The sequence below is a fragment of the Myxine glutinosa genome, chromosome 11 (assembly GCF_964187855.1).
Source record: "Myxine glutinosa chromosome 11, kmMyxGlut1.1, whole genome shotgun sequence".
Taxonomy (NCBI): Eukaryota; Metazoa; Chordata; class Myxini; order Myxiniformes; family Myxinidae; genus Myxine; species Myxine glutinosa.
The window spans coordinates 25,971,604-26,104,103 of record NC_136271.1 but is presented as its reverse complement, the minus strand read 5'-3'; the positions used below and the strand labels follow the sequence as shown (position 1 = coordinate 26,104,103).

General features: G+C 47.1%; 1 protein-coding gene and 2 long non-coding RNA genes across 4 annotated transcripts in view; all 3 read left to right on the top strand.

Moving 5' to 3' along the window:
• The first annotated feature begins 13,872 nt into the window (after positions 1-13,872).
• Positions 13,873-47,521, top strand: LOC137436514 (uncharacterized). Of its 2 annotated transcripts, XR_013624927.1 has the most exons (3): positions 13,873-13,975; positions 43,517-45,552; positions 45,618-47,521. It is a non-coding gene; the product is annotated as an uncharacterized LOC137436514 (long non-coding RNA). The 2 variants fall into 2 exon arrangements; XR_013624926.1 differs by having other exon boundaries at positions 43,517-47,521.
• A 10,479-nt stretch (positions 47,522-58,000) lies between these two features.
• LOC137436516 (uncharacterized) lies at positions 58,001-87,007 on the top strand. The gene is made up of 3 exons (XR_010986298.2): positions 58,001-58,049; positions 59,062-59,128; positions 86,833-87,007. It is a non-coding gene; the product is annotated as an uncharacterized LOC137436516 (long non-coding RNA).
• A 39,666-nt stretch (positions 87,008-126,673) lies between these two features.
• LOC137436513 (glutamate receptor-interacting protein 2) overlaps positions 126,674-132,500 on the top strand; it is a 535,867-nt gene continuing 530,040 nt past the window's right edge. Inside the window, exon 1 of the mRNA XM_068130374.2 lies at positions 126,674-126,957. Within this exon, the coding sequence (XP_067986475.2) occupies positions 126,903-126,957 (55 nt within the window). The 5' untranslated portion in view covers positions 126,674-126,902. The remainder of the gene's footprint in view (positions 126,958-132,500) is intronic.

The following is a 132,500-nucleotide window of genomic DNA, read 5'->3' as shown; positions in this document are numbered from 1 at the left end:
GTCATCCTGCTCGCCTTCCTGGCACCAACTCGCTCCTCCCTGCTGGGAATTTGCTTCATCCTCTTTGCATCCCGATGAAAGACAATAGTACGGGCTTGGGAATGTGTGTTAGCCCGGGGTCGTGCTAAAGCTACACAACAGGACTCCCAGCTTCGACAGGGCGAGATGCATTCCTGACATTCTTACGACCACCTGCTCGTACCTTGGTTCGTTACCAGTTCCAACCAATGAGTTACACTGAGTTACACTTCCACAATGGCACCACCTCCCCTCCCAGCTCACAACTGTGAGAATGATCCACCACCCCTTGTCTCACCACAATACTTCTCGGCTTTCTTGCCATAGAGTCCATCCTTGCCGACGCATCACCCTTTCCAATCGCTCCAGTACATTTCCTGCTGCATCATCTGACTGTCGGACAACTGTCGAAGGCCATTCATGGATGCAAACATTGATGACAAACTCGACCCAAGGGCCAGCTCCACTTCTTCCCAAACACTGATTGAATGAAACTCCTGTCCACTCTCACATATTTTTGACAGGCATTATTTCCCTTGCCACCCCTCCATATGGAGTAATTGTGTACTGCATTTTATATTGTTACGGTTCGCGGTTAAAGGATGTTGTTTGCCGAGCGAAGGCACCGCGACCTAACAGTTTCCCCGATTCACCCGATTCACCCAGACGTTGGCCGTATCGCGCCACAGCTATTCAATATGGAAACCTCTAAAGCGACCGAATGTAAAGAGGAAGAAGAAGAAGACGTACGGAGGAATAACAGGTTTTATTAATTATTTACACAAGCCAAAGCAAAGAGAGCAGTTGGTTATATACAGAAAATGGAAGGAGCAGGCACACAGTGAAATCTTTAGCTTACCTATACAAGCTTAATTAATAAACCCCAGGACAACGTTCAAGACAGACGGACGATCACACTTACACGGGGAAATGCAGGCAGGAAGGAATGGCTTGGAGATGGGTGGCTTTTAGAGGCAAGGAAGGTTCAGCGGGTACTGGGCACGGTCGGGCCAGAAGGCACCGCCGTCAAGAAGCCGAGCTTTGGTCCCAAACTGCGCAGGCGAAGTTCCTTTCTCTGTACTGCTGCCTCGTGCGCTCCTTGCATTGCTCCGGTCCGCTTTTCCTGCAGCGCGGCACGTTTCACGGCGGCTCGGTCACACCTGCTCGTCTCCAGTGCATCTCCTGGACCCATCTCCGTCAAAGCTCATCTCTTTTGGGAGCGTCCCGCGGCGGGTTATATAGGCCCCGCCCTTCACCCTTTGCGAACCTCCCCCAAACGTTCTCTGTCCACCCTCTCAAGACAAACCCCTCGCTCTGGGTTGGATGAGCGGGGCCGACTTACTCCTCCCCTCTATGACGAGGTGGAGACCCGCCTTTCTTCTTCGGCGTTACCTCGTGCGTAATGGAGTCAAATGCAGCAAAGTGGACGGCAGATGGAAATGCAGCAAAGTGCCTAAAGAGGCAATTGCAGCAAAGTGGCGAACCTGGCACTTGGAAGCTGCCATGGGGCGTCAGAGGGCCTACTCTTATTTAATTCGGTGCAATGAAGAGTCAAACTAGTGGGAAACACATCCTTAGCCTACACAGAGAATAAGGGACTAACTATTTAAAAGGATATATCGTGTCCTGTGTGTAGGTTTATGGAATTAACTAAGAGGACGAGCTTCGACCTTTCTTTACATTACAGAGGGTGCCATTTACACACAACAGAACCATAATTCTCACATTCTTTACATTTTCTCAAAATTGTTACACTTCTCAAATCCGTTACACTTCTCAAATTCGTTACACTGCACCCTCCTTTCTTCAGGCCCGATCTCAGGCCTACAAAACTTTAACTTAGTGTGACACGTAGGTGTAATTCCCTCTACAATTAACCTGACCCTGAGTGTGACAATTTTAAAACACAAATAAATATGTCCCCCTGCTGCATTGCACCCTGCCTAACAGATTTGCGCCCACAGGATAACCGAATTATGGAATTGTTTTCAAGCTATACATTTACGGTGGGGAGCATTATTTACAGTGATGTTCTTTCTTATTTACAACGCAACCCAGGACCTGTGTTTTTTTTTTCTTTTCTTTTTAGGGAAACAAAGAGAAGGAAATTCCTGTTGGGAGGGAGGAGACAGCACGCATTGCATCGATGCACCAGTACCAATAACACCAAAGCACCCAAAAGCACCCAAACGCACCAACCAGTGCACAGTCATTACTGTTTGCAATAAACACACAAAAAAAAACAACTGGTGGTGGTCTTCTTCTTCTCTGCTGGGCCGATGTTCTTCCCGATGTCTTCTTGCTTCATGCGGCCTACTTGGACATATAAAAAGCACAAACAGTGTCCATTTTTATTTAGGGCCACAGGGGCCAACTAAGGGTGGTCCACCTGTTTGGCATAGGTGCCACCTTACCGAGGTCCGCAAGCAAGATTCCCTGGCCACTATGGCCGGTCTCCAACAGAGGTGCCCTGCCCCAGAACCTGGGGTCCATCAAGTGGTACTTGGCCGCAGAACAATGGTCCATAAAGTGGTACATCAATGCAATGCATGCTGGTTGAGAGGGTCCTGGCACACAAGACGACCTCTGCACGCTCCCCTCAACACCCAGTGGCGCACAGTCCTCAGGTGGGAGACAAAAGGGGGAGAAAGACAGATGAGCGAGGGGTAAGGTCACAAGGGTACACATCAAACAAGGCAATGCAAGGCGAAGTGCGTATGGAGAGCGAAGTGAGAAAGCTCGTCCCTACCGTACATCACCCCCCCTGTCACCTACTCTACCCTTGCCCTTACCCCATATTTACAAAATCTACACCTTTACAAATCCGTCGCTACCGTCACATCTTCCCCATATTTCCCCTACACCAAATTCGTCTCCACAATCCCTCTATCCAAAATTTGCCATCACCCAATTCATCATCAACCCTCATAAGGAGGAAGAGATGGAACATCAAGGCACAATGTCACACCCACGTCATGATGCGTCTCACATTCCAACATTTGCATCAATAAAAATAATAAAAACCACCTGGCATAGTGTGGAGTACCTGTCACCTCAGGTGAGTGGATGCAGATGGTGCAAGGAGATTTTCATCCTAACTACTTTCTAAATGACATTAACACGCTTTACACTACCCGGGGTCTTTCCCTGCCTATCCATTGGCCAACTTACACTATGGGTTCTAAAAACCAATTCCCATTGACCAAACTGTGGGGCTTCTCCATTTTGGGGTCTCACTCCCCCGATTCATCTCCCGGTGCCCTTGCACAATTTCTGGGCTGAGACGTGTAGCTCTCCCAGCAGGTCTACCCACCTGCACACCTCCACCACTGTAGTTGCCACCCGAGCTTACCTAGCTCCTCACCCTAACCTAACTAACTGGGGAAGGCCCCTCCTGGCTCTGTCACCCCACTCGGTGCCCTCTGGCACTGGGCTACCCGGGTCCGTCCTCCGGATCCTCGGGCCCCATCCACAACTACCGGCTCCCAGAGCCCACCTGCGGCCTCACCTGGCCGACATCCTCACAGTGGTGGAGTGCCCAAACCAACTACACACACTAACAGGCTACACGCCCAGCCATTTCCACAACACTAATGCACCCATCCAAATACCATTCTTCCACCCGCACCACAGATGCCAATATCCAACCACAATTTACCTATACCCTCTACCTAACACTTACACTACCCGCCCTGGGTATTCGTGATGGGGGTCCATCCTTCCCTCATTCACACCTTCGCACCATCCACTCCACTCCATAGTTTCCACCATACTCACTCCACGACCATCCATTCCAATACTCCATATACTCCAGACCATTTATTCCATACACCTGTTCTCCATTCACCTGTAGTTGCACACCTGTGCAATCTCACCTGGTTGCACCTGCACCCTCCTTCCTTCCTGGACCATTTGGTCAACACAACACCCATCACCTTCACTCACTCATACACTGCTCCACACACCTGTTCAGTTGCACACCTGTGCAATCACACCTGTTCCTTACACACTTTTCACAATACACTTCCAATCCTCAAACACACGGCATCATCTCATCTAACTACTCCCCTCTGAAACTTGCGCTTCCCAGTCGCCCCTTTAAACTATTGCGCTCCCTCGTCATTATCATCCAAACTAATCTACCTGCGTCCCCACTACCGGTATCATTGTCACTAACTAATCTTAACGTTTCCTATTGCCATCTTCGCTAGATCCCCACACATTATCCAAACCCTCCCGGGCTAGTTGTCACTGCCATAAACCCCATAAATCTAGTGCTCCTTTGCCCCCGCTGTGAGGGATGGTGGATTGGCCATCCCATCACATGGGGCAGCTCTTATTATAAATTTTGCTCGTCCAATTTCCACAAATCAAAAATTTTCCAATTACTGCCAATTCTACCCACGATTCTAAATTTCATATCAAATCACTATCACTATCACCATCATCACAGTCCACTCACTAGTGCCTCTCGGTGCGCCAATTCACTTCCACAGCCCGGCTTCGTAAAGCCGAGCAATGAATGCGGGTTGTTTGGTGCCGGCGGCTGGATGTGTCCCGCATTCGGTGCAGGGAAGGACGCTTACCCGGGCCGAGATCCCACGCACCATCTCGGCACAGAGCCGTCCAATGGCCCGATCTCGACCTGCCGGAACGTCTCAACAAAAAGGGGTCGCCATGACGACCCTTCCTATCGGGCTGCCCGCTCCGCCTAGTGGAGCACGGACGCGGCCTTTCAAAGCGATGCCCAGCGTGGATTGCGTACGGCGGTTCTTTCGAAACTGCCGTGGTTCGGCTCCCCGCTGGTCCTCGCGGCACGCGAAGCTGCCCGACGCGCACCGAGGGCCCGATTCGGCTAAATGTCGTTCTAACCGCTAACCCGGTTACCGTCGATGCCTCACCTGCATGCTTACACCCCGCAGCCCGTTCCTTGCTCATACATCCAGCTGTTCCCATGCTCCTCGTCATTGCACCTTCTCTTACACACCCAGGTACACTCATTCCGCTCACAGACTTGGTCACACACCTGACCACCGAACACCTTGGCACACATTCGTCGTTCGCACACCTCACCAACACACCTCTTCGCGCCCCCTCCTCGGTCACCTCCTCTGTGACAACCACAGGTGTGCTCTCACTCGCACACCCAACCACGTGTCTCACTACCAATTCCAGCGTGCATTCCCACACATGCTCTACCATTCCAGGTGTGCTTCCTTCCATTCCAGGTGTACTTCCTCTCTCACCTGTCACAACCAACTCACGCTCCGTGTCACTCTCACTACTTTCACCACCACTCTTGACAGCGCACTCACCCTTACTCTCGACAGCACACTCTTTCCCCATGCACCCGTCCGTTACACACCTTTCTCGCGCACACTCTCCCTTTACACCCTCCGTAACACTCACCACAGGCGTGCATGCTTCCGTTACATCCTCTGTAACACTCCTCACTACGCGCTTCCATGTGCTCCCTCGCACACGCGCTATGACCGACTCACTCTCGACAGCACCCTCACTCCTCGGCGCGCACTTTTTCCTCACACACCCCAGAGTCGGACATTCTCGCACACCTCCTCTTTCGCACACCGTACCTGTCGCACACTTCACCAAAGGCCTCTCACGAACACCCGGGTCCAAAGCAACCCCCAAGCCGACTGAAGCTCCCCTCACATCATATACATTTCCTCATATATCGCCACTCACCTTGGCCCCTCGTCTCCGCACCTCCTTCGCCACCTGCAAACTCTTTATTTGGTTAGCGAGCACATCTTCATGATTTGAGCACCGACCTTGTACATATTCCATCACTTCCTCCTTTATCTCCCTCTTAGTTTCTGTCCGTCCCTTCTTAATTTCACTCACCTCCTCTTCCACTTCCTCTAATTTTTGCTTCACCTCTTTTATTTCCTGGTGCGTTTCCTCAATTTCGTCCTCTAAGGCTACCTTGAACGTTTCTATGTGCGTCCTCACCTCTCGGTCCTTCGTCTCCATTACTTCTGTCACCTCTTCCAACTTCTTCATCAACCCCTCATGTACCATCTGACATTCCTTCTGTGTCGCTATTAATTCATTTTTTATGTCCTTTTGTGTCGCTTTTAACCCCCCGATTATTGCAGTGTTCTTTTCCACTTGGTCCACGAGTTCCTTTTGTCCCACTGTCAGCTGTTCTACTCCCCTCGTCAGACCCTCTATGCCCCCCTGTAACCTAGCCGTATTATTCCTCACTTCTTTCTCCATACGCTTTTCACCTCGCTTTACCTCCTCGTGTACCCCCGAGACCTCCTCACTTACACCTCGTCGTATCTCCTCCTTCATCTCCTCCCTCTCTTTTGTAGATGCCGCCCTCATCTGTCCCAATTCATCCCTCTGAGCATCCAATTTGGTTTCTACCCCGATTTTCACCTCCTCTATCTGCTCTCCCATTTGTTTAGTTTCTCGGGCGGATTGCTCCCCTATTTCCCGCAATTTGTCTTCCATCCTATTTTCTAACCCCCTCAACCCATTTTTCACCCCCTCTAACTGATTCTCCTGGGCAGCCATTCTATTTTCCACCCCCGTTAACCAATTCTTTACCTCTTTTATTCCGTTGTCTAACCCCTCAAATTTAGCTTCTAGCCGTTCCCCCATTTCTCCCATTTTGCCCCCCATTTTGCCCCCCAATCGCTCACTATCAGCCCTCGCTTCGTCCCTCATTGCCCCCATTTGCTCACTCTGAGCATCCATCCGGTTCCCCATTTGCTCACTATTCTTGTCCATAAGGGCCTTCATTTGTATCATAAAAAGGTTCAAATCCACCGGTGGCGCTGCTACGGACGCGGGCGCGGCAAAATTTGGTGCCGCTACACCCACGTGCGTGAGGACGCCATTTTGCGCACCTGAAACCTCCTCAACCACCTCCTCCATATACATTTCCCCGAGGTCCTGGGTCGATTCTACCCCGTCTATCCCTCCCACCGGCATCCCGTCGCCTTGACCAGCCATGGCGCGATTTCAAAATTCGGGTTTTGTAAAACAAAAGCAATTTCGGTACTTTGTAATTTAGAGCGCGTTAAACGCTTAAGGTCCGAATCCGACACTCCTGACACCAATTGTTACGGTCCGCGGATAAGATGTTGTTTACCGAGCGGAGGCACCGCGGCCGAACAGTTTCCCCGATTCACCCGATTCACCCAGACGTTGGCCGTATCGCGCCACAGCTATTCAATATGGAAACCTCTAAAGCGACCGAATGTAAAGAGGAAGAAGAAGAAGACGTACGGAGGAATAACAGGTTTTATTAATTGTTTACACAAGCCAAAGCAAAGAGAGCAGTTGGTTATATACAGAAAATGGAAGGAGCAGGCACACAGTGAAATCTTTAGCTTACCTATACAAGCTTAATTAATAAACCCCAGGACAATGTTAAAGACAGACGGACGATCACACTTACACGGGGAAATGCAGGCAGGAAGGAATGGCTTGGAGATGGGTGGCTTTTAGAGGCAAGGAAGGTTCAGCGGGTACTGGGCACGGTCTGGCCAGAAGGCACCGCCGTCAAGAAGCCGAGCTTTGGTCCCAAACTGCGCGGGCGAAGTTCCTTTCTCTGTACTGCTGCCTCGTGCGCTCCTTGCGTTGCCCCGGTCCGCTTTTCCTGCAGCGCGGCACGTTTCACGGCGGCTCGGTCACACCTGCTCGTCTCCAGCGCATCTCCTGGACCCATCTCCGTCAAAGCTCATCTCTTTTGGGAGCGTCCCGTGGTGGGTTATATAGGCCCCGCCCTTCACCCTTTGCGAACCTCCCCCAAATGTTCTCTCTCCGCCCTCTCAAGCCAAACCCCTCGCTCTGGGTTGGATGAGCGGGGCCGACTTACTCCTCCCCTCTATGACGAGGTGGAGACCCGCCTTTCTTCTTCGGCGTTACCTCGTGCGTAATGGAGTCAAATGCAGCAAAGTGGATGGCAGATGGAAATGCAGCAAAGTGCCTAAAGAGGCAATTGCAGCAAAGTGGCGAACCTGGCACTTGGAAGCTGCCATGGGGCGTCAGAGGGCCCACTCTTATTTAATTCGGTGCAATGAAGAGTCAAACTAGTGGGAAACACATCCTTAGCCTACACAGAGAATAAGGGACTAACTATTTAAAAGGATATATCGTGTCCTGTGTGTAGGTTTATGGAATTAACTAAGAGGATGAGCTGCGACCATTCTTTACATTACGAGGGTCAGTTACACACAACAAAACCATACTTTTCACATTCGTTACACTTTCTCAAAATTGTTACACTTCTCAAATCCGTTACACTTCTCAAATTCGTTACAATATGTATATGTATATGTACAGTCACGTGAAAAAGTAAGTACACCCCGTGTAAAGTTTTGACTTTTTCAACATATTTCAACATACAGCTATTTGATCTTCATTTCAACAATATTGACAGAAAAAGGTGATATAATATAACAAATATCATGAAACATTTACATTTTGTAGTCCATTGTATAATTTAAATAAACATAAATGCAAATTTTGCATGTGGAAAAAGTAAGTACACCCTTGGCTCCAATTGGTGGTATTGCCCCCTTTGGGAGAAACAACCTCAAGTAGGTGTTTCTTATAACTGTCTACCTGTCTCTGACATCGACTGGGAGAAATTTTTGCCCACTCCTCCATGCAGAATTATTTCAGCTGTGCAATGTTTGAGGGGTTTCTTGCATGCACAGCTCGTTTCAAATCCCCCCACAACATCTCGATGGGATTTAGATCCGGGCTTTGACTTGGCCATTCCAGAACCCTCCATTTCTTTCTTTTCAGCCATTCCTTGGTGGATTTACTGGTATGTTTAGGGTCATTGTCATGTTGCAAGGTCTACCTTCGATTGAGCTTCAACTTTCTGACAGATGGCCTCACATTATTCTCAAGCACCCTCTGGCACAATGAAGAATTCATAGTGGATTCTATGATGGTGAGCTGCCCAGGCCCTGATGCAGCAAAGCTGCCCCAAACCATAATATTTACACCACCATGCTTTACAGTTGGTATCAGGTTCTTGTGGTCAAATGCTGCCTTTCATTTTCACCAAACTTGTTTTCTGGTACTGTGGCCAAATAGCTCTACCTTTGACTCATCTGTCCAGACCACATTGTTCCAGGAGTGCTGGTCTTTGCCTAGGTGTTCATTGGCAAACTTTAGTCTTGCCCTGATGTTCTTTCTGGACAGCAAAGGTTTCCTCCTGCCACACCTCCCATGTACATCAAATTTGTGCAGCCTCTTTCTAATGGTAGACTCGTGCACTTTGACATCAACAGTGGCAAGAGCTACCTGTAGGTCCCGTGATGACATTCTGGGGTTCTTAGAGACTTCTTTCTGCATCTTGCGGTCTGCTCTCGGGCTGAACTTGCTGGGGCGGCCTGACCTGAACAAGTTGGCAGTTGTTTGGAATCTTCTCCACTTGTAGATGATCTTCTGGACAGTCGAATGATTGATTTCAAATTGTTTGGAGATATTTTTAAATCCCTTCCCAGACTCGTAGGCATATATAACCTTCTTTCTGAAGGCCTCAGAGAGCTCTTTTGATCGAAGCATGGTGACGCCGCACACTTCAACAACAAAGAGCAAACCAAACTAAATGTGAGGTTTAATAAAATAAGACAGGTTCCTCCAAGATCCTCTCTAACGATGTTCTAATCATTTGCACCTGAGCTGGTGCACCTGATTCGAATTTTAGGTATTTGAAGTAGTGATAAATGTAGGGGTGTACTTACTTTTTCCACATGCGAAATTTGCATTTATGTTTGTTTAAATTATACAATCGCCTACAAAATGTAAATGTTTCATGATATTTATTATATTATATCATCTTTATCTATCAATATTGTTTAAATGAAGATCAAATAGCTGTATGTTGAAATATGTTGAAAAAGTCAAAACTTTACATGGGGTGTACTTACTTTTTCACGTGACTGTATATGGTCGGTCTATGGGGTCTCAAGGGATCTGAAGGTCTGGTGGGGTCAAAGGGGTCTAAAGGATGTAAATTCTTGAAGGTGTCAAAAGGTCTCAGGGTTTAAAGTCCAAAGTCTAAAGCAGTTAAGTTAACTTTAAGCAGTCTAAAGGTTTAAAAGGTACGTTCCATTTGGTACCTAATTAATAGACGGAGCCACGGGCAAAAATAATATAGCATAAACATCGAGGACAATTGGCAAGCGGATTCGCTGTTTTGTTCGCCGTGATCAGAGTCGGACCATGAGCGAGGCGGAGGCGGAACCCCTTGGCCGGGATCCAGGCGCAGTCGGGACGCCAGGCGAGGTTATTCGGGGCCGAGGGCTTGTTTTCTCGCCCTGGAGTTATATATTCGACCCTTCCTGGCAGCCGCTGTCGAATCAGAAACGAAATCCCCTCCTAAACTCACATCGCAAAGCACGCGCAAACAAGAGTGGTGCGTCATCTCCCGCTTGTCCGCGCGTGTCCGGTGTCCGCCGCCAGGAGGGCAAGGACAAACTGGGCCGAAGATGGATTAACGTGAAAGTAAACTTGAGCTCGTCAAAGGCGCGACTACATACGGCTACCCTTTTCCTACGCCTTTAACGGCCCCAATGATCTCGCACCTTATTGCAGGATGGTCCACCTGGGTTGAGATTCTTAAGACTGATCAGGTTGGACGTTCGACTGAAGGTGCAAGCAGTTTGTAATTTGTTCAAGGTGCCGGCGATAACTCGCCTCCAACACGTCGAAACGAGATTCAAACCCACCCCAGGCTAGAAGGCACCAAGGCGAGTGTGCATACCTCCAAAACATCCTGCGAGCTCACCTACACACCTTTTTACCCTCGCAACCGAAGGTGGATGGAGGTTATGTTTTCACCCCTGTCTTTGTTTGTTTGTGAACAGCATATCTCGAAAGTTTTGGATGGATTCGGACGAAACTTGATGGAGAGGTCGGGTATGTGACAAGGACGAAATGATTCGATTTTGGTGAAGATCCGGATCTGAGAATTTCTTGAGTGATTCTTCACCATTGAGAGATGGGGGTATAATGTATATATCATGATATCTCAAACCGTTTTTGATTGATTTGGACGAAACTTGATGGAGAGGTCGGGTATGTGACAAGGACGAAATGATTCGATTTTGGTGAAGATCCGGATCTGAGAATTTCTTGAGTGATTCTTCACCATTGAGAGATGGAGGTATAATGTATATATCATGATATCTCAAAACGTTTTTGATGGATTCGGACGAAACTTGATGGAGAGGTCGGGTATGTGACAAGGACGAAATGATTCGATTTTGGTGAAGATCAGGATCTGAGAAATTCTTGAGTGATTCTTCACCATTGAGAGATGGGGGTATAAAGTATATATCATGATATCTCAAAACCTTTTTGATGGATTTGGACGAAACTTGATGGAGAGGTCGGGTATGTGACAAGGACGAAATGATTCGATTTTGGTGAAGATCCGGATCTGAGAATTACTTGAGTGATTCTTCACCATTGAGAGATGGGGGTATAATGTATATATCATGATATCTCAAAACGTTTTTGATGGATTTGGACGAAACTTGATGGAGAGGTCGGGTATGTGACAAGGACGAAATGATTCGATTTTGGTGAAGATCCGGATCTGAGAATTACTTGAGTGATTCTTCACCATTGAGAGATGGGGGTATAATGTATATATCATGATATGTCGAAACGTTTTTGATGGATTCGGACGAAACTTGATGGAGAGGTCGGGTATGTGACAAGGACGAAATGATTCGATTTTGGTGAAGATCAGGATCTGAGAAATTCTTGAGTGATTCTTCACCATTGAGAGATGGGGGTATAATGTATATATCATAATATCTCAAAACGTTTTTGATGGATTCGGATGAAACTTGATGGAGAGGTCGGGTATGTGACAAGGACGAAATGATTCGATTTTGGTGAAGATCAGGATCTGAGAATTACTTGAGTGATTCTTCACCATTGAGAGATGGGGGTATAATGTATATATCATGATATCTCAAACCGTTTTTGATGGATTCGGACGAAACTTGATGGAGAGGTCGGGTATGTGACAAGGACGAAATGATTCGATTTTGGTGAAGATCAGGATCTGAGAATTTCTTGAGTGATTCTTCACCATTGAGAGATGGGGGTATAATGTATATATCATGATATCTCAAACCGTTTTTGATGGATTCGGACGAAACTTGATGGAGAGGTCGGGTATGTGACAAGGACGAAATGATTCGATTTTGGTGAAGATCAGGATCTGAGAATTACTTGAGTGATTCTTCACCATTGAGAGATGGGGGTATAATGTATATACCATGATATCTCAAAAAGTTTTGGATGGATTCGGACGAAATCTGACGGAGAGGTCGGGTATGTGACAAGGACGAAATGATTCGATTTTGGTGAAGATCCGGATCTGAGAATTACTTGAGTGATTCTTCACCATTGAGAGATGGGGGTATAATGTATATATCATGATATCTCGAAACGTTTACGATGGATTCGGACGAAACTTGATGGAGAGGTCGGGTATGTGACAGGGACGAAATGATTCGATTTTGGTGAAGATCCGGATCTGAGAATTTCTTGAGTGATTCTTCACCATTGAGAGATGGGGGTATAATGTATATATCATGATATCTCAAACCGTTTTTGATGGATTCGGACGAAACTTGATGGAGAGGTCGGTATGTGACAAGGACGAAATGATTCGATTTTGGTGAAGATCAGGATCTGAGAAATTCTTGAGTGATTCTTCACCATTGAGAGATGGGGGTATAATGTATATATCATGATATCTCGAAACGTTTTTGATGGATTCGGACGAAACTTGATGGAGAGGTCGGGTATGTGACAAGGATGAAATGATTCGATTTTGGTGAAGATCCGGATCTGAGAATTTCTTGAGTGATTCTTCACCATTGAGAGATGGAGGTGTAATGTATATATCATGATATCTCAAAACGTTTTTGATGGATTCGGACGAAACTTGATGGAGAGGTCGGGTATGTGACAAGGACGAAATGATTCGATTTTGGTGAAGATCAGGATCTGAGAAATTCTTGAGTGATTCTTCACCATTGAGAGATGGGGGTATAATGTATATATCATGATATCTCAAAACGTTTTTGATGGATTCGGACGAAACTTGATGGAGAGGTCGGGTATGTGACAAGGACGAAATGATTCGATTTTGGTGAAGATCCGGATCTGAGAAATTCTTGAGTGATTCTTCACCATTGAGAGATGGGGGTATAATGTGTACCCTATCTCAAAACGTTTTTGATGGATTTGGACGAAACTTGATGGAGAGGTCGGGTATGTGACAAGGACCAATCGATTCGATTTTGGATACGGATACGAGAATTTATTTTTTAATTTCTCAAAGTGATTCTTCGCTATTGAGTGATATGGCCAAAAACGATATATAGCATGATATTTCAAGAAGTTGTGGATGACTTATGACAAAACTTGGTGGATGAGTTGGTTTGGTGAGAAGGACAAGAAAATTAGATTTTGGTTCAGGCTCGAACCCAGATCCATCCGTATCAGTGTGATACGAAGTGTAACCTGTTCAGCCTGGTGGAGGTATGCTGTCTACCTAGTGCTGTTCTAGTTTGAAATGTTCCATCAACTTTCATTTTACGCCGCTGTATAATTATGGCGACATCACTTCGTAAGAAAACCGCACGACTCTCTGAACGAACTGTGAAGGGTTCAACAAGTTGATGTAAACTCATAAAAGTATTTGTCGAAACCTAGCAACTTGATACATGCGCATTGCAGGTCGAACCACACAGAAGACCCAGGACAAACCAATGCTCCAAGCCTCATGAAGCCAAACCCCACAGCAACCTCCCCTCCTCCACCTCCACCACCTATCCTCTTCCCTTACCCCAAAATAACCATACTTGTTTTTCGTTCGTCCCTTGTTGATTGTTTTCGCGGTAGTTTTTTTACCAACTTGTTTTCTCCACCAAAGGTATTTGGACTCCTGATAACATTTGTCACAACATCTTATGGAAATATTTGAATGTCGGGCTGTTTGTGTGTCCTGTTGAACGATGAGACAAAGTTCTGAATCGTCAGAAGAATGTTTTGTGAATAACCCGGTCCGTTCTCTTTGCACTTGTAATGATTATTAAATGGGTATAGCGAGTGACTGTAAGTGCAGTGAATGGGGCTGCTGGCCTTCGTGGATATGGATGCTGTTTTGAAAAAGTTTGAGGTTGGAAAGGCATTCAACTTCACAAATATTTTATCAATACCTAAGGTCACATGGTTAGGCAGCAATCAATGTAGCATTTTTGGACTTTGTCCTGTGCTTTAGAGGAAGAAACAAAGTCCTGTATATTCCGCATTCTTTTCTACATTGTCTTACACTTGATGTAGCAATTGTGCATTTAGAATAAAACCAAGAGGATCTGTCTATCTATCTTTCCTCTCTCTTCTTCTCCTTCTCCTTCTCTTCACTCTCCTCTCTCCTCTCTCTCTCATCTCTCTCCTCTCTCCCCTCTCTCTACTCTCTCTCCTCTCTCCCCTCTCTCTCCTCTCTCTCTCCTCTCTCCCCTCTCTCTACTCTCTCTCTCCTCTCTCCCTACTCTCTCTCTCCTCTCTCCCCTCTCTCTCCTCTCTCTCTCCTCTCCCCCTCTCTCTCCTCTCTCCCCTCTCTCCCCTCTCTCCCCTCTCTCTCCTCTCTCCCCCCTCTCTCTCCTCTTTCCCCTCTCTCCCCTCTCTCCCCTCTCTCCCCTCTCTCTCCTCTCTCCCCTCTCTCCCCTCTCTCCCCTCTCTCTCCTCTCTCCCCCCTCTCCCCTTCTCCCCCTCTCTCTCCTCTCTCTCCTCTCTCCCCCCTCTCTATCCTCTCTCTCCTCTCTCCCCTCTCTCTCCTCTCTCTCCTCTCTCCCCTCTCTCTCCCCTCTCTCTCCCCTCTCTCTCCTCTCTCCCCTCTCTCTCCTCTCTCCCCCCTCTCTCTCCTCTTCCCCCTCTCTCCCCTCTCTCCCCTCTCTCCCCTCTCTCTCCTCTCTCCCCCCTCTCCCCTTCTCCCCCTCTCTCTCCTCTCTCCCCCCTCTCTATCCTCTCTCTCCTCTCTCCCCTCTCTCTCCTCTCTCTCCTCTCTCCCCTCTCTCTCCCCTCTCTCTCCTCTCTCTCTCATCTCTCTCATCTCTCACCTCTCTCCCCTCTCTCCCCGCTCTCTCCTCTCTCTCCTCTCTCTCCTCTCTCTCCCCTCTCTCTCCTCTCTCTCCCCTCTCTCTCCTCTCTCCCCTCTCTCTCCTCTCTCCGCTCTCTCTCCCCTCTCTCTCCTCTCTCCCCCCTCTCTCTCCTCTCTCCCCTCTCTCTCCTCTCTCCCCTCTCTCTCCCCTCTCTCTCCCCTCTCTCTCCTCTCTCCCCTCTCTCTCCTCTCTCCCCTCTCTCCTATCTCCCCTCTCTCCTCTCTCCTCTCTCTCCTCTCTCCCCTCTCTCTCCTCTCTCTCCTCTCTCTTCCCCTCTCTCCTTCTCTTCTCTATCCTCTCTCCCCTCTCTCTCCTATGTTATACTTTTAATGCATTGGTCTCAGCAAGATTGAACCTTGAGTTTACCTTTTCCAACGAGGCCGGAAATCTTCAAAACTTTATTGATACTTGGTGTGTCGGTGGTTTTTGTGAGGTTGAAGAAAACGAATTGAAAATGCTGTTATGAGATGCTGATTATGTTTCTTTTATTTGATGATCATTGGGTGTTTCTTCTTTTTGGCATTATTGATTTGATTGTAAAACATGTATATTATTACTTTTTGTATTTTTGTAATAAAGGGTTTTGAAGTTCTCCCCTATGGGCTGGTGCTCCTGCCTCACACCTGGCTCGGCTTCACGCTGTTGAATCCAAAGCTTTCAAAATCATTGGAATCTCCCGCGATGAAGCTATCTCTGAGGGCCTTTCACTCACTCACCGCAGGCAGGTAGGTGGTCTTTCTGTCTTCTACCGACTCCTCTCCGGCCTTGCTCCCCCAGCTCTCTCTGTGCTCTGTCCCCCAAATATTCCTACAGGTCGCACAAGATCTGCCTGCAACCCTCTGATGGTTAAACTGCCGAAATCTCGGCTCTCTGCTCACCTTCACTCTTTCATTCCTCTTTTCTCCCGCCTGTGGAACAAACTCCCACACTCCCTTCAATCCCTCTCCTCCCTCCAGGTCTTTAAAACAGCTGTTCACCACCATCTCTTATCTTCCCCCATCCATAACCTTGATCTTTTCTACCCCCACTAATTCACCCCAGATCCACCTTGTTTGAAATTCCAACTTATTTCCTGGAAATCCTGGCAGTGTCCATATGTTTATACCTCTCCCACCCCCCCCCCCTTCACATGCCTCCCCCCCTTCACATGCCTCCCCCCCAAAGCCCTCTCCCTCCCACAGATCTCTCGATGTCTCCATGTCTCTCGGTCCCTGCTCTCAAATGTTGTGTTTGTGTCCTTCCCCCTCTCTCCCCATCTTGTCTACCGCTCCCGATGTTATTTGTTTTATGTGTCTGTTTGTCTTTCTGTGTGATTAATGTTCGCTCTTTCACGAGCCTCGATCTTGTATACCAAAAAAAAAGAAAAAAAAAAAAAAAAAAAGGGACTCAAAAGTCAAAGTCCTCTCTCTCTCTCTCTCTCTCTCTCTCTCTCTCTCTCTCTCTCTCTCTCTCTCTCTCTCTCTCTCTCTCTTCTGGCCTGTGTATGTCAAACCGGCAGGACAGACTTGAATTTGACTGGTGTTTTGGGTAAGAATTCGGAATATGTTCAGGGACTTCACGATAGACGAAAGCCAACGAGTGATCTTTAACGTCCAGTGATGGCAGCGTCCTCTGGCTTAACGTTCTTCCAACAGGATGGCGCACAAATTGATGGATTACACCGCATGTAAAACACCAGGCTGACAGTTTCGATTTGGGTCGAGATTCAAACCCAGGCAAAACAGTTCAAAGGCGAGTGGGCTTTCCTCTACGATGTCCAAACATATGGTTATGCTTTTACATTAAATAACAAGGACAGGTGTACAAATGAATGAATCGACATGGGATGTGGCATTTGAACCTGGAAAATGAGGAAAAGCATGAGGAAAATGCTCAGATGTGAACACCAAACTGGCCAACTTATAATTCAAATAAGAACTTCATTAAAATTAATGCTTGAAATCCGATCATTTACATTCTCAGCAATCACAGCTACAACAATTAAATATAAATTTACTTTACAATTAATTTTTTTATAACCAGAAAATACATGGCGACGGTTTAGTTCAGGGAAGCGTCCCGCGTGTGACAATGTTCGGGTGATGACATCCTGGGAGAGAACGAGGGTTGATTACGAGATTACAGCGCATTTTCCCATCGGGATCTCATTCCGTTGTGAGGGTTCACAGTTGCAGCAAGCGCTTGCGCACAGAGTTCTGACCAGGGGGGCTGCTCCAAAGCCAATCCCTCTGTGGGGCTTTTACACATCTGCTTCTGATCTGTTGTGATGTGGATATAGGTGTATCCTGAACCGATGGTGGTGCCATGGTCGTGCGACAGCAGAGGGCAGCAGAATTGAGTGTGCTGCAGAAAGCGATCCAACATGGACTCATCGTGTCTGTTTTATCACCAAATTCGTGAATACACAAGATTTGCAAAACATTAGAACCCTTACTGTCGGTAATTGCTTCAATATGACACTCAATCTTGATGTGTTGTTTGTTTGTTTTTTCCATTTCGGAAAGTTATGCTTTAAATGCGCACCCTTCTCCAGCTGAGATCAACAATTCATTGTTGACTCGAATGGGACTCCGCAGAGAGCATACCTCTGCCAGGTTGAACACTTTACATTCTGTATTCCACAGAAAGGCCTAATCTGGATCCAGACCTGAACCAAAATCGAATTTGCTTGTTCTTGTCACCGACCCAACACCAACACATCCACCAAGTTTTGTCATAACTCACACTCCTCCTGCTCCCAGTTCTCCCCTCCTCCTGTTCCCACCTCCCCATCCTTCCTCTCCCCCTCCCCTTCCTCCCATATCCCCACCCCTCTCCCCTCCCCATCACTTTCCCCCTTCACCTCCTCCTCCTCTCTGCCCCATACCTCCATCTTTTCCCGCTCCTCTCCATACCCGCTCCTTTCTTCCCCTCCCCTCCTCTTCCCCCCTCTCTTAATATTCCTGTCAGGGAAGCTACTCTGCAACACCGGGTACCTTTTCTTGTATATATATATATATATATACCCCGACAGATATCCCAAAGACTCAATAGCTCAGTGGGCTGGCACCGCGTAAGTGATGAGGTCCGTGAGTTCTAGTCCTGGGTTGAGTCAGAATTTTTTCATACGAACCCCACCCAGGAATTTACTTCCTGTTAAAAATTTATATATATATATATATACAGTGCATTCAGAAAGTATTCAGACCCCTTCACTTTTTTCACATTTTGTTATGTTGCAGCCTTCTGCTGAAATCGTTTAAATTCATTTTTTCCCTCATCAATCTACACTCAATACCCCATAATGACAAAGAGAAAACAGGATTTTAGAAAGTTTTGCGGGGGTGGCAATAATCTTGCATCCTCGCCTTCAACCATCCGAGATTCACTATAGAGAGATTTGTAAGGGTTTCTTGATGGTGGTGGATTTTATTAGCAGCAATCAAAAGGTTAGCATTATTAATGTGTATTGCCCCAGTGACAGTGCTGAAAGGGCTCTATTTCTTCCAAAATTAGCGGATTGTTTAAGCACTGTTGATTTGACTTGTTTAATTTGTATGGAAGGAGACTATAACTGCACTCTCAACCCTCGACTGGACAGGAACACTCCTGAGCCACATCCACCCAGTGCAAAGTCCTTGGCACAACTTGTGAAAAAATACAAACTTAGAGATGTACGGCGATTACAAAATCCAAACACCCGTCAATATACATGGGTGTGCTGTGCAAAAAACCAGTTAACCATGGGTCGACTGGACAGATTGTACGTGAACCAAGGAATGGTGAATCTGCTTAAGAGAACATGTATAACTCCATCTGGCTTTTCTGATCACCATATGATTGCAATGGATTGTATGTTACCCTATCATTGCTGTAAGAGTGTACACTGGAATTTCAATGTGAAATTGTTACAAGATGAATATTTTTTAAATGCCTTCAGACTGGTATGGGAAGGATTAGAAAAGAAAACGTTTTCCTAAGTCAATATGCGACAGTGGTGGGACTGTACCAAGTCACAAATTCGGATTTTCTGCCAACAATATTGCTCGTATGCCACCAATAATACGTCTGGGTTGATAAGTGCTCTAAAAGCAGATGTACTTAAATATGAACAAGAAGCTGGAACATCTTGGGGGAAGTGACCAATATCAGCAGCTGATAGAAAAAAGACCCTGCTGGCCGAACTGGTCAAAGAGCGTGCGGCGGGAGCAATGATTCACCTGCGGATGAGCATAATACACCTCGAGACTCCAAACAAAGATTTCTTCAAAATGCAGAAGGCCGCCAACACTTCTCGGCAGATTCAGTCTATGCTCTTCCGACGGTGTTCTGACTTGCCAGAGTGACATTAAACATTCACCGCAAGAGTTTTACTCAAACTTGTTTACTCCAAGAACGGTGGATAAAACGATGGCAAATGAGATGATTGAACTTCTCCCATCTCTTTCTGAAGAGCAGCAACTCCAACTGGAATGTGACATTTCTCTGGAGGAGCTCACAACAGCAGTGAAACAACTCGAAGACGGCAAGGCCCCCGGGATTGTCGGACTTCCTGCTGAATTTTACAAAGTTTTTTGGAATGTTCTGGGCCCTGCTTTAATTGAGATTTTTCACGAGAGCCTAAATCAGGGGGAATTGCCCCTGAGCTGCAGAAGAGCTGTCTTGTGTCTTCTTCCCAAGAAAGGGGATTTGCAGCAGATTACAAACTGGCGGCCTGTGTCATTGTTACATACTGACTATAAGATTGTGTCAAAAATGCTTGCAATGCGTCTTAAAAAGGTCATCTCTTTCTTAGTTGGGAATGACCAAACGTATTGCATACCTGAATGATCCATGTATGACAGTATTTTCTTGGTTAGAGACTTGATTACTATCGGTCAAACTGCATCGCACACTTTTGGGTTATTACTCCTTGATCAGGAGAAAGCTTTTGACAGTGTGGATCACTCATTTTTGTTTGCAGTTATTACGAAAGCAGGATTTGGAGAAAAATTCATTTCTTGCATAAAACTTTTATACAACAATGTATCATGCCTGCTAAAAGTAAATAATAGTCTGTGTCGTCCTTTCCCCTTTCAGTGTGGCATCCGTCAGGGCTGTCCTCTGTCAGGCATGTTGTACACACTGTCCATCGAACCTTGACTGGCTCTCCTTCGTACCACCTTATCTGGTTTGTCCTTGTCAAACAATTCCAAAATTATTACGTCAGCATATGCAGACGACCTGTGTGTTGTGGTAAAAAACCAGGAAGATGTTTTTGAGCTATCCCGGTGTTTCGCCAAATTTGAACTTGCTTCATCAGCAAGAGTAAATTGGAACAAGAGCATAGCTCTTTCTCTGTACCCAGATACCCTATCTGCGTCACATGCTTCACATATGGTTCCCCCAACTCTTACAGGAGGAATGTTATGGAAAACGGATGGGTTTAAATACTTAGGCATCCATTTGGGAACTACAAGCTATATGAAGAAAAACTGGGATGGTTTCCTCGATAACATAAAGCAGAAACGATCAAAGTGGAAAGGGATGCTCCATATCTTGTCACTTAAGGCACGGGTAACGATAATAAACAACCTGGTGCTTCCAATCGCTTGGCATAAGATCATAGCACTCCAGCCTCCTCAAGCTCTGATCACCAACATTCAGAGGGGTCTAGTTGACTTCTTCTGGGGAGGCCACCACTGGCTTAAGCCAGATGTGCTGTGCAGACCACGTAATTCAGGTGGTCAAAACCTGGTGCACATCCATAGTCGAATAATGGCTTTTCGGCTAATGACAATAAAACGTCTGCTATACAGCGATGTTGTGCCCTGGCGTCCTCTCACAAATACCATGCTCAGGCAAGTAGGTGGAATGGTCTATGACCGGGAACTCTTCCTTATGGACTTGAAGCAGGTCGACAGGGCTCGGCTCCCTGCAATTCATCGGTCTCTCCTGAACGCCTGGCAAGCTCTAGGAGTGCAGCGGTTGGAGATCTCTTACGATCCCAGGAAGTTTGTGCATGAGCCATTGTTCCAAAACTCATTATTCGCTGAAATATCTACCAGCCAAGCTTTTATGGAACATTTTACGAACAATGGGATTAATAAAGTGCGAGATCTTATGGAGCTATCCTTGAAGCGATGGTTGTCTGCCAGCACTGTTTCTGGAAAAATTGGCTTGCGTTCAATTAGAATAGTGAGCAAGGTCATAAAGACTGTATCCCAGACTTTTTTAGATTTCAATATTGGGTGGAATGGGGTAAATGAGGAAGTAGATTTTCGTTTAACCTTCCCCCTCACTCTCAGTCACTGCCCAGGAACAACATGGTGTGTTTTCCTCTGACAGCGAAGAATCTGGTGTGTTCCACATAATGGGGAAAAGGGCAATGTATAAACTTTGTCTAGAGGTGTGCTTACCGGGCTGTGCAGCACCCTTAAAAAACAAGTGGAAAGAGCTTTTACCTGCAGGAGCTTTTCTTACTCCAAATTGGGATGAAATGTACGTGTCCTACTGTCGGACATACAGGAGACCTAAATTGGAGACTGGTCCATCACGCCCTGACCACACAGGTGTTAGTTCAGAAGTTTAACCCTGCTGTGTCTAATTTATGTCCTTTTTGTGGTAATGTTGAACATTTGTATCATGCGTTTATTGAGTGCAAGAGATTGTCATCTCTGTTTCTGTATCTGAGCCGAATCTTTTGTAAATTCAAAATTGTTTTTTCTGTTACAATCTTTGTTTACGGACTTGCATGTACTACTAGGAAAAACTCTGTGATTTTGCTTTTGAATTTTTTGCTTGGAATTGCTAAGCTTGCAATTTATAAAACCAGAAAAGCCAGATTCGGTAGTGGAAAAAATGAAAATGCACTTTTTTGTTTTATAGGGATGGTGTCAGCACGTATAAAGCTAGAACATGCTTATCATGTAAGCATGGGGAACCTTCTTGTGTTTGAAGAGTTATGGGGCATGGGGGGTGTTTTGTGCAAATGCATTGGAAATGAGGTTGTGATTTGTATGTAAAGTGGAGTTGGAATACTTTTGGTTTATACTTTTATAATAAAAGGACAAAAGTCTCTCTCTCTCTCTCTCACTCTCTTTCTCTCTCTCTCTCTCTCTCTCTCTCTCTCTCTCTCTCTCTCTCTCTCTCTCTCTCATGGTTGTGAGTCGTGCGTGGGTGTGGTAATCATGGCGGCTGTGGGTGTTGAGCTGTGAGTACGGTGCTGTGTTGGTGGTCTTTCCTATCCTCCTTTCACTCCATTTGTGTCCTTGTACGAGTTTGTGAAGTTTTCTCCGTGTTTCCCTTCTGCTCTTGAGACAAGAGAGGGAGAGAGAGACAGCACGGTAACGGTTAGCCACCTGTATTAATTTATAACGTGGGTTGGTTATATCGTGCCGATTATTTATTTATTTATTTACTTATTTAACTAATTTTGATTTGTTTGGTTAGTTTATTGCATTGTTACTGTTCAGTTTGTTTAGTTTATTGCCGATAAATGGCTAATAGGAATAGTCAAAGGACTGCTGATCGTGTTAGTGATGAGGTGTTATCGCGTAAGCACGGGCTGTGCCTTGTTCCGCCGGAAGACGTGCAAATGGACGATGTTCTACTTGCAATCGGGGATTTGATCGGGGTAAATAACATTCGTGCTGCGTCTCGAATGAACCACAAAGTGGTGGTTTTCGTGTCACAAGTTAGCCTTGCAGACATCGTGGTGCAAAACGGGTTAACGTTGGGGAACGACCAATTTGTCCCGGTATCGTCCATGGACACGCCGGCGGTTAAAGTTATTTTAAGTAACGTTCCGCCCTTTCTGAGGAATGAAGAAATCCTACGTAAATTAGGGGAGCATGGGACTGTCGTCTCACGAATTATCACGGTCCCCCTGCGAACCAGGAACGGAAGGCTGAAGCATGTAGAGTCGTTTAGACGTTTTTGTTTCGTCGTACTAAAGGATGAGGCAAAACAGCTGAACATATCTATAAATTTTAAAATAGGAGATCATGATTACCGGATCTTTGCAGCTACTGAGACCTTGATTTGCTATACATGTGGGGCATACGGACACACTCGGCAGTATTGTCCTGATGTGAGGAAGAGTTATGCCACAGCAGCTGGGGCAGCCCCCCCTCCCCCTGTAAATGACTTGAACGACCCTGTAGATGAGCCAGGTGTCGAAAAAAGGTCAACACCGGAATACGAGGGTGCGGGTGACAGTGGTGCTGGTGGAGAAGCCCATACGGTAGTGGAGCAACCATATGTGGAGGAGAGGCTGCAACCTCAAGAACAAAGGGACTTCGAGGAGGTGAAGCTGATGGAGACCGAGTCGAGGAGAAACTTGAAACGCTCTCTTGCGAGCGATGAGAATGGAGGAAAAGGAAACAAAATGGTTCTCGTGCAGGAAGATGGTAATACAGACCAACCTGATGACCATGAGCAAAATGGTAATGCAATAGGTAGAGATGGGAATCTGCCCATTTCACAGGATGAAGAGAATCGAAGCATTACCGAGCGTGTCACCGTGTGTGATGGTGGACACCCCTGCACCATGCGACGAGCAGTTAAGGACCCTCATCTCAACGGAAGATGATGAGAAAGAGATTGATAAGTCGGTGGCAGACAACAACGATGGGGTAGTTGGTGCCATGCAGACGCAACAAAAATACCATGGTGACAATGACACAGATGAGGTGCCAGTGCCTGACACACCACTGGGTGAGAGTGGGGTCGAGGCTGATGAAGGATGCAGTCTTGCTGCCCTGAGTGTGTCTCAGAAGGAGCAGGTGAGGCAAGCAGAGGTGACAAAAGGGAAGGTCATTGATTTCTTAAACGAAACGTTTAGACAACGTCATGTTGTAATTAGAGATCATTTCCCTGATGTTCAAGCTTTCATTAAGGTTTCGAAACCTCTTTTACAGAAAAATGACCCCATGCTCTCGGAGCCTCAATTTCAACGTCTTCGTAAAGCAGTAACAAAGGCGAATAAGGAATTGCAGGCGGACGGTGAGCTACCACCTTAGAATGACAATGCGAGAAATACATATTGCCTCCCTGAACATCAATGGGGGATGTGCCCCCTTACGAAAAATTCAAGCAATCCAGGCAATTGGAGAGGGTAAAAGCAGATGTCATTCTATTGCAAGAGACCCATGCCACAAACAATTTGGCAGCTGAATGGTGTAAACTCTTTAAAGGGCAATGGTGGCTGAGTGGGGTTTCCACACCCAAGGCGGGTGTTGCCATCGCCTTAAGTCCCAGGCTTCCCACTCAGAGTGTTATTTATAGGGAGGTCCATAAGGCACATTTGATAGCGGTGGAGTTCTACTGCAATACACAAAAGCTTATTATAGTAAATGTGTATGCACCAAGTGAACCTATAGAAAGAAGAACATTCTTTTCCACATTGCGGGACTTTGTAGAGGGGCTGGATCCAGCTGCTCTCACCTGTATCGCAGGGGACTTTAACTGTACAATTGATCCTTCAGTTGACAGGAATGGACATGAACCCCACGGCGCTTCTGCAAAGGTGTTAGCGAGCCTCATCAAGAACTATTGTTTTGAGGATGTGTGGAGGTTGCAGCATCCAACTTCACGGGCCTACACATGGTGCAGATGTCATGATGGCGTCATATCAAGGGCAAGGCTGGACAGGATCTATATCAATAAGCCAATGCTGAATGTGGTGTCCACTACCCAAATACTCCCAACAGGGTTTTCAGATCATAATTTAGTGGCAATGTCCTTTAAATTACCCCAGACATCAGGAGGTAGCGCGTACTGGTCACTCAATACTCGGTTGTTAAGTGATAAGAAATTTGAAGATGCCTTCCAAACAGTGTGGGGGAAAATCCGGTCCTCTAAGCTTGAGCATGCCAACCTTCGCATATGGTGGGACCTTGCAAAGTGTCAAGTTAAAACGTTTTGTCAACAGTATAGTCTGTTTACTACTAAAATGCAAAGTCTCTCAGTTGACTCATTAAAGGCCGAAATTGCAGAATTAGAACAGAATCGTAATGGGGCTGGGAAAGATTTGGGATATGATCAGTTACTATGGACAAAAAGGTCGTTACTGACCGAAATGGTGAGGCAGCAGGCAATGGGTACCTTGGTGCGTATGAGGATGAGTTACTTGACTTTGGATATGCCAAATAAGGACTTCTTTAGTTTGGAGAACTCTGTCAAAAAAGCACAACAGATTCACGGGCTACGTGCTGCTAATGGGTCAATAGTGACCTCCCAACAGGAGATTAAGTCTGTTTTGAAGGGTTTTTATACAAACTTGTACTCCCCCCAGAGCATAAGTAATGAGATCTTGCAGGAGCTGACGACTGGGCTTCCAAGACTTGAGGAGGACCAGCAACGCACATTGAACATGTCAGTTTCGGCTGCTGAACTTGAAACTGCTATGCGGAGCTTGAAGGATGGTAAAGCCTCTGGGATTGATGGTTTGCCTGGAGAGTTCTATAAGACTTTTTGGAAACTTGTGGGACCTGACCTGCTTGAGGTATTTGATGAATGCCTTCATGTTGGAGAGCTTCCCCTGTCCTGCAGAAGAGCAGTCATGTGCCTGTTGCCAAAGGCTGGGGACACTCAACTAGTCGAGAACTGGCGGCCTGTCTCATTGCTGTGTGCGGATTACAAGCTTTTGTCAAAGGCTTTAGCAAACCGTTTGGGAACTGTGATCAGCTCTATTGTGCACCCTGACCAAACCTACTGTGTACCAGGAAGGTCAATTTATGACAATATTTTTTTGATAAGGGATATTATTTCTTGTAATAAGTACTTGCGTGCCAGTTTTGGGTTGTTGTTTCTTGACCAAACAAAGGCTTTTGATCGTGTTGATCATACATATTTGTTTTCTGTTCTGGAGCGGATGGGTTTTGGCAAAACTTTCATTTCCTATGTTAAGCTGTTATACACTAACACCTTCTGCATGATGAAAGTAAACAATAGTTTATGTCCCCCTTTTCCTTTCCGACGGGGTATCCGTCAAGGTTGTCCCCTTTCTGGACTTCTGTATATAATTGCCCTTGAACCACTCTTAGCATCCATCAGGCAGCGAATAACTCAGGATGTGGGAGCCGTTTTTAGTTCAAGATTTGTGGTCACAGCTTATGCTGATGATGTATGTGTTCTGATTAAAGGCCCAAGTAGTGTTGCTGCGGTGCAGCGTTGCCTTAAAGACTACTCTGCAGCCTCTTCTGCCAAAGTAAATTGGGGCAAGAGTGTAGCCTTATGGTGCGGTTCAGATAACCTTTCTTTAACACTGCCACCGTCACTCCCACATAATTTAGAGTGGAAAACAGATGGGGTCAAATATCTTGGTGTCTATCTCGGCAACCAGGAAGTAGAAATGAAGAACTGGGAAGGAATGATTGAACAAATTACACACCGGTTGAAACGATGGGAAGGACTGCTGCGATCTCTTTCTTACAAAGGCCGCACTCTTGTTATAAATAACTTGATAGCAGCAAGATTATGGCATAAACTAATTGCCTTGCAGCCACCCAAGGAGATGATACCAGCCATCCAGCGGGTCTTGGTCAATTTCTTTTGGAATGGATACCACTGGCTTCGGCCGCAAATACTGTACCATCCTCGGAAGGAGGGTGGACATGGAATTGTGGATGTGTCCACCCGGCTTATGGCTTTTCGCCTACAGTCTGTGCAACGTCTGTTGTATGCTGAAGAGCTGCCCTGGCGCTCATTTGCGTTTTGCTTGTTGCAACAAGCGGGAGGCCTGTGTTATGATAGGCACTTGTTCCTGGTGAACCTTGACCGTGTCAGCTTAGTTTCAATCCCAATTTTTTATCAGGGTTTGCTGAGAGTTTGGAAAGGTTTTGGGGTTCATCGTTGCCTTGAGGCTTATAATTGCCGGATGTTTATCCAAGAGCCTATTTTCTATAACGGTTTTTTTCCATGCATTCCTCATAGTCCGACTTTGATTAGGAAATTTACTCAAGGAGGAATTGGCAAAGTTTGTGACCTGAGGGATACATCTGGGACAAAATGGATGTCTGCTGGCAGGGTGGCGGCCATTCTTGGTTTAAGATCCGTGCGTATTGTCAGCCAAATTATACGCATCGTCAAGAGGAAGTTTAAGGAGTTAAATATTGGCTGGGAAGGTATAAACAATGTCGAGGATTTTCGGCTGTCTTTCCCTGAAATTAAGGTGCTCCCAGCTCTCCAGTCAAATGGTGAACTTGTATCTCCTTTTCATTTGGTAAAAAAGGCGGGTATTCACAAGCTCCTTCGAGAAAACCAAGCATCACCCTTCTCCGGAGTGGTGCGAGTGGCCTTGTGGTCAGAAAGGTTAGGGCCAGGGTCTCCTGCCACGCCACTGTGGCCTAATATGTACAAACTACCTATTTACGGGTTCCTCGCAGATATCCAGTGGAGACTAGCACATTGGGCTCTCCCTACGAACACCTTTGTTCATCACCTTGACAGCTCAGTGCCAGTAGCATGCCCCTTCTGTGTCCAGAAGGAGGATCTCTTTCATGCCTATGTGAAATGCGAAAGACTAATACCTCTTTTCTTGATTCTCACACACCTTTTTGAGCAGTTGTCTTTTCCTTTTACTTCACACTCTTTTATTTTTGGTGTATCTTTCAGACCCTCCTGCAAGGACTCTGGTGTTCTCCTAAACTTCTTAGTTGCTGTAGCAAAATATTCAATATATAAATCAAGGAAAATTAAAATTGATAATGGGCATGGGTTTGATGTTGTTCCTATGTTTAAAGGGCTGGTGTCTGCAAGAATAAGGTTAGAGTTTGATTATTATGTGGCGAATGAAAATGTCAAACTCTTTGAGTGCAAATGGTGTATTAATGAAGCATTATGTGTTGTAAATGAATCGAATTTGTACTTTTCTTTTTAACATTAAGAACTGTTGTTTTTATTTTTTCTCTCCTGTAAAAATGTAACTTGACCTGGTGTATTTTTTGTGAAATAAATGGTGTTGCAAATTCAATTCTTTCTCTCTCTCTCTCTCTCTCGCGCCCCCTGCTGGTCGTTGGTGAGTCGTGCGTGGGTGTGGCAATCATGGCTGCTGTGTGTGAGGAGCTGTGAGTACTGTGTTGTGTTGTTGCCTTTCCCGTCCCCCTTTTCACTCCCTCTGTGTCCTTGTACGTGTTTGTGAAGTTTTCCCCGTGTTTTTCCTTCTTTGTTGAGACAGGAGAGAGAAAGAGAGCGCGCATGGTGAGTTTGGTGCGAGTCCTAAAGAACCTTGTGTTCTTCGGGCCTGTGCTCTGCTTGCCGTGTTCTTCGCTATCGTCGTTTATCGGCTCCCTTATTCTATTTCTTTTCATTTTACCTTCGCCTGCAGGCTTTGCTTGCGATAGGTTCTATTTTGTTTTGTTTTTTCAAATATTTCCTTAGTTTTGGCTCATTTATCGCTATGGCAAACAGTCGTTTGCAGAACAGCATTTACGAGTCACTTACTCGTAAAAATGGGGTAATAGTTAGCCCACCCGACGGGGTTCGGGTCGATGACGTCGTGATGGGCTTGGGTGAACTCGTTGGTTTTGAAAATGTGTTAGCAGCTTCAAAGATGAACCAACGAGTTGTTGTTTTTCTTTCCGAGGAGCGCTATGTCGCTCAGGCGGTTGAAACTGGTTTGTCCTTACCGCCAGATATTTTCGTTAACGTTAGTATGTTGGACTCACCGGCGGTGAAAATCACTTTATCTAATTTACCGCCTTTTGTTAAAAACGAACAGATTTTGTCCGTTTTAACACAGTTTGGCACCGTGGTGTCAAAAATCTCCATGATTCCCTTCCGTTTGCGTTCGGATTCTACAGTCCGCCATATCATGTCCTTCCGGCGGCACTGTTACATGGTGTTAAAAAACAATGCTCAATCGCTCAATGCTTCAGCTACGTTGGTCGTTGAAAATCGAAATTATCGAATGTACATCGCAACAGAGACAATGACGTGTTTCACGTGTGGTGCCTTCGGACATTTAAAAGGTGCTTGTCCGAAGTGTGTATCCGGTGGCACATCTAGACAGTCAGGAGCAAATGCCGATCCTAGTGGCACATCTAGACGGACAGAACCAAATGTCGATCTTCGCAATGACAATGGCGCGTCTGGGACGGCAGATCAGCCTTCACATTCGAGCGCGGAAATCGATAATTCACCGGCTGATGACGCGGGTTTTACTACCGTGTCCTCCAGGAGGAGTTATAAAAGAGGAAGCGGTAATGAGGACATACAGGCGAGCGTTTCGAAAAAGATAGCGCCGTCGAACGAACGTAATGTTTCTTTTTTAGAAACAGAAGCCCCTGCAGCTGGTCTTCTGCTGCAGAATAGGTTCAGTGTGTTTGCTGAAATGGAAGAAGACGTTTCCGTTCATTCCTCTCATGAACAAGGACCAAGCGCAATGCCCCAAGATGTTGTGGTAACCCCCCCGGTTACTGAAACTAAAGTCAAGAACCACAAACCTGCTCTTGTCCCGCGCCCTGCTGACGATGAAGTGTCTGAAGTAATGGAGGCAGAAGAAGTAGCAGCTCCAGAAGGAGAGTGCAAAGCCTCTGATATAAAAACGTTAATCCCTGTTACGGTTTTTAAAACTCCCGCTGTGGAAACAGCTGCACCTTTAGTAGAAGACGATATTCCCGTTATGAGAGCATCGGTTTCGGTGTGTGGGGAAAAAAATGAAGACCTTTCGGATTACGACTCAGATGGGGCCTCGTCGCTCGCCTCTAGCGCTAGTAGCGAGGTCTGGAATGACCCAGCAATAGCCAAGGAACTGGAGGGTGATGATGATTTATCACCCATGGAAATTCTAAAGTTTCTTCAGGACACCTTTCGAAAGAAAAAGGTTAAAATTACAACGTTCTTGCCGAACCTGTCTGGCTTTATAAACTCCTCAAGACGTCTCCTCCTTAAGGCTGAACAACTTGGTGTGACTGAGTCACAAGTTTTTCGCCTGAGAAAGTGTGTATTGAAAGCTCGGAAAGAGCTACAAGCACACCCTAACTTCCCTGTACATGATAAATCTTCCCTACCTACACCATGACCTTCTCTGTTGTAACTTTAAATATAAATGGGGGACGTTCACCCCTGCGTAAAGCTCAGGTAAAGCTGCTTGTCGAGCAAAAACATTTCGATGTTGTTCTTTTGCAAGAGACAAGATGTAGCTCTTCGTGCATGAGCGAATGGACTCGCATCATGAAAGGACAGTGGTTCTTTAGTAGCTTGACCTGTCCTAGTGCTGGAGTGGCTATTTATTTAAATCCTTCTTTCTGTCCTGAAAATGTCACTTTTAAGGAGATTACTAAAGGGCATTTAGTCTCAGTTAATTTCTTTTATAATGGTTACAAACACACTTTAATAAATGTATATTCACCCAGCACGAGCACAGAAAGATTAGTTTTTTTCACACAGTTAGAAATGTCCCTCACACACCTTGATTTTGATGGTCTTGTTTGTGTGTGTGGGGACTTTAATTGCACACTGTATCCCACCCTTGATCGTAATGGAGAAGAGCCCCACCCATCAAGTACAACACCCTTAAAGAGAGCATTGTCCAAATTCTCCCTTATGGATGTATGGAGACTCCAGAACCCATCTGCACGGCAATACACGTGGTGCCGATGTGCAAATGGCCGGCTATCTCTTGCAAGACTAGACAGATTTTACATCAATAATGACTCTCTAAACGTCATAGACCATGTTGACGCCACCCCAAGTGGTTTTTCGGACCATCACATGGTTGTTCTTCATATACTCTCCCCGGCTCGAAATCGTGGCACTGCCCATTGGACCTTCAATGTGAGTCTTCTGCAAGATGACGCTTTTCCTGTCGCCTTCCGAGCCTTTTGGGAAGCTTTACTACTACAGAAGCCTTCCTACTCCTGCCTCATACAATGGTGGGACAATGCGAAAACCCATATTAGGACCTTTTGCCAGCAATATAGCTCCTTTTGTACAAAGAACGAATCTGCGCTGCAATCTCTAATTGCCAAAGAAATATTGTCTCTCCAGTCAAGCCTCCCAGCTCCCAGTGCCGAAAGGACTAGTTCTTTAATAGCAACGAAGAAAGCACTCCTTGCTCAACTCTGTGCAAAACAAGCCAGAGGGGCTCTAATAAGGCTACGAATGGAGAACTACAGCTCTATGGATACTCCTTCCAAGTTTTTCTTTGCTTTGGAAGCACGAAAAAAGAGAAACCAGCAAATAACTTCGCTGCAGGCACCAGGAGGCCGAACAACACACGATCCAAAAGACATTAGAAGCTTGACAAAACAATACTTCTCTGACTTGTATTGCGCCAGAAACACTAAAGAAGACATGATTCGTTCCTTAACCACTTCTTTGCCCACCTTGTCCGAACCTGCATGTCAACAACTTGACAAGGAAGTGACTCTTGACGAACTCCTTACTGCGTTGCAAACTTTGCCCACAGGTAAAGCTTCTGGACTTGATGGAATCCCTGCAGAGTTCTACAAAACCTTCTGGGATTTGTTGGGACCTGAGTTGCTTGACCTCTTAGTTGATAGCCTACGAACAGGCTTGTTACCAATCAGCTGCCGCAGGGCTATACTTGCTCTCATACCTAAGAAAGGAGACCTCCAGCAGCTTAAAAATTGGCGTCCCATTTCGCTCCTCTGCACGGACTACAAGATTTTTTCAAAAGTTCTCGCCAACCGCCTCAAACCTCTGATTAGGGAGATTGTACACCCCGATCAATCCTATTGCATCCCTAAAAGGACAATACACGATAGCATTTTTATTGTACGTGACATGATTGACATTTGTATTGCTGAACATAGAAATGTTGGTCTGGTGTTTTTAGACCAAGAAAAAGCTTTCGACATGATTGATCACTCTTATCTCTTTGCTGTTTTACGGGGGTTTGGTTTTAAGGAAAATTTTATTTGTTATATCAAAATATTGTATAATAATATTTTTAGCTTGCTCAAAGTTAATAACATCTTAAGTCAGCCTTTCCCTGTTACCAGGGGTATTCGTCAAGGGTGCCCCCTGTCTGGCCTTCTATACTCCCTATCAATTGAACCTTTACTACATCGTTTACGCACACGGCTACAAGGGTTTTATCCTCTGCCGTTAGAAAATCCCGTAAAGACCATTGCTTATGCGGATGACCTCTGTGCAATTGTGTACTCCGATGACGATGTTCGCGCTCTGGTTGAGTCTGTCGAGGAATTTAGCCTGGCAAGCTCGACTAAAGTTAATTGGGAAAAGAGCAAAGCTTTTTACTTAGGTCCACGGAATGAAACTCCCCCTCCAACCCTACCAGGGCACCTTGTATGGACCAATGAAGGAATACACTACCTCGGTGTCTTTCTTGGAACTCAAGATTTTATTTCAAAAAACTGGGAGTCGCTGATTACCAAAACCGAGCAGCGGTTGATAAAATGGAGGGGACTATTGAGGCAGCTTTCCTTCCGGGGTCGTACTCTGGTCATTAATAATCTCGCGGCATCAATGCTCTGGCATGTTTTTAAAGCACTGCAGGCCCCAGGTTTTATCCTTAAAAAACTTCAAAGCTCTTTTGTAGATTTTTTCTGGGGGGGGAAAGCACTGGCTCCGGCCAGGAATACTAAGCCTGCCGACTGCAGAAGGTGGACAGGGGCTAATAGATGTGACGAGCAAAGTGATGGCTTTTCGCCTCCTTTCAGTACGAAGGCTTCTATACTCCGACGTCCCATGGAAAGCCTTTGCCCATTGTTTGCTTAGGCAAGCTGGGAAACTTGGCTATGGTGACGAGCTTTTTCTTCTCGACGCGAAGCACGTGGATATGACATCGGTCCCGTTGTTCTACCGAAGCATGCTGGAAGCGTGGCAGGCTGTTTCTTTTCGCCGCGACACCAGTGCTTACTCCCTTCAGATGTTTTTAAATGAACCAATATTTTTAAATTCTTTTTTTGATGGGGTCTGTAGTGACAGATCTTTCATGCAAAAGTTTATTGATGTCGGCGTTACCAGAGTAAAACACCTCAGGAACCCCCTTGTACATAGATGGAAGCCAGCTGCCGACATTGCCGTGGCCACCAGCGTGAGGTCCATCAGAGTCATTGGCAGAATTTTCTCTGTGATTTTACGGACCTTTAAGCAAACCGGGTTAAAATGGGACCCAGACATAGAAGATGCCCTCCATCGATCCCAATGTCCTTTCCCAAATCTTCTAATTTTATTTCAAAGTTTTAGGCTCTTTAACCAGATGGAGAAATCCTCAGTGTACAATCTATGTGTTCTCACTCTTTTTCCTGGCAAACCTGCAGAGCCACAAGCTCATTGGCGAGCGCTGCTTCAAGCTAACCGTTTCACAACAATAAACTGGCAGGTGATGTACAAAGAACCTACTGTCAAGCGCTCGGGTGATCTACAATGGCGGTTAGCGCACCATATCCTGCCTTGCAACATCCTGTCCCACCGTATATGCCCTGAAAACTCGGAATTGTGCCCCTTTTGCGACACCCCAGAGACCATTTTTCACATTTTCATTGAATGTTCAAGGTTGGCCTCGTTTTTTAAAATCCTGTCACGTGTGATCCGGGGGCTCGGTTTGACTTTTACACATTGTGTTTTCATATTTGGTTTTAATGTTTTGTATCAATGTAAAAATGAATGTCTTTTAGCAAACTTTCTGTGTTCTGAGGCAAAACTTGCCATTTATTTATCGAGGAAACGAAAACTGCAGAACACTGACGTTTTAGCTGATGACGTTTTAACTGTTTTTAAAGCATTGGTTACATCGCGTGTTCTTTTTGAGTTTGAAACTCAAGATCCTGCTTTATTTAAAAACCGGTGGTGTGTGAAACAATCCTTATGTGGTATGGTTGGTGGTGTTTTAACAATCAATTTATAAATCTAAAATATTGCTTCTCTGTTACCCCTTTCCTTCCTGGTTATTTCTTTTGATGCCTGTACAAACATCCTTCACCATGTAAAACTTGTTTTCCTTGTAATAAAGGGGAAGAAAAGTCTCTCTCTCTCTCTCTCTCTGGCGTGGCAAGATGGCAGCCGTGCATGTGTGGTGAGGTGTGAGCTGCTCCAACCTTTGATCTTTCTACCCCCCCCCCCCCCCCCTTGCTCGTTGTCTTTCTTAATTTTCTGTTCTTCCACTTTTCTTCTTATCCTCACGTTTGCCTACTCTCTGTCTGCCCCCACCACCCCAGTTCAACAACCCGCTGCTGCAACTTTTCATCCTACCCGTTCTATCCTACCCGTTCTGCCCTCCCTCTGCCCGCTCCCCCCCCCCACACCCCTCCCTTCCCCCCCCCCACACCCCTCCCCCCCACACCCCTCCCTTCCCCCCCCCCCCACACCCCTCCCTTCCCCCCCCCCCACACCCCTCCCTTCCCCCCTCCCTTCCCCCCTCGTACATCCCTCGCATGTGTTGCTGTCTCGATTCTTTTTCTTTCTCTTCTAGCTTTTTCTACTTTTTTCCTCTGAGATACAGAGAGAGAGAGAGCCCACACCTTTCGGTGAGATCGACGGGTGGGTCGTATTCCTATCGACACTCTAAGGAGTTTGCGATGGGTTTTCGCCCCTTTCCTCATTAAGAGGTGTGTTTTACCGCGTTCGTTTTCTCGTGCTGGTACATACCGAGTGGCGTTTTCTTTGCGGTTTTTTTCCCCCTTGCTTTACAGAAAACTGTACCCGCCCGCTCCCCTTTTTCCCCCGACCCCTTCCTTTTCCCCCGACCCCGACCCCAACTCGGCTTAGCCCGGGTAATTTGAATTAGTAAAATGTCGACACGTTCCCCGTATGCGGCTTTCGAAGCTTTCACACGGAAGCATGGCGTGGTGTGCGTTCCTCCCGATGAGGTTAGTGTGGAACACATTGTTATTGCTATTGGGAATATCATTGGAATGGAAAGGATCCGTGCAGCGTCACGGATGAATAAACGTATCGTTGTTTTTTTAGCCGAGGAAAGCCTCGTGCATGAGGTTGTCGCGGCTGGTCTGTCCACAGACAATGGACATTTCGTCTTAGTTTCCCCACTCGATACCCCAGCTGTCAAAATACTCCTATCCAACGCCCCCCCGTTTGTAAAAAATGAGTCGCTGGTAGCGGAACTATCGCGCTATGGTACAGTCGTGTCCCAGATCAAAATGCTGCCGCTGGGCTGTCGGAGTGAACAGGCGAAGCACGTCATGTCTTTCCGACGCCAGGCGTACATTGTACTTCCCACATCCAACGTGGACAAAGTATTAAACGTGGTAATTAAATTCCGTATAAAAGATCACGACTACCAAGTATATGCGTCAACCGAGACATTAAAATGCTTCACTTGTGGAAAGTTCGGACATTTAAAACGTTTCTGTCCCCGAACTGCACCCTCTGTGATCGAGCAGACAGGCTCTCTAGACAATACTGTGCCCCCTCTACCTCTCAACACTGACGGACAAACTACCCCAACTACTGTCCCAGACCCCCCACTACCTCCCAACACTGACGGACAAACTACCCCAACTACTGTCTCAGACCCCCCACTACCTCCCAACACTGACGGTCAAACTCCCTCAACTACTGTCTCGGATGACATCGCACCAAATTTAACGACCGCTGATAAAACGAACATGAACATCTGGGATGGGTTTACACTTGTTTCCTCATTAAGGAAGAGAAAAACACCCCAGGATTCAGTTACACCTCGTAACGAAAAGGTGGTAGTTTTTCAGTCAAACATTGCGGGAATGCCTCTGTCCGACCAAACTACTACCAGCAACCGGTACGAACTGCTCATGCATGAGAATGTAGATCCCCAGCCCTTACCTGAGACTTTCCCCCACAATGCAACGGAGGGGAATTACATCCCTCCTCAAGGGAAAATTAAAGCTGTTCCGTGTCCTTCTGTGAATGATGCCGAAGTGCATCAAGACCCGATCGTAAAAATAGGAGGAAACGTGATAGCAGAAAACCTGATCGTACTTCCAGCGGCTCCAATTTCTGAGCACAATGAAAATATTCTAACCCCAGCAGTACCTGTGCTGGCGGTCTTACATAACATGCCTGAGCACATTGGTAAAACTGATGGAGAACCTCAAACTGTCAAACCGGCGACGGTTTCCCCCGCACCCCTCCCACTACCCGAAGCTCCTTCAATTCCACTACCCCCTCCTGCTCCTATTAATATGGAGCAGGATGACACCTGCACAGCACAAGTTATCTCAGAGCCCCAAGAACCAGGAATTGAAAGTTTCCCAGACAGTGGTTCCGACATGTCAGATGAGGAATCTTACGAAATTGAGGAGTTCCCTACAACAAGCGAATCCAACGTCTTACCAGCCCAAATATTGAAATTCCTCAACCACACTTTTAGAAAGAGACACGTAGACATTAAAGATCACTTCTCTGACCTGCACGGGTTTATCGACACGGCAAGGAACATCATCCGCCGGCCTAGCGACCACCATTTCACAGAAGCCCAATGTAGCAGGCTGAAAAAGTACATTGTGAGAGCAAAAGATGAACAAAAAAAATGAGATTTGGAAGCTTAAATATAAATGGTGGCGGGAGTCAGCTGCGCAAACTCCAAGTGGTGAACCTTGCACTACAGAAAACTTTAGACGTACCTTTCTTACAGGAAACCCACACTACGCCAGCATCCCATGCAGAATGGAACCGGATGATGAAAACGACCAATTTTTTTAGTGATTCCAATTCCCGAACTGCGGGAGTGGCTTTTCTTTTGAATCCCCATTTCCATCCATCAAAACTTTCCTTTAAAAACATAATCCCGGGGCATCTAGCCTCCCTAGAATTTGTTATTAATAACACAAATTTTACTTTGTTGAACGTTTATGCCCCTTCAAATAGCACTGAGCGGCAACGCTTCTACGCTAGATTAGGGCCTTATATGAGGCAAATAGACCTGCACAGGTGTATTGTAATGGCAGGTGACTTTAACTGCACTCTACAACCAAACCTAGATAGGAACGGTGCGTAGCCCCATCCCGGACCAGCTAAATTATTAGCAGAGATAATAAGGGATTTTAAGCTTCAGGATCTTTGGCGGCAACAAAATCCCACGACGCATCAATTTACCTGGAGCAAGATCACAAACAACCAAGTATCCCTAGCTAGGCTCGACCGGATCTATATAAATTCACCATTTTTTAATCTCTCCCCTACCACTGGAATTTTGCCTTCTGGTTTTTCAGATCACCATTTAATTACTGTGAATTACCATTCACATCTGTCCTTGAATCGCCATTCTTTCTGGAAGCTTAATGTCACCATCTTAGAAAACCCCTCCTTTAGGGCTGCTTTCAAAGACGTATGGTCTGTTCTATTAAATCAAAAACACCAGTTTACAGATCAGCGTTTGTGGTGGGACAACATAAAGGCCCAATGTAGAGGATTTTGTCAACAATTTTGTTTCCTAAGAACACAAGAGGAACGTAGAACAAAGGCTACTTTAGAAAAGGAAATTCTACAAATTCAAACAAATTTAAAAACTCACTCTTCTCCCCAACAAGAACTGAGACTGAAAGAAAAGAAAGCTTTCCTTAATACAATAATTGAGAACCAAACCCAAGGGGCATTAAAAAGATTACGGTTTCAGCAGCTCAACCTTTTGGACACGCCAACCCGATACTTCTTTGATTTTGAATCGAAGGCTCCTCACCCCCAAATTACTGCTCTAAAACGCCCTGACAATTCTGTCATCACTCACCCTGAAGGAATAAAGAGGGAAGCTAGACTCTTTTTCTCCAACCTTTACAAAACAAAAGAAGTTGACCTAAATGGTGTCTCTCACTTATTTGACGGTGTTTCCACCTTAACCCCAGAGCAAAGGCAGAGCCTGGAGAAACCACTCACACTTGAGGAACTCTCCATCGCATTAAAGAGCCTTGGCAAAGGGAAATCACCTGGCATCGACGGTCTACCGTCAGAATTTTTCGAATCTTTCTGGGACCTAATTGGCCCTGAACTGCTATCAGTCTTCCAGGAAAGCCTCGAAAAGAAGGAACTCCCGCTGAGCTGCAGAAGAGCAGTACTTACCTTGCTTCCAAAGAAAGGCGACCCTTTACTCATCTCCCAGTGGAGGCCAATATCACTACTATGTACTGATTACAAGATCTTTTCCAAAGCTATTGCCTTACGTTTTTCACCCTTCCTAAAGAACATTGTAGACATGGACCAAACTTATTGTGTTCCTGGTCGTAATATCCATGACAGTATTTCTGTTATTCGCGATTTGATTGATGTTTGTGATATTCATCATGAAAGTGTTGGCCTTGTTTTCCTAGATCAGGAGAAGGCTTTTGATTACGTTTCGCATGAATACTTGTCCGAAGTCTTAAATCGATTTGGTTTTGGACCCTTTATTTTATCATGTATACATATGTGTTATTCAAACGTATCTGCCCTGCTAAACATAAATAATGAGCTTGTGCCCCCCTTTTGTATTAAAAGAGGTGTTAGGCAGGGCTGCCCACTGTCAGGTGCTTTGTATACCCTTTCCCTTGAACCCCTCTTAAACACGCTTCGAAAGTCTTTGACTGGTTTCACTGTGAGAGGTTTAAACCACACTATAAAGACTATTGCCTACGCTGATGATATATGTGTGTGTATCAAAAACTCTGATGATATTGCTAAGATGATGCATGCTTTAGCACTTTTTAACAGAGCCTCGTCAGCAAAAATCAATTGGAAAAAGACTGAGGCACTGTGGCTCGAATCCCTTTCCCACCCCCCATTCTCCCCACCCCCCCCCCTTCACCCCCGCTTCTCCCCGCAAATATTGCTTGGAGAAGAGATGGGATCAAGTTTTTGGGAGTTTTTCTAGGTCCTGGAGATTTCATCAGGCATAACTGGGAAGGTTTGCCTGAACGCATTGAACTGCTTTTAATAAAATGGAAAGGCCTACTCCGCCAATTGTCTTACCGTGGCAGAGTATTGGTCATAAACAACCTGGTTACCTCCATTCTGTGGCACAAGGTCTTGGCTCTGCAACCACCTGCTGGGTTAATCGACGGAATACAGAAGAGCGTCACTCATTTCTTCTGGTCTGGAATGCATTGGCTACGACCGGAAAGATTAAATTTGCCGATACCTGAGGGTGGTCAAGGACTTGTCAATGTAAAATGCCGAATCATGGCTTTTCGTCTACGTACGATATGGTCCATTTTGCACGAGCCTGTTGTGCTTTGGAGGCAACTTGCATGCTGCATTTTGGGTCGTTTTGAGAATTTCGGTCATGCTAAGGAGCTTTTCCAATGGACTTGACAATGTTTGATCTCTCTTCACTCCCCTCTTTCTACCGAAGTTTGTTAAATGCATGGCAAGCTCTCAAAAGCCATCGGGATCGTACTACGTACGAGAGATCCATGTTCTTCAACGAGCCACTGTTTTGCAACTCACTTTTTGAAGGTTTTGGAAGCAGCAGGGCCTTCATTCAAAAGTTTGTGGCTGCATCAATAACCAAAGTGTGCCACCTTAGAGACAATGCAAATGACAAGTGGCTAAGTGTTGCTGCTATTGCCTTGGCGACTGGCGTCGGATCATCTCACCAACTAGACAGATGTCTAAGGGTGGTGCTTCATGCCTACGGTACCTCCCAACCTTGGTTGGTTCGTCCTGTACCTCCCTCTGAGCCGAGCCTCTCTCCTTTCCCCAACCTTCTTTTGTCGGCCTCTGAAAACTTGGAGCCAATAAATTTTGGCCGTTCCTTTTCCTCTTCCAGTGGTAACCGCAAAACCTTATATTTCCAATATTTAAAAGCTCTTTTCTCCTCTTTGTCTTCCCCAGCACCTTGTAAGTGGTCTGCAGTCCTGCCACACACTCCTCCTTTCTCCCCAAACTGGGGATGGTATTATAAAAATCCTGTGCCAAAACGTGCTGGTGATCTCCAATGGAGAATCGCACATTGGATAATACCCACAAACTCTCATTCACCGCTTTTCACAAGCGACAAGTGATCAGTGTCCCTTTTGTGGACAGAGAGAAACCTTGGCCCATGCGTATATTCAATGCAGTCGTTTAACTCCTCTCTTTGTTTTCTTGAAAGTGCTATTTGCACGTCTTTCCATTGATTTCAATTTTCCAATGTTTATTTTAGGGCCAAGTGGCCCCTTAAACATCCAAGCAACAATTCTTGCAAACTTCTTTATCTCCCAAGCAAAATTGGCAATTTACAAAACCAGAAAATCAAAGATAAAGAATGACTTGTACAGTACAGATACTGTAGCAATGCTCAGAGCTTTTTGCGAGAGCCGGATAAAACTTGATTTTTACTGTTATTCGCTTTCCAGCCAACTTGAACTTTTTGAAAGAATGTGGTGTGTAAAGGATTTTTGTGAAATATCTGAGGGTCATTTGGTGCTTTCTCTCTAGTCTTTATTAAATATCCTTCTGTGTTTTTTTGGTAGCTTAACGGTTTGTTGGTTTTGACTTCCCCGATGGTAAAATTGCTTGTAACTGTTTTGTTTATTTTGTTTTGACTGTAAAAAATCTTCATTTTATACTTTTGTAATAAAAGGACATAAAAGTCTCTCTCTCTCTCTCCCCTCTCTCTCACTCTCTCTTTGGAATTCTAGTTTCTGCTTTATGTTATCGAGGAAACCATCCTAGTTTTTCTTCATATAGCTTGTAGTTCCCAAATAGATGCCTAAGTATTTTAACCCATCCTTTTTCCATAACATTCCTCCTGGAAGAGTTGGGGGAACCATATGTGAAGCCTGTGACGCAGATACGGTATCTGGGTACAGAGAAAGAGCTACGCTCTTATTCCAATTTACCCTTGCTGATGAAGCAAGCTCTCTCTCCTTCTAACTCTCTCTCTCTCCTTCTAACTCTCTCTCTCTCTCTCTCTCTCTCTCTCTCTCTCTCTCTCTCTCTCTCTCCTTCTAACTCTCTCTCTCTCTCCTTCTAACTCTCTCCTTCTAACTCTCTCTCTCTCTCCTTCTAACTCTCTCTCTCCTTCTAACTCTCTCTCTCTCTCCTTCTAACTCTCTCTCTCCTTCTAACTCTCTCTCTCTCCTTCTAACTCTCTCTCTCTCTCCTTATAACTCTCTCCCTCTCTCCTTCTAACTCTCTCTCTCTCCTTCTAACTCTCTCTCTCTCTCCTTCTAACTCTCTCTCTCTCCTTCTAACTCTGTCATGGTCCTCACTTAGTGAAGGCAGGGTACAGCCTCCTGGATAAGGCGCATATCTATGGGTCGTTTCTGCTAGATTGATTGGCTGTCTCCCTGCAAGCTTGTCCGAGAGAACTGTCCAGGGCTATACAACAACACCAACAATACAGACAGACAGAGGTGGCTAGCTCTGCACAATAGATGTATATATCTGTGCATTTAAATGTGTATCAGCTGGTGGATGACAAAAAGCAGGGATAAAAGGAAAACAAGTTTGGAGGAGATAGGGGTAATGGGGTTGGGTGGATGATTGGAAAGAAGTGAATTATATCTGGAAATGGATCCGGGTTTGGATTAAGGTTTTTAATTGTAAGTTTTGAGGTGCAATTTCATACGAGTGGATACTTCTTGCGCATCATGCATCTGCCAGTTTCAATATTGTCTTAAAAATTTGTGGCAGCCACTTTGCATATTTAAATTTCATTAAAATCATCTTCTCATTGGAAATCTTTTATTAAATTATTGTTTCTACTCATAATTGCTGGGTTGTTTTCCTTGCACCATAGATTACTCAGCTTGCTTTTGGCACAGCCCTATTTGTTGATTATTTTCTTTTCAAAAGCAGTGTCATGAAATAGCGACAAAAAGTTTTGCAGGTTTGAGAATACACAAGTACTTCTTTAAAGGATGATCTTTCACGGTACAGATCAATTCCCTGGGCCTAGGGCTTTGAATTATCAACAAACTCGTAGACTCTCAAATTACAATTTGGTCTCTAAAAGGTCACCACTGTTCATTCAGCTTATTTCTGAAACACGATTCAACAACATACGAATACCTCAATCGCATTACATGGACAAACTAGAACGGCTCTCGGTAAAGAGCATACCTCTACCTGTCTGAACAGTTTACGTTTTGTATCCACTGATAGGCTGGATCTGGATTCGGACCTGAACCAAAATCTGATTGTCTTGTTCTTATTATCACCTACCCAAATCATCCACCAAGTTTTGTCACAAGTCATCCACAACTTATTGAAATATGATATATATTGTTTTTAGCCCAATCGCTCAATGGTGAAGAATCACTCTAAATTAAAAAAATTCTTGTATCTGGATCCGGATTCATAATCTTCGCCAAAATTGAATCAATTCTTCCTTGTCACACGCCCAACTTGTCCAACAAGTTTCGTCCGAATCCGTCCACAACTTTTTGAGATATCGTGCTATATGTCATTTTTGGCCCGATCGCTCAATGACGATGAATCACTTAAAAAAATATCTGAGCTGTATTCAAATCTTCACCAAAATTGAATCAATTCTTCCTTGTCACACACCCGTCCTCACCACCAAATTTCGTCCGAATCCGTCTACAACTTTTTGAGATATCTTGTTCACAAACAAACAGTCAGACACAGGGGACTGAAAACCAGACCTCCGTTCACCTTCTGTCGCAGAGGTAACCAGGTTTTTAAGTTTATAAACTTTCCAAGTCCTTCCTTGCTCAGATGGAAAATTGCACAGAAGTGAATGAATGAATTGGCCTAGCTATTTGGGGGATTTTGGAGGGGACGATGCCAGAAATAGTCCAGCTTTAATTTTAGCATCCTGGCACTGACATGGCAATTTGTACAGGCAATTTTGTGCGATGTGAATGAAGTGTGGGCAGCACACTATGCACAACAGTCTTTTCCTTGCATTCAAAACCCACACGGGTGTCCATATTTTATGTCATTCTTCGTGAGAATTTGCCTCTCTATCCATCTTGTCCACCCCGTGCATCCTCCCATGTCCTCATTCTTCCCTACATCTCTTATTTGTCCAAGTTTCTCTCAAATTTGTCCCTCAATCCTGCTGCTGGAGTGTTTCCCCCTCTCTTTCTACTGCTCCTTTTGTTCTGTTGTGTCCTGATCCATTCTGTGTTCTAGCTCTTCCACACACCTTGACTTTGTATCCAAAGTAATAGTAATTCCTAACGCAACTCTCCATGAAATCTGTATTCTGGTGCTTTGCCAGAATGCAGGTTCATTGCTGCTGAAGAAGTTTCTTGGCAAGGGTTATACTAGGTGGCTTGCCCTTTTCATCATATATTTAGATCACCCATTGACATCATATATTTAGACATTAATCAAGCAAAATTATTTGGCATTTATGGAAAGGAATGGTCGTTTTGTATGCTGTGAGAAAACCAGGAAGTTGGAAGTATTGAAAAAGGTGTAATTCTTAAGGAGACTGCCTGTACAATGCTAATCAATAGGTTACCATTTTTTTCTCACACTGTTTCCCCTCGTGGCAGATTGTGCTCTCATTTCAACGATACGGCTTTTGGATGGCAAGCTGCGGATCACTACCGGAATCCCACGGGACAGTTAATCACGCTGTGAGATGTCGGTTCAAGGTAGTAAAAATCTACCCAATCTCCATCTGCCTGCTCTTCCCCATCATCAGTTATGATGCATCTGCCTGGCAGTCACTCTGATAAGCTGTGCTCCTTCTCCGAAGCCTTCGACAAGACACAATTTGCCACCATATCTCTTGGAGAATAGATCTTCTTTGCCCACCTTTCTGCCAACTCACGCTCCGTGGCTCTTGATTTGCAGGACATGGCTTGAAACAGGCTTGAGCAAGGGCTTGGCAGATTTGCTATTTGCTGGTGTAGCAAAATGTCTGTCTCCCATCTTACTGCTGGGTTTATTTCGCTGTATGCAGAAGCTTTGAGTGTCGCCATCACTGCTTATCCTTCCTCATGTTTTTGCTCTCTTTATTTTCTAGGCAAGCTCTTATGTCTTGTAGGAACAAACATCTTGACAGGGTGGAATAGACCACACTTTGCCTTATTGGTTGTTTCTTTGATTGATGTAACTCAATTGAAGGTTTTTGAAATCGGTTTCAATGTTTGCCGGTTGTTTCAAAGGCACTGGTATCAGTGTTGGGGTGAAGGTGAAGGTCAAGGAAGATTGCTGTGTTGTGCAAATCAAGTGTGCCCAACAGAAATCCCTCTCATGGCAGGAGCTTTGATACTAAAATCCAGCTTTTCTAAAACCCAGCTGCCAAGTGATCCCAAGGCAATCGTACTGTTCCAACAATGTGGATCAGCAGTCCATGGCAAGGTCATCCAGTAAGAATGCTTTACTGCTGCTCTGGCTGTTGAAATGCTCCAGAACATTAATACGATTCTTACTTTGAGAAAAATAAATTTGGATAATGTCGTAAAAGTAAAGTTGGGCTGGCAGGATGGCCTAGAGATATGTATGTGCACTCCCCTCTAAGCTCTCGAGCCTGGGTTCGAATGTCGTTCCAGTTATAAACTGACATCCCGGTGTTTCACATGCAGGGTAATTGGTCAGTGTGTGTGCTGTCCCTCGGATGGACGTTAAACAGGCGTCTCATCTGCTAGCATTAGTTGGTAGATGTTAAATATCACACGGTGTCCTTCGCAAAGAGTAGATGATCCATCGCCAGCACCATGGAACAATTTCCAAATTCCTGCCCTAACCTTAGTTGAACGACAGGTCTGGCCAGCCACTTCGTGAAAGACTTAGACCACGCTACCCCCGGATAGCCCCACAAGAACATGGGAATAATTGTGGCCATTAAAGGAGGAGATTGTAAAAGGATGGCAGGCATCCAAAAAAACAAAGCCTTACATACATTCTCAATAAGAAAGAGCAATCAGAAATTGCAGACCATCGCCAGGACTTTATTTGTATTTTGTGTGGTGTTTATTAGCCGCTGTGTTTGTGTGGTTTATTGATATCATAGATTTATGTTCAATCCAACATGGCTGCCGAATTAAATGACCGATGCCACAATCTATTTTATATTCTCCGTAGGTGATTCTGTCTGTCTGTCTGTGAGTAAGGTGGGTGTGTCCATGGGTGTGGCCTCCCCTGTTGAGAGAGTAGCTCCACCCATTCTGCAAGAGGCTTCAAAAACAAATCACCACCATTTTCTTTCCTCACATAGATTTGAGGCCTCTTTTGTTAGGCCTGCGGTGGCTTGTTATCTCTCACAGTTTTATTTCAACTATAATTCGATATCTCATTTCATTTTTCACAGTCGCTAACATGGTTTTCAATGTGGTTGCAAAAAACGGGAATAAAACTCGATTAAAGTTACCGTTTATAGAATGAAATGCATTTTCAAAGGCCTATAACATAAGGGCCATTCATTGAGACTCCCTCACGGCTTTATCTCGACTCTAATTCACCATCACAGTTGCAGGGATGGTTCAAGTCTCAGTTTCAGCTGAAGTTGTGAAAATCGGCAACATGTATTCCAACAGTCGTTTTGAATGTGTCGACTGTTATGTGGGCACGGGGAAGGAGAGAGGTGAATGAGAGAGGGGAATGAGAGAGAGGAAGGAGGGAGGGGAAGGAGAGAGGGGAAGGAGAGAGGGGAAGGAGAGGAGAGAACGTTCCCAGGACTTCGTTATTTATATTATTACTTAGTAAAAGTACAGCGACTGAATACTGAAGTTCGAGATCGAACCGAAGTCCAATTATATATTTCCATATCCCTGGGGTGTATATACAGAGTTTGTTTAAAATGAGTCAACTCTTTTCCAACCATGGAATTAACAAAACAGTACTTCAAAAATGTACATAATAATGTAAACGAACTATGGATTACAATATTTATTAATAACGTTTGGTTTTAATCTATTTTTACTTTGTAAAGCGAAAAGTTTTCGGTACATTCAAGTTTTAAAATGAAGAAGAGTCATGGCTCCATTGGCCTCTGACAGGCCTCTGATGTGCATTTTAAGACTGAATCAACACGTCTTCGATCATAAATTCCTTTTTGAAGAAACAAAGGTACATTTTGATAACAACTCAAGCAAAGGAAACCAGGTAATGCCTGTTTTGTTCGGAGCGATTATATACCACCCAAAGAAGATGCATTTCATAGCAATAGGAAATAAAATCGTGAAATCTTTCATAAAAAATTTTGTTGTTGTTTTCGCACGAGTTTTCAAGGATGACTCAATCGTGTTCACATCCAGGATTAATAAAATTAACTCCATTTCACGTGTGCATGGACATGCAATCCACATATGTGAAATAAATAAATAAACACAGACGGGAAATAATCTGGTCCAGTAATTACATTAATAATAGCTGTGGAAGTGGCCGCTGCCATTCATCGTGATCACGTGCTGCCACGTTGTTTTGTCAGGTTCTTGGTGCGAATTGCTCTCGACGTCAGAATATGCTCCATATGCGTCGCGTGCATCCGAGCTGTCTTTAGCTCAAGGTTGTGTAATGTGGGGCATGAGGGTGGTCATTCCTGCTTCTTTATGTCAGCGCTGTCTCAATGAGTTGCGCATGAAGGTCATTTGTAATTGTCATTTTCACAATGAATAAAAGAATGAGGGAACAGAACAAGACACCAATGAACGTCGTTATCCTCTCCCATTCCCCCGTGTGTGACCCCCCCCCCCCCCGTGTGTGATCCTGCACCCCATGTGTGACACCCCCCCCCCCCCTGTGTGTGACCCACTGCCCCATGTGTGCCTCCATGTGTGACCCACTCCCCCAGTGTGTGACCCACTCCCCCAGTGTGTGACCCACTCCCCCAGTGTGTGACCCACTCCCACGTGTGTGACCCACTCCCACGTGTGTGACCCACTTCCACATGTGTGCGCCCATGTGTGACCCACTCCCCATTATGTGACCCACTCCCCTGTGGGTGATCCACTCCCTGGTGCAGCGTGCGTGATGTGCAAGGGATGGGGGTGGGGAGGGAGAGGATTTGAGCTCTTGAAGTCACATTTTACATGAGATGTAATTACACATTTTAAACTGTATTTCCCATGTGCACACACCACACATATGCATTCACATGTTATCAGAAGTAAATACATTGTGTAGATTACATCATTTGTGGATCTGATAAATTGCCAGTAACCATTTTGTAAAACTGAATGTGCAACATCTAAATGAAGATGTCTAAATGTCACACACGTCCATGCCCATGGGATTCCCACGAGTAACCCCACTGGTCAATTTAATTCTCCCATACAATTTTTTTGTGGATCATGCACAAGAAATTCCAAACTGATCGGATCAAGCCTTCTACTTGTCAAATCATGACGTCATAATGAAGGCATTGATGACATCATCATGAATATATGTTGTATATGTTTGAAACACGATGGAATAATATTTACCGATATGAACAGTGATGTGGCTTTTATTGAAATTCTACAAATACTGTTTAGATTTTGATGATTTGCATGTGATATGATTTAAAGGATGTTTATATAAATCGTTTAAAATAAAAAGCCTTCAATTTCTGATATTTTGCCTTTTCATTTGGGCTTCACAATTGAAGCCCCGTCCATAGGGTGGGTACCGTTGCTAGTAATAATAATAATAATAATAATAATAATAATAAGCTTCTTCAGACGGCATATTTCCGAGCTGCCTCTGTCAATGGCAATGATTCTGCTATCATTCGATAGAGTTTTACCTCCTGCAACATCCTTTGGTATTATAATTCTCGTAGCTTGGAAGGATTCCACGACAAGTACGTAAAACTACATTCCTATGTAAAAGAAAAGGACTGGGGTAGGCGTGGCTATGACGGTCAATCAGCTTGATGGGGGCGGAGCCGCTAGACACATTTGCCTCAGTGACGGCGTTATGTGTGATAATGTTATGTGGCATCAAATAATATCAGCAGAAATATCATGTCTCAGGAAATGCCTTGTTTTTCATTGTTACATTTATGAAAATAAAATAATAGTGAGGTAGCAATGCTATACACCGCACAAGGGACACGTGATCACGAACCCTCCAGTCACGGGTTCTCAGTGGCAGATTCGTTACATCAGCGCATCACTGAGGCCGTCGTATAAAACAGTTTTATCTTTGTTTTGGCATACTGCATCGACTGCAGTGGTCAATAGTCAATCAATTGACTCGACTAAGCTTTGACTAAGCTCGACTAAGTCGACTAAGCATCTTTGGGCTTCTTGAAAAGCGCTATATAAAATAAATGTATTATTATTATTATTATTATTAATTGATATTTACATATACAGATCCTAGTTTCCCTACTCGCTCAATCCTGAACCTTGCTATGCGCATGCACAGATAAGAAAGCGTGTCACATGTACAGTGTGTTTGACTAACGTCTTTCTGATGATTTATAGTGACTGTATTTGTTTGGCGAGAATCTACTCAAGTATTACCGAGGACTTCTGATTTCTCAGAACCAGGATTTGGATACTACAGATAAATACTTATATCTTGTCTTGATAAAGTTATTTATTGAAGTTAATTTTACAAAACTATTCTCACAAAGTGTGTTGGCACTCTCGACTCTACGTACTAACGTCGGGATGACGCAGATAAAAAATGTCGGCCCCACCCACTGATACAAAACAAAGGTTGGAGTACATTTTCGTACTCTCATAGTAGTTTATCGAGGACATTTGCAGTTGGAGTATATAATTAGTTTTATTGACACTTCAAGTAAGCAAAACAGTAAAAACCACGAGAGTATCTTTCAGTCCGGCCGTGCATAAATTCTTCGAGAGGTTCCGCGCCTCCCCTCTGTCCCCACCCTATTGGTTAGAGGGAAACCTTCAAACCACATCAGTTCTTTTGGGCATTTCTAAGTGCAGGTCCTTGTGTGGCCTGAGGCTGGATGAAGACATTACTCTTTGAGAAACGAGCAATAAGACAGAGCTGCAAGATACAGTCAGGGTTACGTAAGACAATATAGGAACACATGCAGTGTTTGAATTTGCTGACTAAGATATCTTGGGACTTTTGCTCCAAGATTGGGTGTCCTCTGAGTACCATACCATTGTGTTATTCCACATTGTAAAAAATTACAGAAACAAGTGATTAAAAAAATTATGCTAAATTAAAAAAGCAATGTAGGGATGACAAACTACAGTCTAAAAAAGGTCCTAAACAAGATAGGGATGATGTTGGTTTAGAGAGTAGCGGACAGTATTGCCATCATATAACAATCCCGACATCACTGTCACATTTACACTTCATCAGTTATTGCTTCAAGCTTCTACAAACACTTCACTGGTTACAACAATACTTGATATCTCTTGTAGTATAGCCACATACTGAGAATCTACAAATTAGCAGCCTGAGTACAATGTTATAATATCAGTACATGATCATCAACTTCTTACAAAGTGCATGGACATCTCTAATAACAGCATTCTATAATTATCTGCATTTGTGATTGGTTACTCTAAGTTGATAAAAAAAGAAAAGTAGGAAAGACAACTGAAGCTGCAAGAAGTCCCTGAAATTATGTAGGAGCTTCTAATACTTTTATCTAGGCCTAGCCCTAGACAATAGTCTGGAGGCAGTGATGTAGGGATTGTTATGTGATGGCAATACTGTCCGCTACTTTCGAAACCAACATCATCCCTATCTTGTTTAGGACCTTTTTTAGACTGTAGTTTGTCATCCCTACATTGCCTTTTTAATTTAGGATAAATTTTTTTATTCACTTGTATGAATACGTTTATAGCAGAAATATAAAAGACCATATCCAAAAACGACATGAATACGTTATACAGTGCGTTAGTATTTGCTATGTGAGGCCCTTGCTATATATAGAGCATGACACCTTGTTTTCATGCTCCCATAGGTTATCAATCCATGATTGTGGAATGTTGTTCCAAATATCCTGCACCCCTTTCCACAATTCATCCAAAGTGCTTGTTTGCTGTTTACCTTTGTCAGTATCCACATAACTCCACATCGCCTCCATGACGTTCCTTTGAGGACTTTGTTAAGATTGAGGCATCTTTAAAAAGTGTTCCATCAACCTCTTTATGTTTCACATCGTTTTTATTAACCATAACGGCTGTATGCTTGGAGTCATTATCCTGCTGGAAGATGAATCCCCACCCAATGAGATATGTTCTTGAGGGCAGAGACTGATTTACATTTTTTGAGCCTGGCACCAAAACAATTTGTGGGCCCCCATTTGGGGAACTATTGCAAAAGACAGGAGATCGACATAGAAGTAGTCTTTAACTCAGCACACAGCTGTCCATAAGCTTTATTTACAATCTTTACAAGTTTAAGCTGCAGATGGAGATAGCTGCCACGAAGGTAACAGCAGTGGTATCTCTAGGACAGAAGGACATATACACAAGTGTGCATAAAATAAATAAATAAATAACAAATGAAAAAATATATATATACAACTGTGGATAAAACAGCCTGCCATTTTCTGATCCCACGAAGTTCTAAACATATTCCTTATTGCAACGTATCACGATACTTACACTTTAAAATGAAATATTGATCACTATTGGCCCCTCCTGATTGTGGGCCTGGCGCCAAGGCACCGTCGGCGCCATTATAAACCCGACATTGCTTGAGGAAATGGCAATGACTCATGAGGGATCAGAACTTGCCTGTCCTAGTCGCTAGTCAGGGTTATTGGTACCTTCAATAGTTGTACAGTCACTTATACTGCTTCCTGGTCAGCCCTCGAACAAACTGCTATTGGTTATCGCCAAAGAGTTCCAACTTTGAATCAATCATCTGTGAAGAGCATCTTCTTCTGGGTTTGATACCCGACTGTTTCATTCCCGCTGCCCATTTCAGACTTTTCGGTGAGTATGGCTGATCCGTGAGCAGCAGTACGTAAGCACACTAGAAATGCACCGATGGGAGGAGGACAAAGACAAAGTGGGACGTGATTGGTCTTCATTAGGTCATTACAACACCACAGGCAACAAGGTTTGAAAGCATAACTAACACACCTTCCTTGAAATATATGGAGCACTCGTAATACAAACTTGCTATTGGCATATTGTTGTGATTGGATAAATGTCACGAGGTCTAATAACACAGCTCTGCGATTGGTCTGCTGATTTGACCTATCCCCACCTTGGGTGGGTATATCAGGGTTGGGGTTAACAGGGAAAGGTTAACAGGCACAGCTGGTCGAAACATTTGTCTTCGGATACAACTAGTGGTTTGGAGAACTAATCGTGAATTCCTTTGCTCTTACTCACAACAGCACATTTGTCTTCGACGTCCCAGTTATCACCAATTGTGATGTCGAAGACAAATGTGCACAGTTTTACACTGAGTTGAATTCTGCAATATTAATTCGTGTTTCCTCGTTAAGACATCCAGACTGCCTGCGACAGCTAGTCCATGGATAGCAACTGAAGTAAAATCTCATACTGTTGGTCATGTCCTGACTTAGGAGCGTTAAAGTGGTGCCTGGAACCATCTTACACTCCATGTCAGGATTGCTGGTCTAACTTTCTGTCTCATTCAAACTACAGCTACTGGGCTAGCTTTAATCTCTCTTTCTCACAAACAAACATCATACATTTTTCATCATACACTTTTCTTCTCTTTTATTTAAGGCCTGGCATCGATGAGGGCTATACACGATGTCCATGCCTGAAGCCTCCAACATTAAAAACATTTTTTTAAAAATACAACAACGACAAGCAACATTTCACAGAAGGTCTTCAGCTGGAAATTCCTCCGAAACAAGGTTCTACGGAAAATATAAGCAAGAGTGTTATAGTAACTGCGTCTAACATCTGAAGCATGACAACCCAAGCTCATGGTACTGTTACATTAAGCTCATCACCTCCAATATACAACAGGTGTTGGCCATCAATTTACTGGGCATTCACAGTAATGATTCCCCTGCTATTTCCAATTCCATTAACTCTTTCTTTGTTTCAACTGAGAGCTGTACATCTCTGCTAGATAAAGACAATATTCCAGCTTACTGTCATTTTTCACCTTACACTATATGTAGTGCCCTCCATAAGTATTGGAACAATGTAATCAAATTTGCTATTATTGCTATAAACTCAAGAAATTTGGATTTGAGATCAAAAGATGAATATGAGGCAAGAATACAGAATGTCAGATTTTATTTACTAGTGAGGTACCCGTGCTACGCACGGGTGGGAGGCCAGGAGCAAACAGGCAATGCAGATACGGCGAATGCGAAAGCATGAAAACAATAAATTCCACATTCCTGTAGCACCTTCAGTCGCACGTCAGACATGGACAGCAAGTTCGTGAAGGACTTCCATGAAGAACGTACCCGTTCGCAAACAAACGGGTAAGTTCACGTATAGAAACATCGATCGTGGGTCCGTGGTGAATCTGCATATGGCGATCCGCGAAGTTCACGTTTAGAAACCATCACGGCATGTCGTCATTTACTTGAACTCGACATCTCTTTTTTCATTCGAAACAACATAACTCCAATCACAAATTAATCACAAAATAAACTTTTAACAACATTGTTAATGTTTCCTTCATTGTAAAAACTACCAAGTCAACAGTTAAAAGGATTTTGAGCCGATAGGTGTTACGGCCTCGGCAAGATTGATGGAGACAGCGATCTGTTAGCGTATACACCGCCCAAATAGCGATGTGGAATTCTCTCATGTGGAGATTAAACTCACGTCGTTTGAACTTTGGCCGAGGTCATTATATACTGTTGCGGTTGTGCCATAAAGACAAACCCCCTATAGTTCATTGCATGACAACATGTAGCCTGCAGTAGTCAGTTTGCTATTGACTATTATTTTCTATAATTTTCTACAGTTATTTTCTATTGAATGTAAAGATTAGCCCTTTCCCATTGTGTAGTAATGAAAACCAATATGCATTGAAGTTAGACAGGATTTCAAACCCTTGTTAGTTAAGGGAAGCCATTTTTAATGAGCAGGAAGGCATGGCCAAAAGCACGGCCCAGGTGACCAATGGCGAGCCGGGAACCCATCGCCATGATGTGACAAGCCTCAGCCAATGGGAGGCTGTGAAACATTTTTTGCATGCGTGGGCGGATCTGGTAAAAGCCCACGCAGAGCGCATTATCATTCTCTTTGCCTGGGATTTCGCGCGCACAGGACGACCTCTATCTTGCCTTGGATTTTTGCCTCGTGGACGACACGATTCTCTTGCTTTGGATTTCGCCATGTGGACGACTCCCTGCTCTGGACTCTCTTGTTTTGGCTCCACCAGACGACACGTGTTTTGGCCTTTGTGTTTTGTCGACCACCAATCGCTTCTGCGCTGATCTTTTGCACCATCCGGCTGACCTGCAAGCGTTGGCTTTCGACACGACTCACCTCAGCTGAAGTTGTCTGCCTGCATGGCAGCTCGTCCCACCTGCGCTGAATCTAGCTCAACCTGCGCTGGAGTTCGTCCTTCGGACCTGGCCTCATCGAGCCGCAAGCTGCGCACACCAGACCACGTGGTCACCAGTGAGGCAATTCCAGCACGTACATCGGTACGCCCTTAACCAGAGTGTTATTCCCTGAGTGTGAGTGTGTCAGAGTGTGAAGGCACCAGTGGGGTTATTATTAAGTAAGAATTGGTAAGCTGTATCTTCGTCTCTGTTTCTCTGTGCCTTCAAAATAAAAGGATGTACATTTTGTTGTTACTTTCCAACCTGTTTGGTACATCCTTTCACCAATTGGCCTAGCTTCATCCGGGACTGAATTTGGCTAGACTCAGGTCCATAAATCTCGTGGGGTAACGGCGCTTTCCACACCGTGCAAATCCGCTCGGCACCCATAAGGTGTGGGAAAGTGAGGGTTCGATCGCGCGTTTCTTCGGCACACGCGTGCACCTTGATCCGTGCACCTTGAAGGTATTCGTGATTCTCCGATATTAACCGAGGGGAATCACGCAACAAAATTGTTGTCAAGAAGGGGGACTTTTGAACCCGGCCCCCGCAACAATACTTTTAATGGTGCTTATATACGAATCAAAAAGAAGATAATTGGTTTTGGGTCGTCCTTTCCACATATCTCGTGGGATTGTGAGTTGGAGAGACGACCGTGATGGCGGGAGGGGGTTGGCATTCTCTCAAGCAGGAATTCAGCCCATGTCCTTATCAAAGGTCTTTGTCTGAGGTCACCGAGTCCGATCGGTACAGCCGTTTGTGCGGCACCCGGGAAAATAACGTTATGTGGGAGTCCAAACCTGAAAATGCTGGAGGCCAAAGCTGAAATTGGAAAAACAATATACCCTATTTTACTCCAGGAGGTCCCAGGATTACCCACCCAAAATATCGTTGCGATCGGTTCAGCTGTTTTTGCGGTACCGTCGAACAGACGGACAGATAGAAAGACGGATATTTGGTGAATTATGTTAAGCTTGGTATTTCTCTGTGCTCGTATATATGTTTTACCATTGCAGAACACTAGCACTTTTTATGTTCAGTCCCACCATTTAAGATAAGTATACAGTCACGTGAAAAAGTAAGTACACCCCATGTAACGTTTTGACTTTTTCAACATATTTCAACATACAGCTATTTGATCTTCATTTCAACAATATTGATAGAAAAAGGTGATATAATATAACAAAGATCATGAAACATTTACATTTTGTCGTCCATTGTATAATTTAAATAAACATAAATGCAAATTTCGCATGTGGAAAAAGTTAGTACTCATGCTCTTAGAGTCTTTCATGTGTCTTCTTGCAAATTCCAGGTTTGCTGCCATGTGCTTTTTTCTCAGGAGTGGCTTCCGTCTGGCCACTCTCCCATAAAGCCTAGATTTGTGAAGTGATGCAGACTGTCGTCCTTCTAGCAGGTTCTCCCATCTCAGTCAAGGATATCTGTAGTTTTGTCAGAGTGGTCATTGGGTTATTGGTCACCTCCCTGACCAAGGTCCTTCTTGCCTGGTTGTTCAGTTTGGTCGAACGGCCTGCTTTTGGTAGGGTCTGGGTAATTCCATGTTCTTTCCATTTCCTAATGATGGAGCTCACTGTGCTCTTGGGAACTTTCAACACTTTATAAATTGTTTTATACCCTGCCCCAGATCTATGCCTGTCACAGTTCTATCTTGTTCCTTAGATTTCAAGGTAGAGTTTCTGCTCTGACCTGCATTGTCAACTGTTGGACCTTATATAGAAAGGTGTGTTTTGTTCTTAATCATGTCCAACCAATTGAATTGGCCACAGGTGGACTCCAATCAAGTTGTCGAGACATCTCAAGGAAGATTAAAGGAAATTGGATGCACCTGAGCTCAAATAGGAGTGTCATAGCAAAAGTGGTTGATTACCAATTGACTCAAGACATTTCAGCTTTTCATTTTTAATTATTTTGTAAGAATTTCTAAAAAAAAAATCCACTTTGACCCTATGGGGTATTTATGTGTTGATCAGTGACAAAAACTTAAATTTAATCCATTTTTTATTCAGGCTGTAATACAGCAAAATGTGAAAATAGTCAAGGGGTGTGAATAGTTTCTGAAGGCAATATATATATATATATATATATATATATATATATATATATACCGACTTGGCATTTAATATGGAATATTTTTTTTGTGGGGGTGAACTTACTTTTCAAGATGACTTAGAACCAAGAGTTCATTGGAATTATGTTGAAATTATTCTAGATTTTGTTAATGTGACCTTTAAAAGAAAGAAAAAACCACATTTGACATTTCGAAGCAAATAAATTGATCCTTGAAAGTGATGTAAACTGATATCGAACTCAATTCACGGACAGTACTGTGTTAAACTTCTGTACGTTTTCCAGAAGTATCTCTTTATTTTGCACATTAGCCAAAAAAAATTTCAACAAAAACAAAAGCTAAATTATGACTGGGATTACGGACAGTAAAATTACAGTTCAGTACTTCGTGTAACCCCCATGAGCATTCAGGAGAGCACGTACACGTTGAGGCATGCTGTTCACGAGATTTGCCAAGGTTTGGACAGGAATCGCTTGCCATGCAGTGACAATAGCCTGCTGCAATTCACGCACAGAGGTCGGCTGCTGGTCCAAGTTGTCGATTTGACGCGTTAATTCTGCCCACAAGTTCTCTATCGGATTCATATCCAGGGACATGGCAGGCCACTCCATATGCTCTACACCACGGTCAGCAAGAAAGTCTTGGATCATGCGAGCACGATGAGGCCGTGCATTGTCATCTTGGAAGACAAAGTTTCCTTGAAAGGCTGCACGAGCAAATGGAAGCAATGTTTCTTCCAGAATGACCCTGTACTTGAACTGGTTCAGGTTTCCATTCGGAACAACCAGGTCAGTTTTGCCCCCTGCATGAAAAGCAGCCCAAACGGTCACCCCAACACCTCCAGCCTGGACTCTTGGCACTATACAATCTTCGTTGTGGGCTTCATGTACTTGTCTGCGCACTCGGACGTGGCCATCTTGACGATAGACCAGAAATCTAGACTCGTCACTGAAGGTCACGTGATTCCAGTGTCCTGGCTGCCATTCATGGTGCTCTCTGGCCCACTGCAATCGGCGCTGGCTGTGTTGTCTGGTCAGGCATGGCTTTCTCAGGGGACGCCTGGCACGATAGCCTGCTTGAACCAGTCGTTGGTTGACTAGCCTTCTGGATACAGGCACATTTGTCAGTTGCTGCCACTCAGCCCTAAGCCGATTAGCTGACTTGGTACGGCCATTGCAGACTAACCGGTGCAGCTGGCGATCATCTCTCCTTGTGGTTCTGCGTGGACGTCCTGGCCTCGGTATTGGAGGAGGGACACCCCTCTGAGCATTTCGTTTCAGGATCTTTGACACCTGACCTTGAGTGATGCCATACTGCCGAGCAATAGCACGCTGTTTCATGCCAGAATTTCGTAAAGCCACCACTCCATGACAAACAGCATTGTCAAGTTGACGGACCATCTCCAGAGGAAGCGGCAATAACTTTTGTAGACGTGCAGCAGTTGTTTTCCACTAATACAGAACGCAACAACCCTTGTATACCCGATTGTGAAGCCAATCGTCAAATGTACCTGTCTTTACATTTTGTCACGCCACCTGTGATATAATCCTGTTATTGACTTCTTGCTGCGAACGACAATCAGTGACATGGTTCTTTCAACAAAGACATCACCGAAGGGTAAAAGAAACTCACCAGATTGATATACTGAGTTCAGAAAGTAAACCCAAGTCAAGAAAAAAAAATATTCCATAATAAATGCCAAGTCTGTATATACAGTATACACAGTATATACTTGCAGGATAACTTAGATATATGCGTACACCCCTTTGAGCTGTCTTTGATGGACAAAATAAATACTTGGGATTATACTTGGGCTTAGCTGTAATTTCGACCCAGCTATAAACTCTACCATGGTGTTTGATATGCAGGACAATAGGTCAATGTGTTTGTCTCCGGAGAGACATAAAGTTGAAGCACGCATCTCTCAGCACTGTCCAATTAGTGGATTTCTAAGATCCATGTTATCTTTCACAAAGTGGATGCAAGTTACCAGCACCCTGAACCTTCCTGCTAACTGCAGCTGAACCTCAGGCCTGGCCAGTTTACTCGCTGACCTGAAAGACGTCGGTCAAAAAAATCATTTCCCAGCCAATCCCACAAGAAGGTGGGAATAATTGCGTCCATTTAAGTAGTAATATATATTATTGACCATTTTTTTGCAGTGATGGTCGCAATTTTTTTTGTCACATTTAATTTGAAAGCCTATATATGTGTATGTAGATGTGCTTAGATTTCAGGAGAGATTTGGCTATTTAATCTGATCTGCACTGAGCTTGCTGTGAAACCGTGCATTATGTTAGCGTCTTGCTTATACCTGTTCTTGCATGCACATGCAGTTGACTGTTGCTTTGACTTTGATTCATGCGTCCTCACTTGCTGCTTTTGAAGAGAAATGTTTGTTATTAAACCTCATCATTGTGTCAAAAGCAAGTGAAGTTTCCATTGTTTGTAAGCATCACCTTTAATGATGTTTCTCCATAACTGTGCCAGTAGGAGGTTGCAGCAATTATCATTGGATCATACAGCGCGGTGCTACCCAAGATGACAGCTTTGCTCTCATTATGAGGTCATCAATTTGGAATCTGCAAATAAGATAATGATCCTAACAAAAATACTTCAACCATTTTTACCTCCGCCACCAAAGGTGGATGGAGGTTATGTTTTCACCCCTGTCTGTCTGTCCGTTTGTCTGTCTGTCTGTCCGTTTGTGAACAAAATATCTCAAAAGGTTGTGGACGGATTCGGACGAAATTTGGCAGAGATGTAGTGTATGTGACAAGGACGAAATTATTAGATTTTGGTGAAGATCCGGATTCGGATCCGGCTACTAGAATTAAAAAAAGTGATTCTTCACCATTGGGAGATAGGGCCAAAAACTATACATAGCAGGATATCTCAAAACGTTGGATCGATTGTGACATCGAGTGTGACAAGGAAGAATCGATTCAATTTTGGTGAAGATCCGGATCCGGATCGAGCTAGTAGAATTTTTAAAGTGATTATTCACCATTGAGTGATATGGCCAACCAGGTGGAGGTATGCTCTCTCCTGAGTGCCGTTCTAGTTTATTATATACAGTATTATTATGTGCTGCCAGAATAGCTTAGAGGTGCTTGCTCCTTTGAGCTGTCTTTCTTGGGTCATCCTGGTGTTTCACATGCATGGTGTGTGCCGTCCATCAGAAGGACGTTAAGTCACAAGACCCGCTTGCCAGCACGGGTTGTTGGTAGACAAAGATCCCACGATCTTTCTTCAAAAGTAGACGAGTTATCAATCACTGGCATCCTGAACAAATTCTAAATTCCCAACTAAACTGCAGACAAAAAGTTGTCTGGTCTTCTCGTCATCCCTTGAGACCAAGTCACACTGCTGGCTATCCTCAGAGCGTGGTTGTCTGGTCAGCAGCTCCTTCATTGTGAACAGATTAATGTTACTAGGTTGTTCACATATCACATGTGAATGGCCATCTTCAATTGAAAAGGGCAGCCTTGATATTATTATATATATATTAAAAAGTGAAATATTTTGATTGTCTAGTTTGTACAACTTTGTGAATTTGCCTTGTGTGTTGCCAGCAGGAAATACACTTCTATTTAGGGAAAGAAGAGTGCAGGATTTAAGTGGAAAGTTGGAGGAATTAAGCAGGTACAAGCCAAGTAAGCTGACTGATGCTGCAATTTGCGGTATATCAATTGAAAATGCAATAGAGCAGTGTTTTTCACAGACTGCAACTGGTTAGATTTCATACCTGTATTTGTACAATACTAGTAGGTGTACTTGGACGCTGACCGGTGCTGTTCTAATCCTGTTGGCATTTTGAATAAATCAATTTTTGGTGGGGGCCTTAAATACTTCCCAATACCCACGAAGGAAATGGGGTTCGGGATCATTTAATATTACCTTTTACATAGCTACAAAGGCTTAGGTACTATACAGAGCACTATATGGCAGTTTACAAAAAAAAAAAAAAAAACCCAAGAACCCAAGTTATTTTTTTCAAAATTTTCTAAAACTATTTTTTTGCCTAAAACATTGTCCGGCACTCACTGATGAACCTCTTTTTTTTAATACAAAGTCGAGGCTCGTGTAAGAGCTAATACATAAAACACATAGAAACAAACAGAGACACATAAAACATATAATAAAGGGAGCGGGAGACAAGATGGGGAGAGAGAGGGAAGCATACAAGCACAACAACAGTAGAGAACAGGGACATCGGAAGATCTGTGGAAGGGAAAGAGCTGGGAGGGGGTGGAAGTGAGGGGATGGAGAGAGAGAGAGGGAGGGGAGGGAGGGAGAGGTACAAGGTATAAAACAAATGGATACCATTAACTTAAATTAATAAATAAACAAGAAGACGTCATGTGTAGCATGAAACTTGCATAATCCGCCCCCCCACCCCCCAAAAATTTTCCATTGATACAGCAAATTGTCCATTTCATGAATGAATGAATGATCAAAGCTTGGGTCAACAGGATGAGAAGTGACGATTTTCCAGATGAAAAATGATGATTTTGGAAGGTTGACCTTGAGTTGACCTTTGACATTTTGACCTCAAAAATAGTTAGGTTTCCCTATTTAGTGACTCAATGTGCAAATTCTGTTCAATTTTCAAGTCAATCGGATGAAAATTGAGGATATTAAAAATTTGGCCTATGTTGACCTTTTGGCCTATGTTGACCTCAAGAATACTTGGTGGTTGAATTCAGTGACCAGATATGCAAGTCCTCTTCAAATTTCAAGTCAATTGGATGAAAATTGAGGATTTTAGAAATTTGGCCTATGTTGACCATTTGGCCTATGTTGACCTCAAAAATACTTGGTGGTTGAATTCAGTGACCAGTTATGCAAGTCCTCTTCATATTTAAAGTGAATCGGATGAAAATTGAGGATTTTAGAAATTTGGCCTATGTTTACCTTTTGGCCTATGTTGACTTCAAAAATACTTGGTGGTTGAATTTAGTGACCAGATATGCAAGTTCTCTTCAAATGTCAAGTCAATCGGATGAAAATTGAGGATTTTAGAAATTTAGCAAAGTTGGTGACCTTTGGCCTATGTTGACCTTTTGACCTATTGACCCCAAAAACAATATGCTTCCTGATTTTGATCAACTCTACCATTTGGTGAAGTTTCGTGAAGATCGGTTGAAAATTGTGACCTGTAGGCCGGTGACAAACAAATTGTGATTTGACAAATTGTGACCTGTAGGTCACAGTATACAAAAAAGGTCACAGTATACAGTATACAAAAAAAAAAAAAAAAAAAAAAACAGACAGACAGACAGACAAACAGACAGACAGAACCACAAACACAACCGACCAATATACTTGAAAAATCTTCGATTTTACAAGTAACAAATAAAGATGAAATTAATAATCTACCACAAGTTACAGTGGAGTTATACCATGTTAATCATAGCAGACAACACTCGTTAAGATGTTTTGATGAAATGTGTGTGTTGTGTACGTACTTGTGCACGCGTACATGAACTGTAAACCTAATACACAGGTACCAAATCGATACTGGTCGCCATAACAGGTAATTTCCTCGAGTGAATCTCGTACCTGTGGGTGCATCATTGTTACCTTTATGGGAGGCCATGGATAATATGGGGAATGGTGAACATGTACAATATGGGGGGATATGAGGAAGGCTTGAAGTCTGTGATTCACCAAAGTCGGGTGAAATCCCATCCAAATTTACTCCAAACCTCCTGTGCAAATCAATGGAAAGATTGCCAAGTGTGATCATGAAGACCAGTAAACGACCTGAAACTGCAGGTGCTAAAGGTGAACGGCTAATGATAACGTCATCTTTTCTTGGATATCGACGTGACATACGAGTCAATAGGAAGATAGTTCGAGTACAAATTTCCATCCAGGAAATGTGGACGCGTAGTCTGTAGCAATTTGTCAACATCCAGGTAGCACCACAATATCATAGCGACAATGATCTCATTCCCTCATAAAACCCTCTTGATTTTCTCCCGAGTTATTAATCTTTTTATTTGCTATACAAGAGAAACATTCATGGAAGGGCCAGGTGATGGTGGAGGTGAAAAGGCAACGTATTGACACAGCGGGACCACACTTGGACAAGCCAATCGAGGGAACAAATTAATGAACAGGTAAAAGAGGTGACAGAGAGGAGAGGAAACACAGTCGCCAGTAAGGGGATTTGCGTTAGGAAGGGTCAATGGGGAGAGAAAGGATCGTGGGTAGAGATGGGGATGACATGAGATTGTGGTGCACCACGTGCTTCACACCCTGGAGGGAAGGATGGGATTGAACAGCTTTGGGAAGATGGTTCCATGAATGGGAGGAAATCAGAAGAAGAAGAATTTTCGTGACTTGCTGCCAACAACCAACCACCTCCACATACACATTCTGTTTCCACACAATTCTGACAACTACATTTTCGTTCTCCCTTCTTATATGCATTAATCTCAGTCTTAACCGATTCCAACACACAGAAGGTGGAAACATTTCAATTACCCGGAACTCCAAATTATTTGGAAAAGCAAAGGACTGAAGGAGCTGTGCTCCAACGCGAGTCGAAAGAATTGACGCGACCAAAGACGGAATTCGTCCGAGTTGCTTTATTGAAACAAAACAACTCAGGTATTCTCACAAGCCCGTTTATCGGGCAGCAATATATATACACATTTATGCCGGGGCGTTTGCCCGGGAAAACCGAGACCAGGCATGCCCGGGTGTCAAGGGCGAGTCCTGGAAAGGCGAGTCTGGACATGCCCGGGCGTCCTGGACGCGGCCTGGCAAGTCGAGGCTGGGCGTGCCCGAGCGCTCTGGGCGAGCCCTGGAAAGGCGAGAGCGGGCATGCCCGGACGCTCTGGGCGAGTCCTGGAAAGGCGAGTCTGGACATGCCCGGGCGTCCTGGACGCGGCCTGACAAGTCGAGGCTGGGCGTGCCCGGGCGCTCTGGGCGAGCCCTGGAAAGGCAAGAGCGGGCATGCCCGGGAAAGACGAGACCGGGCGTGCCCGGGAAGTTCGGGCGTGCCCGGGAACAGCGAGTCCGGGCATGCCCAGGAGAGGTGCATCTGGGCCCGTCCGGACGAGCCCGGCATGGCGATCGCGCCCTGGCCGCGTCCTGGCAGGTGCAAGGCCTGCTACGTCCTGGCAGTGTACATTCAGCGGGAACCGCTACACACGCCCCTCCAGAATCGACCTGCACCGGCAGGGTCAATTTAAGGGGGGTCCGGATGACCCGGCCAAAGCGACCCCTGGAGGGTCATGGGGGGGGGGGCGTCCGATCTGGTGGTGGGTGGTCGAGGTGAGGGGCACGGCCTCCGGGCACCTGGTGGTCCTGTCCACCATGGTGAGCAGGTGGGTGAACCCCCGCGATGGGGGTAGGCGACCCACCAGGTCCACTTGGACGTGGTCGAAACGCCGTGCAGGCACGGTGAAAGGTGCTAGCGGGGCCTGGGTGTGGCGGTGGACCTTGGCCCGCTGGCAGGCCGTGCAGGCGTTGGCCCAGTCGCAGACGTTCCGTCGAAGGCCGTGCCAGACGAAACACGCCGACACCAGCTTCTGAGAAGCTTTCCGGCCCGGGTGAGAAAGGCCGTGGATGGAGGCGAAGATGCGGCGCTGCCAGGAAATGGGCACGATGGGGCGAGGCTGGCCCTGGGAGACGTCGCAGAGCAGGACGGTGCCCGCGAAGGGGATGTTGGCCAGGCGGAGGCCCGTGTCCGCTGCCCGGAGGGCCTACACCGAGGTGTCGGTGGTCTGGTCGGCCGCCATGAGCGCGAAGTCCACACCGAGGTGGACCGCGTTCGCGCTCGCCCGAGAAAGACAGTCGGCCACGGCGTTGTCTTTGCCGGCGACGTGCCGGGTGTCCGTGGTGAATTCCGACACGGCGGAAAGGTGGCGCTGCTGGCGGGCCGACCACGGCTCCGTGACTTTGGCCATTGCATAGACCAATGGCTTGTGGTCGACGAAAGCCGTGAACGGGCGGCCCTCCAGGAGGTGTCGGAAATGGCGAACGGCCAGGAATAGACCGAGCAGCTCGCGGTCGAACGTGCTGTATTTTTACTCGTTCGGCCGGAGTTGCCGGCTGAAAAAAGCGAGTGGCTGCCAAACCCCGTCCACCGATTGTTCATGGACGGCGCCCACCGCGTAGTTGGAGGCGTCCGTAGTGAGGGCGATGGGCGCGTTGAGCACCGCGTGAGCCAGCAGCGTTGCGTCGGCGAGGGCCCGTTTTGCGCTCGCGAAGGCCGCGTCCATGGCCGCGGACCAAACGATGTCATGCTTGGCCGGCTTGCCCCGGAGGGCCTCGTAAAGGGGCCGCATGAGCTGAGCAGCGCGGGGCACGAATCGGTGATAAAATTCACCATGCCGAGGAACTCTTGTAGGGCCTTGATGGAACGGGGACGCGGGAACGTGGTGATGGCCTCGACCTTGGTCGGCAGTGGCACGGCCCCGGTCTTGGTGATGCGGTGGCCCAAAAAGTCAACGGTCGTCGTGCGGAAGTGGCATTTGGCCGGGTTGACAATTAAGCCGTGCTCGCTGAGGCGACCGAACAGTGTTCGGAGGTGGAGGAGGTGCTCGGCGCGGGACGTGCTGGCGACGAGGATGTCGTCCAGATAGACGAAAAGAAATGGCAGGTTGCGCAGCACGCCGTCCATTAAGCGCTGGAATGCCTGGGCCGCGTTCTTGAGGCCAAACGGCATCCTCAAAAATTCGAACAGGCCGAACGGCGTGATGACGGCCGTCTTCGGGACGTCGGCCGCCCGGACAGGTACCTGGTGGTATCCCCGTATCAGGTCAATTTTGGAAAATATGACCCGTCCCGCCAAACGGGCGGAAAAGTCCTGGATGTGCGGGATCGGGTACCTGTCGGGGGTGGTAGCGTCGTTGAGGCGGCGGTAGTTGCCACACGGGCGCCACCCGCCCCCCGGCTTTGGCACGATGTGCAGTGGTGAGGCCCACGCGCTATTGGAGCGCCGCACAATGCTGAGGTGCTCCAACGCGTCGAATTCGGCCTTTGCCACGGCGAGCTTGGCCAGGTCGAGGCGGCGGGCCCTGGCGTAGACCGGCGGGCCCATAGTGGGTATGTGGTGCTCGATCCCATGCCGCACTGCGACGGCCGAAAACGTCGGCCGCGTGAGGGCCGGGAATTCCGCGAGCAGGCGAGCGAACTCGTTCGCCGTCGGGAGGGCGCACGCCAGTTCGGTCGGCGCGGAGCTGCTCATCGTGCACGCCAGGGAGCTGAAGGTCTCGGCGTTGACAAGGCGACGTCGTTTGACGTCGACCAGCAGCCCGTGCGCGCAGAGGAAGTCGGCGCCCAGCAAAGCCATGGGGACGCAGGCGGTCACAAAGGTCCACTGAAAGCGCTGGCTGCCGAAGCAGAGGGTGACGTCGCGCGGGCCGAAAGTGCGTATGGCCGAGCCATTAGCAGCGACCAAAGAGGGGCCGCAAACGGCGTCCCGCCTGTCCTGCTCGGAGGCGGGTATGACGCTCAGTTGGGCGCCGGTGTCACAAAGGAAACGCCGCCCGGACGCCTTGTCCCGAATAAAAAGCAAGTTGCCCGAGTGGCCGGCGCTCATGGCTGGGAATGAACGCCAGCCCGGCCGTTTCCCGACTTGCCGAAAGTGCACGGGGGTTGGCACGTCCGAGCCTTGTATCCGAACCTGGCGTGGTAATAACACCACGCCTGGTCAGGTGGAGGCCCCGGCCGTCGTGTCGGAAGCGGTCAGCGCGGCGTGGCGGCCGCCAGTTGCACCGGCAGTTCGGCCTCCAACCGCGCAGGGCGCTCGGGCGTCGCCTCGGACGGCGGCAGGCTCCAGGTAGCCACGCCGATGTGTTGGCCCGCCGAGGAGATCTTATCGGCTTCCCTGGCGAGGGCGCGGGGATCAGTGATCGACGTGCCAGCCAGGGTGAGGCGTACCGGGTGAGGCAGCTGGCGAAGGAACAGCTCGCGGAACAGAAAATCCGGAGAGTGCTCACCGAGCAATGAGAGCATATAGTCCATGCGCTCGGACGGGCGCGTGTCACCGAGCTCGGGCAGGTCGAGCAGGCGCCGTGCGGGTGCCGCCGGTGAGAGAGCGAAAGCGTCGAGGAGGAGCGTCTTCAGCGCGTCATACTTGTCAGCAGCCGGCGGGTGCTCGAGGAGGCTCAGGGCGCGGGCCGCGGTGGCGGAACCGAGCGCTGCCACAACGTGGTGGAAGCGGGTGTCGTCCGCGGTGATGCCTCGCAGGGCGAACTGGGAGTCCGCCTGGGCGAACCAAACAGCCGCATGAGCCTCCCAGAAGGTAGGCAGTTTAAGAGTCACTGCCGTGTCCATGTCGGTAGGTCACCAGTGAAGGAGCTGCGCTCCAACACGAGTCGAAAGAATTGACGTGACCAAAGACGGAATTCGTCCGAGTTGCTTTATTGAAACAAAACAGCTCAGGTATTCTCACAAGCCCGTTTATCGGGCAGCAATATATATACACATTTATGCCGGGGCGTTTGCCCGGGAAAACCGAGACCAGGCATGCCCGGGTGTCAAGGGCGAGTCCTGGAAAGGCGAGTCTGGACATGCCCGGGCGTCCTGGACGCGGCCTGGCAAGTCGAGGCTGGGCGTGCCCGAGCACTCTGGGCGAGCCCTGGAAAGGCGAGAGCGGGCATGCCCGGACGCTCTGGGTGAGCCCTGGAAAGGCGAGTCTGGACATGCCCGGGCGTCCTGGACGCGGCCTGGCAAGTCGAGGCTGGGCGTGCCCGGGCGCTCTGGGCGAGCCCTGGAAAGGCGAGAGCGGGCATGCCCGGGAAAGACGAGACCGGGCGTGCCCGGGAGGTTCGGGCGTGCCCGGCAACAGCGAGTCCGGGCATGCCCAGGAGAGGTGCATCTGGGCCCGTCCGGACGAGCCTGGCATGGCGATCGCGCCCTGGCCGCGTCCTGGCAGGTGCAAGGCGATTGTGTACATTCAGCGGGAACCGCTACAGGACATTATTTTATAAGAACAGCAAAAATAAACGACTACTGTCATAAACCAAGCATTTCAAAAGTTACAAATTATCATCTTGAAAACTTTGAACTTGCCTGATTCTCCTTGTAGTGGGGGGGGCTTATGTCATACACATAAGTAATACACATACATATTATGTCATGATACACATGTATGTCATACACATAATATATGTCATACACGTACATATGTATGTCATGATACACATGTATGTCATACACATATATTGTCACGAGGTCTCGCAGCACAGCTTTGTGATTGGTCGACGGAATAGGCCCACCCCTTCCCCCAGGTATATCTGGGAGGAGGTAAACAAGGGAATTACTCTTGGTAAAGGCTAGTGGAGGCTCAGTGTATGCCGGGTGGCCGAAACGTTGAGTGTTTAAGACAAAACTTTAGGTTGTAGAACGGGAAAAATGGACTTATTGGATACTAGCAGAAGTACCCGGCATTGCCGGGTGGGGGAGGGGAGGGGAGGGGGAAGAGGAGGGGAGGGGAACGGGGGGGGGGGAGGGGAGGAGAGGGGGGGAGGGGAGGAGAGGGGGGAGGGGAGAAGATGGGGGGGGGGAGTACCCGGCAATCCGTGTATAAACGTGAGGGAGAAGAGGGGGGAGGGGGAGGGGGAGGGGGAGGGGGAGGGGGGAGGGGAGGAGAGGGGGAGAGGGATGGGAGAGGAGAGGAGTCGGAGGGGGGAGGGGGAGGGTGGAGGGGGGAGGGGAAGGGGGGAGGGGAGGGGGAGGGGAGGGGGAGGGGAGGAGGGAAGGGGAAGGGGTAGGGGGGAAGGGAAGGGGGAGGGGGAAAAGGGAGGGGGAAAAGGGAGGGGGAGGGGGAAAAGGGAGGGGGAGGGGAGAAGGGGAGAGGGTAGGGTGGAGGGGGAAGGGAGGGGGAGGGGAGGACGGAGGGGGGAGGGGGAAGGGGGAGGGAAGGGGAGGGCCAGTCAACAATGACGTTGCAGTTCTCATGGTCGGAGAGCAGCACAACAATCGCGACATCGTCCTGAATCTTCGCAACAGCACGAAGCGGATTTTGGAGACTCACCGATCCTGTGACGCCTTCCAGTACCGGCGTTGCCGGGTGGGAGAAGGGAGACCCGTACATTCCCATCCCGTACATTCGCCCTCTCGACTCAAGCTCACTCGGACAAAAGCCTCGCACAATTTACACCGTGAAGGCCCAATGGCCATGTCTATGCCACAAATCAAGTACGTGAGCGAGTGAAACTGGGCGCACTGAATTGAAAATATATAGAACGCTCATACTCTGTGAAAAGTGAAGCCAACTGGCGGCGGGGATGGAACATCACGTGATCGCTCTGAGCGAATCAGCGCGCTGCTCTGCCACCGGTCAGAATCTGTGTATAATATTCCTCGCTGAAAAAAAATCTATGTGAAACATGCTACTATCTATGCTAAATCATGCTAAATCATGCTAAATGCTAATCATGCTAAAATCTATGCTACTTGCTGTGAGTTTATGGCGGCAAGGAGCATCACGTGATCGCGTCACTAACCTCATTCGTGATCACGTCATCATGTGATCGTGATCGTCATCAATGAGCACGAATGAGCGAATCGGTGCGCTGCTCTGCCACCGATTCAGATTCCGTGTATAATATTCCTCGCTGAAAAAAAAAAAAGGATCTAAAGATGAAAGAAAAAAAAACCTAGGTAATGTCGGAGTTTACGGGCGTAAACTGGATAGGTGGTTGTAATGTCGGAGTTTACGGGCGTAAACTGGATAGGTGGTTGTAATGTCGGAGTTTATGGGCGTAAACTGGATAGGTGGCTGCCTTCAAACCAACTGCCTTGACGAATGCTTTGTCGAGTCTTACAGGTAGAGCAGTACCATGTCTTCCCGTCTGATACATCACCACGAGTAATAAAACCACAATGGACATTACATCGAGGGCAAATACAATAATTTTTGATGAGTCTGCGACGTGCACACCACTTAATAATGTCAGGTATTAATCATAATATCACTTCTTTGGCTCTAATACCTGACATTATTAAGTGGTGTGCATGTCGCAGACTCATCAAGAATTATTGTATTTGCCCTCGATGTAATGTCCATTGTGGTTTTATTACTCGTGGTGATGTATCAGACGGGAAGACATGGTACTGCTCTACCTGTAAGACTCGACAAAGCATTCATCAAGGCAGTTGGTTTGAAGGCAGCCACCTATCCAGTTTATGCCCATAAACTCCGACATTACAACCACCTATCCAGTTTACGCCCGTAAACTCCGACATTACAACCACCTATCCAGTTTATGCCCGTAAACTCCGACATTACAACCACCTATCCAGTTTATGCCCGTAAACTCCGACATTACAACCACCCAACCAGTTTACGCCCGTAAACTCCGACATTACCAAAACCTATGTGGTGTGAATGGCAATGTTCCTCGCTGAAATGTGAAAAAACGCAATCGCTTTTTGCTCTGAAATACGTGCGAATGCGTAACTGAGTTAATGGCGGCAAGGAACATCACGTGATCGCTCTGAGCGAATCAGCGCGCTGCTCTGCCACCGGTCAGATTCCGTGCATAATATTCCTCGCTGAAATGCGCTGAGGTAAAAATATGGTAAAAAAATATTATGAAATAAATTTTTAGGTCGGCCATGTTCTTCCCAGGCTCAATGGCCATGTCTGTGCCAAATATCAAGTATGTGAGCCTCTCCGTTTAGGAGTCTATCGGTAACATTACACACACACACACACAAACTGTGTTTTATATATATATATATATACATATATATATATATATATATATATTGTTATGGATATGAGAATTGTGTTTAATTGTTGTCAAATATCACCCTCCTTCCTCCATTTGTTGTGTATAAAGGTCAAAGGTCGTTCCCGTAGTTATTCCATATACAATCACGTAGCAAATCATATATTTCCTTTGTTCAGTAGTTATCTCCTTATTATGTGTATTAGGTTAAGGTTCTGTCTTCCCACTAGTTAACACTGCATTGCACCAAACTGGAATAAGGTAGAATACCTTTTCAAATTCCCCAAAGCCTCCACTTCCAAACGCATGCCCCTTTTGGCATCAATTGCCAACTGCATCCTGCGGTTTTCTGCATTCGCCGCTGATGCTCTGGGACCGTGTTTTTCGCTGCAAAACTCCATTGAGCACGAGGTCATCTCAGAGCAGAAAGTGGGAGGAGTCAGCCCAGCACCAGGAACAAGGCGCGGCCTTGCCAATGCCTCCTTTGGGGGTGGGATCGGTGGGCCCTCGCGGCCAATCAGGGCCGAGGCGAGCTCGCCGATGGGCGTGTCCCGGAGGCCGGTGGCTTGATCGCCCCAGGCGCAATAAAAGCGCGCACGGAAGCCTTTGAGAGAGTCGGGGAGAGAGAGACAGGAGATGCGTCGGAGAGAGAAGTGCGTAAGAAGTCCACCGGTGGTTGTTGTTGAAAGTTCAGTGGAGGAAGAGCAATCCACCAGTTGAGTTCAGAGCTCAGACAGGGAGAGTCGGAGAGAGAGAGCATCCAGGCGGACAAGTGCTGCGGTGAAGAGAGAGAGAGAGAGAGAGACGCGGCAGAAGCAGTACAACGAGCAGTACCACACAGCTTTGACTCCACCAGGCAGCTTTGACTCCACCAAGCCGCTTTGACTCCACCAGGCAGCGTTGGCTCCACCAGGCAGCTTCGACCCATTACCCCGCGGGAACCAGGATCGGTGGCATCGGTGGCCGTTGAGGTCCAGCCCGACGTACCGTGCGGGATCAAGCCCGAACCATCTGCCCCAGCTGAACCTTTCTCCTTCCAGTCCTTCATTCCTGCCATTCCATCCTTCTGTGTACGTGAGTTTGTTCTGTGTGTCTTGTCCTGGGGTATAAGTTAAGCCTGTTTAGAATAAGTTAATATTTGCACTGTGTCTCCTTCCATTCTTTCTGTCTTTATTTTATTATCCTTCCTTCTTCCTTGGTTTCTTTGATTGTGTAAATAGTAGTAATAAATTATATTTGTTCTTCCTACTTTTGTCTTCCTCTTCTTCACATCCGTTCGTCTTTGTCTTTTCCCCATTGAAAACCTGTGGCACGATTTGGCCAACGTTCAAGGATCGGGTCTAGTCCTTGTTAATAATTCATGCCGCGGTTGCTAAAACCGCTCGGCAATTAACATCTGTCCGCGGTACGAACGGGGCTGTGCACCAACCTTTCCGGAGGTAGCTGGGCAGCGTCAGGGACCCCGTCGGTCAGTCATAAACGAGGGGATTAATTCCCCCTCGATAAGGGGAACAGAGGCCGAAGTTGGGTTCCGTAACATTTGGTGTCGGGAGCGAGATTCGGACCTGAAGCGCTTAGTGCGCTCAAATTACAAGTGGCCCAAAATTTTGTTTTATAAAATCCTAAATTTAAAAATCGTGCCATGGATGGTCAAGGCGACGGGATGCCGGTGGGGGAATTAGAAGAGGGGTTCGGGGTAACCCAGGACCAGGGGGAAGAAATGGAGGAGGAGAGAAATGAGGATGTGGTTGAGGGGGTATCAGGTGCACAAGATGGCGCCCTCGCGCACGGGGTTGTAGAGGCACAAAATGGCGCCTCGGACGTGGGTGTGGTAGCCGAGCCCGCGCTACCAGCGGGCTTTGACATGCAGGGCCTCATGGTGCAGCTGCAGGCAATCATCCAAATGGGGAATATGGCATTGAGGAATGACATGGAAAGGAATAGTGAGCGATTGGAAAACAGAATGAGGGACGAAGCGAGATGTAACATCGAACAGTTGGGAAATAAATTTGAGGGTTTAGACAAGAAATTTGAGGGTTTCGACAATACATTTGAGGGGTTGGACAATAAATTTGAGGGGTTAGACAACAGGATAAAAGGGGTGAAGAATGGGTTAACGGGGCTAGAAGACAAGATGGAAGACAAATTGCGGGAAATAGGGGAGCAATCCGCCCGGGAAATCAAACAAATGGGGAACCAGATAGAGGAGGTGAAAATCGGGTTGGAGGGTAAAATGGATGCTCAGAGGAATGAATTGGAACAGATGAGGGCGGCATCTACTAAAGAAATGGAGGAGATGGGGGAGGAGATAAGACGAGGTGTGGGCGAGGATGTCTCGGGGGTACGCGAGGAGGTAAAGCGAGGTGAGAAGCACATGGAGAAAGACGTGAGAAGTAGTACGGCTAGGTTACAGGGGGGCATAGAAGATCTAACGAGGGGAGTAGAACAGCTGACGGTGGGACAAAAGGAACTAGTGGAGCAGGTGGAAAAGAACACTGCGGTACTAGGAGGGTTGAAAGCGACACAAAAGAAATCAAAAATGAATTAATAGCGACGAAGAGGGAATGTAAGATGGTACGTGAGGGGTTGACAAAGCGTTTGGATGAGGTGACAGAGGCAATGGAGACGAAGGACCGGGAGGTGAGGACGCATGTAGAAACGGTCAAGGTGGCATTAGAGGAAGAGATCGAGGGGGCGCACCGGGAAATGAGGGAGGTAAAGGAGAAATTAGAAGAAGTGGAAGAGGGGGTGAGTGAAATTAAGAAGAGATGGGGGAAACTAAGAAGGAGATAAAGGAGGAGGTGATGGAATATGTGCAAGGTCTGTGCTCAAATCGTGATGATGTGCTCACTAATCAAATAAAGAGTTTGCAGGTGGCGGAGAAGGTGCGGAGACGAGGTGCCAAGATGAGTGGCGATACACTCGGAAACGTATATGGTGTGAGGGGAGATTCAGTCAGCTTGGGGGTTGGTTTGGACCCGGGTGTTCATGAGAGGCCGCTGGTGAAGTGTACGACAGGTACAGAGTGTGAAGTAGGAGGTGTGCGAGGATGTCCGACTATGGGGTGTGTGAGGAAAAAGCGCACGCCGCGGAGTGAGTGTGCTGTCGAGAGTGAGTTGGTCGTAGCGCGTGTGTGGGGGGGCACATGGAAGCGCGGGATGGGGAGTGTTACAGGGGATGTAACGAAAGAATGCACACCTGTGGTGAGTGTTACGGAGGGTGTGATGGGAGAGTGTTCGCAAGAGGATGCACGAGAAAGGTGTGTAACAGAGGAGTGCATGACAACAGATTGCGCTGTCAAGAGTAAGGGTGAATGCGCGACCGAGTGTGGTGGTGAAAGTAGTGAGAGTGACACGGAGCACGAGTTGGTTGTAGCAGGTGAAAGAGGATGTACACCTGGGATGGAAGGATGCACACCTGGAATGGTCGAGCGCGTGTGGGAATGCACGCTGGAGTTAGTAGTAAAGCACGTGATTGGGTGTGCAAGTGAGTGCACACCCGTGGTTGTCACCGAGGAGGTGACCGAGGAGGGGGCGCGAAGAGGTGTGTTGGTGAGGTGTACTAACGACGAGTGTGTGCCAAGGTGTGCGGTGGTCAGGTGTGTGACGAAGTCTATGAGTGAACCTGGAGGGTGTGTCAGAGAAGGTGCAATGACAAAGAGCATGGAGACAGCTGGATGTGTGAGCAAGGAACGGGATGTGGGGTGTAAGCATGCAAGTGGAGCATCGACGCTAACCGGGTTAGCGGTTAGATCGACTTATAGCCGAAGCGAGCCCTCGGTGCGTGCCGGGCTTCGTGTGCAGCGGGAATCAGCGGGGATCGTAACCACGGCGGTTTCGAAAGAACCACCGTGCGGGATCCACGCCGGGCCGCACTCTGAACGGTCGCGTCCGTGCTCCGCTAGGCGGAACGGCGGCCCGGTAGGAAGGGTCGTCACGGCAACCCCTTGTGGTTGAGACGTCCCGGCAGGGCGCGATCGGGCCATCGAACGGCTCCGTGCCGAGATGGTGCTTGGAATCTCGGCCCGGGTAAGCCCCCTTCCCTGCACCAAATGCCGGACGCATCCAACCGCCGGCAACAAACCACCCGCACTCATTGCTCGGCTGTGCGAAGCCGGGCTTTGGAAACTAATTGGCGCACCGAGAGGCTCAAGTGAGTAGACGTGTGAGGGTGATAGCAGTAGTGAATTGGAAAAGCAAAATTTGATGATTGGCAAAGGATTGGCAGATTGATGATTGGTAGAAGGATTGGCAGTGATTGGAAAATTTGTGATTGACGGGAATTGGATGAGCAAAATTTGTAGTGAGACATGCCCGATGTGGGGGATGGCAACTCTGCCATCCCACACAGCGGGGGCAAAGGAGCAATAGTTTTATGGGGTTTATGGCAGTGAAAACTAGCCCGGGAGGGTTAGGATAAAATGATAGGGATCTAGAGAAGATGACCATAGGTAACTGTAAGGTAAGTAGCAACATTGGACAGGTAGTTGGGGACATAGAGAGGGTAGTTGGATTATAACAACGTGGGATGTGCTTAGTTTAAAGGGGCGATGGGGAAGCGCGAGTTTTAGCAGGGCACCAGGCCTAGTCTAGAATAATTTCAACATAATTCCAATGAACTTTTGGTTCTAAGACATCTTGAAAAGTAAGTTCACCCCCACAAAAAAAATATTCCATATTAAATGCCAAGTCTGTGTGTATGTGTATATATGGAAATATATATATATATATATATATATATATATATATATATATATATATATATATATATATATATATATATATATAACTGTAAGAAATAGTAGAAATTCCAAAGTACGAGCAGGGCGTCTCATTTGTATTGAATAAATAATCGTTAGATTAAATAAGACGCGGACGTAGCTTCAGGACGTCGATCTTTAATTGTCGACAAGCTTTCGACCAACAAAGGTCTTCTTCTGAGTCAGCCCCAAGTTCAACGGAAGAGAACGCAAACGGTCACTTCCGTTGAACTTGGGGCTGACTCAGAAGAAGACCTTTGTTGGTCGAAAGCTTGTCGACAATTAAAGTTCGACGTCCTGAAGCTACGTCCGCGTCTTATTTAATCTAACGATTATATATATATATATATATATATATATATATATATATATATATATATATATATATATATATATATATATATATTGTTACGGTCCGCGGTTAAGGATGTTGTTTGCCGAGCGAAGGCACCGCGGCCGAACAGTTTCCCCGATTCACCCGATTCACCCAGACGTTGGCCGTATCGCGCCACAGCTATTCAATATGGAAACCTCTAAAGCGACCGAATGTAAAGAGGAAGAAGAAGAAGACGTACGGAGGAATAACAGGTTTTATTAATTATTTTCACAATCCAAAGCAAAGAGAGCAGTTGGTTATATACAGAAAATGGAAGGAGCAGGCACACAGTGAAATCTTTAGCTTACCTATACAAGCTTAATTAATAAACCCCAGGACAACGTTGAAGACAGACGGACGATCACACTTACACGGGGAAATGCAGGCAGGAATGAATGGCTTGGAGATGGGTGGCTTTTAGAGGCAAGGAAGGTTCAGCGGGTACTGGGCACGGTCGGGCCAGAAGGCACCGCCGTCAAGAAGCCGAGCTTTGGTCCCAAACTGCGCGGGCGAAGTTCCTTTCTCTGTACTGCTGCCTCGTGCGTTCCTTGCATTGCTCCGGTCCGCTTTTCCTGCAGCGCGGCACGTTTCACGGCGGCTCGGTCACACCTGCTCGTCTCCAGCGCATCTCCTGGACCCATCTCCGTCAAAGCTCATCTCGTATCTGCTTGGGAGCGTCCCGCGGCGGGTTATATAGGCCCCGCCCTTCACCCTTTTCGAACCTTCCCCAAACGTTCTCTCTCCGCCCTCTCAAGCCAAACCCCTCGTTCTGGGTTGGATGAGCGGGGCCGACTTACTCCTCCCCTCTATGACGAGGTGGAGACCCGCCTTTCTTCTTCGGCGTTACCTCGTGCGTAATGGAGTCAAATGCAGCAAAGTGGACGGCAGATGAAAATGCAGTAAAGTGCCTAAAGAGGCAATTGCAGCAAAGTGGCAAGCCTGGCACTTGGAAGCTGCCATGGGGCGTCAGAGGGCCTACTCTTATTTAATTCGGTGCAATGAAGAGTCAAACTAGTGGGAAACACATCCTTAGCCTACACAGAGAATAAGGGACTAACTATTTAAAAGGATATATCGTGTCCTGTGTGTAGGTTTATGGAATTAACTAAGAGGACGAGCTGTGACCATTCTTTACATTACAAGGGTCAGTTACACACAACAAAACCATACTTTTCACATTCGTTACACTTTCTCAAAATTGTTACACTTCTCAAATCCGTTACACTTCTCAAATTCGTTACAATATATATATATATACTAGCTTGGCTCAGCTCGCTGCACGGCGTTACTGAGGAACGGGCTTATTTTAGCTGAGGATAATGATTGTACCTGAGATGCTCTTTTGTCATGATTTACACCAATCATAATACAAACAATTATCTTGCACAATTTCATTTGTGGTGTTTGTGATATTACATTTTTATAAACAATTTAGGTTGAAAAAAACCAAAAAAACCCTCAACACATACGTACTGGGGGAGGGGGGGGGGGTGGGGCAGGTGCAGACTGGAAGTTTGGGACGAATACACCTCACCACCACATAATTTAAAACACCTCACCACCAAGTAATTAAAAACACCTCACCACCACGTAATTCAAAACACCTCACCACCACGTAACTCATAACACCTCACCACCACGTAATTCAAAACACTTCACCAAAAAAGTAATTCAAAACACCTTACCACCAAGTAATTCAAAACACCTCACCACCAAGTAATTCAAAACACCTCACCCCCACGTAATTTAAAACACCTCACCACCACATAATTCAAAACACCTCACCACCAAGTAATTCAAAACACCTCACCACCACGTAATTCAAACAACCTCACCACCACGTAATTCAAAACACCTCACCACCATGTCATTCAAAACACCTCACCACCACATAATTAAAAACACCTTACCACCACGTAATTAAAATCACCTCACCACCACGTAATTCAAAACACCTTACCACCACGTAATTAAAAACACCTCACCACCACGCAATTCAAAACACCTTACCACCACATAATTCAAAACACCGCACCACCACGCAATTCAAAACACCTTACCACCACGTAATTCAAAACACCTCACCACCACGTAATTCAAAACACCTCAACACCACGTAATTCAAAACACCTTACCACCATGTAATTCAAAACACCGCACCACCACGCAATTCAAAACACCTCACCCCCACATAATTCAAAACACCTTACCACCACGTAATTCCAAACACCGCACCACCACATAATTCAAAACACCGCACCACCACGCAATTCAAAACACCTTACCACCACGTAATTCAAAACACCTTACCACCATGTAATTCAAAACACCGCACCACCACGCAATTCAAAACACCTCACCACCATGTAATTCAAAACACCACACCACCACGCAATTCAAAACACCTTACCACCACGTAATTCAAAACACCTCACCACCACGTAATTCAAAACACCTCAACACCATGTAATTCAAATCACCTTACCACCATGTAATTCAAAACACCTCACCACCACGTAATTAAAAACACCTCACCACCACGTAATTCAAAACACCTCACCACTACGTAATTAAAACACCTCACCACCACATAAATAAAAACATCTCACCACCACGAAATTCAAAACACCTTACCACCACGTAATTCAAAACACCTCACCACCACGTAATTCAAAACACCTCACCACCACGTAATTAAAAATACCTCACCACCACGTAATTAAAAACACCTCACCACCACATAATTCAAAACACCTCACCACCACATAATTCAAAACACCTCACCACCACGTAATTCAAAACACCTCACCCCCACGTAATTTAAAACACGTCACCCCCACCAAATTGAAAACACCTCACTACCACGTAATCCAAAACACCTCACCCCCATGTCATTCAAAACACATTACCACCATGTAAATCAAAACACCTCACCACCACGTAATTCAAAATACCTCACCACCACATAATTTAAAACACCTCACCACCACGTAATTCAAAACACCTTACCACCATGTAATTCAAAACACCTCAACACCACATAATTTAAAACACCTCACCACCACGTAATTCAAAACACCTTACCACCATGTAATTTAAAACACCTCACCACCATGTAATTCAAAACATCTCACCACCACGTAATTTTAAAAAACCTCACCACAAGTAATTCAAAACACCTCATCACCAACTAATTCAAAGCACCTCACCACCACGTAATTATAAATACCTAACCACCACGTGATTCAAAACCACCACCACGTTATTAAAACATACTTCACAACCACGGAAACAAAAGTTTCAGGGAGTAGTTAAGTGACAACACAGACACTGCCCAGATATGTAGATATCTATCTATAATTCCAGTAATCTCTGTTTGTACGTTTGTTTGTCTGTGACCGCTGTTTCTCGACAACCACGGGTCCGATATACTTTTAACTTGCCAGGTATATTGCTGGGGACCCGAGGATGTGCCTTTTCAAGGTTTCATATTAATCGGACAATTACTTACCGAGCTATGTCCAAAAAACGATTCAACCAATCAGAGAGCAGCGAACGATCGCGTGTGCCGGCGTTGCGAATGGACCAAACCATTCCATGTAAATAGAGGGGGGGGTTCTGTGGTCGTTGCGAATGGACGAAACCATTTCATGTAAATAGAGGGGGGGGATTGTCACTGTACTCGCAAGCCGTTCGCCGTTCGCTTTGGCGTTGCGAATGGACCAAACCATTTCATGTAAATAGAGGGGGGGGATATAATTTTAGATAGATATATAGTACGGGCATATATATAGTACGGGCATGCCCTAGTATAGATAAATGACTGTACCTTTGTTGCTGTTTTGTCCTGGTTTACACCAATCATAATTCAAACAATGATTTTCCACAAATTTATTTGTAATATACGTGATATTACATTTGATAAACAAATGAAGTTCAAGACTTAAGTTGAAAAAAAAAAATTTCCAATTTTTTTTTCCAAAAAAATTAATAAATTGGAAGATTTTTCAAAATAAATACTCTGAGGACATACACACGGGAGAGGTAGGTGCATACCAGAAGTTTGGTAGGATTTCACTAAAGTTTGAGGGAGGAGTTCAGTGACAACACAGACTGCACAATATATATATATATATATATATATATATATATATATATATATATATATATATATATATATATATATATATATATATATATATATATATATATATATATATATATGTATGTATATATATATATATATATATATATATATATATATGTATATATATATATATATATATATATATATATATATATATATATATATGTATATATATATATATATATATATATATATATATGTATATATATGTATATATATGTATATATATATATATATATATATATATATATATATATATATATATATATATATATATATAAATAATTATATATGTATATATATATATATATATATATTGTTGTGGATATGAGGATTGTATTTTTTTAATTGTGTGTTTTATTAATATTGCTTGATTCTGGACCCTCCTGCCTCCAGTGTTGTATAAAGGTCAAAAGGGCGTTCCCGTAGTTAGTTCCATAAAGCATACATGGAGGACACCATAACACCCCTGTTCAATAGTTATATCTTTATTATGTGTCTTAGGGTAAGGCCTTGTCTTCCATTAAGATGACACTCCATTGCACCAAGGGAAATAAGATAGATTCCCTTCATTCTTCATTCCCATTCCCAAAACCTCCATTTCCCCTTTCATCATTGCCAAGCCTCGGTTGCAAATTACATCCCCTCCAAAACCACCATTGAACATGTGCTCGGGTCGGGGAAGAAGGGCGTGCCCGCCCGTCGTCATCAAGGGCGGAGCCAGAGGGTCGCGCGACCAACCAGGGCCGAGGTGAGCACACCGATGGGCGTGTCCTGAAGGCCGGTGGCTTGATCGCCGGAGGCGTTATAAAAGCACGCGCGCAAGGTACTGAGTGAGATCGTCCAGGGAAGCACAAAGCCTGCTATTCGTCGCCTTGCTCGCCAAAGTTGGACCAAGCAAGAGAGTTGGGCAAGAAGCAAGCACGTTGTTCAGTTGTGTGGTTGGACCAGATGAGTCCTGGCAAAGCACGCGACGTCCCCAGAGCAGCCGCAGCCACAGCAGCAACGACAGCAGCGTGGGGCCTTGACGGCAGTTCCGGAGCAGGGCCGCGAAGGAACGGCAGCGGTCAAACGTGCCGATCGTGCTGCAGTACCCTTGGACCTTCCTCTCCCTCCAGCTATCCACCTCCTGCCTTTCCATCCTTTTGTGTACGTGAGTTTGTTCTGGCTTGTCCCTGGGTATTTAATTAAGTTTGCATAAGGAATTTGCACTGTGTCTCTAATATCTTCTGTATATTATTTTCTTATCTTTCCTTCTCCTTGGTTTTTTTTGAGCCTGTAAATAGTAAATAAATTATATTCGTATTTCCAGCCTTTTTGTCTTCTTCTTCTTCACATCCGTGTCGCCTTAGTCTTTTCCCTATTGAATATCTGTGGCGCGGTCCGGCCAACGTTCAGGAATCGGGTTAGTTGGGGTAACTGTACGGCCGCGGTGCCATCCGCTCGGCAAACACAACATCTTATCCGCGGTCCGTAACAATTGGTGTCAGGAGTGTCGGATTCGGACCTGGGACTAAATTTATTTAGCCCAAATTTTGGAACACCAATTGTACTATTGGCCGTAACATTTGGTGTCTGGGAGTGAGATTCGGGGCCCGAACCAAATTTTAAAAACATCTAGAAAAAATTTGGTCAAAATTTGGAGCGGCCGAAATTTGTTTTGTTAAAGAAAAACCCGAATTTTGAAATCGCGCCATGGATAGTCAAGGCGATCGGATGCAGGTGGGTGAGCTAGAAGGGGGGTTAGGAGTAACCCAGGATCAGAGGGGGGAGAACAATGAGGAGGTGGTTGAGGAGGTGTCAGGCACGCAAAATGGCGCTCTCGCGCACGAGGTTACGGGCGCGAAAAATGGCGCCTCGCACATGGCTACGGCGACCGCGCCCGCGACCGTAGCAGCGCCGCCGGTGGATTCGAACCTTTTGTTGCTGCAAATCGGGGCCCTTATGGACAAAATGAGGGACGAAGCGAGGGCTGATAGTGAGCGATTAGAGGACCAAATGGGGGCAATGAGGGACGAAGCGAGGGCTAATAGTGAGTGATTAGAGGGCCAAATGGGGGCAATGAGGGACGAAAAGAGGGCTCAGAGAGAAAAATTGGGAAATCTAATTGAAGGGTGTTGTAATAGAATAAAAGGGGACGCATTGAAGGACATAACTGCCCAGGCCAAAGAAGTAAATGAGGGACTGGCGAGGGACAGAGTCGCATATGAAGTAAGGGAAGCGGAGAGGGACAGAGACCGCGGGTTGGGCGGGCAGGTCCCACGGGTGCACGAGGAGGTAACGCGGGTCGAGAAGCGCTGGTTGAGCGAAGCGGAGGAAAGCGCGGGTAAAATGACGGGTGTAGAGATCGCGACCCGGGGTTTGGAAAAGCCGGCGACCGCTGAGGTAGGAGAGAAAATTTTATTAAAGCCAGCGGTCGTTGATGTGAATAAAGAAAAAGCAGTAGTGGGAATAATCGAAATTGTAAAAACGACGGAGGTAGCCCAGGAATCGGAGGGAGAAATGGAAACTGTACAAAGTCCCTGCTCACATCACGATGCTGTGCTTAATAACACCAATAAATATTTGCAGGTGTTGGTGCAGGGAGGAAGAAGAACCCCCAAGGTGAGCCGGGCTGCATGTGGTGCCGGGAGATTTTGTAAAAGGGGGTTTGGCGCGAAGAGAATAGTCACGCGATTGGGGTCAATATGGCACCCGGGCGTTGGTGAAGGGTCCGGTGTGAGTGGAAATAGCACGCGAGTGAAAAAAAAGTGTGCGTCGGCGAGTGGGTGTGTTATAAAGTGTGGGAGTGAAACCGAGTGCGAGCGAGAATGCACGTCGGGGTGTACGGAGTGTGACACGAGGAGTGAGTTGGTGGTGGAGCGGGTGCGAGGATGCACGTATGGGTTGAACGGCGAGGGTGTGCGGGAAAGCACACCTGAGTTGGTAGTAGCGCGAGTGCGATGGAGCACATCGGAGTGCGGTAGTGGGTGGATGCAAGAGTGCACGCCCATGGTGAGTGGTACGGAGTACGTACCGAGGGAGAGTGCGCAAGACGGTGCGCGAGGTGTGTTAAGGGAGTGTGCGAACGGCGAGTGTGCGCGAGAGGTGTGGTGTTTAACAGGGAGTGCGTTGGTGGAATGGACGGAGTGTGTGGGATGCACTGGAGGCGTTGGAACGCCAGGTTTTGTGAGTGTGAAACGGGTCGCGTATGCAAGTGAGGCATCGACGTTGACCGGGTTAGCAGCTAGGGCGACGGATAGCGGGCGCTCGGTGTGAGGAGCCCTTTGTTGGATGCGAGGCCCGGCGTGGATCGATACTGCATCGCTTCTCTTCGAAGCGTCGTTGCCGATTCGGGCTTGGCCCCGCCCTGCACGGTCGAGTCCGGGCCTTGTCGGGCGAGGCGACCGGTCCGGTTCAAGGGCGAGTGGGAGGAAGCGGACGGTGCCCCCTCGTGGGGACGGGGTTCCGACCGAGGGAGATTGAGCCATCGGGCCCGGGACCGCAAGGTACCGAGCCGCGATGATGCGTGGAACCTCGGCTCGAGCATGCCTCCTCCCCAGAGTCGTGAATGCCGGACGGATTCAACCTGCAGGTGACCAAACCACCCGAATTCATTGCTCGGCTTTGCGAAGCCGAGTTTAATGATGTCATGACGCACCGAGGCTAGGATATAGCGGACTGTGATGATGATGATACTGATAGTGTTTTGATCCGAAATTTAGAAAAGTGAATAGAATTGGCAGTAATTGGAAAATTTTTGATTGGTTGGAATTTGGATGAGCCAAATTGATAGAAGATACCCAATGTGGTGGGATTGCAACTTTGCCATCTCTCACAGCGGGGGCAAAGGAGCACTAGATTTATGGGGTTTATGGCAGTGAAAACTAGCCAGGGAGGGTTAGGATATAATGATAGGGATCTAGAAAAGATGACAATAGGTAACGTTAAGATTAGTTAGTGACAATGGTACCTGTAGTGGGGACGCAGGTAGATTAGAGTGGATGATAATGACGTGGTATGTGCTTAGTTTAAAGGGAAGACGGGGAGGACTAAGTTAGCAGGGCAACAGGTAGTTTAGATGATGCCGTGTGAGTGTTGGAGGTGTATTCGGAAGTGTATTGTGAAAAGTGTGTGAGGAACAGGTGTGATTGCACAGGTGTGCAACTGGACAGGTGGATGGAGCAGTGTATGAGGGAGTGATGGTGATGTGTGTTGTGTTGACCAAATGGTCCAGGAAGGAAGGAGGGTGCAGGTGGCACCAGGTATAATTGCACAGGTGTGCAACTACAGGTGAATGGAGAATGGTTGTGTGGAATACATGGAGTGTGGAATATATGGAGTATTGGAATGGATGGTCGTGGAGTGAGTATGGTGGAAACTATGGAGTGGAGTGGATGGTGCGAAGGTGTGAATGGGGGAAGGATGGACCCACATCACGAATACCCGGGGAGGGTAGTGCAAGTGTTAGGTAGAGGGTATAGGTAAATTGTGGTTGGATATTGGCATCTGTGGTGCGGGTGAGAGAATGGTATTTGGATGGGTACATTAGTGTTGTGGAAATGGCTGGGCGTGTAGCCTGTTAGTGTGTGTAGTTGGTTTGGGCACTCCACCACTGTGAGGATGTCGGCCAGGTGAGGCCGCAGGTGGGCTCTGGGAGCCGGTAGAGTTGTTATGGATGGGGCCCGAGGATCCGGAGGACGGACCCGGGTAGACCAGTGCCAGAGGGCACCGAGGGGTGACAGAGCCAGGAGGGGCCTTCCCCAGTAGATAGGTTAGGTTAAGGAGCAGGTAAGCTCGGGTGGCAACTACAGTGGTGGAGGTGTGCAGGTGGGTAGACCTGCTGGGAGAGCTACACGCCCCAGCCCAGAAATTGTGCAAGGGCACCGGGAGATGAATCGGGGGAGTGAGACCCCAAATTGAGAAGCACCACAGTTTGGTCAATGGGAATTGGTGTTTAGAACCCATAGTGTAAGTTGGCCAATGGATTGGCAGGGAAAGACCCCGGGTAGTGTAAAGTGTGTTAAAGTCATTTAGAGGATAGTTAGGATTGAAGTCTCCTCGCACCATCTACATGCACTCACCTGAGATGACGTACCTCCACACCATGCCAGGTTGTTTTTATTACTTTTATGTGCAAATGTTTTGGATTGTGAGACGCATCATGACGTGGGTGTGACATTGTGCTTTGTTGTTCCATCTCTTCCTCCTTATGAGGATTGATGATGAATTTGGTGATGGCAAATTTTGGATAGAGGGATTGTGGGAACGAATTTGGAATAGGGGAGATATGGGGAGATGTGACAGTAGTGACGAATTTGTAAATGTGTAGATTTTGTACATATGGGGTAAGGGCAAGGGTAGTGTCGGTGCCAGGGGGGGTGACGTACGGTAGGGACGAGCTTTCTCACTTTGCTCTCCGTACGCACTTCGCCTTGCATTGCCTTATTGATGTGTACCCTTGTGACCTTACCCCTTGCTCATCTGTCTTCCCCCCCTCCCCTTTGTCTCCCACATGAGGACCTGTGCAACACTGGGCACCGAGGGGAGCGTGCGTGAGTCGGCCATTGTGCGCCCGAACCTCTCGCAACCACAGCTGTCTGCATCGATGCACCACATTATGGACCACATGTCTGTGGCCGAGCACCACATATGGACCCCATGGGTTGGGGCATGGCCCCTCTGCTTTAACCGGCCATGAAGGCCCGAAATCTTGCTGGCTGACCTTGATCACAGGGCACCGATGCCCCACAGGTGAACCACACTAGTCGGCCCTGTGGGCCATAAATAAAATAAATAAAAATGGACGCGTTGGGTGCATTTTAATAGTGCAAATCGGCCGCCAGCAAAGGAAGATGACAACACCAGGAAAATAATAATAGCCAGCAGAGGGAGCCGAAGAGCAAGAGACCACCTGCAGGGTTAGAGGTTGTCGTTTTTATTTTCATGAACAGTGATGACTGTGCACCGATTGGTGCTTGAGGGTGTGTTGGTGCATTTATGGGTGCTTTCATGGTGCATTGATGCAGAGCAGACTGTCTCTCCCCCCCCCCCCCCCAAAAGAACAATCACAGGTCCTGGGTTGCGTATTGTAAATAAAGTAACGTCATTGTAAATAATGCTCCCCACCATAAATGTATAGTTTGAAGACCATTCCACAATTCGGTTAGCTGTGGGCGTGAATCTGTTAGGCAGGGTGCAATGGAGCAGCGGGACATATTTATTTATGTTTTAAAACTGTCGCACTCAGGGTCAGGTTAAAAATAGAGGGAACTACACCTACGTGTCACACTAAGTTAAAGTTATAGGCCCGGGACGTGCCTAAGAGGAGGCGGGTGCAGTGTTGTGGATAGGAGGATTGTATTTTTTTTATTGTGTGTTTTATTAATATTGCTTGATTCTGGACCCTCCTGCCTCCAGTGTTGTATAAAGGTCAAAAGGGCATTCCCATAGTTATTTCCATAAAGCATACATGGAGGACACCATAACACCCCTGTTCAATAGTTATATCTTTATTATGTGTCTTAGGGTAAGGCCTTGTCTTCCATTAAGATGACACTCCATTGCACCAAGGGAAATAAGATAGATTCCCTTCATTCTTCATTCCCATTCCCAAAACCTCCATTTCCCCTTTCGTCATTGCCAAGCCTCGGTTGCAAATTACATCCCCTCCAAAACCACCATTGAACATGTGCTCGGGTCGGGGAAGAAGGGCGTGCCCACCCGTCGTCATCAAGGGCGGAGCCAGAGGGTCGCGCGACCAACCAGGGCCGAGGTGAGCACACTGATGGGCGTGTCCTGAAGGCCAGTGGCTTGATCGCCGGAGGCGTTATAAAAGCGCGCGCGCAAGGTACTGAGTGAGATCGTCCAGGGAAGCACAAAGCCTGCTATTCGTCGCCTTGCTCGCCAAAGTTGGACCAAGCAAGAGAGTTGGACAAGAAGCAAGCACGTTGTTCAGTTGTGTGGTTGGACCAGACGAGTCCTGGCAAAGCACGCGACGTCCCCAGAGCAGCCGCAGCCACAGCAGCAACAACAGCAGCGTGGGGCCTTGACGGCAGTTCCGGAGCAGGGCCGCGAAGGAACGGCGGCGGTCAAACGCGCCGATCGTGCTGCAGTACCCTTGGACCTTCCTCTCCCTCCAGCCAACCACCTGCTGCCTTTCCATCCTTTTGTGTACGTGAGTTTGTTCTGTGTGTCTTGTCCCTGGGTATTTAATTAAGTTTGTATAAGGAATTTGCACTGTGTCTCTAATATCTTCTGTATATTATTTTCTTATCTTTCCTTCTCCTTGGTGTTTTTTTGAGCCTGTAAATAGTAAATAAATTATATTCGTATTTCCAACCTTTTTGTCTTCTTCTTCTTCACATCCGTGTCGCCTTAGTCTTTTCCCTATTGAATATCTGTGGCGCGATCCGGCCAACGTTCAGGAATCGGGTTAGTTGGGGTAACTGTACGGCCGCGGTGCCATCCGCTCGGCAAACACAACATCTTATCTGCGGTCCTTAACAATATATATATATATATATATATATATATATATATATATAGACATATATATATAGACATATACATGTACATAGATATATATATATATATAATAAAAAAAATTGTTTTTACAATGGCTGGCAGGGTGGCTGAGAGGCCCTCGGCCGAGAGGTGTGCACACCCACCTCTGAGCCATCTATCCTGAATTTCATTCTTGGCCCAGCTATAAACTGCCATCCCGGTGTTTCACAAGCATTTCACAAACATCACACTTTCACATTAACATTTATTAATGTGTGCCCAGTCCCTCGGATGGACTTTAAACTGGGTGTCCGGTCTGCTGGCATTAGTTGGTGTGGACGTTAAAGATCCCACAGTGTCCTTCATGAGGAGGAGGTGAGCTATCGTTGGCACATTGCCCAAATTCCCCATTTCTGCCCTAACCTTAGTCGAATGTCAGATCTGGCCATCTGGTTCGTGAAAGACTTTGGCCAAAACTTCCCCTACCCAACCCCAAAATAACGTGGGAATAATGATGCCCTTTCGAGAAGATTATTTCATTTTTACAGGTAAAATGGTACGAAAGACTTGAGCTGCATTCTGCCGTGAGCGGAGCCTGGGGAATCTCGGTGCTACCTTTTTTAACTGTAAAAACTCCTATTTCCCGGCTGATAAAATCCTCATAAACCGTGTAATGGAGTCTAAATATGGTGGATGCATGGCAGCCCCCCCCCCCCTATTGGTCAGAAGCCTTGCAGCAATTGATGGTTGATGTTGTTACCTGATTATAACCACATGTAATTTTCACCAATTCCTTTTTCTTGTTGACAGATATAATTATTCATCATCTGAGTTACAAGTTTGATTCCATCCACCACTACCATGCATTGTGTTTTGCAGCCATTGTTTCCCTTCTATCTCCTGGACCATTCCTGATGCATATTGTTGGCAAGAGTGATATGAAAAGGTGGTGCGTATGTTGTAACAAACCGCGTCCAAGCTGCTGTTCTTACTCGCACAAAGTGAGAAAATGACGTGCAAACAAGGCACATCCTCTCTGAGATTTGACCTTGCATGACACCTTGCATTTGACCAGAAGGATGATGAATTGTCACATGACAATGGGCATTGTTTGATGAAGACAATGACTTCAGGCACCCATTTGTGTACGCCGATTCGCTTGCACCAAACATCTTGCTTCTGCTTCCCTTGACTATGCGCGGTTGTTAAGCGATTTTCAAAGTGTTCTCCAGGCTCACGTTTTGTATCCATGCGACGACTTGTTGCCATGAACATCTATTGGCAATCCACCATGCCAAGCAACATGCAAATGTCAATTACATCTTCGAAACAATGCGAGCATATTTGTGCCATAGATTCCTTTCGCCTTCCAGTTTATTGTTGTTGTTATTATTATTATTGTCATTCTTTTTTGATGTTTTACCCCATATCTCACTGAGTTTAATCCGGAGTATAGAGATAGATTTGACATTATTTTTTCCCAAAGCCTCCTGGGTTCTTCCATTGTTCCAAGAGTACTGTATTCCGTAAGGTTCCATATGGAATACTTTGGTTCCATCCTTGCGTATTTTCTGTCTTATCATATCAACGAGCAACGGTACCCGCCCTATGGGCGGGGCTTCAATTGGGAGGCCCAAATGAAAAGGCAAAATATCAGAAATTGAAGGCTTTTTTTTATTTTAAACGATTTATATAAACATCCGTTAAATCATATCACACGCAAATCATCAAAATCTAAACAGTATTTGTAAAATTTCAACAAAAGCCACATCACTGTTCATGTCGGTAAACATTATTCCATCGTGTTTGGAAAAACTGGAAAATTGGAAAATTGGAAGGAAAAAATTGGAAAAACAATATAGCCTAATTTACTCCAGGACGTCCCAGGATTACCCACCCAAAATTTCGTTGCGATCGGTTCAGCCGTTTTTGCGGTACCTGGGAACGGGCGGACGGACAGACATTTGGTGAATTATAGTAAGATTATTATTTTTATTTCTTCGAATTGTATCTATTTGTGCATTTTTTTTTTTCATAAACAATGGCATGTGACTATTGTGAGCATCTAATTCTCAGAACTTTTTGAACACCACTCGTATTCTGCAGTGAATTGTTGGCAGAAAGTTCAGTGGTCATTTAATCAACCTCTGAACTGTCAGATCCTACTTTTGATCCCAACAAAACCATATCCAGCTAAATATACCCTGTGGCGTGAGATTCCAAATTTCGAATTTCGAGCCCCTGCATGGTTGAGCTCCTTGGGACTCCTTTTCTGGTGTGCACCTGCCTGAGTGGTCTTGTGTACAGAACGAGGCCCCAGGTGTTGAGCCCCCCCCCCCCCCCCCCCCCCAGACAGGAAGATCAGAAATTGTACCGTCCGGACGATTACAATCAAAGACTATTTACGTCTATCAATCCCTCGGTGATCTAATTAAAATGTCAAGCGTAATTAGGGGCACGGTCAAGTCTTGATTTTATAATTTTGCTCCTCCTGCCTGCGCTTGAGGGTTTCGACAGAGCAGCGACCATTTACTTTGCCCTCCAGCCCAATTGCTTGTGCAGTGAAGCCTTTTATAATGTAGTAATGATAATCACGGGGAAAGGATGTCTGCGAGAAGAGAGGTGCGCTGCTAGGCAATGGAATCATTCACCTCCTGCTGTGGGATTTTTACTATTCTTTTATTTTGGGAGGGGATTTTTGGAACAAATTCTGTTTTCTAATTGCATCACTTTAGATTTTCCCATTCAATACGAATTTCAATTCAGTTTCTTCATTGAATGAAAAAGCTTTTAAAACTTCTCCAAAGCGATTCGCGATGATAATGTTAAGTAAAAATAAACAAGCGATTTTTTTTTTTTTTTTTTTTTTTTTTCGCTTTCAGCATTGCGATCCATTTGCCCACACTGTGTTTAGTTTCGTCTGCCTTTGTTAGAGTGTTGATGAAAACTTGGTGCATTTGGAACGCAACTTTGCGAGAGTAATTGCGTTCATAAAAAGTCATGAAGGCATGGAAATGGAATGGTACCGCACTCGTATAAATAGGCATGGCAATTTTAAATAAACGGACAGACTATTATTGCGTTTTGCAAAATAAATGCATAAAAATAGCTTTAATGATAATCATGCAAATGTGCTGGATATTTGGCTTAGAGGATGGCTTAGGTGTTTGCTTACCAGCTATAAACTGCCAACCTGGTGTTTCGCATGCAGGGCGAGAGGGGCATCGATGTGTAATGGACCTTACTTTGCAGGTTTAATACCCTTCATTAGTCCGTCTCCTGCACAGCAGGTGTGTGTGTGTGTGTGTGTGTGTGTGTGTGTGTGTGTGTGTGTGTGTGTGTGTGTGTGTGTGTGTGTGTGTGTGTCATAACTCTTTTTACCATTTGAGTTTGCTCATCAAATTTTCTCCAAAGCTTTATTATGATAATACGGAGAAGGCAAATTAATAATTTGGTCAAAAGGTCAAAGGTCAGCACCACATCAAATCGTCAATTTTTATCCAAATTACCTGATATTTAAAGAATTTGCATATTGGGTCACTGAATTGGTTCACCAATCAAAAGCTAGAAGCTGATTGTTGGTTTTGGATCATAAGGTCAAAGGTCAAGGCTCCATAAAATTATCAATTTTCATCCAATTGACCTGAAATTTAAAAAATTTGCATATTGGGTCACAGAATTGGGTCACCTATCAAATGCTAGAAGCTGATTATTTTTTTATATCTATTTTTTTTATTTTAAAAAAAGATTTAGATTATTTTTATAGATTTTAGATTCGATTTGTTTAGAATTTTTTTTAGATCTTGTTAGATCCAAAGCTTCTATCTTCTAGCCTGACCTTTTCCGTGCTCAAGTCTGCATAAAAGAATTCATTTTTATTTTGTATTTTAAAAAAAACTGTTTTCCTTATTTTGAGCCTACAGAAGAAGAAGAAGAAGATTTCTGACTACAATCGGGCGTGGACGGACTTTGCATTTTCAGATGCTCTCTAGTTGTCTTTTGTGGTGAGTCGGTGAGTTACAGCTGGCACCCTGAACAAATTACAATTTCTTGCCACCTTCCGTCGAATCCCAGGTCAGGCTGGCCAGTTCTTGAAGAACTCAGACAAAAGCTTTACCCGACCAGCCACCTATTAAGGTGGGACTAATGGAGGTATAGCAGCAGCAGCAGCAGCAGCAGCAGTAGAGGTAGTACATAACTGACCATTTGTTTTTGGTGATGTTTAATTTTAAACGTTTAAAAAATTTTTTCTTTCAACTTGACCCTCGAACAAGACCAAAATCCTTAAACTCTGCAGCACCTGTAAAGCAAATGAACGCCCAACACAAATGACTGAGTAACGAGAAGAGACAACTGTTCGATATAGGCCTACCCATCCCGCCTGGAAGATAAATGGTACATTCCGAGATTGAGCATGTCACGTCATGCCGTAATAAATCCCTGATTACAAATGCTTGGATAATTGAGCCCTGTTGTGGTGGCAAATTGAGCACGCTTCATCCTCCACGTGCATCTAATTCTAACCCGGAATGCCAAGACGAAGGGCTCGTTTAGGATTCTGCTTCCAGGCATTGCAAGATGAAGGTACGTTCTGTCTTTTCTTTTCACATCATTGCCAATTGTTAGTTTTTTCCCAAAGTTTGAAAAAGAAATGCCCTCAAATTACTAACAAGGGTTAGGGTTGGGGTTAGGGTTGTTAGGGTTAGGGTTGTTAGGGTTAGGTGCAAAGTGTTGCTTATGATTTCAAAATTGATTCTCCATAATGAATATTTATACAAGAAGAAGAAATGCCCTCAAATCACTAACAAGGGTTAGGGTTGGGGGTTAGGGTTGTTAGGGTTAGGGTTGTTAGGGTTAGGTGCAAAGTGTTGCTTATGATTTCAAAATTGATTCTCCATAATGAATATTTATACAACAAGAAGAAATGCCCTCAAATCACTAACAAGGGTTAGGGTTGGGGTTAGGGTTGGGGTTAGGGTTGGGGTTAGGGTTGTTAGGGTTAGGGTTGTTAGGGTTAGGGTTGTTAGGGTTAGGTGCAAAGTGTTGCTTATGATTTCAAAATTGATTCTCCATAATGAATATTTATACAACAAGAAGAAATGCCCTCAAATCACTAACAAGGGTTAGGGTTGTTAGGGTTAGGGTTGTTAGGGTTAGGGTTGTTAGGGTTAGGGTTAGGTGCAAAGTGTTAATTATGATTTCAAAATTGATACTCCATAATGCTTATCTATCTATAATTCCAGTAATCTCTGTGTGTCTGTGTGTCTGTGTGTTTGTGTGTTTGTCTGTGACCGCTGTTTCTCGACAACCACGGGTCCGATATACTTTAAACTTGCCAGGTATATTGCTGGGGACCCGAGGATGTGCCTTTTCAAGGTTTCATATTAATCGGACAAGTAGTTACCGAGCTATGGCGATTTCTTTACCAAACTCCGCAAGCCGTTCGCTTTGGACCAAACCATTTCATGTAAATAGAGGGGGGGGGGGGGGGTTCTGTGGTCGTTGCGAATGAACCAAACCATTCATGTAAATAGAGGGGGGGGGGGGGGTTCTGTGGTCGTTACTGCCACGTGGTTTCAAAGTTTTTTTTTGTTGTTGTTGTTTGCACGCATGTTTTTTTGCACCCACGTACGGGCACGCCCTAGGATGTTTACACACACACACCCCTACACAAATTTTTTTTTTTTTTTTTTTTTGGCAAGGAACGGGCACCCACGTACGGGCACGTCCTAGTTTTATCTATCTATAATTCCAGTAATCTCTGTACGTCTGTACGTTTGTTTGTTTGTCTGTGACCGCTGTTTCTCGACAACTACCGGTCCGATATACTTGAAACTTGCCAGGTATATTGCTGGGGACCCGAGGATGTGCCTTTTCAAGGTTTCATATTAATCGGACAATTACTTACCGAGCTATGTCCAAAAAACGATTCAACCAATCAGAGAGCAGCGAACGATCGCGTGTGCCGAACGTGGAGGACACACTCTGCCTCGGATGGCACATTTGAGAGCGTATTCATTTATTTCACGTTTGCAAACTATGTTGGCGTTAAACTATGTTTTAAAACTAATAAAAACGAATTTGCGATTCATTCGCTTTCCTGCGCGTTTGTGCACGCGATGGCGATTTCTTTACCAAACTCCGGAAGCCGTTCGCTTTGGACCAAACCATTGCATGTAAATAGAGGGGGGGGATTGTCACCGTACTCACAAGCCGTTCGCTTTGGACCAAACCATTTCATGTAAATAGAGGGGGGGGGATATAATTTTAGATATAGATATAGTACGGGCAATGCCCTAGTATAACAAACCCAAAGCAGTTGATTTACAACTGAAGTGTGCTCCTACCTTAAAAGCAGATTGCAAACTTATTCTTTCGGATCATGTTCTCGACTTTGCTAATCCGCATTAGTGAAGTGAATCAACCTGTGAAGCAATATGTCAACTCACCTCGCAATACAGACGAAGCGCCTTTGTTTGACGTTTATATCCCCCGCCGCCACCTATCCCTCCCCAATGCGCCGCCGCCAAGCTTCCCCCCAATAACAGAATGGCATTTTCATCAAAAAAAAGAAGAGATGTCATTTCTCTTTGTCTGTCCTATCGGGCGTTGCTGGAAACTCTGAGGCAGGAATTTCCAGACCTTGCATACACTGTCTTTGCACCACGCTGCTCATGGCTTCTGCTGTGCTTGAAGCATACAAATAGCAGTTACTCTCCGAAAACACGTGGCTGGGAAGACGTGCTTCAAAACTGAGCCGACAAGCCTGAAGGAAGAGTCCAAGCTCTCTCAGAGTCTGCCTGTCCCATGATGGCCGTGGTAAGACTCATATTTTGAGGTCTGACATCAATCCTGAGATTAGTAATTGAACGTTCTCTCTTCGGTAGCCACGGTTGACAGGCCCCGCATGTCGTGGAGATTATAAGGTGAAGTGACACGATGATGCGTCTCTCTCTCCCGTTGATGACGAGGAGGCGAGGGGTGGGTGTGGTTGAAGCAGGAACAGCGTCTACTGGAGATTCACGCTGGACCCCAGGAATTCTTTGCAACGCAGCATTTCAGGATCTCCACGATGCATGGAAGTCCAATTGTTTTGGGGGCACAGGCGACCTTCCCACTTCTCTGTTGTCTTTTTTTTTAGGGTTTTTTTTGTTGAAATAACATCCTCATTTTTCTTTCTCATATCTCTCGCTGCATCGTGTGGTCCACCGATTCCCAGAAACGCAAAAAAAGAAACAAATAGTTAAGTTATCTCAGCGAAGGCCGCACAAGTTCATTTCATCAAGACTCCATTGCCATATTTCTGTATAGTGTCAGCATCGGATCAATTTCCTCCACTGTAATATCTCCACCTTATACCTTCAAATTGCTTTTGCTATGGCAATATCGGTCTCTGAAGGAATGTATTCCAATCCTCCGGTGTGTTTAAAGGCCGTCGTAAACATACACGCACACTTTGCTTACGGATAATATCACATTTGATGCTGTGATATGAGACTATATGCGTTAAGGGTGAGGTTCTCGGTTCGTCTCCATAGAAATCAATGCCATATTGACAAAATACCCATTTTTCCACCATCCATTGCACGAATCTGGAATGACAGCGACCAGTCGATGCTTTCCTTGCACAACCTACGGAAGAGGAGTTTCTGGAGAGGATCGAGATGAGAATGCTTCGGTGGGTTCTCAAAGTATCAATAAGAGAGCGGTTGAGGAATGAGGAGATGCGCAAGAGAGCTGGAGTTGCATGTATCACAGAAAGGATTAGAAAGACCGAGGAAGTTGCGGTGGTTTGGACACGTCAATCAAGAAAGCATGGAATGATCCAATTAGAGGGAAAAGATCAAGAGTATGACGGAGGCTGAGGTGGAGGGAGGTAGTGGAAAGAAATTTGAAGAGCGAGGGATTGATGGAGAAAGATGAGGGGAATGGAGAAGGTGGATCAGAGTGGCCGGCTCTGAACTGTAAGGATTAAGGCAAATAGAAGAAGAAGAAGGCTCAAAGTTCTCTCTTTCTCATTGATTGTATGAACATCGGATGCAACTATGGTTGTGGACATGCGGGTCGGGGGGGTCCTGGGATTGAATGGTTGAAACCAAGACGACGGATGATCCCCAGCTGATGATTGGGATGGCCATGTACCATGCAGCCAGTTAGCTTAAATATTCTTCAGGTGTGTGTGTGTGTGTATTCCTTCATTTGGAAATAGTGGTCGAAACCTCGTTGATGGATGGTTCCCAGCTGATTATCCTGATGGCCATTGAATCAGACAGTCAGTAAGCTGAAGGAATTATTCATGTCTCCCTCCTGTGCCCTCCTTCCCACTATGTAATGACAGCAGTCTGTCTTTCATCACATGCAGTGTAGTCCTGCGACATGTAATCAACGAGAATTGATGGAACGTTCCTCTATGAGAGAGAGAGAGAGAGAGAGAGAGAGAGAGAGAGAGAGAGAGAGAGAGGAGAGAGGAGAGAGAGAGAGAGAGAGAGAGAGAGAGAGATAGATAGATAGATAGATAGATAGAGAGAGAGAGAGAGAGAGAGAGAGAGAGAGAGACTCTGACTGACTGACTGACTTTTGAAGTCCTTTTATTATCAAAATAATACAAAAAAAAAAAAGTATTTATATCTTTACACCAACCATAAATACATGAAAAGGCAATGAAACGAAAAGGTTACAGAAGTATCACGGCACACAATTTGCCAAAATAAACCATTAACTTTATACAACCTACTAAAATATTACCAGTTGGTTCTCACGAACCTCACACAACCCTTCATGACACCAAGTATTGGTGAATTCATCAAGATTGTTTGCATCCTTATCGAAACAAAACTCTAGTTTAAGTCTTGCTGACACGAGGGCATTGAAAAACAACATAACATTGCATTCCCCGGCAGGTTTACCGTTCAATTTCTCCCTTCTTGAGAGATATATTGCCAGCTTGGCTGTTGCGACAAAAAAACCTCATTAACATATTTTCCTTGCTTGACTTGGCATTAAAGCCGAAAATAAAAGAACGCAACGAGAAAACAACATTCATTCTGTGTGCCACAAGATTAAACCACCGAAACAAAGGAACCAATCTCACACAATTAATGAAGGCGTGGAACACGTCCTCCGTACATATGCAGAATGGGCAACATGTGGATGTAGGAGAGAAATGGTTGATTAACTTATTGGAGGGGACTATCCAGTGGATCAGTCTCCATTGGAGATCACCAGATCTTTTACTTACGAGCTTGCTATACATGGAGTTCCATACAGGTTCAGAGGGGGGTCCCACAGGCAACAGTCTCTTCCACCGGATTACTCCATTTAGCGGCGTATCCCCCAGCAGTAACGACACATGACTTGTATAGCTCTTTACTGCTAGTCTCTTGAAAGGGGCTTATCCCCATGCTAACCGGGGGTAAGTCTTCCAACTTGAAGTGCACCAGTAACCCAGGAAAAACCCACTCATCGTGCAATGGTTCGAGCTCGTAGGACCAGCATACTCTCAGCCGTACCCCTATTCGTATCACCTCTCTCAACACTTTTGCAGTCACTCTTTCGGACCGAATTCCTGCTAGCTCGGCTACTTCTCAAGCTGATTTCCACCCGCAACCTGAAACTTGCCGGAGGTGCCATACTTTTGTGATGCCGGCAATTATGAAATGCTGGCAGAGGTCCCTACTTTTGGGTATGTTTGGGAAAAGCCGATTGCAGAACAAAGGCTCTTGTGCAAACATAATATGGATGTCGTAGTTGTCTTCTTGACGGCACACTGTGAGGTTCTGCCAAGCATTCAATGCACTCTGATAAAAAACAGGAAGAGGAGATGTGTCAACTTGTTGAAGCAGGACCAAGAACATTCGCGGCCATATCCCAGCCCGCCAGCTTGCCGCAAAATGTGGGTGGCCAAAACATGGTTTGGTAATTGCTCTTTCACCAAAAGTTTTTGCACAGAGCATAGCCGAAAGGCCATTATACGGCTCCTGATGTCGGCCATACTCTGGCCACCCTCGGCCAATGGACGGCATACTCGTACAACGTTTGGCCGTAACCAGTGATGCCCTCCCCAAAATAACTCCAACAGTTGCCTTTGCACTTCCTTCACCAAGCCTTCTGGTGGTTGCAGGCAGATGAATCTGGGCCACAAGAAGGAGGCGACGAGGTTCTTGACTACCAAAACTCGGCCCTTATACGAAAGGTGAGGCAGGGCTCTCCTCCATCTACTCAATCTCTTTTTTACGCGTTCAGCAACACCTTCCCAGTTTTTCTGGCCGTAATGTGGGGATCCAAGGAACACTCCAAGATAGCGAACACCTTCATCCACCCACTTTAAACTTGCAGGAAGGTGTATTGGCGGGTCTTGCGCCATTCTAGATGCACTGTCCCTGACAGAGGGAACCCATAGCGCTTTGCTCTTTTCCCAGTTGCACTTCAACGAGGAAGCTAAACCAAACAAATGTAGGCACTTAGGCAGAGCTGCAATGTCGTTATTGTTTTTAACAATGACTGCAACATCATCAGCATACGCCGATATGACAACTGGAGGATGATCAGGAGATATACTCATTCCAGAAACGTTATTCCTTAGTAACACGAGAAGTGATTCCATTACAAGGGTGAACAGTAAGCCGGAGACAGGGCAACCTTGCCTTACCCCCCTTTGAACCTGTATGGGAGAACACAGCTCATTGTTCACCTTAACTAAACGGAATATATTGTTGTACAATAAAGCAATATAAGTTCTGAAATTACCTCCAAATCCACAGGCTTCAAGCACATGATTCAAAAAGACGTGATCGATGCTATCAAAAGCCTTTTCTAAATCAAGAAAAATTATACCAAAGTCATTCTGCACACAGTTGCCATCTATCAGATCTCTAATGAAAAATATGTTATCATACATAGATCTACCTGGGATACAATAACTCTGATCAGGGTGAACCAAATCGCAAATTACCCTTTTAACTCGATTCGCCAGAACTTTTGAAAGGATTTTATAATCAGTGCATAGTAGAGAGACAGGTCTCCAATTCTTCATGTGTCGCAAATCACCAGCCTTTGGAAGAAGGGACATCACCGCTCTTCTCAAACTTAAAGGCAATTCTCCATGAGTCAGTGATGATTCAAGAACATGCATCAGTTCTGGACCTAATAGTTCCCAAAATTCCACATAAAATTTAGCCGGCAGACCATCGATTCCAGGGGCTCTTCCCGAGTCCATTCCAGCCAGGGCTTGCGTTAACTCCTCGAGCGTAATTGGCGAGTCCATATCCAGCCGCTGGGACTCGGTTAACGAGGATAGGTGAGAGGTTAAAAGTCTCATTGTTTCATCACAAACAACCTGTTTTGAAAACAGTTTGGAAAAGAAATCTTGAACACATAACCGTCTGTCTCTGGGATTTACAACAACAGCTCCGCCAGGATTAATGACAGAAAAAATGTTCTTGGGTGCTTTACTGACAGAGTCCAGACGAAAAAAAGCTTTACTAGGGGTATCTAAAACCTTCAAGTTCTTAACCCTTAGTCTGAGCAACAACCCTGCTGCTTTCTCCTGGATTAACTCTCTCAGCTGAGTCTTCTTTTCTAGTAATAACTGGAAGTTTCTTGCATTATTATTTTTAGCAAGTTTACCTTCGAGCTGTACAATGTCAGCCTCCAAACAAGTCATTGTTATATTCTTAACATTTGTAATGTTTGCTCTAAACTGTTGACAAAACACCCGAATCTGGGCTTTCGTATTGTCCCACCAAAGATTAACTGAAGAAAAAGAGGGCTTTCTTTGGATTTGATTAGCCCAGAAAACTTGGAAGGCTTCTTTAAATAGACCATCTTCTAGAAGACTGGTATTAAATTTCCAGTATGCACTTTTATTTATTGACTGAGGAAAAAGAAACCCCATGGTTACTAAATGATGGTCTGAGAATATTGACGGAAAATAATCCGGAGAGACTATAGCGTTTCTAAAAGGTGAGTTTATATACCATCGGTCGAGTCTCGCAAAGGACACTCTTCCTCTGGTGATACGGCTCCAGGTAAACTGAGGTTCATTGGGGAAAAGTACCCTCCATACATCGAGCAAACCAACCCGAGAAAGGAAAAGGGATAAATCAATACATGATCCAGGATGAGGTTCTGAAGAGTTCCTGTCCATTACAGGTTCAAAGGTACAGTTGAAATCACCCCCGATACACACACATTGGTTTAGATCAACTGTCTGCAGGTGATTAATCACAGACGCAAAGAAAGCTTTCCGTTCTGTGCTCTCACTTGGTGCGTACGCATGGAATAATGTGAAATGGAAATTATAAACCTCCAGTTCAAGAGAACTGAATGGGCCTTTAACAATCTCCTGGAAGAGGATTGACTCAGGTACTAGCCCTGGTCGAAGTACGAAAGCAACACCTGCCGAAAGGGAAGACAGGTTGCTAAAAAAGCACTGTCCCCCAAAAACGCGACACCAATCATATTCTACGTTTTGGGTGATGTGCGTTTCCTGCAGTAAAAGTACATCGACATTTTTTTTTGCGCCGAAACAAACTTTGCACTTGAGCTTGGCGGTTGAGGTTTGCACCTCCACCGTTAATGTTCAAGGTGCCAAAGGTAATTTGCTTCATTCCTTATCAAAGGGCTTGATTGGGTGTTGCGAAATCTCAAGACTGGCTTTTGTAATAAATTTCCTGAGTCGGTGAAATTGTGACCTTGTTAGTGGAAATTCTTTGCCCTTTCTTGTTATTTCCTTTGCTGATTGAATGAATGAACCTAAATCAGAAAATGCATCCCTGATAACTACATTCCGCTGTCTATAGGTTTCATTTAAAAAATAGAGTACGAGTTGAGGAGATATCATTGGCTGACTCAACTGAGACTGAGACAACTCGGGCACCTCGTCATCCTCATCAGATTCCGACAAGTCTGACAAGGTCCCTCCAGGATCGAGGATGTCGGCCTCCGTGGTCCCTATGGGAATTGTCAGTATATCTGGGGATTCGCTGGAGAGCTCCACTGTGCGATCCACGATGCCATGGTGATATTTGTGCTCGTCAGAAGTTGAAGCCTCGGTTTCATCCTCTTGTGGAGCACAATCTACCGAATCGATGAGCGACTCGGTAACACAGTTTTGAATCTGCATCGGTAGAGCAGCACTGCGGAGGGATGAGTCAGTCACTGTCTTCTCGTTCACACTGACTAATGATCGTAACGGTTCGTTCGAGGGTTTATCAACATATTCAGCGTTGCAACTTATTTCACCCATATAGCAATTTGCGTCCACAGAGTTTGTACACAAACTTTCAGACATATTATCCTCAATTGCAGCACCCGATTCACCATCCTTTTTTCCAAACCCGATGGAAGCATGAGGAACACATTGAGGTGTGTGTTCAGCTACACTGGCCTTCTCCAAAACCACCTTTTTGGATTACTGGTAGAAAAATTATCAACCGACGCCCTTCGTTTTTTAGAACCAATAATAGGATCCTCCTCCATTCCTTCACTACATGAGGGAATCGCAGCAAAGGTTGTGTGAGTTGGGGTCGCTTCGGTTTCTGTAACAGGAAGTGAAGTGCGATCGTTTTCAAGACTCGGGATATGCGCATCGATGCTGCTATTGTTCGTCTCACTGCAGGAGGGAACAACAGGAACCAGTAAACTCACAGGATTAACTCCAGTCGGTTTAATAGGAACACGAGTATTCTTATCCTTTTTACAATCGGTGTCTTCGTGACCATTTTCCCGACACTTTGAACACGAAACCTTGGGACAGAAACGTTTAACGTGACCAAAGGCTCCACAGTGAAACTGAAAGCACGTTAGTGAGGCTGACGAGGCGTACATTTGATACTCCCGATCGTCGGATTTTACTTTAAATGAAATATTTAACCCTGTATCATCACCACGATCGGGAAGTACCATGTAAACTTGGCGACGGAAACTCATAACGTGTTTTATCCTCTCGTCTCGGCTCCAGAGGGATCATGGACATTCTCGACACAGCTGTTCCATAACGAGAAAGGACTGACATCAATTTGTCGTTTGATATAAATGGTGGTACTGCAGCGGTTGCCGCTGAACATACACAATCGCCTTACACCTGCCGAGGACTCAACCACGGAGCGATCGCTGTGCCAGGCTCGCCCAGACCGCCCGGAGACGCTCAGTCTCGCCTTTCCCAGGCATGCCTGGACTCGCCTTTCCCGGGCTCGCCCGGCCCGTCCGGCGACACCCAGTCTCGCCGTTCCCGGGCATGCCCGGACTCGCCTTTCCCGGGCTCGCCGGCCCGTCCGGCGACACCCAGTCTCGCCGTTCCCGGGCATGTCCAGGCACGCCCAGCCCGTCCGGCGACACCCAGTCTCGCCGTTCCCGGGCATGTCCAGACTCGCCCAGGTCTCCCGGACACGCCCAGTCGCGCTTTTTAAGGGCAAACGCTCCAGCATGAGATATTCGAGTGCTTGTATATAATGTTGCCCGATAAACAGGCTTTTCAGAGTACCTACCCGAGTTGATTTGATGCAATAAAGAAACTCGGACGAATTCCAGCTTTTTGTCGCGTCCATTCTTTCGGTTTGAGTTGGAGCACAGCTCCTTCATTGGTGACCTACCAACATGTAGGTGTCCGTAATGGACACGGTAGTTGCCCTCAAACTGCCTACCTTCTGGGAGGCTCACGCGGCGGTTTGGTTCGCCCAGGCGGACTCCCAGTATGCCCTGCGAGGCATCACCGCCGACGACACCCGCTTCCATCATGTGGTAGCAGCACTCGGCTCAGCCACCGCGGCCCGCGCCCTCAGCCTCCTCCAGCACCCGCCAGCCGCTGACAAGTACGGTGCGATCAAGAAGCTCCTCCTCGACGCTTTCGCCCTCTCATCGGCGGAACGCGCACGGCGCCTGCTCGAACTGCCCGAGCTCGGCGACACGCGCCCGTCTGAGCGAATGGATTACATGCTCTCGTTGCTCGGGGAGCACGCCCCGGATTTTCTTTTTCAAGAGCTGTTCCTCCGTCAGCTGCCTAGCCAGGTACGCCTCACCCTGGCAAGCACGCAGATCACGGATCCCCGCGCCCTCGCCAGGGAAGCCGACAAGATCTCCTCAGCAGGCCAACGCATAGGGGCAGCGACCTGGAGCCCGCCGCCATCCGAAGCAACGCCCATGGCGCCCGAGCACCCGGCACGGTCGGCGGCCGAACTGCCGGCGCAATTGGCGGCCGCTACGCCGCGCCGACCGCCTCCAACACGACGACCGGGGCCTACACCTGACCAGGCGTGGTGTTACTACCATGCCAGGTTCGGACAAAAGGCCCGGACATGCCGACCCCCGTGCACTTTCGCCAAGTCGGGAAACAGCCGGGCCGGCGTTCATTACCAGCCATGAGCGCCGGCCACATGGGCAACTTACTTTTTATCAGGGACAAAGCGTCCGGACGGCGCTTCCTGTGTGACACCGGCGCCCAACTGAGCCTCATACCCGCCTCCGATCAGGACAGGCAGTCCGTGGTTTGCAGCCCCTCCTTGGTGGCGGCCAACGGATTGGCCATCCGCACCTTCGGCCCGCGCAACGTCACCCTCTGCTTCGGCAGCCAGCACTTTCATTGGACTTTTGTGACCACAAGCGTGCCCATGGCTCTGCTGGGCGCCGACTTCCTCTGCGCACACGGGCTGCTGGTTGACGTCAAACGGCGTCGCCTCGTCAACGCCGAGACCTTCAGCTCCCTGGTATGCACGTTGAGCAGCTCCGCGCCGACCGAGCTAGCATGCGCCCTTCCGGCGGCGAACGAGTTTGCTCGCCTGCCCACGGAGTTCCCGGCCCTCACGCAGCCGACGTTTTCGGCCGTCGCGGTACGACATGGTATCGAGCACCACATACCAACTACGGGCCCGCCGGTCTACGCCAGAGCCCGCCGCCTCGACCCAGCCAAGCTCGCCGTGGCCAAAGCCGAGTTCGACGCTTTGGAACACCTCGGCATCGTGCGGCGCTCCGATAGCGCGTGGGCTTCGCCACTACACATCGTACCGAAGCCGGGGGGCGGCTGGCGCCCATGTGGCGACGACCGCCACCTTAACGATGTTACCACCCCCGACAGGTATCCGATCCCGCACAATCAAGACTTCTCCGCCCGTTTGGCAGGACGGGTCATTTTTCGAAGATCGATTTGATACGGGGATACCACCAGGTACCTGTCAGGCCGGCCGACGTCCCAAAAACGGCCGTCATCATGCCGTTCGGCTTATTTGAATTCCTTTGAATGCCATTTGGCCTCAAGAACGCGGCTCAGGCGTTCCAGCGCTTGATGGACGACGTGCTGCGCGACCTGCCGTTCCTCTTCGTCTACCTGGACGACATCCTCGTCGCCAGCGCGTCCCGGGCCGAGCACCTCGTCCACCTCCGAACACTGTTCGGGCACCTCAGCGAGCACGGCCTAATCGTCAACCCGGCCAAATGCCACTTCGGCACGTCGGCCGTTGATTTTTTGGGCCACCACATCACCAAGAACAGGGCCGTGCCACTGCCTACCAAGGTCGAGGCCATCACCGCGTTTCCGCGTCCCCGCTCCATCAAGGCCCTGCAGGAGTTCCTCGGCATGGTGAATTTCTATCACCGCTTCGTGCCCCGCGCTGCTCAGCTCATGCGGCCCCTCTACGAAGGCCTCTGGGGCAAGCTGGGCAAACACGACGTCGTCTGGTCCGCAGCCATGGACGTGGCATTTACAAGCTCAAAGTGGGCCCTCGCCGACACAACACTGCTCGCTCACCCTGTGCTCAACGCTCCCATCGCCCTCACCACGGATGCCTCCGACTACGCGGTGGGTGCCGTACATGAGCAATGGGTGAATGGGGTTTGGCAGCCACTCGCTTTTTTCAGCCGGCAACTCCGGCCGAACGAGCTCAAATATAGCACGTTTGACCGCGAGCTCCTCGGTCTACACCTGGCCGTTCGCCATTTCCGCCACCTCCTGGAGGGCCGACCCTTCACGGCTTTCGTCGACCACAAGCCGTTGGTTTACACAATGGCCAAAGTCACGGAGCCGTGGTCGGCCTGCCAGCAGCGCCACCTCTCCGCCGTGTCGGAGTTTACCATGGACATCCGGCACGTCGCCGGCAAAGACAACGCCGTGGCCGACTGTCTTTCTCAGGCCAGCGCGAACGCGGTCCACCTCGGCGTGGACTTCGCGCTTATGGCGGCTGACCAGACCACCGACACCACGGTGCAAGCCCTCCGGGCGGCGGACACGGGCCTCCGCCTGGCTGACGTCCCCTTCGCGGACACTGTCCTGCTCTGCGACGTCTCCCAAGGCCAGCCTCGCCCCATCGTGCCCGTTACCTGGCAACGCCGCATCTTCGCCTCCCTCCACGGCCTTTCCCACCCGGGCCGGAAAGCTTCCCAGAAGCTGGTGTCGGCGCGATTCGTCTGGCACGGCCTTCGACGGGATGTCCGCGATTGGACCAGCACCTGCATGGCCTGCCAACAGGCCAAGGTCCACCGACACACCCAGGCCCCGCTGGCACCTTTCACCGTGCCCGAACGGCGTTTCGACCACGTCAACGTGGACCTGGTGGGCCCCCTCCCCCCATCACGGGGTTTCACACACCTGCTCACCATGGTGGACAGGACCACCAGGTGGCCGGAGGCCGTTCCCCTCATCTCCACCACCACCGCCGACGTGGCGCAGGCTTTCATCGCCACCTGGGTCGCCCGTTTCGGCGCACCGGCGGACAACTCTTTGGACCGCGAGCCGCAGTTCACCTCCGAGCTGTGGCGCGCGGTCGCCCGCAACCTGGGGGTCAGGCTCCACCGTACCACGGCCTACCACCCCCAAGCCAACGGGTTGTGCGAGCGGTTCCACCGTTCCATGAAGGCCGCACTCATGGCCGGCCTTCAGGACGGCGGCTGGACCGACCGGCTACCGTGGGTCCTTTTGGGCCTCCGCACGGCCGCCAAGGAGGACCTCCGGGCGTCCACCGCCGAGCTGGTCTACGGCCAGCCGCTACGCGTCCCGTGCGAATTCGTGCCCGACGCCACCAGTCCCTGGTCCGCAGCTCGCCAGCGCTCGGACCTCCAGGAGACCGCCCGACGGTTTGCCCCCGTGCCAACGTCCCACCACGGTGACCCCAGGCTGACGTCCCCCCAGTGCTTCGCACAGCGGAGTACGTTTTTGTGCGTCATGACGCACACCGGGGGCCACTCAGGCCACCGTACGACGGACCCTTACGGTTCCTGCGATGGGACGACAAGTCCTTCGTCATCGACGTCGGCGGCAGGTCGGACCGGATTTCGGTGGACCGCCTCAAGCCGGCGCACGTGGACATCGACCAACCACCTCGGTTGGCCCTTCCTCCGCGGCGAGGCCGCCCCCCGTCCACAGTGCCTCCCGCTCGACCCTCCCACCCCCACACCGGACCCCCCCCCCCACGACCCTCCAGGGGTCGCTTCGGCCGGGTCATCAGGACCCCCCTTAAATTGACCCTGCCGGTGCAAGTCGATTCTGGGGGGGCGTGTGTAGCGGTTGCCGCTGAACATACACAATCGCCTTAAACCTGCCGAGGACGCAACCACGGAGCGATCGCTGTGCCGGGCTCGCCCAGACCGCCCGGCGACACCCAGTCTCGCCGTTCCCGGGCATGTCCAGGCACGCCCGGCCTGTCCGGCGACACCCAGTCTCACCGTTCCCGGGCATGTCCAGACTCGCCCAGATCTCCCGGACACGCCCAGTCACGCCTTTTAAGGGCAAACGATCCGGCATGAGATATTCGAGTGCTTGTATATAATGCTGCCCGATAAACGGGCTTTTCAGAGTACCGGAGTTGATTTGATGCAATAAAGAAACTCGGACGAATTCCAGCTTTTTGTCGCGTCCATTCTTTCGATTCGAGTTGCAGCACAGCTCCTTCAGTACGTTTGATACGACGATTTTCATCGCTGGAGTATCCATGGGGGACGCTAACATAAAAACACCACTCTCTGTGGTTAAACCTGCACTCACGACGTCGTGAACAAAGTTTTCTTCGGACACGAAAATAACAACTTTTTGATTCATTCGTGAGGCAGCTCGGACATGTTCGCACCCGATTATTTTCCCCACTGCGAGTACCACATCCTCAGTGAGGACTCCTTCTGGTGGAACACACACAAATGCATGCTTCCTCGTTAGGCTATCGAACGCCTCTAACCGAGAGCGTGCATTCGCCATTCCAGCAAATTTAACACCCCCCACTAGTCGGAACCGGACAAGAAGGTATCAAACCTAAATAATCGAACTAAAGTAAGTAATAAACGTGCATTATAAGCACAAAGATGGCTTATAAAGCGCCGTCAAAGCCAGTAGGCCGCACCCAAAATGGGCCCGCTCTCAATCCTCTCTCTCTCGAAGACAAATGTGTAGAACGGATGAAAACAAAATGCCAAAGTACACAGGATGGAAAGGAGAGGGAGGGGGGGGAGGGCAGGAGAGGAGGAAATCTCACAACGGACTCACTACAACACAGAGCAGTTGTTCACAGCCGCCATGACGCCATGCCCAACACGAACGGCCAGCAGGGGGCGAGAGAGAGAGAGAGAGAGAGAGAAAGAGAAAGAGAAAGAGAAAGAGAAAGAGAAAAAAAATCAGGTAATATGGACCAACTTACGGTCTTTCCTCCTGATTTCCAACTTTCCCCGAGCTACACATGGACTATCTGTGGCCATACCCCCAGGATTCCCTCGACCCAAATTAAAACATCATGAAAGCACCCAAATATATCTTATTCTAAAGCTGGATTTTCTAAATCGCTTGCACAGCTCAACATTCCCAAGTTGATATTAGCACTTTTTTTTCCATTATACGTATATCCTCTATATGAAGTACATTTTAAGGAAAGGGCACTTCTAATTCCCTTTTCCAATGAATCCTCCAGATATCTTATGGGCCTGGAGGGCCGACCCTTCACGGCTTTCCGGTGTGGGGGTGGGTGGTCGAGCGGGAGGCACCGTGGACGGGGGGCGGCCTCGCCGCGGAGGAAGGGCCAACCGAGGTGGTTGGTCCATGTCCACGTGCGCCAACTTGAGGCGGTCCACCGAAATCCGGTCCGACCTGCCGCCGACGTCGATGACGAAGGACTTGTCGTCCCGTCGCAGGACCCGGAAGGGTCCGTCGTACAGCGGCCTGAGTGGCCCCCGGTGTGCGTCATGACGCACGAAAACGTACTCCGCTGTGCGAAGCACTGGGGGGACGTAGGCCTGGGGTCACCGTGGTGGGACGTTGGCACGGGGGCAAACCATCGGGCGGTCTCCTGGAGGTCCGAGCGCTGGCGAGCTGCGGACCAGGGACTGGTGGCGTCGGGCACGAATTCGCCCGGGACGCGTTGTGGCTGGCCGTAGACCAGCTCGGCGGTGGATGCCCGGAGGTCCTCCTTGGGGGCCGTGCGGAGGCCCAAAAGGACCCACGGTAGCCGGTCGGTCCAGCCACCGTCCTGAAGGCCGGCCATGAGCGCGGCCTTCATGGAACGGTTGGAACCGCTCGCACAACCCGTTGGCTTGGGGGTGGTAGGCCGTGGTACGGTGGAACCTGACCCCCAGGTTGCGGGCGACCTCGCCCCACAGCTCGGAGGTGAACTGCGGCCTGCGGTCCGAAGAGATGTCCGCCGGTGCGCCGAAATGGGTGACCCAGGTGGCGATGAAAGCCTGCGCCACGTCGGCGGTGGTGGTGGAGACGAGGGGAATGGCCTCCGGCCACCTGGTGGTCCTGTCCACCATGGTGAGCAGGTGTGTGAAACCCCGTGATGGGGGGGAGGGGGCCCACCAGGTCCACGTTGACGTGGTCGAAACGCCGTTCAGGCACGGTGAAAGGTGCCAGCGGGGCCTGGGTGTGTCGGTGGACCTTGGCCTGTTGGCAGGCCGTGCAGGTGCTGGTCCAATCGCGGACATCCCGTAGAAGGCTGTGCCAGACGAATCGCGCCGACACCAGCTTCTGGGAAGCTTTCCAGCCCGGGTGGGAAAGGCCATGGAGGGAGGCGAAGATGCGGCGTTGCCAGGTAACGGGCACGATGTGGCGAGGTGGCCTTGGGAGACGTCGCAGAGCAGGACAGTGTCCGCGAAGGGGACGTCGGCCAGGCGGAGGCCCGTGTCTGCCGCCCGGAGGGCTTGCACCATGGTGTCGGTGGTCTGGTCAGCCGCCATAAGCGCGAAGTCCACGCCGAGGTGGACCGCGTTCGCGCTGGCCCGAGAAAGACAGTCGGCCACGGCGTTGTCTTTGCCGGCGACGTGCCGGATGTCCGTGGTAAGCTCCGACACGGCGGAGAGGTGGCGCTGCTGGCGGGCCGACCACGGCTCCGTGACATTGGCCATTGCGTAAACCAACGGCTTGTGGTCGACGAAAGCCGTGAAGGGTCGGCCCACCAGGAGGTGGCGGAAATGGCGAACGGCCAGGTGTAGACCGAGGAGCTCGCAGTCAAACGTGCTATATTTGAGCTCGTTCGGCCGGAGTTGCCGGCTGAAAAAAGCGAGTGGCTGCCAAACCCCGTTCACCCATTGCTCATGTACGGCGCCCACCGCGTAGTCGGAGGCATCCGTGGTGAGGGCGATGGGAGCGTTGAGCACCGGGTGAGCGAGCAGTGTTGCGTCGGCGAGGGCCCGCTTTGAGCTTGTAAATGCCGCGTCCATGGCTGCGGACCAGACGATGTCGTGTTTGGCCGGCTTGCCCTGGAGGGATTCGTAGAGGGGCCGCATGAGCTGAGCAGCGCGGGGCACGAAGCGGTGATAGAAATTCACCATGCCGCGGAACTCCTGCAGGGCCTTGATGGAGCGGGGATGCGGAAACGCGGTGATGGCCTCGACCTTGGTAGGCAGCAACACGGCCCCGTTCTTGGTGATGTGGTGGCCCAAAAAATCAATGGCCGTCGTGCCGAAGTGGCATTTGGCCGCGTTGACGATTAGGCAGTGCTCGCTGAGGCGCCCGAACAGTGTTCGGAGGTGGAGGATGTGCTCGGCCCGGGACGGGCTGGCGACGAGGATGTCGTCCAGGTAGACGAAGAGGAACGGCAGGTCACTCAGCACGCCGTCCATCAAGCGCTGGAACGCCTGAGCCGCGTTCTTGAGGCCAAATGGCATTCAAAGGAATTCGAATAAGCCAACGGTGTGATGACGGCCGTTTTTGGGACGTCGGCCGGCCTGACAGGTACCTGGTGGTATCCCCGTATCAAATCGATCTTCGAAAAAATGACCCGTCCTGCCAAACGGGCGGAGAAGTCTTGATTGTGCGGGATCGGATACCTGTCGGGGGTGGTAACGTCGTTAATGCGGCGGTAGTCGCCACATGGGCGCCAGCCGCCCCCCGGCTTCGGTACGATGTGTAGTGGCGAAGCCCACGCGCTATCGGAGCGCCGCACTATCCCGAGGTGTTCCAAAGCGTCGAACTCGGCTTTGGCCATGGCGAGCTTGGCTGGGTCGAGGCGGCGGGCTCTGGCGTAGACCGGCGGGCCCGTAGTTGGTATGTGGTGCTCGATACCATGTCGTACCGTGCCGGCCGAAAACGTCGGCCGCGTGAGGGCCGGGAACTCCGCGAGCAGGCGAGCAAACTCGTTCGCTGCCGGGAGGGCGCATGCTAGCTCAGTCAGCGCGGAGCTGCTCAACGTGCATGCCATGGAGCTGAAGGTCTCTGCATTGACGAGGCGACGCCGTTTGACGTCAACCAGCAGCCCGTGTGAGCAGAGGAAGTCGGCGCCCAGCAGAGCCATGGGCACGCTTGCGGTCACAAAAGTCCAATGAAAGCGCTGGCTGCCGAAGCAGAGGGTGACGTTGCGCGGGCCGAAGGTGCGGATGGCCGATCCGTTGGCTGCCACCAAGGAGGGGCCGCAAACCGCGGACTGCCTGTCCTGATCGGAGGCGGGTATGACGCTCAGTTGGGCACCGGTGTCACACAGGAAGCGCCGTCCGGACGCTTTGTCCCTGATAAAAAGTAAGTTGCCCGTGTGCCGGCGCTCATGGCTGGTAATGAACGCCGGCCCGGCCGTTTCCCAACTTGCCGAAAGTGCACGGGGGTCGGCATGTCCGGGCCTTTTGTCCGAACCTGGCATGGTAGTAACACCACGCCTGGTCAGGTGTAGGCCCCGGTCGTCGTGTTGGAGGCGGTCAGCGCAGCGTAGCGGCCGCCAATTGCACCGGCAGTTCGGCCGCCGACCGTGCCGGGTGCTCGGGCGCCATGGGCATTGCTTCGGACGGCGGCGGGCTCCAGGTCGCTGCCCCGATGCGTTGGCCTGCCGAGGAGATCTTGTCGGCTTCCCTGGCGAGGGCGCGCGGAACCGTGATCTGCGTGCTTGCCAGGGCGAGGCGTACCTGGCTAGGCAGCTGACGGAGGAACAGCTCTTGAAAAAGAAAATCCGGGGCGTGCTCCCTGAGCAACGAGAGCATGTAATCCATTCGCTCGGACGGGCGCGTGTCGCCGAGCTTGGGCAGGTCGAGCAGGCGCCGTGCGCGGTCCGCCAATGAGAGGGCGAAAGCGTCGAGGAGGAGCTTCTTGATCGCGCCGTAGTTGTCAGCGGCTGGCGGGTGCTGGAGGAGGCTGAGGGCGCGGGCCACGGTGGCTGAGCCGAGTGCTGCTACCACATGATGGAAGCGGGTGTCTTCGGCGGTGATGCCTCGCAGGGCGAACTGGGAGGCTGCCTGGGCGAACCAAACCGCCGCATGAGCCTCCCAGAAGGTAGGCAGTTTGAGGGCAACTGCCGTGTCCATGTTGGTAGGTCACCAATGAAGGAGCTGTGCTCCAACTCAAATCGAAAGAATGGACGCGACAAAAAGCTGGAATTCGTCCGAGTTTCTTTATTGCATCAAATCAACTCGGGTACTCTGAAAAGCCCGTTTATCGGGCAGCATTATATACAAGCACTCGAATATCTCATGCCGGAGCGTTTGCCCTTAAAAGGCATGACTGGGCGTGTCCGGGAGACCTGGGCGTGCCTGGACATGCCCGGGAACGGCGAGACTGGGTGTCGCCGGACGGGCCGGGCGAGCCCGGGAAAGGCGAGTCCGGGCATGCCCGGGAAAGGCGAGACTGAGCGTCTCCGGGCGGTCTGGGCGAGCCCGGCACAGCGATCGCTCCATGGTTGCGTCCTCGGCAGGTGTAAGGCGATTGTGTATGTTCAGCGGCAACCGCCACAGTAAGTAATAAACGTGCATTATAAGCACAAAGATGGCTTACAAAGCGCCGTCAAAGCCAGTAGGACGCACCCAAAATGGGCCCGCTCTCAATCCTCTCTCTCTCGAAGACAAAGGTGTAGAACGGATGAAAACAAAATGCCAAAGTACACAGGATGGAAAGGAGAGGGAGGGGGGGAGGGCAGGAGAGGAGGAAATCTCACAACGGACTCACTACAACACAGAGCAGTTGCTCACAGCCGCCATGACGCCACGCCGAACACGAACGGCCAGCAGGGGGCGAGAGAGAGAGAGAGAGAGAGAGAGAGAGAGAGAGAGAGAGAGAGAGAGAGAGAGAGAGAGAGAGAAAGAGAAAGAGAAAGAGAAAGACTGACTGTTTCTTCCTTTTATTACAAGAGTACAAAAAATCAGTTATGTTCAGTCACAAAGAAACAAAACACAATAAAATGGTCTCAAGGAAAGGTTATTTTCAAATCATCATCATCAAGTGTGCATATGACATCATTAAAAACCCACTTTTCTTTAAAACATGTTAAATTCTTGTTCATTTTTAAAAAACCGGTACTCTAGCTTTAGTCTTGCATTTACAAGAGCCTTAAGGGTGAGCAGTACATCACATGACGAGTCAGAAGCGTTTCCCATTTTTTTCTTCCTGGATTTATAAATTGCAAACTTGGCCTGGCCAATTAAAAAATTCATTAAAACCACATTCCTAAGGGAAGACGGTCCTAAAACACCATAAATAAAAACATTGTGATTGAAGAGGGAACCAAGCTTCACAAAGCGTTCCTGAAGGAATGTAAAAAGAGGTTGCAATCGTTCACACTCCAGGTATATATGCGGTAGGGTTTCAATGGATGCACAGAAAGGGCATAGATTAGAGTTAGCAGTAGAAAACCGGTTCAGTAAAACATTATAAGGTAAAATCCAGTGTACAAGTTTCCATTGAATATCTCCAACATACTTTGGAGTAGGCAAGAGATAAAAACTTCGCCAATTGGGGCAATTGGGTGGTATTGGGGGTAAAACATCCCGCCATCGAAGCCTCGGGTGCTCAGAAAATGTTTTTGCGTATAAAATTTTAACGTACGCGTTGTACAGAGTTTTCTTTGGAAAGGCGGGAAGGGATAATGCAGTATCATCAGGGCTGTTCAGGCCAGGGGACAGATTAAGTGGCGGGCTGAAAACTAGGAGTTTGGGGAAGTCACCCGCTGTTTCCTCGGGGGAAGGGCCAAGTTCCTCGCAGGTATTACGATACGTTGTGGATATCCCTTGAAGGAACCGAGAGATGATCCTGACAGATTTTATTCCGGTTTTTTGTGCCACAGCGGCAGCACTCAGCCGGCAGCTCCCAGACTCTGTCATGAGGTCTTTCACTCGCAGCAGCTTGGCATCAACAAAACGTTGAACGAGTCCCCTATTATTCAAGCTGTTTTCCAGGAAGGGGTTGTAGCATAGGGGCTCGTTCAACAACATTTCCATGTTGTATGTTGCCATTTCACGGGAAAAGGACAGGGCTTGCCAGGCGTTCATCACCCCTTGGTAAAAGGTGGGCAGCAAGGATGAATCGATTTGATGAGGGTTCATTAAGAAAAGTTCTCGGTCGTAACCCAGCTTGCATGTAAGCTGTAATATGCAGTTAGCCAGAGGCCTCCAGAGTAGGGCTTCATCTCCATATACAAGTTGGCGCACGATATGAAGCCGGAAGACCATAATCCGGCTGCGGATATCAATAAGACCTTGGCCACCTTCAGCGAGTGGCAAGTATGCCACGGGGGGTTGGAGCCAGTGTTTCCCGCTCCAGAAAAAGTCGACAATGCTCTTTTGCAGTGTAATAAGAAGGCTCCCAGGCGGTTGTAGGTATATCATCTTATGCCATAGCATAGAGGCGACAAGATTGTTAATGACGAGAGTTCTTCCGCGGTACGAAAGTTGGAAAAGAAGTCCTTTCCAGCGGGCCAGTTTTGCCATTACCTTGTCTGGTAATCCCACCCAGTTCTGCTGCTCAAAGGTGTTGTCTCCGAGGAAAATACCGAGGTATTTAATGCCACTTTTCTGCCAGTTCACTCCTCCTGGTAGGACAATTGGCGGGCAATCTCCAGGTCCTATCCAAAGGGCTTCACTCTTCTTCCAGTTTACCTGGCCTGAACAAGCCTGACAATATGTTTTTAGTGCCTGAGCCACCGCAGTGACGTCAGTACTATTTTTTATATAAATACAGACATCATCTGCATAGGCAGAGACTTTTAGCGGTGTGGTAAGAATTGATCCAGTGAAGCCAGAAATGTGCGTACGTAATTGGAGCAAAGAGGTTCGATGGCAAGAGAGTATAAAAGTCCAGATAGCGGGCAACCTTGCCGTACTCCCCGTTGTACAGCAATGGGGCTACACAATACTTGATTAATTTTAAGAACACTGGATATATTACAATACAAAAGTTTAACGTACGAGATAAAAATAGGTCCAAACCCAAAATTCTCTAAAACTCTAAAAAGGTACATGTGGTCAATACAGTCAAAGGCTTTTCCTTGGTCAATAAAAAACAGACCAACATTCATATTAAAATTGTTACAAAACCGAATGGTATCACGGATAAGAAAGATATTATTAAAAATAGTACGTCCAGGAATACAAAAGGATTGATGTTCTCCTATTAGTACATTCATAAAAGGTTTCATTCGATTAGACAAGGCTTTGGCTAAAATTTTATAATCCGTACATAAAACAGAAATAGGACGCCAGTTCTCTATAAGTTGAGTGTCCGCTTTCTTAGGAATTAAGGTGGTGACTGCTCTCCGGCAACTCCACAGCAGTTGTCCATCCTCTAAACATTCATTCAATACCCGCAGTAGGTGAGGTCCAATGGTGTCCCCAAAAAACTGGAAAAATTCACTTGTCAGCCCATCCAGTCCAGGGGCTTTATCAGGTTCCAAGGCCTTCAAGGCAGCGGTGAGCTCAGGTAACCTAAGAGGATCCTCCAACTGTTGCTTCTGATCCTCCACCAATGTTGGAAGGTTAGAAACAAGTTCCGATATTGCATCCTGGTTAATGTCATGCCGCATAAACCGTTGTTTAAAATGTTTCCGGGCACATTCCCTGATTCTGCCATCTTCATAAAGGAGTTCCCCATCATGGAGCAAGCGTGTAATCATTGACGAAGAGGCCCCCCTTTTAAGGCTGAAGAAGAATTTGGTTGGAGCATCGAGGTCGTGTATGTACCTCATCTTCAGGCGCAATAAAGCATTTTGTGCTCGCCTTTCGGATATGGAATTCAGTAAGGCCGTTTTTCCATGGATTTGTTGCCTCATTCCCTGGTAGCTCACACTTGCGGTTCCCTGAAGCTGTTCCTGTAATTCCAGGATTTCATCTTCAAGTAAGGTTGTGGTTTTTCTTTCCTCTTGAACACCATATGCACGATATTGTTGGCAGAACAGTCTGATGTGCGTTTTGGCATTATCCCACCATTGTCTGAGGTTGGAGAAATTCCCTTGGGAAGCAACCAGAATATTCCAAATTTCCGGAAAAATGTCCTTAAAGGTACTATCATCAAGTAAGTTGTTATTAAATTTCCAAAAAGCACTCTTGTGTTTCGGGCAGGGGGCAGAAATTTTGAGAAATGTTGCGCTGTGGTCCGAGAATCCTGATGGGCAAATTTTGGATGACAGAACGAGGCGTTCAAGTGGAGGATTAATATAAAACTTGTCCAAGCGAGCAAGTACAATATTACCCTGAATGCATCGACACCATGTGTATTGCCTGATTGATGGGTGCTGTACCCGCCATATATCTGTCAAATTCATTTGTTTTAAAAATTGGGTGAGAGGGATTGTGGAGGCAGGATGGGGCTCTGCACTGTTCCTGTCGAGTTGGGGTTGGAGGGTGCAGTTAAAATCTCCACCAATACAAACATGATTGTCTTGGTTTTTTAGGGCGTTTTGACTGTCGAGGGACGTTAGGTGTGTCCCAAGGTCATTAAAAAAAACTCGCCGAGCTACAGGCGTACTTGGGGCATAGATATTAAAAATAGTATAGAATTTTCCATAGTAGTGGAATTCTAGGGATGCTAGGGATCCCTTGTGTATTTCGTCGAATTTAAGCGATGAAGGCGAAAAGGAGGGGCTAAGAATTATTGCGACACCGCCTTTGCGGGAGTCACCGTTACTAAAGAAGGACAGGCCGGGGAAGAGCCTACACCACTCTGCGACACAGCAGTCGTTGGCATGGGTCTCTTGTAAGAGGGCAATGTCAACTTTCTTCTGTAATAAAAAATCCCTTACTTGAACTTTACGGACAGAGCTACATCCTCCGTTAATATTCAGGCTACAAATGGAAAAACTCATTACAGCTATAAGGAGGAGTGACCACCACTCAATTTTTTGATAGCAGTTCATTCTTAGCTTTTTGCAACCACTTCTTTAAACGGTGACGTTGGGAGGAATTGAAATTTAAAACGTGGGGCCGTTTTACCATCAGTTTAGCGGAATGTATAAAATCAGGTAGCTCCGGAAAAAAGGTTTCTATTACAACATTCCTTTTTCGGAATGTGTCCTTAAGAAACCTTTTTATCTCGGAGGGAGGGATTGGAGGGATTTCTTCTTCCTTAAGGCTACCACATTCACTAACAGAGTCATCTATATCAGATGGCTCAGATGGTGTGTCACACTGGTTTTCATCATTTATCTCCTCACCGTCATCACATCCCTCCACGTTATCGGATGGGGCATAGTCCATAGAGGGGGGGGGGGGGGGGGGAGAGAAATGAGCCATCTTCAGGGGAGGGGGGGGAGGGGGGGGGTACTAATTTTTGTGGTTCAACCATATCAGTTTCTAGGTCAGTAGACAAGGGCGAGGATTCATCCACATCTATGTCCTCCAATACCGAGAAACGATTTTCTGTGACGAGGGACAAATCTAGGCCAGAGAGGAGGGGCTGTCGGTTTTCAGTTGTAGGTTTTTTAAAGAGGTGACCGTTTTCATCTGTTGTTTGCAGATGTCTTTTTCCTTTTGGGCAGACTAATTGAAACTCGTCCTGGTTAGTGGGAAGAGATTGCAAGGGTTTGGGGGGAGGGGGGGAGGGAGGACGTGATCATCGGGAGGGGGATCCCATCGGCTACCACGGCGGGAGAGGTAGGATCAGTTATAGCAGGCAACAAGCTGTGATTGGACGATGTCGCCTGGGGGGTGAGATCTATAGTTAACAGGAGATGGCTGCAATTAGATCCTTCAGTAGAGGGAGGGGCCCCTGTTTCAAGGGGAGGGGAGGGGGTACGGCGGGGGGGTTTGGATTGGTGGTAAGAGGGCTTGGGTCGGTGGTGGACAGATTGGGATCAGTGGTGGTAAGGCTTGGGTCGATGGTGGGAAGGTTCGGGTCGGTGGTGGGAGGGCTTGGTTCGGCGGCGGGAGGGCTTGGTTCGGTGGTGGGAAGGTTTGGTTCGGTGGTGGGAAGGCTTGGGTCGGTGGTGGGAGGGTTTGGACCGGTGGTGGGAAGGTGGGGGGGTTGCTTATTCCCGGTTCGGAGGGGAGGTTGCACTTGTGGAGAATTCTCTTTTCGGGGGCAGTCATGCTTAACATGCCCAAATTGTCCGCAGCCAAAACATTTTAGAACGTTGGTGGACACGTACACTGTATATTCGTTCTGTTGATGTTTTAATTTTATTATAAGGTTTAAATCCTTCTGGGAATTTTTTAAAATCATAAACACTTGCCGCCGGAATGAAACCACGTGCCTTAAATCGTTGTTTCGTGACCCGAAGGGAATCATGGAGATACGAGACACGATGGTACCGTATTGGGACAACTCTTTAATTAGTACGTCGTCGGATACAAATGGGGGGCAATTTGATATCACGACTTTTATCGCTGGGCTATCTAGTGGGGAAATCATTACAAATAAATCTGGATCGATTGTCAAACCCTGTTCGACAATTTGTGGGACACAATCCACGTCGGACAAAAAAATAACGATCCGCTTGTTCATCCGCGAAGCGGCAACAACCTTGTCGATCCCGACAACACGACCGGTTGCGAGGACAACGTCCTCGACACTAACCTCACGTTCCGGAGGTACACAAAAGAACCCGTGCTTACGGGTCAGGCTCTGAAAGGCCGTAAATCGAGATAGTGCAGCTGCCATGCTGGAACAGCTGCACTTACAACCCCTCCCCAACTCGGGGAGGGTGAATATATAATACAATCTTCCCTACCCGAACTCCGGGAATGGGAAGCAATCAGACCTCTCCGATTTCCCTAACTTCGGAAAAGGGAGGCAACAAAACAAACTGAAGGAAGGATAAACGAAAGGAAAAAAAGGAAATAGAGGTTTAAGATGAAGGAGCAAACACCGATCGGGCGACGCCCAAAAACGGCGAACCCTTACCAGCGATCACCCTGTGCTCTCCGGCTCTCTCTCCCGTCTCAACGTATATGGGAATCACCAGGAAGACTCCACGAACAGGTACAAGGACACAGAGGGGGGAAAACGGGAGGGGGGAGGGGGGGGATGGAGCAACAACACAGAGCACTCACAGGCCTCCACAAGCAGACGCCATGACAGTACAACCAGCATGCAAACGACCAGCAGGGGGCGAGAGAGAAAGAGAAAGAGAAAGAGAAAAAAAATCAGGTAATATGGACCAACTTACGGTCTTTCCTCCTGATTTCCAACTTTCCCCGAGCTACACATGGACTATCTGTGGTCATACCCCCAGGATTCCCTCGACCCAAATTAAAACATCATGAAAGCACCCAAATATATCTTATTCTAAAGCTGGATTTTCTAAATCGCTTGCACAGCTCAACATTCCCAAGTCGATATTAGCACTTTTTTTCCATTATACGTATATCCTCTATATGAAGTACATTTTAAGGAAAGGGCACTTCTAATTCCCTTTTCGAATGAATCCTCCAGATATCTTATGGGAAAATATCCAATACGAGATATTGTAAGTTTTATATATTTCAAGTGATTTATATGATTAACTATGGTTTCACTGTAAGATATTAGGAATCCCACAACTGTTAGATATCTCGAATTATTGTTCACTTGTATGATTTGGACTTTCTATATAGGAACAATATAGGAACAAATTCCAAAAGAAATAGTAGGTATTATCGGATATTATCATCATATATAGATTTCTGCAAGCATTCTTTTGTCCATAATTTAGGAAAAGTTTCCAGATATGCACGTCAGTAGTCCTGAACCCTGGTGTTGGCTTAGCGGTTAGGGTGCCGACTTGGGATCCTAGGGTCCTGGCTTAGCAGTTAGGGTGCCGGCTTGGGATCCTAGGGTCCTGGGTTCGAATCCCCGTCGATCGCTGAATTAACGCCAGGGGGGTTGACTCAGCCTGTCATCCTTCCGAGGTCGGCAAATTGAGTACCAGCTTGCTGGGATGAATGATCCCGGTGTGCACCCTGGCTTAGAATAGGTACACCGTATCCCTGTGCATCGTAAGAGGCGACTAAGGGTTGGCGTCAGGATGGGCATCCGGCCATAAAAGCATTGCCTCAAACAGGGAACCATGATTGTCATGGGGCCCGCTAGGCTAACCCCCGCTCTAGCGGGGAAAATGGCCTTAAAACGATCATTCATTCACATGTCAGTAGTCCTGATGCAAGTATCCATTACTACTACTACTACTACTACATGAGTAATAGGTGTCCACAACCATACCTGACCATGTTGTGGAATGCTGGCCAAAGCACTCACTACCTTTTTTTTTTCTTTCACACTCACTTTTTTTTAACCTTTATTCGCATTTCTTACCTTGCGCTCGTGAAGCAAAAAGCGGGGTTAAGCATTCATGTGCGTATGTGTGCCGTGTGACGTGCGTGTCTGCATTTAAAAAAATCATTTTCTTGGCAACCGTTGGTCAAATTTACACGAAATTTTCAGTGTAAATTGAAATATGTGGCTATGTGGCACACAATATATGTGGCTCCTCCTGTATAATTTTTAATGATAATTATAACGTCATAGGTCACGTGATACAGGCGCCATCTTGGGAAAAACGAAAAATGTTGCACCTCTATATCTCCAAAACAGCTCCATGGAAAAAAAATGAAACATGGCTCATTGTCAAGTACTCCCCTTGGGGAATAAGATATGTTAATGATGTCATAGGTGCCTTCGTTATGACGTCATAATTCGACAAGTACAACACTTATCCGATCATTGTGAATTTTTTTTTCTCAGCAACTGTTGGTCTGATGGGCACGAAATTTTCACCATAGGAACGCCTCCTCATGTAGAGTATTTTAATGATAATCATGACGTTATAGGTCATGTGGTACAGGCGCGATCTTGAAAAAACCGAAAAATGTTACACCTCTATATCTCCAAATCCACTGCATGAAACATGGCTCATTGTAAAGAACTCCATATGGAGAATAGGTGTTGTTAACGATGACGTCATTGGTGCCATAATTATGACGTCATAATTCGACAGGGACAACGCTTAGTCTGATCAGTTTGAAATGTATTGAGCGTGATCTATGCAAGAATTATATTAGAGAATATAAATTTATTATGTCATCGCTCACGTGGTCTGGCAGCCATATTGGATCAAAGAAAAAAAATGTTCAAAAACAGAAGAGTTGGCTCGCAACAAGTTGACTGCATAGGGTAAGTATTCTATGAATAGCATCGAGTTTTCTCTGCAACTGTTTCTGCGATTGGCACAAAACTTTCAACACAGGAGTGCCTACCCATGGAGAATATTGAAACAAAGTGACAAGATCGGGTGGAAAATGCGGCCAGTATTCCAAAAAGTTTGTGTTCTGCAGGAATGGGTTGCAGGGTGTTTCATGTATCAGGATTAAACTGCCTCGACCTCGATTCACTCAAACTACTACTACCACGACTATTACAACTTCTTGATAGGCCTAAACTCTTATCATATTCTTGCGGGGTCGATTGGGAGAGTTTTTCATCCAGGTCTTCCATATGATGTTCAACCAGCTCATCAGGCCTGATGTTCGACTGAAGATTTCAGGAAGTTTTAATTTATTCACAGTTTCGGTGATAAATTGGCTACTCTTCATGAAAGACATTGTGGATTCTCTAATGACCACCAACTAATGCTATAGCAGACAGGACACCCGGCTCAATGTGCACTTGAGGGATAGCGTATTTGTGATGCAACACCTCACCTGTGACGTTTCGAGTCTGGACGGGAATCAAATCCAGACTTCAACGCTCAAGTGTTTGTGCACTATAGCTCTGCACCATCCTGTTGGAAAGTCATATTGCAATTAAATAGTTATTATATAGTATAGGTTAACGAAACAGTGAATTTGCTTACAGTCCTTGGAAATGCCTATCCTTTCATATTTTTTTTCAAAAATATAGCATTGGGTCTCACGATCAGCCATATTTCTTGGGCAAGCCACATTTAAAAGTTGGCCTCCAAAACCAGTCACTGGCTTGGCATCCTCCATCGTACAAAGTCTTTCCTTGGCACACCTGAACTCTTATCCACTTACAAAGCCTTCAACCGCAGCTTGATGGAGTACTGTTCTCCCCTCTGGGCTGGCGCTACTGCCTCACGTCTTGCTCAGCTTGACGACGTGTAAACCAAGGCCTTCAAGATCATTGAAACTGAGCACAGCTCATCACCCACCTGATGTGTACATCACCAGATGTGTGATTTTCATCGCTGCCAACTTCCTCAAAGATAAGTCCTCCTGTTCGTTGTTGTTGCATTTTTGCTGTTTATTTTGTTGTCTCCGTGTTTGCTGTGTGCTCCGAGTCGGTTTTGTTTTAAAATGTGTGCCAATTTGTGAGTATTTGTCGAATTTTTCTTCCAAATTATTTGAGGCCTACCTTTTCCTAGTTTGAGTCCATGTTCACTTTTTATTGTCTTTTATCTCTACCACCTTCAGCCCTCTTGTTTTCTCCCCAATCCCTTTACTTCTCCTTCAATTCCTCCCAATTATACCCTGCTTAGTGTCTTAAAAAAATAAAAATGATAATAATTTCAATTTCTTTGCATTCAACCTTACACCTCCCGAACCACCCTACTTCCTGCTCTCTACAATTTTTGCCATTTTCCACTCTGCATTCCCACTGTGATCGTGAACGTTTTCATCATACAGCTAAACTTTATTTTGTTCAAGCTGATGCTTTTCCCCTCTTCTGCATAACTTTAAAAAAAATTTATTTATAATAATTGAAAAAAGTTTTAATTTTGTATTTGAAAGTTTTGTATTTTGTTTTGTAATATTTGAAAAAAGTTAAAAATGAATTTGTTCTTGCTAACACCGTGCCAAAGCATCTACTTGTACATGCCACGACTAAAGTGTATCACACAAAGGCCAGCCCAGTAAAGGCAAAGCATTCAATCACAGCTCAACATGCGTGCTTCCAGCAAGTTGCCATGCTGCCCGATTCTCCACTCGCCCTGCCCCCTCATGGAAGCCCAACCTTGCTCCCGATCAGGGGGTGACTGCCCGATTACCGTAAAGCACAATATGCTCCATTCCGTTGCCGTAAAGCACAATATGCTCCATTCCGTTGCCGTAAAGCACAATATGCTACATTCCTTCCTTCTTAAGCTTACACAACCATATCTAATATACTTCCAATTGCACTCCTAACATAAAATTCCCATGTGAACCACATTAACTATTTGTAAAGAAACATGGAGATGATAAATCCCACCCTCAACATCCCAAATCTTCAAACACTGATAATGAGCAGATATTCATGTCAAAAATCCACTAAACACCAAGTGATTTCCCCTTTTCCTTTTTGAAATCACAAAAACACAAACAATAGCAATGACACCCTTGTCGAACCATTGCAATTTTCCTTTGGCACCGAAAATAATCAAAAATTATGCATAACAATAAAAACAAATCTTCGAGGCAAGTTCATTAAAGATCACAAATCCAGTCGGTTAGGGGGTCTTCTGGAGCAAGACAAGTGACGAAGCACTCCCTCTTCTGTTGATGCCACAGGAGGTGATAGTTCAGTTTCCTCCACAGCAGGAATTCCCTGGTAAGCATCCTTGCGAGGGCCTTCTGGACCGTGACCCTCCTGAATGATATCTGCCACTCCAACCAGGGTGGTCGCCCCGACGGATGTTTCCAATGGACCCGGTATGTCACTGGTTAAATCATAGGGTGCCAGTCTCACATGATCCACCTGTCTCCTAACATTCCAGCCATCCAAGAGGCGAACCAAATTTCTCCAGAACGGACCCCCCAACCAGCCGTTACCCCGACTGAAATTGAGCACATACACGCGATCTCCCACATTAAAAAAACCTCTCTTTAGAGTGTCTGTTCTGCCAGGACTTCTGTTTCGCTTGGACCGTGTGGACCTTTGCATACTCATCTGGCTGTAACAAGTCCAGGTGGGTCCTCAACTTCCTTCCCATCAAAAGCTCCGAGGGTGACCTCCCAGTGGTCGAGTAGGGTGTTACGCGGTATTTTAAAAGGAATCGGGCCACTCTCCACTTGATGCTACCCCGATTGAGCTTTGACATACCACCCTTGAATGTTTGCACAGAATGTTCACCAAACCATTGGACCCAGGATGATATGGTGCTGAGGTAAGATGGATGATTCCATTGGCATCCACAAACCTTCAAAATTCACTACCAGCGAATGATGGACCATTATCTGACATCCATGGGTAGCAAATGAGGGTAATCCATGGGTTGAAAATGAGGTCCATAGTTTGCTGATGGTTGCCTCGGATGAGATTGTTGTCATGGGGTGCACGTCCATCCACTTGGAATAGGCATCCGTAATGACCAGGAACATTTTGCTCAAAAATGGCCCAGCAAAGTCAATGTGTACACGCTCCCAATGTTTCTGGGGCCATTCCCAAGGATGTATTGGTGTTGATGCAGGCAACTTTGCATTCGCCTGACAAGTCACAGTTGCAAACTGTCCCCTCGATATCTAGATCGAGATTCGGCCACCAAACATAGCTCTGAGCAAACGCCTTCATTCGCACTATTCCAGGGTGTGCATCATGGAGCATTTCCAGCACTCTAGATCTCCCTGGAGGGGGCACCACGACCCTACTACCCCACAAGATTACGTCATCTTGAACACTCAGTTCAGATGTAATCAGTGAATATGCCCGGAGCTTTGTATCTGTCGAGACAGGCCAACCATTGGTTATGCAGTGATGCACACGTGACAAAATAGGGTCCCGATTCGTCCACTGACGAATCTCTTCAACCGTTACTGACAAAGAATTTAAGTATTCCATGAGGAGCACCGAATTTTCTGGAGTGGGTGCCCATTTTTGGCAGTCCCGTAAAGGCAAACGACTCAAAGCATAAGCATGCCCCACATCCTTGCCAGGCTTGTACATGAAAGTGTAGTCGTACGCTGCCAGAATTAGCGCCCAACATTGTATCCTAGAAGAAGCTCCTGTGGCACTCCTGCCACAATCCTGTGGTAGCACTGAATAAGGTCTGCAGTGGCTTGTGATCATTGGTGATTTTAAAATGCTGACCAAAAAGGTGCGAGGCGCGTTTATTTATCCCAAACACCACCAAGATGCCCTCTTTCTCAAGTTGGGAATATTCTTTTTCAGCTGCTGCCAGGCTGCGCGAAGCAAAAGCGATGGGTTTTTCTGTTTCATCTGGCATACGATGAGCCAACACTGCCCCAACGCCATATCGTGAAGCATCACATGCAAGTACTCTCAAACCTGTCTCCTTCCTCCAAATCCTGGTAGTGTCTGGTCAACTCTGTTTATGGTGTTTGTTCCCTTCCATCCCCTCCCTTAAATCAAACGGCTACAGAGCTGACACTGCCCATGAAAAAGCTGAATGCCTCAACTCTGTGTTTGCCTCAAAATATTGTGTCCCAAACCCATCTTTCTCTGTACCCACCATACCCAGTCGTACCCAGCTGCTCCTGGACTCTGTGTCATTCTCAACCCCAACCTAAAATCCTGCTAGGCTGCTCTATCTCACCCTCTCTCTGTTTTATTCACCATCCCTTTTGCTCAAGGTCATCTGTTATCTGCGTGGAAATCGGCCAACATTACCGCTTTACACATAAAAGGTGCAAAAACAGATCCTTGCAACTACTGACCAATCAGCCTGCTCCCAATTATCAGCAAGGTCATGGAATCCATCATCGCTTCTGATATTGAATCCTTCATCTTCTCCAATGGCTTGATCTATAATCAATTTGGAATCTGACAAGGCCACTCTACTCTGGACATGCTGCTTCTGCTGTCTTAACAATGTATAGAGTTCCTCAATGCCAGACATGAAATCAGAGCTGTCTCCCTTGACATATCACGTATCTTCAATATGGTCTAGCACCCACCCTGCTCACCAAACTCTCCTCCTATGGTATCCATAGAAATCTCCACGCATGGCTCGTTGACTTTCTCTCCTGTCGTAGTCAACGTGTGGCCCTGAATGGGTTTCTCTCATCTCCTCTTCCTGTTCAGGCTGGAGTTCCCCAAGGCAGTGTTCTGGGCCCTGTGCTTTTTCTGGTCTTCATCAATGATCTCTCTGACTCTCTTGAAAATCGTCTCTATCTCTTTGCTGATGACTCCACTCTCTGCCGCCCCATTCCTCATCCCTCAGATCGGCAGTCTGCAGCCTCCTCACTCTCTGCAGACCTGGACAAAATCACAGACTGGGCAAACAAGTGGAACATGTCCTTCAATCCTGACAAATCTCACACTCTTACGATGTCTCTCCGAAAAGACCGACTGGACAACCCTCCCATCTACTTTCTGAATAATCCTCTCCAAGAAGTTCTGTCACTCAAGCTTTTGGGTCTCACTATCTGCCATGATCTTTCCTGGGAAAACCACATTTCAAATCTGGCCTCCAAAGCCAGTCGCCGACTGGGCATCCTCCGTCGTGTGAAGTCCTTCCTTGGCACACCTGAGCTCCTCACCACATACAAGGCTTTCATCCGCAGCTCAATGGAGTACTGCTCTCCCCTCTGGGCTGGTGCTCCTGCCTCACACCTAGCTCGTCTTCACGCTGTTGAAACCAAAGCGTTCAGAATCATTGGAATCTCCCGCGATGACGCTATCTCCGAGAGCCTTTCACTTAATCACCACAGGCAGGTTGGTGGTCTTTCCGTCTTCTACCGACTCCTCTCCGGCCTTGCCCCCCCCCCCAGCTCTCTCTGGGCTCTGTCCCCCAAATATTCCTGCAGGTCGCACAAGATCTGCCTGCAACCCTCTTAAGGTTAAACTGCCAAAATCAAAACTCTCTGCTCACCTTCACTCCTTCATTCCTCTTTTCTCCCGCCTCTGGAACAAACTTCCTCACTCTCTTCAATCCCACTCCTCCCTCCAGGTCTTTAAAACGGCTGTTCACCACCATCTCTTATCTTCCCCAATCTAAAACCTTGATCTTTTCTACTCCCGCTAATTTCACCCCAAATGCACTTTTTTGAGGTGACTTTTGACTTCTTTCCTGGAAGTCCTTGGTGTCCTTGCGTTTTATACCTATCCTGCCTCCCCCCAGGCTCTCTCCCTCCAAAAACATCTCCCGATGTCCCTGCTCTCAAATGTTGTGTTTGTGTTCTTCCTCCCCTGCTCTCCCCATCTTGTCGACCGCTCCCCTTTTTATATACTTTGTTTGCTTGTTTGTTTGATTTGTTTGTTTGATAAATGTTAGCTCTTTCACGAGCCTCGACTCTGTATTAAAAAAAAAAAAGTCTCCTGCTCCCTTTTTTATATGTTCTGGATCACCATGTGTTAGCTCTTACACGAACCTTGACTCGACATGAAAATCCAAAAAAACCCCATCTAACACCATCCCTACCGTAAAGAATTGTGGTTGCAGAATCATGCTATGGGGATGCTTTTCAGAGGCAAGGACTGAGAGACGTGTAAGGATGGAGGGAACAATGAATGGAGCCAAATACAGGCAAATCCTTGAGGAGAACCTGCTTCAAAGAGCAACACAACTTAGATTGCGGGGAATATTGATGTTCCACCAGGATAATTACCACAAGCATACAGCCAAAGTAACAATGGAATGGCTTCAGAACAAGAATGTGAAAGTCCTCGAGTGGCCCAACTAAAGCCCAGACTTAAATTCCATTGAGAATCTGTGGAAAGACTTGAAGATTGCTGTTCACAGACGCTCCCCATCCAACTTGAGAGCTTGAACAAATCTACAAGGAAGAATGGGAGAAACTCCCCAATTGCAGATGTGCAAAGCTGATACAGACATATTCAAAATGACTTGCAGTTGTAATCGCTGCCAAAGGCGCTTCCATGAAGTATTGACTCAGGGGGCTGAATACTTATGTAAATTAGATATTCCTGTGTTCCATTTTTAACTTTTGTAAAAATTTCTAAAACGAGAATTCCACTTTGTCATTTTGGGGTATTATGTGTGGATCACTGATAAAAAATTCAATTTAATCCATTTTAAATTCAGGCTGTAACACAACAAAATGTGAAAACCTCAGGGGGTGTGAATACTTTCTGAAGGCACTGTATGTCCCTCTCCCTCCCTCCTCTCCATATTTTACTGCGCCTTTTGTTCTCTTATGTCCTGATCCATTAATTATATGTTCTAGCTCCTCCACAAGCCTCGACTTTGTAAACAAAAAAGTGAGAAATTTAACACACAGCCTCAAGTGCAGACTCAAACAGCATGGAGCTATATGGGATCCACACGGTGTAGCATCCAGAATCAGACGAATTATATTCCTGAGATTGAACTGCAGAATGATCCTTGGTTATGATGTAAGCTCAAGGACAATTGAGTAGACCATATCAACTTTTCAAGGTCCCATTAGCTCTCCTCGACTGATGTGCATTATAACGCTCATACCATTAAAAAGCTGGATGAAGACCAGAATGCACATCAAAAGGAAGTTCAAAAACGTGTTTGCAGTTTTTATTGCAAACACCTTATATTGAGCTTCTGCCATTGATCTTTCAATAATTTGCCAGCGAGTTCTACCTGCTGGAAACAGGTTTCCCTCTTCAAAGTATACTTCCGCTCACTTTTTGATTAGGTATTGGGAATATCAATTAAAGCCATTGCAGCTACCGATGATATTCTGCTTTTTGGAGGCTATATGAATGAAGTAGTGACGTTGCTTTAATTTAAAGATCCTGGAATTGAGCGCAAGGTGCAGGGCGAGAGGGGTGAAGGGGTTGGACGGAAAGATTGCGTTGCGCAGCTTTTGGCGCGAAAAAACCTCCTTTAGGCAGCACATTTCCACTTTAATGGAAAACGCGCCGAGGAAAATATGACATGAAAACGGGGATTGTTTCATTGCCGCTCCTCGCCATCTCCCTCCCTGTTTCTTCCCTTTGCGTTTTGGGTTCGCTGGCGGAAGCGCGTTCGCGATAAAGAATTCATGAGGTGCTCGGTGCCACCGCCGCCGCTCGACGGCCGCCTGGGCTGGGAGTCCATTCACCTGCGGCCGTCGTCCCAACGCAGGACCCCGCGGGTCTGGAAGAAGGGGAGGATGTCGAGGGTCCGAGGAGACGTGGGTAAATGAGTGAGGCTGCCCTGCCGTACCTCACAGCCTTTTCTAAGGAGATGCGAAATGAGGAGGAAAGCCGGAACCCGCGGCAGTAACCCGGGAGTCTGTGTGTGGTGCGGTGTGCACGAGGGGAGGGGGCTGGGGGTGATTTTAAGGGGGAAGGAAAGGGAAGGCGGAGGAGATGGCAAGAGGTGCTCGGGCCGGCATCATTCGACGGGCCTGAGATGAACGTGGGTTGTCCTGCTTCTTGTTGGACACGGCAGCGCAGATTGTTAACAGCTTCCCGACAAGAAAGAGGGCGAGCTCAGTTGGAGTCGGGTCTGGGGCACACACGGCCTGGGATGTAGCCACGCGTGAAGAACCACAGGATCCAGCTCCTCGCGATGATCACCGTGTCCTTTAAATGCCGCTTTCGGATGCTCAAGGGCGTCATCAAGGGTGAGTGACGGAGCTGAGAGGAAGAGGGAGAGAGAGAGAGAGGGAGAAAAGCGAAGCGCTCCGCGCAACTTGTCTGTAGGGATCGCAACGGCCGGGATCGCGAAGGGTCCGCACCATTTGCTTGATGGACGGAGCACCACTCGGCACTCACTCATTGCTGCTGTGTCTATTCCTGTATAATTTGTGAAAGTTTGTAATCTGGGAGGTATCCTCACCATATGCTGACATATTTTGCCTCCACAGCGGCTGTGTTCATTGACTTGCTGTGAGGAGTGTGGAAATTGCGCCTTTTTATTAAAAAAAAAAAAAAATATATATATATATCGCAGAGGCGCGTCGCACAGAGTACCAATTGCGTCGCAAGGATGCTAGAAGAGGGTTCCACCATAGAAGCGGAAGGACAGATGCTTCTGAAATCTGACTGGATCACCATGAGCGACTCCGTTTAACCGCAGCGGACGTTCGATGGCGCGCACGGCGCACCACACGACACGTTGCGTCTGTCAGCCTGGTACTGAATCATTCACCTGGGGGTGCTTGGGTCTGGCTTCCGGTGATATATCAGGACGACTTGTCCTAGGCTGGCTCTTCATGAGCTTTACATTAGTGTTCGAGTTCAGTGTATTGAGCATCATCCGTACTGTGTTGCGCGTAATTGATCCCGCGCGTTGCTCGCGATCCTCCTTGCAAAGTCAAAGCCTTAACTGTAACGAAGTGGACACGGACCTGACCATGGGGTTTGTGTTTATATTTGCACAGCGAGTGAGAAACTATTCTGTGTCTTAGTAAAAAAAACATCTGTCTCTGTCTCTGTCTCTCTCTCTGTCTGTCTCTCTCTCTGTATGTCTGTCTCTCTCTCTCTCTCTCTCTGTCTGTCTGTCTCTCTCTCTCTGTCTCTCTCTCTGTCTGTCTGTCTCTCTCTCTCTGTCTCTCTGTCTGTCTGTCTGTCTCTCTCTCTCTGTCTCTCTCTCTCTCTCTCTCTCTCTCTGTCTGTCTGTCTGTCTGTCTCTCTCTCTCTCTGTCTCTCTCTCTGTCTGTCTGTCTCTCTCTCTGTCTCTGTCTCTCTCTCTCTCTCTCTCTGCCTGTCTCTGTCTGTCTGTCTGTCTCTCTCTGTCTCTCTCTGTCTGTCTTCCTCTCTGTCTCTCTCTCTCTCCCTTCTCTCTCTCATTGTCTGTCTGTGTTTCTTTCTTTCTTTTATTCCTTCTCTCTACTTCCTAACCTGCTTTCACTCTTTCTTTCTCTCTCTCTCTCTTTTTATTTTTCTGTTTTCTCTTTTCTTTTTCTCTTCCTCTGTCTCTGTACAGATGGCAGTGTAACCTGTTACACTGGTTACAGTGTAACCTGTTACACTGTTACACCTGTTACACTGGCAGTGTACAGATCTGTTCCGCCATTTGTGGCGGTGTCATCGATGGCGGTGTACGCTAACCTCATCAGTTGGTGCACAGCCCACCACCTTTGGAAACAGATGCATCCTGTCTGCTGAGTACCCCAGCTCAACCAGCTGGTCCCTGCTCTCAAATGTTGTGTTTGTGTCCTTCCCCCTCTCTCCCCATCTTGTCTACCGCTCCCGATGTTATTTGTTTTATGTGTCTGTTTGTCTTTCTGTGTGATTAATGTTCGCTCTTTCACGAGCCTCGATCTTGTATACAAAAAAAAAAAAAAAAAAAAAAAAAAAAAAAAAAAAAAAACCTAGACGTACACACACTCGCCTCTAAGCTGTCCAGCTGGAGTTTGAATCCCAACACAGCTATAAACGGTCAACCCGGTGTTTCACAGGCAGGGTGATCCATAAATGTGTGCGCCTTCCCTCAGAAAGACGTTAAACTAGGTGTACCGTCTGCCTGTATTAGTTGGTGGATGTTAAAGATCCCACGGTGTCCTTTGCAAAGAGTTGGCGAGCTATCGCTGGCACCCTGGAAAAAATTCCAAATTCCTGCTCTAATCTTAGTTGAACGTCAGGCCTGGCCAGCTGGTTCGTGAAATATTTGGGCAAAAACTTTTCCCAGCCAACCCCTTCAAGAACGTGGGAATACTTGTGGCTGTTGAAGAAGATTGTCAGTTTCTCTCTCTGTTTTCTTTCTCTCCCCTCCCCCCCCCTAAGTGCGCATTTTAGTGTGATATCCACAGGAACAGATAAGGAAATAAATGCCGCCATAACTCTGGGATACATTATGCCACATATAGGTTTGTGGAACGAATGGTGCAAGGGCTCGCCTTTCCATCTTCTCCATGAGGTATCCCTCCAACACAGCAGCACAGATTGTTAAGCCATTTATTATTAAATATGAGTCGTAGTGTGTACATATATATACATATATATATATTGTCGCGTGATTCCCCAGGTGAACACCACAGGGATCACTAATGGCCAAAGCAAGCTTTAACTCTGAGGCGACGATCAAATGCGGACTTTATATATATATGCGCTGGAGGAAGAAAGGTTGAGGGGAACACTGAAGTGCTTACCTGTAGTCCCGCCGGCAGTTCCTGAACCTGCAGAAAATAAACTCAAACCGACGCGAGATTAAAAATGTACAAAAATGCCGGCTTTATTAAACGGAATGCCGGTAATACAAAATAAAATGCGCGATAATAAATAATGCCCTAAATTGGGACGTCCCCACAACAGACTTGAAACACAGACACAGGGAAAGAATACTATATATAAAATAACTGTGTATGGTTATTTCGTGCACTTAGCTCAATCGGCTGTCCCAGCACCTCGTCAAGACCCGTCTCAGGCCCCCGTTCCTGCGTGGGAATCCGGACGCGGTTCCTGCCTTGGCGGGAAGTAGGCCTCAGTCCGCCTCGCTCGCGCGCTGCTAGGCCTCACTGGGCGTCTCGCTCACCCCGGCCTCGTAGTGTTCCTGTCAAGCCGCCCTCTTCCACACGCAATCGCTAGCGAGGTCCCCAACGTGAACACAAGGGAGGAGAATCGTCAGCGCACAGCCGTCCACCGTCACCCAGAATGCGAGCAGGCATAAGATGATCAGGAGAACAGCAGAAGAAGACCAGAGCTTAAGAACGACCATGGAGCAAGAGAGAAAATTCCGGTCAGACGTGGTTTTTACGTCGGGTCGTGATGTCCTCGGTGCCTCTCCTCCAATCCCTGCCGGCCAACACCACAGGCTAAGCTCTCCACCACTCAGCACGCAGTCCGCCTCTGACGTCATCGGTCGTACCTTGCCAATCAGCGTGCTGCTTCCTCCTCTGCCTTCTTTCACCAATCAGTGAGTGCCTTCTTGCTCCGCTCTGGCCAATCACGGCTCCTCGGGGCGTGTCTTCGGCCTTCGTGGTGATATATCTGGTTGCCATCCCATCGGCAGGGCTCAGAACTGGCTTCCGGTTGGTTTTATTGTGATTATTTAATGCAGTTAATGGGCATTTCCTCACTGGTGTCTATTGCGGTGCCATACTGGACAAGGGATGTAGATTACTGAGGTTTGATGAACAAGGTAGTAGTTAACATAATCCCTATAACTAGTTAACATGCCCCATTCCTCATAATGGGGATGAAGATACACCTTAATCTGACATCCAGGTTGAACAAGTACTTTTTTCATGGTGGTTCCTACACGACATTCGGAGCACCTACCTATACAAATCTACCTGGTCTAAGGTAATCACTGTCTACCCCCTACAACCGTAACCGTATATATATTGTCATGCGAATCCCCTCCGGTTAATACCAGGGCTCGCGAATGACCAAACGGATTTAATTGAGGTGACGACCAACTCGGATTCGACTACAAAAGCACGGGAGAAAGAAGTGAAGAAGAAGAGGCAGCTAAGCACTTACCTAAAGCAAACCGACTGCAGCTCCGATCCTGGAGGAGATGAATTCAAATGAAACCGAAATGCTATGTACAAAAATAAGGATTTATTTAACGGAACCCGATACAATGAAACGCGACGATGAAATGAATAGGCCAAAATTAGGATCCCACACACAGACTTCGAATACACCACAAAGGAAAATGAATTACGAAAGGAAATGTCTCGTCGTGTAATGGTTCGTGGGTGCGAGCTTATCTGTCCGAATTGTGTCCTTCGTCCAACGCGGCTCCCTCAGTCCGCCTCGCCCACGATCTCCGCCAGGCCCGAGCGACCCGCCCCACTCCAGGCTCCTCGTCGACCGCCCACGAGGTCCGTTCGCTCCACGGCACGCCTTGCTCCAGCACCAAAAGCAACTGGGCTGGCGATCTCCCCGCGAAGCCGATCTCCAACACGAGGCACAATGAGAGCCAGGAATGGAGAGTGAAGAGCGAAAGACCAGCACGACTCAATACCCAGAGCGAAGCGTCCAGAATCCCACCAGCGAGTCCTTTTGTAACTTGGCATGTGACGTCAGTTTTGGCGCGCCACCAACCAGAGCCTCGTAGCTTCCCGCCGTCTGCCGAACCTCCTTGCGCCTTCCGCGCTGATTTGCTCAAGGTTCGCGCCTTCCGCGCCAACCAATCACAGTCCTCCTGGGCGTGGTTCCCAGCCTGCCCGGTGTCTGACGCCCACGCTGGTGTTGTACGCGGCCGTTGCCTGTTTGTCTTCCACAGTCTTTGTAAGGGAAGGGAATTGAATTACTGTTGCGCACTAAGGACCTATCTAAGTGTTTATATGAGTGCTTTGCCATAAGGGACACAGGTTTGACGACAGAGGGGACGACGAACAAAGGAATCTTAACCATAATCCCTGCACTATTTAGCACGCCCTGCTCCCTCGTAGTGGGGACACCAATACAGCTTATCCCGACAACCCGGGCTAACATAGAACTTATTACAGGTAGATTCCCTATCGCGACAGTCGGATACCTACCTATACAGATCTATCTGGCTCTAGATATTCCTCTACCCAAATTAATAACAATATATATATATATATTATATATATATATATATATATATATATTTATACATACTACTATTACTACTACTATGACTCTCAAGGAACCGGCTGTCCAGGCATGACGTCTGACCTAAGGTGGCAGGAATTTGAAATTTGGTCCAGATGCCGGCAATAACTCACCTACTCTTTGCCAAAGACTTTGAAGGATCTTTAAAGTTTATCAATGAATGCCAGCAGATGTTTTGTGACATTTTCCTCATGTTTTTCATGCACGCAAAAGTGCTTTTCATGAAATTTTATTCCCAAATGACAAACAGCACATAAGAGGCCGATTCGACAGATCGTTGGTACCAGAGGGAACACCTGGGTTAACGTTTACCCGATGGACGACGGACGGCACAATCTACGATACAACGACACCATGCCTGTCAGGAATCGAACCCATCCGAGACAGCTCCAAGACAACTATACAGTACCAGTCAGACAATACCGTACATGAAAAATACACTTCAAACAAGTCGGATTGAGACCAGTAAGATTGCAAGGAACATCCATAATAAGGCTCGTACTTGCACCAGGAGACCTTCTCACTCATTGGGTAGCCTTTCACCACATCTCAGGTAGTTTCTTTTATTTGACAAATTGATTTGCTCTTGATTTCTACACTACATGACCAAAGGTATGTGGACACCCGAACATCA